This window comes from Mesoplodon bidens (genome assembly GCF_964165515.1).
Source record: "Mesoplodon bidens genome assembly, chromosome: 11".
In the NCBI taxonomy this organism is placed as follows: Eukaryota; Metazoa; Chordata; class Mammalia; order Artiodactyla; family Ziphiidae; genus Mesoplodon; species Mesoplodon bidens.
Genome location: NC_138167.1, coordinates 64,218,655 through 64,342,551, shown reverse-complemented (window position 1 = coordinate 64,342,551; position 123,897 = coordinate 64,218,655). Strand labels below are relative to the sequence as shown.

General features: G+C 47.0%; 1 protein-coding gene and 1 long non-coding RNA gene across 3 annotated transcripts; one reads left to right on the top strand and one right to left on the bottom strand.

The window, feature by feature from the left end:
* Positions 1 to 5,189: 5,189 nt before the first annotated feature.
* TCF20 (transcription factor 20) lies at positions 5,190 to 102,670 on the bottom strand. Of its 2 annotated transcripts, none has more exons than XM_081250335.1 (5): positions 102,385 to 102,503; positions 53,158 to 58,878; positions 20,303 to 20,396; positions 12,227 to 12,276; positions 5,190 to 5,299 (listed from the first exon to the last, which is right to left on the bottom strand). In XM_081250335.1, the coding sequence occupies exons 2-5, from the start codon at positions 58,840 to 58,842 to the stop codon at positions 5,282 to 5,284; spliced, it is 5,847 nt and encodes a 1,948-aa protein (XP_081106461.1). In that variant the 5' UTR covers positions 58,843 to 58,878; positions 102,385 to 102,503; the 3' UTR covers positions 5,190 to 5,281. The 2 variants fall into 2 exon arrangements, with proteins under 2 accessions (XP_081106461.1, XP_081106462.1); XM_081250336.1 differs by lacking the exon at positions 5,190 to 5,299 and adding an exon at positions 10,087 to 11,155 and having other exon boundaries at positions 102,385 to 102,670.
* Positions 101,871 to 108,638, top strand: LOC308625814. The gene is made up of 2 exons (XR_014017152.1): positions 101,871 to 102,037; positions 105,509 to 108,638. It is a non-coding gene; the product is annotated as an uncharacterized lncRNA (long non-coding RNA).
* The last annotated feature ends 15,259 nt before the right edge of the window (positions 108,639 to 123,897 follow it).

The window sequence follows — 123,897 nt, the reverse complement described above, 5'->3', positions numbered from 1 at the left end:
GCCTCTCCCTTTGCCGGCCTCCTCCCTCTCCATGGGTCCAGTCCACCCTGGCTCCAGCCCCACACCTTCCAATCCTGACTCTCTGGTCCCCTTCAGTGGCTCCAGTCCTCAACGAAATGTGCAAACCTTGGTACCACCCTGCACCAGTGTGTGCCACCTCCAGGCTGGAATTGTGGCATTTCCTGGGTAGGGGTCAAGCCCCCTCACTCATCCCAGGAGTATGTGAGGCAACCTCTCTTTCTGAAAACAGCTGGAGTATTCCAGGGTCCTGGAGGTGCTCACCCCTAGCTTAAGGAGAGCCTGGAGGAGGCACTCCCCACTCCCATACCCCGACACCCCCATTCCCTCCCTCCCATCTCACTCCCCAGTGGGGAGAGGACCAGGTTCTTCTCTGGGTGCAGGACAACACAGAGTGCTTGTGGCCTTCAGGTATTGGCTTTCAACATTTGCAATCCCTGGTCTGTGAAAGCTGCTCCTCCCCTTCCAGATTCCCACATCTCCACTCTCCTGCCAGGCCCAGGGCCAGAGGGTGTAGCTGGCTGGGGCCCGACTGGGCCTTCGTCAGTTTATCTGGCCTTTCCTGCATCTTGCCTTGGCCAAGGCTCGGGTTCTGTCCCACCCTGTCTGGATGCACCCTGTGCTGGGTGCTGCGTGCTGGGCTGGGCACTGGCAGCATGGCGGGAAGCCGACGGTGGGCCCCTGCTTCAAGGTGCTCACGACCAAGAGGAGTGGGAGCCAGAGAGCTGACCACCAGGCCAGCAGTGCAGGGATTGTGTTGAGGGTTGTGGGGACATTGACCCAGGCTGGAGCACACTTTCCAGGAAAACTTCCCAGAGGACTTCAGCTGGCTTGGCTCTGCAAGCCAAGGTGACCTGGCAGCGGGACTAAAGCACCAATGCAAAACAGCAGGACCGGGGCAACTTGAGGCTGGGGCTTTGCACGTCCGGCAGAGGACTGGATTGTGGGAAACCAGGGTTGCTGGGCCTCAAAGAGGCAGGGAGACCAGTTTTGAAGCCACTCAAAAGACTGAGAGGGTAAGACCCATGGGCACCCTGGGGTCTTCTCAGATCCAGCCTGTGGTCTTTCATCGGGGCTCAGACAGCCAGAGAATCAGGTGGTGTTCGTTGGGCTGGCAGGATGGTCCATCACAGGTTTGTCACAGCGGCCCTCGATAAATTGCATCTACCTTTTGTTTTGGATGTGTCATGCCCTCCCCAGTCACTCTAATGGACATACGAAGGGCAGTGACAGACACGCCTGTAATTCAGGCAGTGCCCTCTGTTACTGGGGGCCTATTGTCCAGGACAGGCCTTGAGGAAAACCTGTGATCGTGAGGCCAACGGCCTTTTTCAGTCATTGTGCACACTCACATGCCGGGCACTGCTGTTCACTCCCCATCCTCCCCACACCCTGTAAGGTAGGTGGCTTTATGGTCCCCAAGGCACTGGAGTCTCAGGGATCACGGGGTCAAAGTCACAGAGCACCATTAGGGTCTATCTCAAAACTCACGCTCTGAGCCACTGCTCTACAGTGGACAAACTTCTATGAGGGCCAGCATTTAAGTTACTGAAATTTATTATTTTAGAAACATACTCAGCCTGCCCTTGCTGGTTTCTGCTCTGGTGAAGCTGCTGGTGCTAGAGGGATGAACCCCCCATTCCCTCCCCTCTCCCAATCTGTGTCACAGGTGTTTGCCCGCGCAGGGAAGGCCCAACTGGACACTGCGACCTGAGACTGAGTCAGCAAGATGACGGACCACAAAGCGCCAGCCCCTGGGGACCCCAAGCACGGAGACCCAGCCCTGGGACCCCAACACGATGCGGAGCGAACACCTTGGAGAGAGCTCTAGAAAGCAAGTAGAGAGCTGCAGCGCCCAGAGAGGGCGCTGGAAAGTTGGTGGCATTTTGCTCGCTCCCCTCCCCCTCCCCCCGCGGCAGAAACCCTTCAACTCCCGCTCCCCCCGGGGGACAGAAGTGGGAGCTGGTATCTGACTCGCGGAACGGCCCGCTGGGATCCAGGTGGAGGGCCGGCCCGGCAGCCGGGGTGGGGGGCGGGGGGGGCGTGGCCGTGGAGCGCCACGGGCGGGCAGCGGGAGAGCGAGCAAGCTAGCGGGCGGGCGGAGGGCGGGCATGGCCGGCCCCTCCCGTAGTTTTCCGGGAACAGGGCTTTGGCTGGACAAGATGAAAAAGTTCCGGAGCTCGGCTGCGCAACAATACGAATATGCCTCACACTACTGAACAGTACACTTACCGGTTAAGATGGTAGTTTTGCTGTGTTTTTAAACCACAGCGTAAAAATTGCTTTAAAAAAATACATCACCACTGCACACCTATTAGAGTGGTCAACATCCAGGACACTGAGAACACCGAATGCGGACCAGGATGTGGAGCAGCAGGAAGTCTCATTCACTTCAAGGGAGAATGTAAAATGGTGCAGCCACTGTGGAAGACAGCTGGGCTGTTCCTTACAAAAAAACCTGTACACTGACATTTATAGCAGTTTTATTCATAATTGCCAAAACTTGGAGAAACCAAGATGTCTTTCAGTAGGTGAATGGATAAACTGTGGTATGTCCAGGCAATAGAATATTCTTCAGCACTAAAAAAGAAATGAGCTATCAAGCCATGAAAAGAGGAACCTTTCATGGAGGAGGAACCTTAAAGGCCTATTACCAAATGGAAGAAACCAATCTGAAAAGGCTGCATACTGTGTAACTCCAACTATATGACATTCTGGAAAAGGCAAAAACTATGGAGGCAGTGAACAATCAGTGGTTGCCAGGGCTCAGGGGAGGGAGGGATGAAGAGGGGGAGCACAGAGAATTTTTAGGGCAGTGAAACTACTCTGCATGGTACTATAATGGTGGATACATGTCATTAAACATTTGTCCAAACCCACAGAATGTACACCATCAAGAGTGAACCCTAACGTAAACTATGGGCTCTGGGGGACAGTGATGTGTCAAGTAAGTTCACCAGTCATAAAGAAAAAGCACCACTTTGGTGGGTAACGCTGATACTGGGGGAGGCTGTGCACGTGTGTGGGGGCAGAGCATACGAGGGAAACCGCCGTACCTTTTGCTTAACACTGCTGCTATGAACCTCAAGCTGCTCTAGAAAATACAGTGGTTAAAAAAATACACAGAGCTCAAAAGTGGCAGGAGTTGAAATGCACATGAACAGCTGAGGCTTCCTGCAGAACCGGGAAAGCTAGAGTCAGGAGTGGAGCCTGGAACAGCGCCACTCCCCAGTTAACAGTCATTTCAGTAGCCAGTTTGAGGAACCATCAGAAGTGCCTTACTCAGAGTATCATCAGCAAGTCAAAAGAGGACAGAAGAACAAAAGGCAAAATCATGAAGAACCACTTGCTGTCAGGAAAATATTTTCCTTAAGATGCGTATCTTCCAAGTTCTGTGGTTTAGTTCTCAACACCTGAAATCTATCCATTTCATTTGAACTGTGTTAATGCCAAGTCAAGACCAGATGGGAAGCCAAGGAGCTCAAAAAACTGTCATTTCTATGCAGGTTCCGTGGCCCACACAGCACACCCACCCACACAGCTCCATCCTGGCCGAGCAAAATTATAAATGGACCGCACTGCTTGCTGTAGCTATTATAACAAAATTAACCTGCCACTTCTGCAGCCTCAAATTGATGAGCACATAAGAACTCATTTATAATTGCTTACTTCTACTTCACAACATTCCTTCCAGTATTACTGTTCTCTAAAAATAAAGTCTGTTAACATTGCATTATTTTTTAATAACCTTTAAAATTAATGTCGATTGGAAATATGTCCTCATATCAACTTAAGCAATCTGGCTATCCCCATACGTAGCTGAGTTCCACCCTCGAGGGCGAGTGGCAGGAGTCCTCGGTTTGTTTCATTCCAGGCTCTGCTGCAAGGGCTGCTGGGTCTGCGGGAGGCCAGGACGGCTGGACCAGTGAGCTGGCAGCCGCCCCTGCAGCAGAACCAGAGCCACCCTGGGGACTGGGATGGGAGGAGGAAGAGACGCGTTTGCTTTAAACAAAAAAGGAAACAAGGTTAAAATGAAGTTTATTATTTTTTTTGATTTTTTTTGTTTTGTTTTTTAAATAAAACTGTTTGTGAAACAGCTATTTTATCCCCACGGCAGAGTGACCCCTGAAAGATGCACTAACCCCTTCTTAAGGCCTTAACAAGATTTTTTTTGTACTTTTTTCTTTTTTTAAAACTCAGATATTTAAAAACTGTACAATTTACAAAACAAAACAAAACAATACAACATAAAGAATCATGTAGCATGGGGCTGCTCAACCGACAGGCCCTCTTTTCCTTTATAAAAATGAAAGCAAAAGAAAAAAGGGTGGAGTGGGTGTTCCTGGTCAGCTTACCTCACACGATCATACCTGACACTGTCCCTCCCTGTGTCCACTCCTACAGCTTAGGTTTCCATCCCGTCTGTCCTGGGGGTCAGGGCACAGCTGCCTGAAACATGCCCAGAGGCGGCCATCCCTTGACCCTGCCAGCTGAGCCACTTAGTGGGATGCTCGGGGCTCTCACCAGCCACAGTGACCCAGGACGCAGCTGTGACCTTGAGGCATGTGCCAATTTCACCCCCCCAAAAGATAAAAATCTTAAAAATAATAAATAAATAGTGTTTCTGGAAATGAAAGAATTTTTGTGTTTAAACTCGTTCTCCCACTCTTGAAAACACGGACCATCCCCACTTCCCTCCCCCTTGACCTTCCCACTTTGAGACAAATTACTGACAAAATAGTTTGGTGTGGTTTGTTTGCTCTTCCAACCCTGGGTCTAGAATCTCTGAATTGTGTTAAGTTGGGCTAAGGATCTAAGTTAGCCCTGTCCTTGTGAGATGAGAGTTTGTTCAGTTCAATTTCACATTTAAATTTCATTGTTATTGGAACAAATTTGGAATTCTTAAGCTAGATAATTTTAAAATAGAATCAAAAGGGATAGCGCACCTTTCATTTAAACAAAGTCTTTCCAGACTAAAAATAGATTTATATATATATATTTTTATCCCTCCCTTTAATTCCCCCCACCCTTTCCCATCATCCCCCCTCCCCCCTCCCCCCACACTGTCACTATGGAGATTGTGTCCATGGAAACAGCCATTCCAACTTCTTGGGTCTTTCTTTCCTGTGGTGTCACCAGTTTGAGAATGATGTAAGAACTTAGGAAGGAAGTGCTGACACGGCAGGCACGCGGGGTGGGGCGGGGTGGGGTGTGGCTGCACAGGAGGACCATTTCCATTCCATCACAAGGGTCCACCACCTTCTCATCTCCACAGTCTCACCTGCAAGACAAGCAGACACTGGGTGCTGGGAACCCCCGTGTGGTGCTGTAGCCAACAGCCCCTGCTCCGTGGCAGCGCCGGGGTAGGGGGACTCTGCAGGGTCCAGCAGCTGCAGAACCCCTGTGAACACACTGCTCACACTACAGACACCCAAGACCAATGGCGGAGCCAACCGTGTGGCTCTGGGCCTGAAACAGGGTAAAGGCAGCAATGACCCGGCCAGCTGCACCAGGAACGGACTCTGAGTGCCCCGTCCCGGGTGTGTGGAAGGAACCAAGACCAGGAGAGAGTTCTCTGACCCGCCAGGTGGGGCTGCCCTGGAGTGGGGCAGCTCTCGGGGCAACCCCTTGCTCAGGACCCCACCATCTGGGGCCTGCAGCTGGGTTGGGCTTGGCACTTGGTGGCAGGGACCGGTCCTCACAGAGGTGGCTGAGTACCCAGCCAGTCTGCGGAAAAGCCGGCTCAGGACCACGTGATGGCGGCCTCCAGTCACAGGCAGCTCTTAATTTCTAACAGTGAACACTTCTCCCAGGAGCTCTGATGGAAGGCAGGTCTCAGCTCATCCTCTGAGGCTCCCCAAGCCCTGCCACTGGAGTCTCTCCTTCCAGCCCAGGCTCCAGGCTCAGGAAGACTATCCTGGTGATCACATGGGGTACGTGAGGTTGTACCAAGGGCCTCCTCAGAATGCTTCATGGGTCATTCATTACATGTGCAAAGATCTCAGAGAGACACAGCGGTTTCCAAGGAATTCAGTCCAGAAAAATTACACCAGAAGCCAAGAGTGGTGGCACCCTCACCTTTCTGCCAATCACAGCACTCTTGGAAAGTGTGTGTGTGTTTGTCTGTCTGTCTGTCTGTCTGTCTCTCTCTCGGAGGGCTCACCTTGCTTCTTCCTCAAACCCTCTTTGGTGCCCTCCTCTAACCAATAAACCTCAAGAAAACCCAGACACCACTATCCCCTTTTCTGTTTCCATAAAACTTACTAATACGCAAAATAGTTAACACTGGTCTGTGTGTACGAGCCATGAAGAGATTCCTAACTGCTTGACAGAAAACATGAATAAACAGGAAGAGACTCAGAGAGACAGCAGGACAATGTCGCCACCCTCAGGTAAAAGCAAACCCCGGGACTCCAGCTGGAGCCCCTGGGGATGTGGGCCAGCAGCTGAGCCATTCTCAGGACGTCCCCGGCCACAGTGTGGTTTCCCCAGCACTGATGGTGGCTCTGGCCCCACCTATGTGGTCCATGCTTCCCCCTCCCCCAGCACGGACACTCTCCACTCCTCACTCTGGTTTCCTGAGGCTAAGGCTGCCAGGAAAGGGGGGGAGAAGCAGCCTTGTCAGGCGAGGACAGAGGACAGGTGCCATGCATATCCTGCAAAGCTCTGCTGGTGGAGGGAGGATAGGGCAGGGTGTGCCCTCTCCCCAGTGCTTGGCACAGTCTTGGTTGGGCCTGCACCCCTATCCTGATCATTACTCACAACAGCAGGCCCCAGCCCAGCGCCCATCCTCAGAATGAAGGCCGTCTTGGCACCAGGCTCTGCCTGGCCGGTGGGCTGTGCAGGCTGCTGACCCTGGGCTCCTCCCCTGGTGCCACAGGGGGACCTGGTGGTCCAGGCAGCCTCGGCCCTTCCGCACCTCCCGCCTGGGGCTTTGCCTTCCAGCCTTCCCAGCAGGGACCTTCCCCAGGGTCTGATACTAGACTGGCCCAAACACATGATACCCTGAATGTAATGGGACCCTCACTTCTCAGTTGCTCCTCAAAACTGTTCCTTCAGTAGGGAGAATGGGAAGAAAATTCTTTAAGCACCGAGTAGGGGCCAGGCACTATGCTAAGAGCTTTACAGACATTATTTCACAGTAACACTGAGAGGCCCGACCCCTATATCTTGGAGATGAGGCACCTGAGGGCAGTGACACACGTGGCCCAAGGCCACGTGGCTGCTTAGAAGTGGGACTGGGGCTCACATCCAGCAAAGCTCCTCTGCTTGGGCCCCAGGGACTCTGCCTTCGAGCCTCCATTGTTGTGGGCCCCATCCAAACGCACAGGACGTGGCTGAGAAGGCAGCACCCCAGGCAGACCCACGGAGCAGGAGTGGAGCCGCCGTGCCAGTGAGCGAGCGGGCGGCCCTCTGTGCTGAGGACCTGCACTCTTCTCTGTAAAAAGGCAACTGCCGGCGAATGGGACTTCATGCTGGGCCAAAGCCTTCCAACACCCCCGCCCTCGTCACCCTCCTTCCTGCTGCCCTTCAGCTTCACCTCCGTGGCCTGAACCTGGGCCGGGTCAGTCTGTCCTCCAAATCCCCCCGCGTCTGATGCCAAGCTGCCCTCTCCACCTGCGGCTAGGTGGCAGCCCCTCAGCCCCACGGGACCTGGCCAGGGTGTGGAGGGTGGCCTTGTCCTCAACCTGTACCCACCCGGGTGCCGTCAGGTCAGCACTCTCCTCCCTGCGCTGCAGGTGCTCCTCTATTTAACTCGGCCGTCCGCCCTGCGAGGACAGGGACTGCCGTGTGCCCCCTCCGGCCAGTGCACGACGGGACACAGACAGCGGCCCCTGAGGACCGGGCAGACAGTCTAGTGGAGATGCAGACAATACGTGAACACACAAATGACTCGAGATTGTGGTGATGCCAGGAAGGCTGCAGAGTGGGGACAAGGGGACTTGGAAGGCTGATGTGAGGAAGTGATACTGAAGCTGAGACCCAGAGAAGAGACGGAGGCACAGCGCTCCAGCCCAGGGAGCTAAGCGCGAGCACAGAGCTCCGCAGGAGGAAGCTCAGAGGCGTGCTGAGCAGCCTGGACTTAGTCCTACTGGGGACGGGAACCTCTGCAGCTGCAGTTGTGGGAGGCAGTGAGGGGCTGCTGGGGTGGGAGGGAAGGGGAGCCCCGGGACATGACGCTGTTGATACGCGGGCCAGCTGTGTGACGTTCTGACCACAGAAACTGCTCGGGAAGGCCCAGCTCCAGGGCAGGGAGGCTGCTGTGTGCAGCTGGCACCCCTGGCACCCAGGACAAGGCAGCAGATGGATGGAGGTTACTGCTTCCTGCCCACTGGATCGGGAGACCTGGGGGGTGGGTCTCCTTGTTTACTCAGATGAGAATGGAAGACCGGGGGCGGGGTTCCGTGGTCAGAGCCCTGCCCACTCACTGCCCTGAGCCAGGGAGGCTTCAGCACGGGGAGAGGGCAGCACAGGCCGGCCACACGGCTCCCTCATCCACAGAGCTGGGAGGAGGCGGCCCACTGACGGCTGCCCGAGGACCTGTCCTCTGCGGCACTGCTGGCCTGGTGAGGGACAAGCGCCAGGTATCTCATGTGGTGGCAGGAGATTAGAACTCTCATCTCCTCGCCCCAGCCCTGGGGTTTTCTGCCAGACGGGGCAGCTGCAGGGTCCGGTTTGCGGCTCTGAACCTCCTGCTCCTCCCGGGCATGGCTGAGAGGGCAGTGCGCCCAGCACTTGCTGACATTGCACCCCAGGCCAGGCTGCGCTGGGCACGGTGGAGGCATTTCTTAACTGAATCCTCACAAGGTTGGCCATTGCTATCCCCCTTTTTATAGAAGGTAAACTGAAGCACAGAGACATTAAGTGCCTGATCCTGCTCACACAGCACTTTCCACACCGCTCTGGGTGAGAAAGTGGGGCACCACGAACCAGAACTCACATGTACAATCACTGTCCCTTCCCCACCTTGTCGGGAGACCCAACGATGGTGGCTCTGTGTCCTCAGCACGGACACTGAGATGAATGCTCCTTGAGGTGGGGGGCTGCGTCTCTGTCCCCAATCACTGGGGCTTCCGCACAGTCTGCAGAGGGCTGACAGTGAAGGCCCACAACGTGACTGCTGAACCGCGAACCCAGGACGACGGCTCCAGCCTCGCGGGGAAGCACTCGATGACAAGCAGTTCAGGTGGACGAGACCAGAGGCGCATGTTCGTTCCTTCCCTCCAAGAGGTGAAGGTCTGACCTCAACAGACTCGAAACGACCCCAAACCGAGGGACACGCCACTTAATCGCTCAGCGCCTCATTTCTTCTGTATAAACAGGAACGAGAACAGCAACCTTCTGAGGAATGAACTATGAAGCTTACTGCCCCACGAGAGCCGAGGGCTCTGCCAGCTGGCAGAGCCCAAGAATGAACAGAGAGAAAAGCGTGATGAACAAAATTAAAATTTCCAAGAGGAGATTTGCCCACCAGGCCCAGGGCCCAGCGCTCTTCTTTTTCTCAAACATGGGCTGGGATTCCAGGACGGGAACAAAAGGCACTGAGTAACCAACGGTTCTCTCCCTAACTGGCTCTTCCCGGACACTTCCAGGAACATTCCATGTGGTCTCCTATACAACCCAGCCCTGACCACCTGGGCCAGGAAGGTGGCAGAGCCGCCTAGACACAGAAGAAGGGCCGACAGAAACAGTCCTGAAAACCCCCCCGACTGCTGCCTGCCCTGAGGGTCAGCGGCCCCCACGGGTTCTAGAAGTGCACGGGGCTCCGTGCGAGGACCACCCTCCCGCCCTGCTCTGCTCGCTCCACTCCCAGCCCGACTCCCCGGAAGAGAAAGACAGAAAAGTGTGAGTGCAAAGTCCTCACTCGACAGCCCCTCAGGAAGCACTGTAACCCCCACTGGCCCCAGACACTCATCCCTCAGCACAGGGGCCTTCTCTGGAGGTCAGTACCGGCACCCACCTAAGAAGCAGATGACTTCCCAGATGAAAACTGCCACATTCTGAGGTGAATTCTGTTTCTTCCTCAAATTACTGTTAGGTATTCCAGAGAAAGGCAGACACCCCCAACCCCGACTTGTAACAAGGGGGAGGGAACATTCCACAGAGACTCAGGCACATGGTGCTTGCTGCCCCAGAGAGCCAGGCCTAGCACACCTGTGTGGGTCTCAGCCGTCTGGAGTAAACACAGACGCCCTCACTTGCAGAGAAATAATCCCTTAACGAACAGTTCTGAGACAACCAGCCCCCCACCCCATCCTGTAGAAGCAAGTGCCCCAAGTTACATTTTGGTTTTTCTTCTCATGATCTGTTTTGCTCAGTGAGGACGGGGCGGGTGAGGAAGGCAGTGGGAGCACTGCAGGCCTGCTGCTTCTAGAGACCCAAGTCCCATAATCCTGCTCTCACAGGCACACGCTGCCAGCCCGGACCACGAGCCCCCAGACACACTCACAAAAAGCACAACTCAACCTTCTGAGATTTTAAAAAGCAAAGTTAAATGGGATGCTAAAGTCTACTAAATCGTTGAGGGGATTTTCCTTCCCTTTGTACTTCTAGGAAAAGGAATCCTTCATAGACCTGGGGGGAAAAAAAAGATTTCAAAAAACAAAACCTGAGGTATTTTTTGTTTTTCAAAGGAGAACCCATCATAAGCTTTAGAGATGTTAAGTAAATTAAGAAGAGGCCTCTGGTGAGAAGCCTTTCTGAGACAGGGAAAGAGCGAGGGCTGTTGGCAGGAGAGCCGCCCCGCCAGAGGCTCCGTCCCCGAAGCCCCCGGGGACTCCACACACAAGGCCTGAACCCCAGCGGAGGATGGGACCATTTTAAAGCCCCATGCCACCTTTCCACACGTATTCTGGGGAGCTGAGCAACAGATGGAAAGACATTGTATCCACTTGGTGATGGCAGTCCATGCGATTAAATGCCGGTGGGGCAGCCTGGCCCGGGGCGAGCAGGAGGCAGAGGCCCCGACACCCCCTCGGAGTCCGGCAGGGGTGGCGGCCCCGACTCACCTGTGCTTGCTGTACTTTCCATTCCCACGAGCACACTGCCCCCCTCACCCCCGCTCCGACTGCTCTGTGCTGAGGCTGCCTTTCGCTGTCTTGTTCTGCAAGGCGGGGATAGGGCACGGGAGGGGAGGCTGACGCCGGCAAAGCCAAGGAGACAGGACAGGAAGGACAGAGAACGAGCGTGGGGGTCAGGGCAGGCGGAGGTGAGGAGAGGAACGCACATGGAAAAGGAAAGAAAAAGCAGAGTCAGTGCTGAGTGACAAACAGGAGATACTCAGACAGGGTCTTCTGAGATAAACTGTGACCATTAAAAAAGGGAAGTTTTTAAAAATAAAAACATGTAAACTAAGTAAAAAATGGGAGAGAAAATTGTAAGATCCTATGATCCATACTGGGAAATAACTGTTAAAGAAAAGCATAAGTAAGCATCTTTCAGAAGCATTTTGAGGGCAGACCTGTCAGGATGACCATCTTTCTAGTACTTTCTGGCCCCACTTAGAGACTGAAGACTGTGAGCACCAGTGGCCACCAGGGGTCAGTGTGACCTCAGCCGGAGGAGAGCCGCCGCTGCAGGGACTGCCAGGTGGTGGGTCTCCACCATCCCAGTCCTTCCCTGGGGTCCCTCTCTCCACGCCCTCCCGTCTCCACACACGCATATGGTGTCTTGGAAACAGGCCATTCACACACACCCCCGCCCCCATCTTCGTTCCTTTCCTAAATTTAAGAGGTGACCAAGAGACCACCTCCTCAATCAGCTGCAGGAACCACTGGCTGCTTCGGCTGAAGTAAAACCTGGAGGAGAGACTGTCTGTGAGTTTCCCCAAAAGCCTGGAGTCAACTCTCTTTAGGCTGGGAAGACACTTCTGCTTATGTACCTAGACCTACAACCAATCTCACCTCACGCCGATCTGTGATCTGGGGTTCCACTCAACTGCGGGGGAAACCAGGAGTTTTGTGTGTTTCTCTTCCAATTTCTCTTAACAGACAAACACCTTTCTCCCCAGCTGTGCCACCCCATGGGTGCCGACCCCACGCCACGGGGCTCCCTCCCATGTGCATCTCGGCCCTCCTGGGGCCAGGAGTGCTCGGCAGCCCGGCAGCCCGGGCCCTGGCGGTGTGGCCGTGACCCTGCAATGTCTGGTCTCCAGGTCTTTCAGGAGGAGCCCCGCCACCACCCCCAAGTCCTGCAGGCTCTGACTCACCTTGTGCTTGGGGCACCTCACCGAGAAGTTCTCCTCATGGAGCAAACAATCTGCAAGACAGAAGGGGACAGTCAGGAGGAGCCTGGCGTGCGGCACAGCCTGAGGGGGCATGGGGCCATGCTGGCCAGGACAGACAGGGTCACACATGGAGATGAGAGGTCTCCACACTATGATTTCTAATAGGAAAACACGCAAGACACCCCCAAATAAGCTATGGCACCTCAACGTGGTGGAATGTCAGTCCAACATTAAACGTTTCAGAATAGTGAACACGATGCAAATTGCTCAAAAAACCAGGATACATAAATGTACAAGTACAATCCCAATTTTACCAAAATATTTTATATGCATAAAAAAGGACAAAGGAAATCTACCAAAATATGACAGTGGTTCTCTTTGGATAGTAAGATTATAGGTAATTTTGATTTTACTTTTTCTGTATTTCCATGATCATATCCTATTATTCTAATCATCAGAAACAATCTCCAATAAATGTTATTTTTAAAATTCCTTATCTTAGGCTAAGGCCATTCCACAGGCCCACGCCAAAGCTTCTTTGTGAAAACACTTTGAATCTGGAGGCATCTTTTCTCCTCCGTGGAGAGTCACAGGTCAGAGACAGCAAGGAGGCCAGGCCCATGAGCCCCGCTGCCACCTGTGCCCCACACACAACCCATGGACACACTGCAGAAGCTCCATAATCCCTGCTAAATGCTTCAGAGGAATGTGAAATCCCACGAGGGGGCGATTAATCCTTGGAGGAAAATCACTCATTCCAACTGTTAACACGGTGGTGACACATACTCCAGGACGGCAAGGATGCGCATCTGCCTCCAGGGGCGTTGTGCTCTGCGGCACAAGCGTCGTGCGCGGAGCAGGGCAAGGAAACCGACTTAACGAGCTCACTCTGCACACCACAGCTCCCGGAGACCGACAGCCAGGTCGCTGGTGCGGGACGCAGTGGCAGAATGTTAATAACTATTGATCACACATTCGCAGAGAGCTCCCAGGCACCAAGGTGGGAGGCGGCCGTGGTACTCAGCCTTGTTAAATTTCCAGTTTTACTCAGGTTTAAAGTGAGGTCCATCCTGTGCTATGCAGCTGCTTCCCACTATCTATCTACCTTACGTTTGGGATAGGGAGGGTGGGAGGGAGGGAGACGCAAGAGGGAAGGGATGTGGGAACAGATGTATATGTATGACTGATTCACTTTGGTATAAAGCAGAAACTAATAAAAATAAATAAATAAATAAAAATAAAGTGAGGTCCAGATTAGCGGCCTGTGTACCCACAGATTTCAAGTGAAACAGTAATAAGCAAGGGAGCACACAAATGGAAACTTTTGAGGTCCTCTATAATCTTAAATAAAGACCCTTGCATAATTCGGCTAAGCCACCTCCCCCTTCTGGAGTCCTAGAATCTCTAGGGTCAGACGGGTTTAGTCTTCACAGTTCCCGGGGCGAGCCTGGGGCAAGCCTCGGGGCAGAAGAAACAGCAAGTCCTGCTAACCTTTGCATCCCCATCCCCTCCCTCCTCCAAGCAAACAGCGAGGCAGTAAATGAAACGTGTTAATTTAAAACCCACAAGTACATGGTGTGACAGAGGCTCCTGCTGCTCCCATGTGCCAGAGAGCTCACGAACAGCAGGAGACGGACAGCTGGAGCTCCAGGGAAGAAGCACCTTCTCCTTACCTGGGCTGAGGCAGCAGCGCATGCTGGCAGAGTCTACAGTTTGGGCCGAAGAGAAACGGCACAGGCCACGCGGAGGGGGGAAGGCCACCCTTACACCACAGCGGTTTACAGAAATAAGGAGGGGGGCCGTGTTAGCTGGAAAAGATGCATCAGAAAGGCAGAGGTGGCTCAGGGCCCCTCACTGCCACGGAACAGTGACCAGCTGTGATGGACCATTAGTAAAACATGCTTAAAGTTAGGAAACATGTTCCCTCAAAGTTAAAAAGAAGAAATAAAACAATGTAAGTAAACACTGAAGGCAACTTGGAACTAATGCCAGGTACTTCTGGGGATGGAAGTCTCTGAAACGAATCTACAAGACAGGGTGCACCTTTTGGCTAGGCCTCCCGAGCAGGCAGAGGCTGTCCTCGTTCTCGTCATGCCCACCGGCCATCAGGAACCGCACTTCCTGTTCCTGGCAGGGCGAGAACCACAGCTGGAGGGCTTAGACACCTGCAAGGGGCCGGGGAGCCTCTCCTGGGCTGCCTCCAGCCAGGCTCTGCTGGGGAAGAGCCAAGAGTGGCAGGAAGTGCAGTAAAAGCTCTCCTGAGGGCTCTGGACAGGCGCCTGGCCCCACACTGCCGGCCCGCCAGCCTCTCGTCTGATTCCTTTAAGCCCCTGGCAACATCCCGCACTGTGCAGAGGGCCTGGTCAGCACTTCCCCACAGTGAGGTCAGAGTCAACGGCTGGATCATCACGCTGGCTGGAAGAGACTCACCAGGTTGTCTAGTCGGCAGGGTGGCTTCCAGACACAAACGTCAGCACCCCAGAACAGCGTTCCACTCTGAGTCCTCTCTTTAGGCTTAAAGGCAGAGGACTCTGCTGAGCTCCTCATAACAAGCTATGTGGCACTTCAGATACCCACATGCACCCATATATACCCCATGCTGAGGATGGTGAGCCCGGGAAGGGAGAAAACGAAAGGATGTCTAGCGTCCTTTGGATCTGCCAGGCCCCGACAGTCTCCAACTCAGCTACAGTCTCCTCAGAGCTACGCTTAGTACTCATAATGGCAAAATCCAGGCTGGGACTCAGGGACCCGCCAGCCTCACCCCACCTCGCTGAGAGGCAGCCTTAGCTCCTGGGGCCGAAGGAGGGGAATAAGAAGGCAGGAGCAAGGCCCTGTGATGCAGAGAGTTCCTCTCCAGGGAGAGGCCAGACCACCAGTTCTTTCGTATGACCCATCTGGGGCTCTGAACCCACTGCCGCAAGATCAAAGTCAGCAGCGGAGAGAGCAGCTTTAAAATACTGCTGGAAGGGTGGCTACAGAAGTGAAATTCCCAGCTGCGTTTCCTCATGAGGGTAAAAGAAAAAGCCCCTCTAGGCAAGATTCTATATGCACAGTGGGATTATAAATGAGCTACCACAGCTCTTTTTTCCTTTGGTATTAATTGTTGTGGCTTATTGCATTAAATACATTAAATCTTTTTTTTTTTTTAAACAGCGCTCATGTTCTTATTACTGCATTCTCCCACCTGGAGACAAATCCTATGCCTGTGACATAACAAGCAGCACAACAGAGCAAACTGTGATGTCACAAATGTGCAATCACTATTAGGAAGGGGAAACGCTGCAGGAGCCACAGATCCTCATGTTTCCATGGAGATGTCCCCGGTGATAAAAGTTTTCCCTTCGTTATGAACAGCTCTTTAAGGTTTGGGCAGCTGGCAGCAGGGCAGAGATGAAAATGCCAAACTGTTCCTTGCTCCATACAGAGATGAGGGACTCAAACTCAGGGACTTATTTTTATTATAACTAGAAAGAAAGTCAATCAATGAATGCCTTTCCTGGATACAAAGATCCATTACATATAGAACAGAATTCCTGAGAAGACTGTGTGGGATAAATACAAGCATCAAGCTACACAGAGCAGTGCAGGCTCCGGGTCACTGTGACTCAGGTCATCCAAGAGACCAACAAAGACACGGTCACCTTGTTAAGCTGCTTCTTTGGTCCCAGCTCCGCATGGAGGAGCAGTTTGCAGCAGCTGGGACAGCAAAGCCAGAGGGCCAAGGCCCCGACCCAGACAGCCGTCCTCTCCCTGGACACTCGGCCACCAACTTCTGCCAAACACAGATGTTACCAACGTATCTGGGCAGCCTTTGCTCCCTAACACTCAGCTGGTAGAGCAGGCCCTGCTTCACTGCTGGTGGTGCGCGCTGGAGGGCCTCCACTTGAGGGAGGAGAGCCCAGTGCCTGTCCCGAAGAACCCCCAGCGCCTGGGCTAGAGCAGGGCGTTCCAGCGGCCAGCTGAACATGGCCATGGGAGTCTAAACGAAAGAAAAAGCTCAGTCCCTCATTCCCACTAGCCACCTTCCAAGCGCTCAATGGTCACACATGGCTTGTGGCTACTGTACTGGAGAGTACAGATCTAGAACATTCCCTCACTGCAGCCAAGTTCTACCGAGCGACTCCACTCAACCCCTGGAGAAACTGTACCTGGAGGCAGGTGCCCTGTGTGCACACAGGGAGCACGCTCGCTCGGGGGACAAGGCACCTGCCTGCTGCTCACCTCAGGCTGCCGGGTAGAGCCTCCATGCAGGAGACCACCTCTCACCGCCCACTGACAGGGAAAGCCAATGCTTGCAGCATTCCCCACAAAAGAGTTACACACAACTGCCGAAAACCCAGAACTTGAACATCTTCATTAAAAACCACGAAGCTTAAACTAGAAAAAGAAACAAAACGTTCTGATGTAACCCTGGGCGGTATCATGGAAATGAGAAAAGGCAGTGGTTGGGCTTCTGAAAGAGGATTTAACGGCTGTTCTATAGAACATGCCAGACCGCGACCCCGGGTGAGTTACAGCTCAGACTCAACAAGTAAACATGCAGAGGAGGACAGAGGATGGAAGGGACAGAATGAAACCCAAACTCCCTGAACTGACATTTCAAGGCTCTCTTCTTTCTTTTTTTTTTAAATTTAATAAATTTATTTATTTATTTATTTTTGGCTGTGTTGGGTCTTCGTTGTTGCATGCGGGCTTTCTCTAGTTGCGGTGAGCGGGGGCTACTCTTCGTTGTGGTGCGCGGGCTTCTCATTGTGGTGGCTTCTCTTGCTGCGGAGCATGGGCTCTAGGCGCTCGGGCTTCAGTACTTGTAGCACGCGGACTCAGTAGTTGTGGCTCGCAGGCTCTAGAGCGCAGGCTCAGTAGTTGTGGCGCACAGGCTTAGTTGCTCCGTGGCATGTGGGATCTTCCCGGACCATGGCTCGAACCTGTGTCCCGTGCATTGGCAGGCGGATTCTTAACCACTGCACCACCAGGGAAGCCCTCAAGGCTCTCTTCTTACTGCCCACTTATCCCTCTGGTCACACGGCACCCTGGCCACCAGCTGCCCTTCAGCACATGCAAACAAACTTTCGTGAGCATCTAACTTTGGCATAAGCATCATCTTTCTGTACCTTTCTTTTTTTTTTTCGCCACACTGTGTGGCTTGGCAGGATCTTAGTTCCTGACCAGGGATCAAATCCAGGCCCCCAGCAGGGAAAGCCCGAAATCCTAACCACTGGACCACCAGGGAATTCCCTTTCTTGGTCTTTTTAGCTGCACCCCCTACAGAAACCTGGAAAGAAAAGAGGGAAGAGGAAAGGAGGGGCAACGAGAAGGATGTGAAAGGCAGGGGGATGCGCTTAAGCAAACGTCAGGAGCGCTGGGAGGAAGGGTGGTCGAGAGGAACTCAGATTCCTCCCACGCCTGTCGGATCCGACTCCATGTGCTTTACGCCTCTGTACCTGCTCCCATCACCTGGTCAGCCACCAGGCCACTTGAGCACTCTTGTTTGTCTTCCCATTTTCTCTTCCTCCATCCTGACTGAAAGCATGAGAACCTGCTAGGTGAAGGTCTCAGACCCATCTGATGCTCAAAAAGTAACTGGTGAAAACAATCAACAAAAAGCCAAAAGTCAGGAGGAAGAAAGAAGATTTCCCAGGCTGCTTGAAGCTCTGAGTCAGAACTCCAGTCTTCTGCATTGCTCATTGGATGGCGCTTCTCAGACAAATGGTGTCCTTCTTTCAACAGTTATCACACTGCAAAACACTGCTCTGATCATCTCCAGAGACCTGGAAAAAAGGTTTGACAAAACCCAACACCAGTTCACGATAAAAACACACAACAAACTAGGAATAGAAAGGAACCTCTTCAGTTGTGTCAAGAAAGCTATGAAAAGCCCACAGCTATCATCACAATAGGCCAGAAACAAGACAAGGATGTCAGCTCTTGCCACTTCTTTTTTTTTGGCTGTGGACCATTTTTAAAGTCTTTATTGAATTTGTTACAATATTGCTTCTGTTTTATGTTTTGTTTTTTTGGCCTCGAGGCATGTGGGATCCTAGTTCCCCGATCAGGGATCGAACCGCACCCCCTGCACTAGAAGGTGAAGTCTTAACCACTGGACTGCCAGGGAAGTCCCAGCTCTTGCCACTTCTATCCAACATTATCTAGAAGGTCTAGCCAGGCAACTAGGCAAAGAAAAGAAAAGGCATCTGATTGGAAAGGAAGAAGTAAAACAATCTACTCACAGATGACATATCTTGCATATAGAAATCCACTAAACAACTATTAGAACTGATCAGTGAGTGGAGCAAAGTTCCAGGATACAAGATCAATACACCAAAATCAATTATATTTCTATACACTGACAGTGAACAATCTGAAAATGGAATTAAGAAAACGATTCCATTTATAACCACACCAAAAATAATAAAATACTTAGGAATAAATTTAACAAAAAAGGTGCAAAATGTGTACTCTGAAAATTACAAAACACTGTTGAAAGAAATTAAAAACTGAAGTAAATGGAAAGACAGACACCCCATGATCACGGGTTGGAGGACACACTATTTTTTTTATAAGATGGTGACAACCCCAACCTGGTCTGCAGATTCAATGCAATCCCGCCCCCCTCAGAAATGGATAAGCTGATCCTAAAATTCATACAGAACAGCAAAGGACCCCAAACAGCCAAATAGCCAAAACAATCTTGAAAAAAAGGAACGAAGTCGGAGGATTCACACTTCCCAATTTCAAAATCTACTACAGAGCTACAGTAAACAAGACGGTGTGGTACTGGAGAGAGTCCAGAAATAGGTCCATACATCTGTGGTCAACTGGTTTTCGACAAAGGTCATAGAATGAGAAAAGAGTAGTCTTTTCTACAAATGGTGCTGGGACAACTGGAATCCATATGGAAAGAAATGAACTGGACCCCTACTTCACACCACATACAAAAATTAACTCAAAATGGATCAAAGACCTGTGTAAGGGCTAAAACTATAAAACTCTTAGGAGAAAACATAGGCATAAATCTTTGTGATTTTGGATTATGCAATGGCTTCTTAAATATAAGAAAAGCAACAAGCAACAAAGAGCATAAGTGGCAAAAGAAAAACAGATAAACTGAACTTCACCAAAGATGCTCAATATCATTAGCTGTCAGGGAAGTGCAAACTCAAATCACAATGAGATACCACTACTTGCCCATTGGGATGGCCATAATAAAAAAGACATAAAAACAAGTGTTGGTGATGATGTGGAGAAACCGGAACCCTCACACAGTGCTGGAGGGATGTAAAATGGTGCCGCCACTTTGGAAGACAGTCTGATAGTTCCTCAAACGGTTAAACACAGAGTTACCATATGACCCAGTAATTCCACTCCTAGGTTTATACCCAAGAGAAATGAAAACATTTAGTCCACACAAGGACTTGTCTGTGAATGTTCATAGCAGCATTATTTTGTATTATTATTGTATAATAATACAAAAGTGGAAAACCTAAACATGCATCAACTGAAGAATGATAAAATATGGTATATCCTTACAATAAAATATTGTTAGAAAATAAAACCAATGAAGTACTGACACATGCTGCGATGTGGATAAACCAGAGAAACAGGAAGCTAAGTCACACGAAACCCATCACAAAGACCACATATTCTGTGATTCCATTTACATGAAATGGCCAGAAAAGGCAAATCCACAGAGATAGAAAGTAGATTAGTAGTTGCCAGGGGCTGGGGGTGAGGGAGAGAGACCACCAACAGGTAGTAGTTTAAGACGTGAAGAAAATGCTCTAAAATTAATTGTGATTGTGCTTGCACAACTCTGTGAATATAATGATAAAAATCATTTAATTGTACACTTAAATAGGTAAATCTTTTGTGAATTATAAAATTTATAAAAAATATCACCCCATTTAATTCCTTTTTATTATCTTCTCTGCATTCCTTCAGAATTTACAAACAGAACAAGGTCAGAAGAGACAAAAAGAACTATAAAGAAGAGAGAATCAAAATGTTATTTCCTACCCTTCAGATGCTCTGAACAAGGGGTCTGTGGTCCCATCTTACCTGCGTCAATGGCACACGGGTAATGGTATCGGAAGGAGCAGCCTTTGTTGTAGCAGCCCAAGGTGGCGCCTGCCTCCTGGCAGTGGGAACATTTCTGAAAGCAAGGAAGAAGTCAGGCGTGTCAGCATCCCAACCTCACCCCTCTCCCCCAGGCCTTCCCCAGACCCCATGGGTCAGACCTCAGCGCATGTCTCTGCGGTTACAGGAGTCTGGCAGCAGGACAGGCTGTCAATTTCTAACCACCACTCACTGACCACACCATGCAAGGGATCCAGCAGTAATGTTTAAGGCCAGGCCTTACAAATGTTCACAAATAAATGAAACAACAAGACACAGGCGCCCAGCCCTGCCTTTGGTGTGCCCATTGTCCACCCGCCTGCGAGCCTGCCTGTCCTCTCTTCAGTCCTCACCACTATGGTGAACTGCCTACAGATCTTGCCCATCTATTTCTGTTGTGGAAGTCTGGGGTAGGAGAAGAGGGTACGATAGTAGAGTTATATATAAACCTTTTAGAATTAAAAGTGGAATTTGGTTTCTAGTTTTTATTTTCGTAAGATTTTATTTTTATTCTGCTTATCCCAAATGCCCAATACAAGTATATTTCTCTTTTCAGAAAATATGGGCTCCTGTGTGCAAACGGTATTTTTACACACAAATCCTATTTTAAAGGCACTAGGAAACCTGCCATGAATTTCTGGCTGAGACATTATTCTGTAATTGAGATGCTCCTCCTTCTTCGGTCAGGTTTTCGTAAAGTGGGGCACATCTCTATCATGTGATGCAGCTGCTATGAGCGCTCAGTCCTGTGTCCTGTCAACAATAATCGTACTTGGAAAAACCACACTGGCCCTACTGAGGAAAGATGCAGACCCTTCTGGTGGCCGAGGACACACAGCTAAGGCTACCTGAATGATACAGACACTTGTTCCTGATTCTAGGGAAAATAAAGGTGCACCATAAGCAGTTACACTTGTGGAAAATGGCTCCCCAACATATACTGCACCCTTCCTGGGGCAAAGCGACCAAAGGGCACTCTTCCCTCTTTTCTCTGTTGCCTGGGATGTCAGACTATCAGGGTCTGTGTGGCTTGCAGGCCTGCAGCAGTCAGGAATGCCTCACCTAATGAAGTGAAGCCCACCTGGACGGTGCCATGGAATGAACACCTCCAACTCACAGCAGCAGGAGCAGGATGACAGGGAGCTGGATCAAGCTTCCCTAATGCTGATGCTGATGGAAAACCACACAGATGCCACCAACAGCACAGCCCAACGCTCACCCTGAATAATGCGTCAGGCATCACCCGAATGATGCGGCTCATTTGGTCCTCCTAACTACCCTGCAACATCCCCACTCTACAAATGAGGTTCCTAAAGCACCGTAAGGGGAAGTAACCTGCTCCAGGTCAGAGCTGATCCCAGCTGACCACGCCTGGCATCCTCCAGAGGCAAATGCAGCAGGAACGGGGCTGTAAGACAGCCCTAGAAGACCAACATTCTTCTGGGTGCTGACAACCGGTAAATGTTTATCATGTGCCCTCACACCCTTGCCAAGAAACAAAAGACTACTTGGCCCAGAGTAAACCAAGGACAGTTGGCAGCTTCTCGGGCAGCCCTAGACTTTATCTGCTTTTATCAGTGCCACAGGGCACCTTCAGTACAAAGGTCTCACCATCAACCAGAGGGAATGAACATGGTTAATTTCTCAGTGGTCACCCATATCCATTCCCATTACACCCCTTCCTCCTAAAGGAGCCTCGAACGGTCAGCCATCCAGAGGACTCATGCTCCAGGCCCTCCCCACACCCCTGGGGGGTGAATCTCAGTGGTGGCCATTTAGGAATGGGTGTGTCAAGCATTTCTGGTAATGAAGTCTGCAGGGAAAGGGACTTCTGGGAAAGTTTTGCACCCTTAACAAGGACACAAGACAGAAAGGCAGGAACAGGCCATCTTCTCGCTCGACCTCTGTGAGAAGGGGATGATGAGATCTGTAGCAACCATCTTGTCACCACAAGGGGACAGCTCTGAAGACAGAGCCCAACCTGCTGAGGGCTGCAGAGTGACAGGATGGAGAGAACCTGGATTTCTGTGACATGATTAGCACTAAAGTAACCAACCCCGGGACCATCCCATCTCCAGACTTGTTAAGGGGGAGGACACTTTTCTTAAAAAAAAAAAAAAATCACTTTTTAGTTTAATTCTGTAACTTGCAGTCAAAATATCCTGATTGATACAGAAAGGGAACTAGTACTTGAGGCCCTGCTGTATAAGGTTAAGGATGTGGGCTCTGGAACCTAAATAACTCCCTGGTAAGTGATTCTACCACTGACCATCTTTGTGTTGTTCTTGGCCAAAGTCTTAAACTTTGTTTCTTCAAGCTGCAAACGTAGACCTGGTAATACAATCTACCTCACAGAGATATTGTGAGGGTTCAATGTGTTAATCCAGGCTTACAACAGTGGCTGGATCAAAAATGCTCTGTAAATGTGACCCAAGATGACCATGCGCCAGACACACGACACAGACTGACAAACAGCCACCTGTGGAGCAGCCCTGTCATCACCCTCGGATCCGAACACTGTCCATTTCCTTCCTACCTCAACACACACCCCTCTGCCCCCGGCAGGGCTTCTCAAAGCTTCTTGCCCTGAACCAGCCCACAGGCCCCATTTTTCTCATAAAGAAAGCAAACCCATCCCTCACCAGGAAATCACATCAATAAAATGATGCATGCTTCTTTCAATTAAAAAAGCACAATTAACTTACTATATTACTTCCAGAGGAGGAAGACCCTGCATGACCTATTAGGTAGGGCCTTAGAGAAAGGACCTTAAAGAGTTTAGGTCAGTGGTTCTCAAAGTGTGGTCCCTGGACCAGCAGCATCAGCATCAGCATCAGCTGGGAACTTGTTCGAAATGCAAATTTTGGGATTCTGGGAAGATTGTAGAGTAGTAGCACTGGGAATCTGTCCCCACACCTGGAAAATAACTGCACTGGCAGAATCTGTCTGATGTAATTGCTCTGGAGCTCTGGAGTCTGTTGAAGACCTGCAACTTCCAGGGGAGATGTGGATGGTAAACAGCAGTTAATTCTGCCCACCTCCCACTCCCAGCCAAGTGGCAGGCAACCTAACTATACATGTTAAGGAACTACGAAAAGAAGAACAAACTAAACCCAAAGCTAGCAGAAGGAAGGAAATAATAAGGATTAGAACAAAAATAAATGAAACAGAGAACAGACAGAGAATAGTAGAGAAAAACCCAAGCGGGGACATTACTATTGATTCTACAGAAATAAAAAGGATTATAAGAGAGTACTATGAGCAACTGTACACTAGCAAATTGGATAATCTAGATGAAATGCACAAATTTCCAGTAACACAAAACCTACCAAGATTAACTCACAAAGAAATAAAGATTTGAATAGATCTATAATTAGTACGGAGATTGAATCAGTAGTCAAAAACCTCCTGAAAAAGAAAAGCCTTGGACCCGATGATGGCTTCACTGGTAAATTCTACCAAACATTTAGGAATGAACTAGTACCAGTCCTTGGGAAACTTTTCCCAAAAATTGAAGAGAAGGGGACATTTTCAAAATCATTCTACTGAGGCCAGCATCACCCGATACCAAAGCCGGAAAATGGTGTGTGCGCACACACACAGACACAAAAACCCTACAGACCAATGTCCTTTATGAACAGTGATGCAAAAATCTCCAACAAAACACTAGCAAACAGAATCCAACAGCACATTAAAAGGGTTATACACCATGACCAGGTGGGATTCACTCCTGGAATGCAAGGATGGTACAACACACAGAAATCAATGTAATACGTTACGTCAACAGCATGAGGGAAATAACTACATGCATGACCACCTCATTATATGCAGAAAAAACATTTGACAAAATTTAACACCTTTTATGATAAAAACACTCAACAAACTAGGAATAGAAGGAAACAAAAGACGTATATGAAAAACTGAGAAGGATTATCATACTCAATGGTAAAAGACAAGTGGTGTTTCTTTTAAGATGAGGAACAAACAAGGACACTTGCTTTCACCACTTCTATTCACCATAGCACTGGAAATTCTAGCCATAACAATTAAGAAAGAAAAAGAAATAAAAGGGGTCCAAACTGGAAAGAAAAAGGTAAAATTATCTGTTTGAAGATATGATCTTACATGTAGAAAACCCTAGAGATCACAAAACAACAAAAAACAAAAACCCTGCTAGAACTAATAAATGAATTCAGCAAAGTAGCAGGATACAAAGTCAACACAGAAAAATCAGTTGCATTTCTGTACATGAACAATGAACAATCTGAAAAGGAAATTACAACAACAATTTGATTCTCAATAGCATCAAAAAGAATAAAATACTTAGGAATTAACTAAGGAAGTGAAAGACGTACAATGAAAACTACAAAACATTGCTGAAAGAAATTAAAGAAGACATGAATAAATGGCAACACATCCCATGCTCATGGATTAGAAAACTTAGTGTTATTAAAATGTTTACAAAGTGATCTACAGGGTGACCTACAGAGTCAATGCAATCTATCAAATCCCAACGACGTTTTTTGCAAAAATAGAAAAACCTATCCTAAAATTTATATGGAGTCTTTTTTGTTGTTGTTGTGCCACACAGCTTGCAGGATCTTAGTTCCCCAACTAGGGATTGAACCCGGGCCCTTGGCAGTGAAAGCACAGAGTCCTAACCTCTGGACCGGCAGGTAATTCCCATGTGGAATATTAAGGTAACCTGAATAGCCAAAACAATCTTGAAAAAGAACAATGCCAGAGGACCCATACTTCTGATTTCAAAGCTTACTACAAAGCTACAGTAGTCAACAGTGTAGCACTGACATAAAAACAGAGATATAGACCAATGGAATAGAATAGAGAGCCCAGAAATAAACCCTTCCATATATGGTTAAATGATTTTTGAAAAGGGTGCCAAGATCATCCAATGGGGAAAGGACAGTCTTTTCAACAAATGATGCAGGGAAAACTGGATATCCACATGCAAAAGAATGAAGCTGGACCCTTACCTAACAGCATATATAAAAATCAACTAACAAAGGATCAAGGACCTAAATGTAAGACCTAAAACAATAAAACTCTTAGAAGAAAACATGAAACAAAAGTTTCATGACATTGGATTTGGCAATGATTTTTTGGTTATGACACCAAAGGCCCACATAACAAAAAGTAGACAAATTGGACTTCGTGAAAGTTTTAAAATGTTGTGCATCAAAATACACTAGCAACAGAGTAAAAAGATAACATACAGGATGGGAGAAACTATTTGAAAATCAGATATCTGATAAGGGATTAATATCCAGAATATATAGAGAACTCCTAAAACTTCACCAAATAACAACAACAACAACAAAAAACCCCAACCAAAACAAAAAACCCAACCCATTTCAACAATGGGCAAAGGACTTGAATAGACACTTTTTCAAAGGAGATATACAAATGGCCAATAAACAAAGGAAAAAAAGCTCAACATCACTCATCATTAGGGAAATGCAAATCAAAACCAAAATGAGATACCACTTCACACCCATTAAAATAACTACTATCAAACAGAAAAGCACAGTGTTGAAACGGGAACACTTGGGCACTATTGGTGGGAATGTAAAATGGTACAAACACTATGGAAAACAGTATGGTCGCTCTTCAAAAAATTAAAAATAGAATTATCATATAATCCAGCAAGTCCACTTTTGCATATATATCCCACCAACATGAAAGCAGAGTATGAAAAGTATTTGTACACCCATGTTCACAGCAGCATTATTCACAATAGCTAATATGTGGAAGCAACTCAAGTGTCCATCGATGGATGAATGGCTAAGCGAAATATGGTATATGCATACAATGGAATATTTTTCACTCTTAAAAAGGAAGGAAATTCTGACACATGCTACAACCTTGAGGACATTGTGCTAAGTGAAATAAGCTAGTCAGCAAAAAACAAATACTATATGACTCAACTTATATGAGGTATCTAGAATAATTTAATGATAGTATAATGGTGGTTGCCATGGTATGGAGGGAGGAGAAAGTGTGGAGTCTTATTTAATGGGTATAGAGTTTCAGTTTTTTTTTTTAAACCTGCAAACAGATTTTTTTAAAATTAACTTATTTAATTTATTTATTTTTGGCTGCGTTGGGTCTTCATCGCTGTGCGCGGGCTTTCTCTAGTTGCGGCGCGAGGGCTTCTCATTGTGGTGGCTTCTCTTGTTGCAGAGCACAGGCTCTAGGCATGTGGGCTTCAGTAGTTGTAGCACACGGACTCAGCAGTTGTGGCTCCCGGGCTCTAGAGTGCAGGCTCAGTAGTTGTGGCGCACGGGCTTAGTTGCTCTGTGGCATGTGGGATCTTCCCGGACCAGGGCTGGAACCTGTGTCCCCTGCATTGGCAGGCAGATTCTTAACCACTGTGCCACTAGGGAAGCCCTAGAGTTTCAGTTTTACAAGGTGAAAACAGTTATAGGGACGTATGGTGGTGATGGTTACACAACAATGTGAAGGTATTTAATACCACTATGTACTTAAAAACGATGTATTGGGTTGGCAAAAAAGTGCTTCGGTTTTTAAGTAAAAATAAAAGACACATTTTTCATTTTCACCAAGAACTTTATCGAACAACATATGCATCCTTTTGTTCCACTATCTTCTGCCATTTTTCAGGCATCTTTGTAATTCCATCTTCCCAAAACTTTTTATCTTTTTGAGCAAAGAACTGTTCCAGGTGCCTTTTACAGTCTTCCAGGGAACTGAAATTTTTTCCATTTAGAGTATTTTGTAAAGACGGAAATAAATGGAAATCCGAAGGTGCAATATCTGGTAAAAACAGTGGATGAATCAGAACTTCCCAGCCAAGCTGTAACAGTTTTTGCCTGGTCAGCAAAGAAATATGCGGTCTTGCGCTATCCTGATGGAAGATTATGCATTTTCTGTTGACTAATTCCGGATGCTTTTCGTAGAGTGCACTTTCAGTTGGTCTAATTAGGAGCAGTACTTGTTGGAATTAATTGTTTGGTTTTCCGGCAGGAGCTCATAATAGAGGACTCCCTTCCAATCCCACCATATACAACTTCTTTGGTGTGGTTGGTGGTGGTTCATTTCGCTGGCCCCACGATCTCTTCCATTCCACATTATTGTACAGTATCTACTTTTCATCGCCTGTCACAATTTGTTTTAAAAATAGAATGTTTTCATTACGTTTAAATAGAAAATCGCATGCGGAAATATGGTCAAGAAGGTTTTTTTCGCTTAACTTATGTGGAACCCAAACATCAAAGCAATTAACATAATCAAGCTGGTGCAAATGATTTTCAATGCTTGATTTGGATATTTTGAGTATGTTGGCTATCTCCCGCATGGTATAACATTGATTGTTCTCAGTTAAAGTCTCAATTTGATTGCTATCAACTTCAACTGGTCTACCTGACCATGGAGCATCATCCAGTGAGAAATCTCCAGCACAAAGCTTTGCAAACCATTTTTGACACGTTTGATCAGTCACCGCACCCTCTCCATATACTGAACAGATCTTTTGTTGCGTTTCAGTTGGGTTTTTACCTTTCTTGAAATAACAAAGCATAATACGCCAAAAATGTTGCTTTTTCCTTCCATCTTCAATATTAAAATGGCTACACAAAAATTCACCAATTTTGATGTCATTTTTTAAATGCATGCTGATGCAACAGCTGTCACGATACAATCTAACAAAATTGTTTCGAATGAAGTTAAAGACAACCAAGCGCTACTAGAGCCATCTTACAGAAACAAACAAACCTTCTGGCTAACCTAATACTTAAAAATGGTTAAACCTACAGCTACTAACATCATACTCAATGGTGAAAAGCTGAAAGCATTTCCTCTAAGATCAGGAACAAGACAAGGATGTCCACTCTTGCCACTTTTATTCAACATAGTTTTGGAAGTCCTAGCCACAGCAATCAAAGAAGAAAAAGAAACAGAAGGAATCCAAACTGGAAAAGTAAAACTGTCATTGTTTGTAGATGATATACTATACATAGAAAATCTAAAGACGCTAACAGAAAACTACGAGAGCTCATCAATGAATTCAGTAAAGCTGCAGGACACAAAATTAATACACAGAAATCTACTGCATTTCTATACATTGACAACAAAAGATCAGAAAGAGAAATTAAGGAAACAATCTCATTTATCATCTCATCAAAAAGAATAAAATAGGGAATTCCCTGGCGGTCCAGTGGTTAGGACGCCACACTTCCACCTCAGGGGCACGGGTTTGATCCCTGGTCAAGGAACTATAAGATCTCACATGCTGCATGGCACAGCCAAACAAAAAGAACAAGAACAAAATACCTAGGAAAAAGCCTACCTAAGGAGGCAAAAGACCTGTACTCTGAGAACTGTAAGATGCTTATGAAAGAAATTGAAGATGACACAAACAGATGGTAAGATATACTGCTTTCTCAGATTGGAAGAATCAATATTGCTAAAATGACTATACTACCCAAGTCAGCCTACAGAGTCAATGCAATCCCTATCCAATTACCAATGGCATTTTACACAAAACTAGAACAAAAAAAGTTTTAATTTGTATGTAAACACAAATAGCCTGAACAGCCAAAGCAATCTTGAGAAAGAAAAATGGAGCTGGAGGAATCAGGCTCCCTGATTTCAGGCTATACTACAAAGCTACAGTAATCAGAACAGTACTGTACTGGACCAAAAACAGACATATAGATCAATGCAATAGGATAGAAAGCCCAGAAATAAACCCATGCACCTATGGCCAATTAATCTACGACAAAGAAGGCAAGAATATAGAAAGGAAAAAAGACAGTCTCTTCAGTAAGTGGTGCTGGGAAAACTGGACAGCTACATGTAAAAGAATGAAATTAGAACATTCTCTAACACCATATACAAGAATAAACTCAAACTGGATTAAAGACCTATATGTAAGACTGGATACTATAAAACTACACTAGAGGAAAACATAGGCAGAACACTCTTTGACATAAATCGCAACAGTATCTTTTTGGATCTGTCTCCTAGAGTAATGGAAATAAAAACAAAAATAAACAAATGGGACCAAATTAAACTTAAAAGCTTTTACACAGCAAAGGAGACCATAAACAAAATGAAAAGACAACCTACAGAATGGGAGAAAATATTTGCGAACAATGTGACTGACAAGGGATTTCCAAAATATACAAACAGCTCATACAGCTCAATATCAAAAAAACAAACAACCCAATCAAAAAATGGGCAGAAGATCTAAATAGACATTTCTCCAAAGAAGACATATAGATGGTCAACAGGCACATGAAAAGATGCTCAACATCATTATTAGAGAAATGCAAATCAAAACTGCACTGAGGTACCACCCCACTCTGGCCAGAATGGCCATCATAAAAAAGTCTACAAATAATAAATGCTGGAGAGGGTGTGGAGAAAAAAGAACCCTCTTGCACTGCTGGTGGGAATATATATTGATACAGTCACTATGGAGAACGGTATGGAGGTTCCTTAAAAAACTAAAAACAGAGTTACCATATGATCCTGCAATCCCACTCCTGGGCGTATATATGGAGAAAACTATAGTTCAAAAAGATACATGCACCCCAATATTCACTGCAGCACTATTTACAATAGCCAAGACATGGGAACAACCTAAAGGCTCATCAACAGATGACTTGATAAAGATGTGGTATGTATACACAATGGAATATTCTCAGGCACAGAAAAGAATGAAATAATGCCATTTGCAGCAACATGGACGGACCTAGAGATTACCACACAAAGTGAAGTGAACCAGACAGAGACAGACAAATATCATATGATATCGCTTATATGTGGCATCTTAAAAAAAAAAAGAAAAGGAAGATAAAAGTGAACTTATTTCCAAAACTTACAGTTACCAAAGGGGGAAGGGGGGGTGGGGAGGGATAAAAAAGGACGTTGGGATTAACATATACACATACTATATACAAAATAGATAAACAACGAGGATCTACTGTATAGCACAGGGAACTATACTCAATATTTTGTAATAATCTATAAGGGAAAAAATCTGGAAAAGAATATATATATATATGTACAACTGAATCACTGTGCTGTACACCTGAAACTAACGTGATATTGTAAATCAACTATACTTCAATAAAAAACAAAAAAAAAGTTAAGATGGTAAATTTTATGTTAAGTGTATTTCAGCACAATAAAAGAATTTAAAAGATAAAGAAATCCAAATTCTCAAGCCCCATGTCAATGTGCAACAAATCTCCAGGCAATTCTGATGCTCCAATACAGTTTGAGAACCACTGGTCCAATTTCAACTCCCCAACTTTTAAAAATTAATTTTATTTTGGCTGCACTGGTTCTTCATTGTGGCGTGCGGGCTTCTCTAGTGCAGTGTGCGGGCTTAGTTGCGGTACATGGGATCTTAGTTCCCCAACCAGTCATCGAACCCTGGCCCCCTGCATTGGGAGCGCGGAGACTTAACCACTGGACCACCAGGGAAGTCCCGTCAACTCCCCAACTTTTTAGATGAGGAAAACAAAGGCCCAGAGAGATGCTATGACTGGCTGAGGTAGGGTTTCAGAATTCCTGGGAGCCATTTAGTGCTTTCGCCACTATACTTCTGTCCCCGGCAGACTAATGTAGACAGTGGGGCATGATAGGCAGAACTGACTCCCAAAGATGTCAAAGATGTCCAACCTCATCCTCAAAATCTTTGCCTCACAGCAATGGGACTGTGCAGATGGGGAGGGTAAGCTGGATTATCCAGGTGGCCCCAATCTAATCACATGGTTCCATAAAGTAAAGAACCTCTCCCAGAAGTATCAGAGCTGCAGGCTTTAGGGAGATGTAATAATGAAAGCAGGGTCAGAGAGATGCAACACTGCTGGATTTGAAGATGGAGGAAGAGGCCATGAGCCAAGAATGTGGGCAGCCTTTAGAAGCTGGAAAAGACAAGAAAAATTCTTCCCTAGAGCCTCCAGAAAGGAACACAGCCCTGCTGATGCCTTAATCTGAACTGTAAGATAACAAGTGTGTGTTTTCAGCCACTGAGTTTGTGGTAATATGTTACAGCAGTGATAGAAATCTAGTAAGTGGGGATTTCCTGAGAATCTCACAGTAAGAGAAGCGACCGTTCATTTTCCTGTTACATCCCTCAGTGTAACAAGTTTCTCCCTCATGGAAACCCCCACAATTTCACTCACTCTTTTTATTAGGCATCAGACTTGTCTGGCATCAGATCAGTGACACTGGAACTGGAAGAGACACTGGGTCTGTCTTCAACACCTTTTTTTTTTCTGGTTCAAAAAGAGGCTAGAAGCAAGGTGACCTGCTGAAGATCCCGTAACTAGAAGTACCAGAACTTAGAACTAAAGCCTTTTTTCTTCTGAACACCAAGGTTCAACCATTCTTTATACCACACTGTGCTGCCTTCTAGTCCCCTTCATTTACTCAACTATCCAACATTTGAAAAGTACTTCCTACATGCCAGGTGCCAAAGACAATATAAAAACTTATCTGTATAATAGCTTCTGTTTCTATTCACCCCTTCTATCCTAAAATCAATACCCAGGGCAGTACCATTTCCAACTGGATTTTTTGTTCTTTAGTTTTTACCTGAAGAAACTATGTATACTACCACTCTCCCATAGTGCAAATAATTTAATAAAGTCAGTGTACAGCTAAATGTCCTTTGTTTTTTCTTTTTTTTTCCCCTCTTGCGGCACGCGGGCCCCTCACTGCTGCGGCCTCTCCCGCCGCGGAGCACAGGCTCCGGACGCGCAGGCTCAGCGGCCATGGCCCACCGCTCTGCGGCATGTGGGATCCTCCAGGACCAGGGCACGAACCTGTGCCCCCCCACCATCGGCAGGCGGACTCCCAACCACTGCGCCGCCAGGGAAGCCCAATGTCCTTTGTTTTTGACACCACTGTTGTTACAAGTTTAATGATATTCATCTCCAGGAGAGATAAGTCCACACAATACTGTTCCCCACACAAGTGAGACACACAGTGGGTCTTTTCAATCATGGTTTCTAAATCAAAGTACTTTTTACAACAAGCAACGGTCCAATCACCTCAACTGTGAATCTTTCGTTTATTTAGGGGGGAATAAAAGTTATTTTTAAGCAACTGTGCATTTCTTGATACTGTAGATCTTGGGAAATACTGGAGGTGGCAAATTGCTGGTGCCGAATCACCTAAAAGTAGTTTAGTTCATATCCAAAGGAAGCTCTGAGGGAGAATTTTGCATGCCTCTTCATTTACAGAAATGTCTTTCCTATGAGATGTAACGGCGACCTGAATAGTCGCTCTGCTTAACGAGCATCTCTGAGCAGCCTCAGTGCACTGAAGCACTTGGGTCAGGGTATTGTTAGTGTTGATGATGATCAGTTCCGTTAGAGCTTTAAAGATCACAGACGTTGCCACTACTGTGCCCAAGCTGGCTTTTAGCCAGCATTGCACACACTTCTGCTCGTGCTTACGGTATTAACTTTTTCATGTCTGTCCACCCTCCACGCCCCCCCTCCCAAAACTGCGAGACTCATTCTTGTATCCTCAGGGCCCGGCACACTGTAGGAACTGTAAATGTGGGCTGATGGAATGAACGCGATGCCTGACACACTTGAGAACGTGGAGATAACTAACGAGAATACTCTTCAACATAAGTTAAAAAGCTGGTGCTAGTAGATCGTGGAACATGTGGAACAAGGTATGTGTTAATTTTTGGCCACCAGCAAGATCTTCCTTTTCCTTTTAATTACGCCTTCCATATCTAGGACAGAAGCCTCTGCCACCCGAGCAGTCTACTCCAGCCACGTGGCAGCGACACAGCCTATCTGTAAAGAGCTGCCCTCTTTACAGGTAGAGCTGCCCTGGGAGCAGCTTTCTTTGAGGCAACTCTGCACCCTGTCAATTTTCTTTCAAGAGCACTTCAAGGTGTTGGCCAAAGCAATACATATAAAACCCTCTATGTTTTGGGTTCTTGCTTCCTTAGAGTTTGATAATCTCTTTATGTCCCCTGAAAGCTCATGAGACCAGCTGGAAAGTTCTGCTGCTGTTTGCCATTCTCAAGACCTGGAAGAAGGGACTGGCACCGGCCTCTGGAGGCCACACCACAGCCCAGAGCACCACTAAGGCTTCAGAGCCCCCCTCAGGGGGGAGAGACACCCAGTCCTTCCCCATCCATTTACTCAGTGCTACGAGAGGTATATATTTTAAAGTAGCATCTATGTCCCATAGTTGTTCCAGCAAAACCATTAAATCTTAAAAAATTATGATGATACTAGTTTAAATACCATCAGTCATGTCAGCAGCATTCACTGGCTAACGGCTAACTGTGCCTTAAGACAAAAGCTCCCCGTCTGACCGGCTTTTCAGAATAAACATGGATGGTCTAATGTAAATACTACACTCGTGTGAAGCAGCACAGGGGCCAACGGAAAGAGAACCTGAGGGTGTCAGCTCTTGCATGAAAGCCAAAAAAGTCACATCAATTTTATCATCTGCAAAATGGGGCTAACAATACAGCTGACCCTTGAACAACTCAGGTTTGAACTGCCGGGTATTATACGTGGATGTTTTTCAATAGTAAACACTACAGTAGTACACAGTCCGTGGTTGGTTGAATCGGCAAAAGTGGAGGAACCGAGGGTATGGAGAGCTATCAGTTATACTCGGATTAATCCCCGTGCTGTTCAAGGGTCAACTTTGTTTTCCTTCCTCATAAAGTTGTTCGAAATAAGTGTGAGAGTGTTTTATAAACTAGAAAGTTACATAATTGTTAGGACTTAACATGTCTTTTTTTTTTTTTTTTTTTTTGCCACACAGTGCGGGATGCAGAATCTTAGGTCCATGACCAGGGATCAAACCCGTGCCCCCCTGCAGTGTAAGCACAGAGAGTCTTAACCATTGGACTGTCAGGGAAGTCCCTATTATGTGTCATATTTTTGGCAGTTACTGATGTCAAAATTAGAAAACACATACCAAGTAGATTCTATTAAATTAAGACAAAGTAAGTTTAAAAATTGTTTTTTGGAACTAATTTTTTCCTTTAGAATACTGCCTGCAACAAGCAAACCCTGGGTGGTCCTGAGCATCTGCTGTCAGTCTTTTTGTAATTTGAGTTGCTGTGTGTGTTTCAACAGTATTTCACCTCTGAGGGTGTGTATGGACAGCTCTTGGCCAAATCTCTGAACACTGCATCTCTTAGCTACTATTCACTATTACTTTCATTTTATTTCCCCTCCTAATTCTGTCCTTGAACAATACAGATTAATGGGAAGTATTTTTAATGTTTTGTGAAGCACTTTTGCATTGGAAGGAAAGGTTTTAAATAAACAAGGAGGGGCTTCTCCGGTGGCACAGTGGTTAAGAATCTGCCTGCCAATGCAGGGGACACGGGGTTTGAGCCCTGGTCTGGGAAGATCCCACATGCCGCGGAGCAACTAAGCCCGTGTGACACAACTACTGAGCCTGTGCTCCAGAGCCCGTGAACCACAACTACTGAAGCCCACACGCCTAGAGCCCGTGCTCCGCAACAAGAGAAGCCATGGCAATGAGAAGCCCGCACACCGCAATGAAGAGTAGCCCCCGCTCTCTGCAACTAGAGAAAGCCTGCACACAGCAACAAAGACCCAACACAGCCAAAAATAAATAAGTAAAATAAATAATAATAAAATTTAACAAACAAGGAATAAAGCAATCAAGTACAAATTAAACACTAGCAGGAGGTCATAAGTGTCCAAAGCTGAGCAAAACCAGAATGAGGAAAAGGGCCCTGTGGGCTGGCCTGCTGTGCTCTGTAGGTACTGCCCCCTGCCTGTTGTATGACGCTGACTCAGGCTGTCTGCACCAGTGTCACCTGCCACGTGCTCCTAGCCACAGTTCTCCCAGCCTGTCCCCACCCTTGTTATGCAACCCCTCACTCACGTCAGGATAATCTACAATAATTTCCACCTCTGCTTCTGGATCCCTCACGATGAGGGGCCGAGACCCAGCTGGTGGTTCTGATCCTCACAACACACCCAGAGCCTAGTGGCTCATCTTCTCTGCCTCCAGGATAGAGTCATCTGCTTCCCCTCAAAACCAGGAGAGAAAACACACATGCACAACTTTCTTTAATCCAACTGTCATCTTTTAGATATAAAAATCTGGGATAAAATTACTCATTTAGATTCCCATTTTCCTCCCATAAAAACCCCAGTCAAAAAGCGGTTCTGGGGGGCTTCCCTGGTGGCGCAGTGGTTGAGAATCTGCCTGCTAATGCAGGGGACACGGGTTCGAGCCCTGGGCTGGGAGGATCCCACATGCCGCGGAGCAACTAGGCCCGTGAGCCACAACTACTGAGCCTGCGCGTCTGGAGCTTGTGCTCCACAACGAGAGGCCGCGATAGTGAGAGGCCCACGCACCGCGATGAAGAGTGGACCCCGCTTGCCACAACTAGAGAAAGCCCTCGCACAGAAACAAAGACCCAACACAGCAAAAATAAATATAAATAAATTAATAAACTCCTACCCCCAACATCTTTAAAAAAAAAAAAAAAAAAAGCGGTTCTGGGGGGCTTCCCTGGTGGCGCAGTGGTTGAGAGTCCGCCTGCCGATGCAGGGGACACGGGTTCGTGCCCCGGTCCGGGAGGATCCCACATGCCGCGGAGCGGCTGGGCCCGTGAGCCATGGCCGCTGCGCCTGTGCGTCCGGAGCCTGTGCTCCACAACGGGAGAGGCCACAGCAGTGAGAGGCCTGCATACCGCAAAAAAAAAAAAAAAAAAAAAAAAGCGGTTCTGCTGCTGACCCTGAAAAATATTAGCTTCTTTGAGAAAGCTTTTCAAACCACATTATAAACATATAAAAAATGTCTTTGTGGCTCAGTGGGAGTTGAGGGGTGACTGGCCCTGGAAGTGGAACAAAACGCATGACAGCATGACCAAGGTCAAAATCTAAGTGCGGCTGTTCTGGCAGCGTCTCCCAGTTACATCCCTGGCCTCTGTTTTGATCCACGAGGAAAGCCTGTTCCCTGAATTCCCTTCCTACTGTCTTTGTACTCGCAGATGGGTTTACACTGAAGTTTTGATGCTTTGAATTAGGCTACAAGGTTTGGGATTAAAGGACATTTTTCCTTCATTAACAATATCCTTTCTTGTTTTTCTGTACTTCGTCTGCCAAACAGAGGAGGCCAGAATTTACCCACAACCTTGAGCACACGAAGAATACATTTAGAGTGCACATGCCTTTTTACAATGGATTTGTTCACTTTACCATTCAGCAAACAAATAATGAAAACTTATTAGGTCTAAGATGCAGCTGGGGAAGGGTGTCTTTTCTCTAGAAGATTCTATCACATCTCTTTTTTTGTTGTTGCTATTTTACACATCTGGACTTTCACACGTTAGGTGCACTAGAAGTAAGGCATCTGTTGTGCCTCCATCAGAGGTGAAGGTGAGTAACCACTGGCTAACAGTAAAAAGCCAGGCTGGTGCTTCTTTACAGAATCACGAAATACAAGTTATTCTACTGAAAAGAAAGGATTTTGACTTCCTAATGAGCTGTTCTTGGGACTTTTAATTTGCCTTATTAACACGTCAATTCTGAGTCTACAGCATAGAACCGCAAAGTCGAGAAAATGGAAACATGGGCTAGAAGAAAATTAATAAGAACCCAATTAGTTTGGTCTGTGTCGGCTCAAGTTTTCTCTATTCCTTATCTTTCCCTCTAATATCCTGGTTTCTCTCAAGGTTGTAAGAGACCATATGATCAAAGTGCCTTTGATTCTCGGTGGTCTTTGCCTTGATATTTAAGTTTTCTTAAATGGTATCAACTTCAGAAACGTAATCATCTTTCCTTCTTATTCATTCAACAAATTTTACCTGCCTATGTGCCAGGCAAGGGGGCTGAACTGAAGATCAAAAGTCTGCCATTGGGGAACTTATGGAATGGTTTGTAGGTAAGACACCAAAATTGTGATGTGTTAAGAGGTAAATAGTACTTTAGAGCTTAGAGGTAGTATCCCTGACCTAGTGAGGCAGGTCAGGAAAGCATTCAGATGTCAGGGCAGAAGGAACAAACTGCCTTGTAGGAACAAGCACTCAGGGTGTGGAGAGCTGACACAGTGGCGCAGGATTCTGAAGGCGCAGAGAGCTGGTGAGCAGGAATGTGGGGTCAAAGGTGGCCTGTTGTTGGGTGAGGCATGTCACAGAAGAGTTTGGGTACGGGGGTTTGGGGGTGGAAGTGCATACAAGAGGCTGCACTTAGAGATCTGGAGATAAAACCAACAGGACTTGGTGATAAGCTACAGCCACAGCCACGGGGGTCTGAGACGGGGGTCTGAGATGTGTCTCGTGAGCCCTAGGTGTGTGTGGCGTAAGTGGCGGGACCCTCACTTGGCAGGCACAGTGGAAGGGGAGCCCTTCCAGCACCTGTGCAGCAGGACTCTAATGAGGAGAGGACACAAGTGGCCCCTGCTCTAAAAGCTACTTACTCTTAGAAAAATTCCAGTTAAGGATACAATGTTGTGGACTTTGAGCAATATCTCAACTGGAATGATGAGGAAAGGGTTTAATTTCAAATGACATTTTCTGGGTAACTGAAGGTAAAACTAGAAACCCTTTCTTGAACACATGAGTCTACACTATTTTGAATTAAACTGATTATTCTCTATTGCCTCAGAGTGATGATTCTATTATTAGGAATACTCTTGTAAGATACTAGGCTTTTTTTTTTTTTAAATCAAAGTGACTCGGAGGTATAACTTAAAACTTGCTTTTCAAAATAAATCTCTATCAAGCTTTTTTCCTTATCATTTTCTTGTTTATCCTAAAGTGGAAGGGAGAAAACGATCCAGTTAAAGACATGTTCCAGTCGTTGCTGACATCTCCTGGATCTGCCTGCCTTATATTCAGTAGGCTCTTTTTCTTGGTTCCTGCCTCAAATATAGGCAGCCTAAAAAGAGACAAAGACACAAAAAGAGAAAAATGGAGAGACAGCTGGGTTGGAGAGGAGGCTCTGGGTTCCTTCCTGGGGTGGAGCTGTCCAGGGAAGTGGCAGTGGAGGTGGACCGGCAGCAGGGGCTCCACAGGAGACAGGAGACCGGCGTCCGGTCCTGCCTCCTCCGCTAGACCAGCTTGGGCCAGTTAATTAGTTTCAGCCTCAATTTCGTCTCAACAGTAAACTGGGAACAGTACCCAGATGGGAAAAAAGGAGGAGGGTGGAGAATCTTTTAAGAAAATCAATGAGGAAAACAAACCCAAAATCCCCCCAATCAACCCAGAATGTGCTCGACAGTGAAGGAGGAGTATGTTTTAAATGACGTGTAGGGTATTCCTAAGACACTCTGTATAAAAACAGAAGGGATGGGACTTCCTTGGCAGTCCTGTGGTTAAGATTCCGCACTTCCACTGCAGGGGGCACGGGTTCAATCCCTGGTCGGGGAACTAAGATCCCGCATGACATGTGGCCAGGAAAAAAAAATTGATTAAAAAAAAAAAAAAGTAGGGAAAATGAGGGCCTAGCAGCAGTCCCAGGATGGCCTCCTGAACAGCAGAGACCTTTGGGCTTATCTGCAAGGACACAGGAAGCTGGGGATGGCAGTGCAGGCATCCAGGAGGAGCTAGCTTGTAAAACAATCCACTACTAATGCTTACACCCAGCAATGTTGCCACTTTCATGCACTTGTTTTGAACATTTATCTTTTTATTACAACAGCATTTTTTTAATAGGACAGGCACGGTATTTAATGACTTTTTAAAAATGATGATAATGTTCTCTAAACATGTATTAGTACAGGTACTAGTCATTATTTCTACCAAGGTGCTCACAAAGCTTAAAGTTTTAATGATCACATATGGAATGAACTTCAAACGTGGATATGGTGGGCACAGATGCTGGCCATTCACTGTGGGTTTTAAATATCCTATAATTCCTGGTCTAATTCTCATTCTCCTGGGTTAATAGTCTTCAGATTCAGCAATAACAAATTTACAGAGGCAAAACCAAAGCAATACAAAGCAATATCCCAGATAAAATGTATCTACCTGCCACAATTAAGTTAAAACCAGTCTTCATCCCTGCCCTTCTAGAATATTAAAGCATTATAAAAGAAGGCTTAATCATTTTTCTCTTGATCATAAAATGTACATTGCTATGTAAATACATATTCTTCATAATTCCACTTACAAGAAAGTCAACACAGGCCTCTCTAATGATGTTTCTTTGGCTTAACCAGACTTTGGTTTTTTCCTGAAACAGTTTGCATTTTATCTAACTCACAGGTACATATACTCCATTAAAACAACTGTAATCAGAGGTTTTCTTTTATAGCTGGAGCAGAAAGCTGTAACTCTGTTGAGAACATTATATATTTTGTCTGAGGGGAGTTTCCACATGGTAGGAAGAAAAGGGATGTGTGCCCTTTAAGAAGTTAGAAAGGAGGTTTAAGGCAGTAATTAGCATGCTTGCTCTGAATAGCAGCTGAGAACCTGAGAAAGGCTAGCTCAGCAGGAGGAGGAGCCCTGCGGCAGCCCTGTGAGAAGAAAGAGAACAGCTTTCTCTAAGTGTACAGATAAATGCTTATAGACAGAGTTTAAAACACTGAAATTTAAGTTGCACAAGACCACATACTAGCTTAATTTTTTTACCCTTTGCTCAAACAGTGGATTGGCCTACAAGGAGAAATGATTGCCTTTTGTGCTTTCTGAATCTAAAAAGGCATCTTTTTTTTTTAAACATCTTTATTGGAGTATAATTGCTTTACAACGGTGTGTTAGTTTCTGCTTTATAACAAAGTGAATCAGCTATATGTACACATATATCCCCATATCTCCTCCCTCTTGCGTCTCCCTCCCTCCCTCCCTCCCTATCCCACCCCTCTCGGTGGTCACAAAGCACCAAGCTGATCTCCCTGTGCTACGCGGCGGCTTCCCACTAGCTATATCTATTTTACATTTGGTAGCCTACGTATGTCCATGCCACTCTCTCAACTCGTCCCAGCTTACCCTTCCCCCTCCCCATGTCCTCAAGTCCATTCTCTACGTCTGCATTAAAAAGGCATTTTTTTTTTAAAGAAATCACCTGCCAGGAAAGTGACTCTCAGGATAATCCTGCTCCTCTCCACTGATCATCCAGCGCCGAGTTGGGTCTATGCATCCAGAAAGGCACTTATATTTAACTGTTTACAATTTTGGTGGCAGAAATGATGAACTCGCTGCCACAACAGGCCTCCTTGAGCAAGATCTCAAACCTGTGCAGCTCATACTGGAACTTAAAGCTCCAAAGAAGTTCCAAACTCTTGGAGATCTTTTTCCTTATTTTCACTGCCTCTCTTCCTACTTGCATTTGTTTTATACTTTCTTGACCAGATCTGCTTCCACCTCACCCATCCCCATCTTCACAACAGAACAACTTGAGTATTGCAAGTCAAGATCTTGTCAGGCAAAGCCACCCTATTCCTGGAAGTGGCAGGTTCTTTAAGGGCAGGGGCAGCCTAAAAAGGGACAGACAGCAGAGGCACTTTTATATGGGGGCATAGTCCCAGCAGAAAGGAACTTTAAAAAATGAGGACATCTTGGCATATTTAAGCTACTGCCATGCCAATTCAACTATCCACAGGGTCACTGGTCCCCACACCCTAGAGCCAGATCCCACCAACCCTCTCAGCAGGCTTTATGGGGCCACTTAATGAGGTGATAATGTGTGAGACACCTCACAGGACATTTCAGGTCCTTCCATACCGTGACTTCCCAGAAACCCTGCGCTGGAAAAAAAAACTTGGTCCAAACCTAGAATGGAAACTTTGGTACCAAAGTTAGCTGACTAGCTAAACACTGAGTTTTCAGAGTTGATTTCAGTCTGTCACCTGTCCCGGCATCACCAGAAGCGTCATGGCCGCCACCCAAGAAGACTGAACATGCAGCATTCCAGGTGTTTCTTACCCCCCAGAAAGTCTAACAGCTATTGGCTCAATCCACCTTCGTGGATGGGGACACTTTCTTCTTCATTTCAAGAGCAGGAAGATACTCAGCAAGAGGCCAATCCTCACTTCAACAGATGGAGAAAATGGGAACTCGGAGATAATATGACCAAGATCAGAATTAATTAAATTCAACGACTACCTCCTCCACCTTCAATTTTTTAATGTCAAGTGACTGTTTGACATATCTCATTTTACCCCTTACAACCTGACAGGGTAGATCAGTTATTATCTCCACTTCACAGGTTAAGAAATTAGGCTGGGAGAGGCTGAAGTGACTTGTCTACCATTACAATTTTCCAAGAAGTCAACCCCTACCAATATTTGGATGAAGGAAAAACTGAGATCTACAACGTTCTGTCACCAGCACTCCTTCCCAACAATCTCTTCTGGTGTCTTCGGAGACCATCTGTGGGGTAAATCCAAGAACCTCCTTTGCTCTCCTTCTGGTACCTGTTCTCTGGGCAGCCTGGTCAGGACACAGTATTTATGTGATGAAAGGTGGTTCCACCATATATGTGGGTTTTCTTTCATGAGTGAGATTACAAAGAAGCAACAGAAGATGGGGTTTCATAATTCCCAAGTCAAATTAAGGAGCTAAAGGCAACAACTGGTGTTTGCTGGTGGTCTCAGTGTGTGTGTGTATGTGTGGCTGGATCATTTCCTGGGCTTCTGAAAGTTAATTTGGAAGGTTTTGAATGGAGAGCCTTCCAGAGCTGAGCAACGAGATCTTGTTGGCATATTCAACTTAAATGGAATTCGCTTTTTTGCTAAGTGTGGGTGGGGTAGATGGCATGGGAGAACGGAATTCCCTTGCTGGAGAGGCAGCATCCTTGGAGGTGACTGGCTTTAATGAGGAAAAGGTCTGCAGCACTGCAAAGCCTCGCCTGCCAGGAGGCAGCAGCAGCCATTTGTAAGTATGCCACCCACAAGCGCATGGTAGCTTTGCATGCTGTTCCTCAGTTTCTACTGCGGGTGCTTTGCTTATACCCCTGGGCTGACATGTCACTCTTGGAGAGTACCTGGACCAGAGTGAAGGTGCAAATATTAATGACTGTTTGTGTCCACCTGTGAGGGATAAGGGGACAGAGGTAGTGACACTGAGAAAGCCAGGGAGGAGTCGTTCAGAGAAGAGAATTAAGAGTGTGCTCCTGGCGGACTGTGAGTTTCAGAGGGCTTGATGGAGGGGTTTGGGAAAGCGGGAAGGTGTGGATCGTGACGTGGGCCTATTTTTCCCACCGCTCACTCTGAGCTTTGGGCTGGTCCGAGCGCACAGTAACTCTGGGCAGGTCGGGCCTCCGGAGCCTTCCTGACTCACCTTTCCCCTCGCCCAAGTTAGGTGCAGCTTTTCGGTGTTTACGCAGACCCCACACCCTCACAGTCCTTACACACGTGCTGATCTAAGCTAATCTAGAGCTGCTCTTAGCTGCAAGGAACTATCCATCAGAAATTCATTAATTCGTAGATGGTCACTTGGATGTCTAAAAGGGAGGCATCTTAGACTTAACATGGACGTGGTACACCTCCTGATCTCCCCACCAAAACTTGTTCCTCCGCCAGGCTTTCCTGTTTAAAGAAATGGCACCGCATTCGCCCAGTTGCTGTTTCCACTCCTGCCCACACAGGCCATGGGGATAGCTCCTGCCGACCTCTCCAACCTCATTACCCTCTCCTCTTTTCTGCTACGGCCTCACCACACTGGCTTTCTTCCTGACCCTCAAATCCACCAAGCTCCACTCCTCCCTGCAGCCCCTGTACCCTGTACCTCTCTGATCTCAAAGGCTGGCTCGTTATACCACTGCCACCTCAGCACCTCCAGGAACTTCCCCTGGGCTCCCAACCTAAAGCAGCTACCTGGTTACTTTCTACCACATTGTCTTCTTTTAATTATGTGCACCAATCTGTTCCTGGCACCTATCAGATGCCAACTAGTAAAGGGTGTAAGTAAACCAAGGTTGTAAGCAACGGCATGGCCACACTTGGGTTTTAGAAGGATCTCTTTAGAGTGGAAAATGGAAGGGGGTCAAACTAAAGAGTAGAGAGACTGATTAAGATGGTACCTAACTGAAAAGATGATGGTTGGGGGGGGCTGGGGTGTTTCAATGAAGATATGAGAGACTTGAGTTCTCTAGGAAACAAGAACAATGACTGTCTCAATAGGAAACAAGGGAAGGAGTCTATGATGGCTCCAAGGGTTTTGGCTGGGGCAGAGGAGAGCACAGAACTAGGCAGGAGACACACATATGCTGGTTTTGAGGGAGGCCAGTGGGCAGCTTCATAGACAGATCTGGAACATGAGTTCTGAGTGTCATTAGGTCATATTCTCATACAGGGACTGTTCCTCTCCCTTCTGAGTCAAATCTCTCCTCTAGGTGGTCAGTCTAGGACAATAAACCAGTGTTAGGGCTCTGGGTGACTGACCTCCATCTCACATTTTTGTCTCGAAGGGCACACAGTAATAAAACACACAAACAACAAAACCTTTGGTGAGTGCCTTGTATGCTGTGCCTCACAAAGAACTACCGGGATGAGCAATTAACACTACCATGGTTGACTATCTCTCAACCATTAATTTTTTTTGCTGAAACTATGAAGTGTCATATAGAAAAAACTGTCACTCAGTCTCATTACCAAAACACATTTTAACATTTCTCTTCAATTATTACATGCTTCGAAAAATACTTTAAATGACATCCAAAGGCCCACCTTCCTCCACCAGATATTTCGTTGCTCATTACATGTCTTTCTTAAGTCACAGGTTCACGCTGTGCTGATCAGCCCTGTGTCATTCTCTACAGTGCGCCCCAGGGCTGACCTAGCCCCTGGGGAACCAATCTGGTGAGGAAGACAGTCACAGTACATGGTGCTAAGTAGTGCAACAGGTATAATGGGAGTGCTGGGGACCTGCTGCTTGGGGAACCAGGTGACAGGTGAGCTGGTTTTTTAAAATCCATGTGCTTTTCATGAACAACAGTGGATTAAAATGCCCAGGCCTGTTGGGAGGTGCAAGGGCTTGTGTCAGCAAACAAATATATTGTGAGGTGTTGCCTTTTCAAAGCATTAATATATTTTGATTCTTTCCAGAGAGAACTCTACCTAGAAACAAGCAAAGAGAACCATCTGGCAATTACCCTATTGCTTATCTTAACCAGTTTTAAGTAGTTTTTGAATGGAAAAAAAAAAGTAACTCTCAAGCAAACAAAGGACCTACATCCGGTATCTGTCTGAACCAAGATTTAAATTTCATAGACACTATTTTCAAAGTCTGGAACCACCTGGCATCTCCACGGAGCCAGTCACAATGAGTATGCCTGAGGGTTGTTAAATGAGCATACGTTTTACTAGAAACTCTTCTACTAGCTGCTTAGTAAAACAGGTGAGAAATAAAATGCCTTCAAAGGTAATGTCACAGGAGAAAAGGGAACCTTCCTACACTGTTGGTGGGAATGTAAACTGGTACAGCCACTATGGAGAAAAGCATGGAGGTTCCTTAAAAAACTAAAAATAGAACTACCATATGATCCAGCAATCTCACCCCTGGGCATATATTCGGAGAAAACCATTATTCGAAAAGGTACATGCACCCCAATGTTCACTGCAGCACTATTTACAATAGCCAGGACATGGAAGCAACCCAAATGTGCATTGACAGATGGATAAAGAAGATGTGGTACATATATACAATGGAATATTACTCAGCCATATAAAAAAGAACGAAATAATGCCATTCGCAGCAACACAGATGCACCTAGAGATTGTCACACTGAATGAAGTCAGACAAAGGCAAATATTATATGATACGCTTATATGTGGAGTCTAAAAAAACGGTATGAGTTAACTTATCTACAGAGCAGAAATAGAGTTACACATGTAGAAAACAAACTTACAGTTACCAGGGGGTAAGGGGTGGGAGATAAATTGGAGATTGGGATTGACATATACACACTACTATATATAAAATAGATAACTAATAAGGACCTACTGTATAGCACAGGGAACTCTACTCAATACTCTGTAATGGCCTATATGGGAAAAGAATCTAAAAAAGAGTAGATATATGTATATGTTTAACAGATTCACTTTGGTGTACACCTGAAAACAACACAACATTGTAAATCAACTATACTCCAATAAAATTAAAAAACAAAAGTTGATGTCACTGCAGCTGGGTCTCACTTCCATCAGAAGGGACCTGCACCACTTCAGACTTGAAGTTTGTTATTTTGTTGGCCTTGGTCTCACGCGTCTGCTTATGTAGCAGCTCTTTAGTTCTGTTCTCACAATGCACGTTACTTGACAGCAGTATGCTACCAATATATTCAAATCAAGCGTCAGTCATAAGCACACATAGCCAAAATCACTCCACTGTACCTGGATTAGTGGGACAGGGTCATATAGGGCTGAATTTTCTCTTTGGTTTGACTTCTACTCAATAAGCTTAATGACAGGAACACATTTTTACTAAAATGACATGTGAGGACACCTTCTAGGACTAACATCAGCCCACAGTACTTATTTCATCTAAAAACCACAACTCAAAAGCCTCCAGGAATGGTTTGGAACCCACCAACTGCTGGCGGTTTCGCAGTGCCCATAAATTATAAAGGCTCAACCCCAAGACTACAATAGAGCCCTCTGTGGTCCATCTATACTACACATATTAACTAGTTTTGGTGGGAGGTGGAGTGTGGTTGTCCCGAATCATTCCATGAATTCTTAATAATTTTGGATCTCCTTTATAGTGCTGACCTGTCAAAAATGTTTATTTAAAAAACTTTATTACTAGGTAGACTCTTTACTGTGGCCTTAGATAAACATTATCAAAAATTTACCAACTCACAAGAATATTAATGTCTTTACTTAATGTGTACACAGATTTTATTCTCTTCCTTTTGCCTCCTCTCCTTGAGGACTCGAATTCCTGAGAGTGTTCGTGTGGGCTAATGCTATTTCATGAGACAGTAATTAACATTACACCTTAAACACCACGCTCCCCGCTCCCCGCAAACTTGAGTTTCCCACCAGAGTAATAAAAATGAGGAGAAACTGTTTGTTTCCCATGCAGGGCAACTTTGCTATCCAGGAGGATACGTTCTGGACACTCCTGGGACGAATCACTAACTGTTCTAGGATGGAATGACATAAACCACAGCTTACTGAGCGAGCTTATAACAGGAACACATCTTCGCCAAAACAACAAGTGAGGATGCCGTTCTAGGGCAGACACCAGCCCACAGTACATGCCAAGCATTTCTCTATGTACTTTCCAAAGAGTAACTCATTTAATGCTCAGGACAACCCTCTTTACAGCAGGTGCCATCAGCTTCCATATTTTACAGATGAGGAAGGTGAAGTACAGAGGTTAGTGACTTGAGCAAGTGACCAGCTAGGAAATTCACAGGAAGCAACGTGATTCCAGGTCTTTGACCTAGCCCCCTCCCCTGCCAACACACACACAGCTGCTGAGCAGAACGGCAAAGGCAGAAAGGTGAGGACGATCTTTGAGGGCAACCATTAAGCTGACTGGACTTTCCCTTATTAGACTTCTTTCCAATACATGGGAAGATGGGAAGAAACTGGTCTCGGCTGTGGCCTTCAGGTGCCTGCAAAACTGGCCTTGGCTTGGGATGAGGGGGAGGAAGCTCCATTTTTCTAACAAAGCTGGGTAAAGGAAGCTGTGCCTCCCTCGTGCAGGAGCTGTGTGGGGCAAGGCACTGCTTTCTGCAGGAAGCGCACGAACCTTCCTGACAAGGTCTAGGAGCCCTCACGCAGGGCTTCTCTTCACGCACCCTGGGGCCCGGGGCTGAGGCTCACTCACCTGTGAAGTGACAAAGGTCCCTCACAGCATTCTAACTTCAGACTTCTATTGGTTTTCTAACAAGGACTCAGATATTTGTTGAATTGAAATGAATACTTACTTTTACATACTATTTGATCATGTGAGCTCTTTTAACATATCAGCAATAACTAGCTTAACATCTCAGGGATGAATTATCTGGCCTAATATACAGTGACTTGTCAATATTCTTATTTATGGTCCTTCAGCATTTTCAAAGAAGAGTGTGCCCCTTATAAATTTTATTTAAAAATCAGGTGTAATGCTTCTCTCATCCCTAAAAGAAATAAAGAAATAGATTGTAGGAACACTAAGTCTTTCCATTTGTAAGGTAACATAAACAAAAATTCTAAGCTTCAAATTTCACAGGAGATTCCCTAGAATTCAGAAAAACCAAATTCTGAAAGAAAATTAACCCTTTCTCTGTAGGTTCAGTCTCAAGGCCATCATGTAGTGTTATAAAAAGAGATATCTATCACACAGGTAAATGTTAAGAAAAATAGGAAATAAGATAATTACACAACTTTCTGCTGTATGATAAAAGTCATGGGAATAGAGAGATGAATAGGCCTCGGTGCCTTAATGTGTAATGTGGACAGGCTGTGACAGAAATGAGAGCTGTGATGACAAAGACCAAGTGAGGGGGGCTGGGGAGGGAGGGAGTATGAGGAAGACAGAAGAGGAGAATGAGAGAGAGTGTGGGAATGTGAGAGAGGGAGGGGCAGAGTAGAGGAGCGTGCAGGGGCGATGAGCTGGGGGCACGGGATGAGGGAAAGGAAAGAGTCAATGGGGGAAGAAGGATACTGGAGTTAAGAGCAGAGACCAGGAGTCTGTGGAAGGCTTCCGCAGGACATGGGCTGGTGGCAGCATCCGTGCCAGGCTGCTAACTTAAGGAGCACATAGATGGGAATTCAGTGAGAATATGGGACAATGCCTTTATTTTACAAATAACCGGAGAAACTAACTAACCTGTTTTTGACATTTTAACACGTAGTCACACTTTCACAACATAATCAACGTATTATTACTTTTATACTTGTCAAATTATGTTTTTTGTCACAATTTAAAGTAAATTAAGGAGGATGTTAGCCTGTTAGATGTGTGAAGGCAAATTATTATTGCCCATTATTTAAACTTGTAATAAAAATAAACTTTAAATACTATAAATAACCTTTAAATACTTTAAATAACCTTTAAATATAATCTTTAATATACTTTTCAAGATTGAAAACAATCTATTTGGAAGCGGTGCCACCAGCCTAGGTAGTGGAGGAGGAGAAGGGAAATAAGCACAGGCCGGCAAAGCTGAGATGTGCAGTCTCAAGGGACACACCAGAGATCCATGGCCACCAGATCCCTGAAAGCCTTCCCATTCCTAAACGTATTGAACAGGTTTTTATGTAACAAATTATTTGTATGTCTATTTAGAGGCAATTACTTCTGTCATACCATCCATGTCAGAGGATTCACATATATAATTACATCAAGGTAAATAATCAGAGGTCATAGTTAGACAAAACCAAAGAGGACACTCAGAAAAGTAAAGACAGTGAAGGCCGTCTGTACAGGAATGTTCTAGTTTTCAGCTATTTTTAGATTAGTGTGAAGTTTACAGGGAGAGGAGCTATTGTTTGTCAAAGACTTTGTATTATTCTGTTATAATATCATGCTTGTCAAAACACCTGATAAATACATAGGCCAAAATGGATCTTTAATCAAATATATGTGGCCTTATCGCAACACGACAGGATTGAGAGCACGCTTATTAAGCAGACCAAAATCGAAGGCATCTGCTAAAACCCAAGATAAAACTAGACTCAAAGTGACCTTGACAAATTGAAACAGCATCCATCAAATTAAATAAAAGAAGGCAAGTTAGTGTAATTTGTTCTCGAGTACATTAAGAAAAGGAGAGTAAAAGCTAGGCAAATAAAACTGAAAAGGATCTTGTAGTCACAGCAGAGCATCAGCTCCAAGAGCCAAGAAGCGTAACTTTTTAAACCATTTTAAAAATCAGCACATCACTGGGCTATACTACCTGAGCATGTGTCACTAAAGCCAAGCCGTCCTTTATTCTGAGGGTAATGGAATGGTGTCTTCTCTCTTCCTATCTCACTGAGTGGCTTGTGAGAACGAAACAGATGTGCAGTGTACTAAAAAATTCAATATACAAAGCGAGCATTCTATTCTAAAAGAGGGATGTAAAAAAAATAGAATGGATCAAGGGAAGAGAAAGGCAATATTCTTTTTTTTTTTTTTTTTTTTGCAGTACGCGGGCCTCTCACTGTTGTGGTCTCTCCCGTTGCGGAGCACAGACTCCGGACGCGCAGGCTCAGTGGCCATGGCTCATGGGCCCAGCCGCTCCGTGGCACGTGGGATCTTCCCGGACCAGGGCACGAACCAATGTCCCCTGCATCAGCAGGCGGACTCTCAACCACTGCGCCACCAGGGAAGCCTGGTAATATTCTTAAAGGGCACTGGTATAGTGAATGAGTACAATATAAGAAAATAAGCTTAAAGCTGCAGTATGAGATTTAATTTAAGATTGGTCATGAAACTAATATAATGTTATATGTCAATTACATCTCAATTTTTTAAAAAAAGGTTGGTCAACTGTTCTAAAACCAGTTACTAAAGGAGAGTGGAATCTGCAGCCCTGATGGTGCCATCATAGAACCCCAAGATCTAAGCTTAGAGCCTCTACTATATAGAAAAAGTGTAGGGACAAAAATACCTGTTTTTATGCCTTTTACCTTTAAATGAAACTTTCCAACTTAAACAGTTGAGGCTGCAATTAATATTTTAAAAATCAAAAACTACTTTCAATGTTCTCTACCTAATGTCCTTCATGTTATTTTAACCATTTAGTCAATGAAAGCTATGAGGGATGGGTTAAAGAGACTGATTTATCATATTCAGTGTATTTGTTCCAATTATAACATTCCAGATTTTATTTTGGGATCAAAGCTGACAAGTAGAAGACTAAATTGTCACTTTCTGAAGACATGATTCCTGACTAGGAGTTTTAAAAGGCAGGCCTGCTGTTTGGCCCTTTTGAGGATGGAGGGAGCTGTGATTTAGGGTGGTCGCATCATTATAGGGTGCTTTCTACTTTCTATAAACTAGACTTGAATTGAGACACGGGATCTAGTGGTTTGCTGAGAAGGATTTAGCCTGCTGATTACTGGTTACCAGTTATTACTAGAGAATGTTCAAAAGTTTACACATAAAAATTACTCTGAGAGATGTCAATAATGTTCTATGTTGAAATAAAGAAAACATGGGCAGATAGCGACACACACCAAAAAGTAACAAATAAAACAAACCAACCCACCAAATATTGTAACCATCAGAGTGAAGTTGGCAAGCAGGCCATCAACTGGAGCAAGAGGATGATTAATGGATTACTGAGCTCTCAGAACTGACTAAAGAATTTTGTGTTTACTTTACAGTCTTAAATGTTATATCCCTTTAGGACTTCTGCATTTTAAAATGCCACTGTGGGGGACTTCCCTGGTGGCCTAGTGGTTAGGATTCTGGGCTTTCAATGCTGTGGCCTGGATTCAATCCCTGGTCGGGGAACTGAGATCCCGCAAGCCAAGAAGTGTGGTTAAAAAAAAAAAAAAAAAAAAGCCACTGTGTCTAAAAAGCAAATCTATTTCAAACTTGGGGCTTTAGGAGTGACAATGGTGGTGCAGAGGGTGAAGGAGGGAGAAAAAAAGATTCTGTGGGGAAGTGGGGGGGTGGGGACAATGTCTTGGAGGGAAAAGCAAACTCCTTGTGTGGCTGAATTAGAATGTTCTAATTTAAAATATATGTAAATTTCACATTAATTACCTTTTTTGGACTATAGTTTACAAGCACTTCCTTTTCATCAGACACTGTTATAAATTCTGGGGATAATGCAATGATAAAATACAGTGCATTGTGGGGAAGATGTAGTGGGGAGGAGAGGACAGTATGAAGTGTCCAAGAATACTATGATCCTGGCTGATAAAACCCTTATTAAGTATGACTGAAAGTCACCTGTACATCTGTCAAGCATGGAAAGTTTTAAATACAAATCAATACAAAAAACTCTCATCTGATTAAACATCACAGACTGAACATACATTTACACATCTGTTTCCTTTCCACAAAAACGAAGGGATAAACTTATAAATTCATGAGGACCTGAAGAATGGGAGGGGAAACAAACAACACACAGGAGATGTCCAAATTCTGGAAACTGGAAATAAAACAGAGCAAGTGCTTCAGCAGACTGAAGGGAAGAAGAGGGGAGAGTGCTGGGGAGGAGCCACTAGAAAGCCAGCCACCTTGTGGCACAGAGCCTGGGAAGCACTGGTGTCTCAGAAAGTGGGGGGTACAAGGTGGGGCTGGAAACCAGAACATTAGCTCAAAGCCTGTATGAGGAGTTAGGTCCCCTACTCAACCCAGTTTAACCAGGTAACTGTCCCCACAAAGGGATATTCAGAGAAGAGAAAGTTGTTGAAAATATCAGATATGAAAATAAATATATAAAAGGTTGATTAGATGATAAAGTTGTAGAAAGCATGGAGAAATCAGAACAAAAAGACAGAAAGAACACAGAATAGGAAAGAAAAGACAAAGCCAGAAGATCAATCCTAATTAATGGGAATTCCAGAAGGAGAGAATAGAGAAAACAGAGGGAAGGAAATTATCAAAGAAGTAACACATAAACTTCCTGATCTAACAGCCATGAGTTACAGATGGCAAGAAAAGGCCAACCTCAAGGCCTATCATTTGAGATTTCAGAACTCTAGGGAAATGAGAAGATCCTTAAACTTCCAGAGGAGAAAGACTCAACACACATGTAAGGGCCTGAAAATCAGAGTGGTTCCAGTCCTGTCGACTGCAACACTAGGAGGTAGAGGACAGGTCAGGAAGCATGACTCCAAGATTGTGAGAGGCAACTAGATTCTATACCCAACCAACCCTCCATCAAATGTGAGGATGGGATAAAGACGTCCAGATACATAAGACCTCAATGTATTTACCTCCCAAGCATCCTTTTTCTCAGGAAAATCCTAAAGGATGATGCACTCCATTAAATAAGGACCCAGACTAAGTAAGGTAAAGACATGGGTAAGGTAAGAGCATTCCACAGAGGGAAGAAGTAAATGATGATGATTGTGATGATGAACGCCCCAGGAAAGTTATGAAAGAGACCTGACATATATACACTACTATGGATAAAGTAGATAACTAATGAGAACCTGCTGTATAGCACAGGGAACTCTACTTCACTTCGCTGTACAGTAGAAACTAACACAACATTGTAAAACAACCATACCCCAATAAAAAAAAAAAAAAAAAAGACCTGAAGAACAAAAACCCCTGTGGAAGGAGCCGTTTGGATTGGAAAGATGTGGTCCAAGAAAATAAAAAGCAAATAAAAACATGAATTAATAATTCTAGAGAAGTGAAAAGTTTTAAAAGAAGTTATATCCATAGCATATATTTCATAAGTATTAGAGTCAGATGTTGAAAAATGGGAAAAAAGATCCGTAGATAACACAAGTGGCAGTAAAAACTTATCGTTTAGAAACACAGGAAACTGGCAGAGGAATCAGGTTTGAGAAGGGATGAAACAGAGACGTTTGGTTTAATGAGCTGGAGGACAGTAGCATGACCCTGTAACCTGTGAACACATATTGCTGATAAAAGTAAAAAGTGAAACAAATGTCCAAATTACTTAACTTTCTGTTATTTGGGTCTAGGAGCTTTATTATTATTTTTTAATTGAAGTATAGTTGATGCACCATATTATGTAAGTTACAGGTGTACAACATAGTGATTCACGATTTTTAAATGTTCTACTCCATTTACGGTTATTATAAAGCACTGGCTATATTCCCTGTGTTGTACATGAGTTTAGGGGCTTTAATTTGGAGGAATCACCATGTGATGTGAAAGAATAAAAAATACGGCTGAAACAAGTGAAGGTGGAAGAAAAGGAATCAAAAAGAAGTAACAAAAAGAGCAACGGTAAGGGATTTCTCGTACTCACCATCTCTCTGGCTATTTCCAGCGCTTCCTGCAGGCCATAGAGCCTGCCACAGACCAGGTAGATTCCATTGGCCCAGAGAATACAACCCTCATGGACCCAAAATTCATTGCTGTCAAGAGGTAGTTCAGGGATTTGTAACTCCAACTCGGGGCCACCTTCTGAAGTGGTGGGCACGGAGGGCTTTGAGTCCAAAACAGTCTTTTCGCTGCTGCCCTCAGCGGTTGCCTTTTTACAAGGGAGCCCCCTGGACAGGGACCGGGGGCCTCCGCCACAGTCTTCCGAGCGGTGGCGCCGCTTGAACCTGGGGTGCGCGGCCAGGCTCCTCTGCTCCTTCTGCTGCCGCTGCTGCTCTTCCTCCTCCTCAGTGTCCGTCTTGGAGCCATTTGAAGCGCTTTTGTGCCGCACCTTAACTCTGCTCTGCACTTCCGTGGCCCTCTTAGGAGGCGGATTCTTGGGGAGAGTGGCTGCATAATCTTGGGGATAAAAGGGTCCAAAGAGGTCGCCCATGTTCCGGTAACTGGCCCACTTGCCACACAGACAGCACACCAGGTGCCCCATAACAGAAGACTCTGTCACGACAGGTCCCTGCAACATAAAGGATGAAGCTGGGAGAACCTTGCTCTCAGTGCTGCTGGGTGGAGGGGTCAGGGACCTCTGACCCTTCCGACCCCTCACCAATTTGGTCTGTTCTTCTTCCTCAGCATTGATGATTGTACAAACGGCTCCAAGTTCACATTTATTTACTACATGGATATAAGGGAAAAAAGACTTGTTCTTGGCATCAGTTTTATCCAGTGGCTGAGTGGCATACTTCAGCTTGATCTCAGGTTCTTGGGGCTCTACGATGGGAACTGCTTGTTTGGTTTTCCGCTTCCTTGGCTGCGCCCCAGGCTTCCTTCTCTCCCTCCTTTGCCTCTGCTTTTTTGGCTTTGGCTCTCCCTCTGCAGAACCTTCTGGTATCTGAGGGGGCTGAGGGGGTGGAGGTGGTGGCTGCTGTTGTTTCTTTTGCTTATTCACACTACCGATGGGTCTCCCCTTCTTCTTTCCTGATGGGAAATAACCCTTTGGGGGAAAACCCTCCTGTTTGGGGGAAATCATCACTGTATCGTTCTCTTTCTCTTCAGCCTTGGGGTTTGCCTCAGGAGCCAATGAGCCCGCTGGAGGTACATTCTTTGAGTCAGGAAAGATTAAAGGTGCTGTCCCACCCACGGAACCATCTGGTCTCCCTTGGTTACTCCCAGGCTTCTGTGAGGTGGCGGACGTCATGGCACCAGGGGGTTCCTTTCCAGCAGTGGCCGTGTCTGGGTGTGTCTCGGTCTTCACTTTGTCATCCCCACTGCCACGCCACTCCTCCGAAGACCGTGCAAGAGGCTTTTCTATGCTCAACTCCTGGTTTGCTGGACAGACTAGGTCAGATACCACCTCACCTTTTCTCTTCTCCATCTCGGCATCCTGAACAGCACCACTCCCGCCTTCGGGAGGGCCGCTCTTCAAAGACAGGATGTCATCGAGAGTAACTGCGTCTCCCCCAGCCTCCGCACTGTTCGAGGATGCACTCCTCCTAATGTTTGGGGATGTGATCTTCTGAACGATAGCTTCCAATTTCAACCCCCGTCCTTTCCGTGGGGGCAGTATTTTGGTCTTAGCAGGACTTGTGAGGGTAACAGCAGGGCAGTTTCTACCATCCGGACTTGGAAGGTCCTTGGAGGATTCTCTCTTAGGGATGGGCTTGATCTCCTGGCTGTGAGAAAGATGGGCATAGGAATTGAAGGCTTTATCAGCACCTTCTTTTGATGGGTGAAGAAGGCGCCCTTTATCTTCAGCGTTACTGTTCTTCACATCTTGTGACTGTCTCTTACTGGGAATGGGAGAGATAAAAGAACGGACACGCCTCCTCATGATTAAGGGGTTTTGAGAAGAATGATCCTCTTGACCTGGAAGCCTTAGCATAACATTACTAGGTTTGGATGACTGTGTAGACTCAGCTAGCCCATGTCCGTCGGTCTCGTGGGGTGGTCCATACCTTTTCTGACTGGACATTCCTGGAGGACCGCTGCTTTTGGCTGGAGAAGTTTGCCGAGAAAGATCCCAACAAGATTCTTGTTGTAACTTCTGGGAGCCGTGCTTCAATTCGATGCCTTTGTTAGAAAGACCATCACTAGACATGAGGCAGCGCCCACCATCCTGACCGCTGGGGTCATGGTAAGTCCCCATCGGTGGGCCATACATCATGCCATCTTTGTCATTCTTCAGGGGGCTCCGTACTCGGTCAAGAAACTGCTGCTGCCTTGGACTCTTGCGGGGTCCTTCCTGCCTGTGCTGAGCCGCAGCAATCACTCCCTGAGCAGAACTGCTGCTCCAGTCCTTATATTCCTCTTGTTGCTGTTGGTACATCTGTCTCTTGTAATGGAGCTGAGAATTCAAACCTGCACTGGGGTCCCCATAAGCATGAGCGCGAGTGTTTGTGTGATAAGCAGAGGCCAGGCTTTCTGAGTTGGGAGAAAAGGGAGTGTGCAAAGAACTCCTGTTGGCCCTCTCTGAAAAGGTCATATGTGGGTTTATGTGATGAGGGTCTCCCCCTGGGCCTCTGCTCCTCCCAGGAGACATCTTCAATTTTTCTGAAAAGTCATGATACTGAGAAGGGGAACGACCCCTCATGCCCTCCCGACCACCAACTCGGCCAGGGACTCGCCGCATTGGCGTGGGTCTGCCGTCCTGTGGGCCATAGTCTGAGATGGAATCATGGGTAGCTGCTCCAGGGCTGGCGTTGCCTCGGTAAGACTCATGCTTGATGCTAGCAGGGTGGCAGTGGTCTCCAGATTTCTTGTTGTTGAAACTAGCTTGGGACTTGGATTGTTCAAAGTCTTCCTCTTTTATCTGCCCACTCTGCGATTTCAGCTTTGTTTCCATGGACACCAACCCACCTGGAAGAATGACCGACTGACTTAAACTTGGATTGAGACGTTCATTCCTCCCAAGTCTGGTGTCGGCACCCATGTGTCCCAGTGAGTGAGCCCCCGGGTCTCTGACAATCTGTCTTAGTGGAGAAATATCACAGATCACTGATCTTCTTTCAGAGAGGGAACCCCCGGGCTCATGGGCTGATGACTGAGGCTCTATTTCAAACTTTCTGGGAATTGGATAGTCAGCCAAATTGATCTGTTTCATTTCAGGAGCCGAGCCACTTGATTTCCTTTCCCAGGGGCCCCAATGGGGATTTTCTAATAGGGAACCAATGCTTTTGTTCAAAAGGCCCCTGCTAGCTAATTCATTGGTTTGACTGACTAACACATTGGGCCTTGTGGCTCCTTCTAGGCCACCAGCCATGCCCTGGTGCTCCTGAGTACTCCTAGAATATCTCCTGTCAGGGTGGTGGTGGTAACCCTGAAGCACTTCCTGCAGGAGGCTAGGGAACTTCTCATTCCTACCCTTTCGCTCCCCATGGCCAGTGAAGTCCCCCTTATCTTGTCCTGTAGGAAACTGAGGAAAGCCACTGACATTTCTTGGCACGGCTGGCCCAAAGCTATCTTTGTAACTATAGCGCAAGCTTCCAGGAGATTTGCTAGGCTCAGTTCTGCCTATAAAACCAGAGCCCCCTGTGGAGTGCCCACTCTGGCCGTTTCCTTCTCCATTGTGGTTGGAGTTATTATCTCCATTTTTGTTTCCTTTATTTCCTCCTCCCGGAGGCTCTGGCTGTGGAAGTGACGCATGACTGGTTTCCTTTGCCCCGCCAGTGCTGGGTGGCCTTTGAGTGGCTGCAGGATCATCCTCTTGGGAGCCTTTTTCTTGCCCACCAGGTTTTTCTACCCGACTTGTCATAGCTTCCCGGGAGACAATCACCCCAACTGTCTTCTCACTGACTTTTGGGTTGCCCTCGGATGACAATGGCATGTCCTTAGCACCTGGTGAGGCGGTCTCTTCTCTGGCTACAGGACTGGCACTGAGTCTGGGGGCTTCGTTCTGAGTGACTTGTGCTGGTGAGGAGCCTGCTTTCTCTGAGGCTCCACCCTTGTAGGTGGTGTCAGAACTGGTGCTCTGGCCACTTAGCTGCCTCACCCTCTCACCTTGATCCTCGGAACTGCTGGAGCAGCCTCCATCCAGCGACTCTGCCATAGGGGACTTCAGTTGTTCTTCAGCCTGTGAGGAGCCTTCGGAGTTTGTGCAGCTGTCTGCTTTCTTAGAAGATGAAGAAGGCCTCTTGGAGGTCTTCTTCTGAGGTGTCAGGGCATCGGAAAGTAGCATGTGTTGAACAGTATTAGGAAGATTGGCCACTTGTGTACTCAGGGCACTCAAACTACTCAACCCAGGATCTGTCAGCCGCTTTTCTGGCACCCCTTCTAGTCCAAACCCTTTGAAGCCTGCAGCATGAGAATTAGGACTGGGCATCATTGATGGGGTTGGGCTGAGTTGAGGCATTAACTGTAGAATTCTGTTTCTGGAACCCATCGGCACATTGCCTTGCCCACACTGGAGATTCTCCCCACTCTGCATAAGAGGAGATGGGGTAGAGCTACAGCTTGGAGACTGAACCACAGAGGCAGCCGGGGAAGGGTTAGAAATGGGGCTGAAGTTCTGGTGAAACTGCATGGGGGACCTCACAGGAACCTCGGGCTGGCTGTACTGCCCCACCTGGCTTTGCAGCGGCAGCTTGGTGGCAGTGTTGGTATACTGCATCACATGCTGAGGATGCTGCTGCTGCTGCTGCTGCTGCTGCTGTTGCTGCTGCTGCTGTTGCTGCTGCTGCTGTTGCTGCCCCTGCTGGGTCCCTTGTGGAATCTTCGTCTGTTCAAAATTCTTCATAGATTGAGGCTGATAGCTGTAATTCGATTGTGTTCCGTAAGCCTGTGCATTAGAACCCACATTATGTCCTTCGTACTGGGATCCAGCATTCACACTGTAACTGCCGTCATAGCTCTGTCCAGACTGGCTGAAACGTTGTGGTGAAGGGAAGGAGGAGGAGGTCGCGGCAGAAGACTGGTAGTGTTGGCCAAACTGACCCACTCTTAACTGGTAACCAGTGGCAGAGGCCGGCAGAGTTGAGGGCCGCTGCATCGGCTGCATGTGGGATGAGCCGGACGCCGGCTGGCCAGTGGCCTGCGGCAGAGGCTGATGGGACTGGTAAAGCTGCTGTCTCAACTGCTGCACTTGCTGCTGCTGTTGGCTGGAAGGCTGCTGCTGGTACTGAGCGCTCCCTGGAGAGAAAGGTCCCGTGTAATCCTGCTGATAATGAGACACGCCACCAAGGGCAGAGTGCTGTGCTTGAAACTGGCCCACATGACCCTCACTCCCATACTGATTGCCAAAGCTGCTCCCCTGGGGGGGTCCATAGCTCTGCACAGGCCCAGAAGGCCTTCGCTGAGCAGGCTGCGGGGTTCCGGCTGCCACGGGGTCTTTGCTGCCTGCCATGTAGTAAAAGTCTCCAGCCTCTTTCCGGAAACCCTGGTAGCCCTGATGGCCGGAGGTTTCGCTGGCCATTGCCGCTGCTGCAGCAGCAGCTGCTGTTCCTCGTCGTCCACCACCACTGCTGCCGCCACTGCCACCACTACCGCCACCTGCACCCCCAAAATTCTGGAACATCTGGGCCTGGCGAGGGCTGAACTCTTCTATCCGGGATGAGCCGTGTACCTCCTGTGGGTAGCTCTGCTGGTTTCCGTGGTAACTGCTTTGCTCCCGGAAGGACTGCATACTGTTCAGCAGCACTGCAGCAGGCCAACAGCCCTCCTGGTAATGGAAGGAAAAAAAACGAGCATTAGACGTGTATCTCCTCAGTACAAATAAAATCAAGTTTAGAGATGGAGGGGACGTGAAAATTCAGATGCCCAGATGAAGTTAACTGGTTTGAATTTCATCTCCTTTATTTCTTATCCTATCCATTTCTGAAGCTGCAAATAAGCAGAGAAACATCCAAAAGACTGAGGCAGAAGTCTATGATAGTATGAAAAGAAACATTCTGGGTAAATACAAATTCAATACAGTAAAAACCTCACTATTAGATAAATGAGCCCCCAAAATTCAACCGGGTTAAATATGGGGCTATATTGTCAATAAAAAATCCAACAATTTTTTTAAAGTCTTCCAGTTATGGTGGGGGAGGGGTGAGGAAAAAACACTTTTAGTTTGTTTCATGTATCATTAGACTGATTATTGAACCGAGAGTCTCACATAATGATGAGGCAGTTACTCTCCCCCCCGACTTTGAGAAATGGAACTGGCCTGAGAACAGAAGTCAGCTCCTTATATCCTAATGCATGTGACTGCAGGTTTACTATAATTACCAACAACCTGTGATGATGGGTGACCCCGGGACACTCAACTCTTAACACTGTATGGATTCCTTATTGCTTTAGTCAGCTATACAATCTTAGGGGTTAACCTCTTCTTGACACATAAGTATGTCCAAGCCCCACCACCCGCCCCCATCCTCAACTCCCAGGTACAAAGGGCTAGGCATCATAAGCCAAAGTAGCAGTGATTATTCGTCCAGATTCTTTCCGGAGGTTTGCAAGAAGTTTTAGCATCTCTAACCCCCATGTAGTTTTTTTTTTTTGCCGTACGCGGGCCTCTCACTGTTGTGGCCTCTCCCGTTGCGGAGCGCAGGCTCCAGACGCACAGGCTCAGCGGCCATGGCTCATGGGCCCAGCCGCTCCGCGGCATGTGGGATCTTCCTGGACCGGGGCACGAACCCATGTCTCCTGCATTGGCAGGCGGACTCTCAACCACTGCGCCACCAGGGAAGCCCCCCAATGTAGTTTTTGACTTACCAATCTAGTATTCACAAAGTTATTATTGGCCATTCCTATGAAAGAGGGAACTCAGTCACACAGGAGAACAGCAGAAGATATAGAGGAAAATAAGAATTCACCAAGCCTAGGACCTAGACTCTTCCCAAAGTCATCTGATTGGGTCAACACTTTCCATTACCTTTGCTAATGTAATTCTCATGTAATATAATACTCCTCTTAAACAATTAATCAAGAGCTGTTTTTTTTAAATTGGAGTATAATTGCTTTACAATGTTGTGGTATTTTCTGCTGTACGATGAAGTGAATCAGCTATATGTATACATATATCCCCTACCTCTAGGTCTTCCCTCCCACCCCAACCCCCCCCATCCCGCCCATCTAGGTCGTCACAGAGCGCCGAGCTGAGCCCCGTGCTGTACCGCAGGTTCCCACTAGCTCTCTATTTTACACCTTTTGCCTGGGTCTGTCTTTGCAGAGTCAGAGATGAATAAGACAAGGTCAAACTGCTCCAAATGACTTTAAAATCAATTATTCAAAAAAGAAATTACAAAACACACATGGGCTAGGGTAAGTTAAGACAAAGTTTTCCTACAATGGCTTATGAATCTACTTTCTTAATTCCCTCTCAGGGGAGCTGAAAAAGAAGTTGCCAGCAGGAACGTCAGTGATTCTTTTAAAAGGTGAGTTGGTAAGCTGGATTCCGTACCTCCAAGCCCTGCAGTGGCTCCCCATTTCATCCCAAGTGAAGCTGGTCTGGGAGTCCCGCCCCCCACCTCCTAACTTCTCTGACGTCCTCCTCTGCCACTCTCTGCCCTAGTTCTGCTGTCTCCTTGCCTCTGGGCCGGGCCGCCAGCATTTCTACACAGGAACTTTGCTCTTGCCAGTGATGCTCCTGCTCCAGAGGCACACGACCTTCCCCTTTACTTCCTTCCAGGAACCAGCTTGGCCTTCCCCTGGCCATCCTATTAAAAAACAGCTAACTCCACACCCTCACCTGGGCCTTCCTGATTCCCCTGCCTTGTTTCCTCCCCAGTATTTGTTCCCAACCGGTACATATGTGCTACTTCTATACTATCTGTCCCTGGCCCCCACTAGAATGTAAACTTCCAAGGGCAGAGACTTGGTGCCTTGCTGTAATCCTCCTGTCATTAAAACAGTAAGGAGCACAGAGCAGGCATTCTATAAACCAGTAAAACGCACAAGAAGTAAGCCTCAGAGAATCAGGTGAGAACTTCCATACTCAGAAGTGGTGGTGTGGCAGTGAGATGAGAGAAGAGCAGGAAGAGAAAATAGAATATGACTGATATGAAAGCAGAGCTAGATGATGCTTGAGATGCTGCCTGTAAAACTATCCAGTTCCAGAGGGAGAAAACCCCACTTAAGTCCACATGAGAGCTGTGAGGAGACTGCAGAAATTAAACATGGACCACAGCTGAAGATGGTCAGTAACTCTAAGCTCTGAAAGCTTGACCCACTTCTTCCTGAACTATCTTAAGTCTAAATAGCTAGACAAGAGTCTACTACTTGGATATTAAGTTTGATTATATAATCACATGACCCAAAGTCACCTTTAAACATTCAAGAATAATCTCAGAATCTAAAGGAAACCTCTTCTCATCCTCTTCAAAATGCCTTTGCAACAGACAGCTATTTTCTGTGTTCCAGTGAATCTGCTGGGCAACAGCTAACTCCTACTGGAGTGCTTACTGGAGTGCTTGATACTCTACCAGCACTTTACGAGCACTGACTCACTGAATCCTCACAGAATCAGTATGCTCATCTTCCAGAGTTCACAAGGCTGGCCTGGCAGTCTGCACCTTCAGGCCACGTTCTTAACACTCCAGTACCCAGAGGATCTAATATGCAGTCAGTGACAACTGCCACTTGTCCTGTCAGAGGTCAGCCTTGAAAGTGGATGACCCCACCAACAATGCTTTGAAGTTACGTGCTTCTCTATTCCCCTCTCACAAGGACCTCCCCACTAAGCCACTTAGGGTAAGTTAGTAACCACCTTAGGAGCTAAGACTGTCAGGACCAATTCTGTCCACACAGGCATTTTTCCTGTTTGTGGTGTCCTCCTACCCTGGCTCTCAATGCCAATGACTTTCTCTACATGATAAAAGGCAGCTGATGGGCTAAAGAGAACAAAAAGACTAAATCTGGCAGTTTAATGAAAAGCTTCCTTGAGAGATCATCTCTCCATAAATAAACATCTTACATGTTGTTTAATTAATCCTTCTGTAAATAAAATCAGTCTTCTGAAAAAGGAGTGTATAAACAATGTTGCCACTTGCTCCAAATTTTTCCTCAGCAAGAGCTGCTAAGAAGTAAAGAACACTGTAACATCAGCACTTCCCGCCTCCGCCTCCGGCTGCCTGGCTCCTCAGAGAATCCCATCTCCAGAGTGCGAGACAGATTTGGGTACAGTTCCTTCGGAGGTGTGCTCTCAGCCCTTCTCAGAGGTTTCCTGTCCTGTATGATGTCATCCTCTTCCCTATTCTTATTGTTCTGGTTTATGGACTAGATGAAAAAAGAAAAAAAAAAAAACCACAGCCAGGTATCTCCTGCAGGGTACTAGTCAAGTTAAATACTCTCAGTACACATGAAGTATCTCATCACCAGAAAGTGGGTGCAAGTTCATTTTTTAGTATTTCCAAGTAAAGCAATTAGGAAAACCAAGTATACCAGCAATTGAAAATGTAAACCCAAAGTACTAATTTTAGCATTAGTGTATAAAATAAGCTACTAATAGATAATTCCAATACTGTCCCATCATTTAAGAAAAGCAGAGCATCAGTGTAATCAGTTTCACAGCTTCATGATTAATAGTGACAAATGCCTGAATTTCCTCGTTTGAATGAGTACAGATGAAGTAAAGAAAATTTGACACTCTAAAAGGAAGCCAAGTCACCCATAAGGAATTTCTATACCTAATATGAAAAAGGTTTACCAACTCGCCTCCCTCCCCAACTCTCCCTTTCCTGGTTCTCTCCCATTTTCCTAACCTTCTGAATGGTTTCGGGAGGGCTATGGAGGTGCACTGGTGAAGTCCAGAACGTAGTGCCTTACGTGTTCCATGGTCCATGATCCAGAGTCCACACTGACCTCACTACAAGCACGGCTTCCCCCTGCAGCTGCACTCCCCACCATCCCCAGGGCCAACGGCCTCGCCGTCTTGTAGAAAAGCAACATTAGTCTTCCTTGTCCTTCTTCCTCCTGTGTCCAATATCATCCCACTCCCCAAACCGTTCTCTTCTCCACAAAGTTTTCCAAACTGTATTCAAGACAGTTTCCTTGAGAGATCTTTTCAAGTACCTGCTTCCTCTTTTATTTCAGGTTTAACCTTTGATTTTCTGCTTACTGTCCTCCCTTACCTTGAAAAAATGCTTTAATCTTCAAGATGTTAACAACACAAATACTTCTAGCTATGGCCCTTGTCTGGTGGATTATTCTGCTTTCCCTCCAACCTTACTCCTCACCCACCTCCATCCTACTGTCTCTGGGAGGGAGCACCATAGGGACGGTCAAGAGGCTCCACTGCCCCTCTGGCTTCTGGTCCAGTTGACTGGAAGAGGCAGGAAGAGGGTGAGGAGGAGGAATTTACCCTCCTGGCTCCCACCCTGCAGTGGCTGAGGCTGGCTGAGATGACCCACCAATGGCCAAGCCCCGGGTGGGCAACCTCAGCAGCCGCCTTCTCCAGGCTCGAGGAACAGCTTCCTCCTCTTGCCTTCCAGGCCCAGGGATACTAACACCTCCTGCTACTGCTAGCCCAGGACACTGGTGTCCCCAGTCCCTGCTCGCCCTTTGTAAATAGTCCCAGTTCTGCACTGTGGACAACTCAGCAGCATTGTGACCACCCTCTTTCTAAGTTCTCCTCTGCAGATCAGAACCTGGGAGCTACCTTTTCAGAACCCTTTTTCCAGCATAAAGAGGAGCACAAGAAAGATTTGAAAGGCAGAAGAAAAGGAGAGGGTAATACTCCTGGAGGTGGCTGCAGCAGACATGGATTCATAAGCGGCTTCCCCGTGAGCTCACGAGAACCACTCACTGTGGTGTTTCAGTGTGAGATGCTCGGTAGCAGCTTCCCTGACCTTCCCAATCCCAGTTCTTCCAACAGTTGGGTAAATCCTTAATTCCTCTATCAAAACTCTTCACACCTGGAATAGAAAGCTTCCCTTTGCCTGAATGAAACAATTAAATGCTCCTTAAATTACCCAGTTTGAGTGTGCCATCTGTTTCCCGCCAGGACCCTGACTAATATCGTTCTTCTCTCACTCCTAGGATTTCAGAGTAGAATATTATCACTTGGGGAGGGAGAGACTTCTATTTCATGCAACATACCAGAGGGTCTAAAAATCCTCCCATAACAAAACACCTATAAATGTCAGATAAAATGCACAGCCAAGCTGCAAGGAAGAAAGAAATGCCCAGGATTCAAAATTGGTTGGGACTCTGACCGCCAGGGATGGGGTGGGTCAGGTGTGCAGGACTTACTAACCATATGGTAATGGTTTTAATGACAAGGCCTCCAGCCCTCTTTTGGTGGTGGTGGGGAGACAGAACAGTCACTTTTGCGTGTAAAGACTCTAGGCAGTGTCACTTGTGGCTGGATTAATTTCCATAAAGATGACAAAATACATTGTTAGGCAGTCACCGACTCATTCTCAAGGACAAAAATGTTCTTTCCTCAATTGACCCAACTTCCTATCCCCAAGGAGAACCACAATCACCTCTTAGATATCCCTAGGCAAGATGCTTTAGAACAACCTCAAACTCATCTCTTCCTTGAACTCTTTGTATTTATGGTGTTACCTAATCCTGTGACTTTTCCACCTCTTGGATTTGCCCTTTACCTCTCCAGCCTTGTCACTGCCATTCTCATCTTTCTTGGACTAGAATAACATCTCTAGAAGGTCTCTTTCCCAGAACCGATCACCTGGAACAGCTTTTCTTCAGCTGCTGTTTTGACAGCACTGCCTCCCCACATGCCTTGAAGCCCTCTGGCATCTTCCCAACACAATTTCTGCTCATCTCCACCCTCTCAATCAAACCTGCTCCGTCTGCTCTGGGCCATCGTCCTGCCCTCACCTTGAAGTCATCTCTGAAACATCCCTAGGTCCACAAATTCCTTCCTACTGAGTCAGGTCATATGGTTCCCAGAATCTTAAGAGCTCCTGAAATTTGACCTTTTCCACAAGTCTTCCTTAAAGCAGGTCATTTGTTGGCTTTTCTCTGTTAGTAAAAACAAACCTAGTGAAGTGCATTTGCCTTTAACCGCTATCTAAAGGTATGCACTATTGATGATAATAGCTACCATTTATTCTGTGTGTCAGGCACTGGGTAGTTTTACATATATTTCAACTTATAGGTGAGAAAAAAAACAGATAAATTATGTAATTTGCCAAAAGTCACTCTCCTAGGATAAACTGAAGCTGATATCCTATAACTCAAATTCTTTTGGTTCTAAAACCCACTTTCTCTTCTTCCACTGTATCACAAATTGAGCAAGGAGCACTTAAATCCAGGTTTTAAATATTCCTAACACTTTGGGTCTTCCCTGGTGGTCCAGTGGTTAAGACTCCACGCTTCCACTGCAGGGGGCACAGGTTTGATTCCTGGTCAGGGAACAAAGATCCCACATGCCTAGCAGCACAGCCAGAAAAAAAAAAAAATCCTAACACTTAGACAATAACTGTAGCTATCACCTATTTCCTGCATCTCTAACACAAGCCACACACTGTACCTGGCGCTTTAAGTAAATATTAATGTATTTAATCCTCACCAGGCTCTAACAACTATTAGTGCTCCTTTTTGTAAAGTGAGGCTCAGAGAAGTTAAACAAGCAAAACATTCATACTAAACAGACAGATGGGATATGGAATGCCCACCCCAGAACCCAAACTGTACTTCTGACAGAAGCCTTCCGTGAAACAGCAGCAAGACTTTGACAGATTGGGAGTTATTTTAGAAGGAAATCTTGAAATTTTCCAGAGTTGAGTTGACTTTCTATACCTGGATAGTTCTATGTTGTTTGCTCTATATACGTGCAAACATGGGATCTTCCTAAGTAGATCAGGCAAAAAGATTTGCTCAAGGTTTTGATTTGATATTTCATATTCTATATCATATTTGCAGATGAACAGAGCCTAGACCTTTCTTGGTGGCTGACAGGTGTCTCAGTACAATTAGGCCTTAAGAGTAAGATCATGTGCTGATGGTACTGGCCTGTCCCTGGCTTGGGAGCCCAGAAAGCAGCTTAAGGAACCAACTCAGAATTTGCAAGTCAGTCGTCTAGAGGAAAAGACACCCACCAGAGTGCTACAGATGTAAGAAGTTTGCCAGGGTCAAAACCTGTTTTGTATTAACCATGCAAGCTATAAAAAACTTCAACCACGATCAAATACATGCTGGCAAAAAGTGGGAGCACAAATTTATAGCTATTAAATTAAAAAAAGAAAAAAAGCAGAGATGATATGACACCTGGTGAGGTTGGGGTGAAGCTGGTACAAACAATAGCAAAAGCAGCATAAATTATTACAACCCTTTGGAAAAGCAATTTGGTAATATAAAAATTAACATCTTTTGACCCAGTGATTCTATCAATGTTTACTAGATTTCTATCCTAAGGAAATCTCAAAACAATCAAGCAAAAACCAAGGTACCAACATATTCACTCCAGTGATATCTATAAGCAGAAAAGATGGTTAAGAATCTAACTTTTTAGCATTTGAAAATGATTAAACACATTATGGTATTTTTACTCAATGAAATAGTACATAGTCATTGAAAACAACTGTGAAGATTCTAGCACCATAGGAAATGCTTATTTTACATACTAAGATGAAGAAAAGTAACCATATCTGTGCTATGGTTACAACTATCTGGAAGTCATTTAGTCCAGGGCCAAACAGTACGGAAAAATGAAAACCCTTCTATTATTCAGGGTGGCAGGATTGTGGATGCATTTTCATTTCTATAGACATTAATACTTGCATAGAAAATAATCACTTAAAATTTCAGTTATCTTATTTAAAAAATATACCTCTCACACTACCTCAAAAATATCTTTGTTCTGCTGACAGCAAAGCACTTCCCTGACTGAGAAGGGAAAAAGGAAGGCAGAGGAGACCCTACAAGCCCAGGGGCAGGTGGGGGAGAAAGGCAATGTCAAGCAGGAATCCTCACTCTAGAAAACCTGGCACCAACACCACACATACACTGTGGTGCCCAAGTGAGTGTGTACACAGAAAATACCGGCTCTCTGAGCTATTTTTCAGAATTAGACCTAAAAACAGCTGAATTCCACCCCAGAGTGGGCAGCCCTATTTTTAGACATAATCTCAAATAGCTAAGAGACCACAGCATCCTATCACCACATGTTTCTGTAACTGCATGGAAATGCCATAAACTTCTCCTGGACAGGCCAAAGAGGCTCAACCCCATTCCCATTAGCTAGAGCTGCCTGTCTCATATTCACAAGATCAATCTAGATGACCTCAACTGTGGGCAGGATGGCCAATAGTTTTGGAAAAGGGGTAGAGCTGGTGGTATCTCTGGAGCTAGCTGGGGCTCCCTGTGGGTTTTTCCTAACTGTTGAGCCTGAGGGCTTCTGAGATGTTATTTTTTTTCTCACTTAAAGGTTGTATGAGTACGTAATTTCTAAACCTTCACAGGCAAAAAGGATCACAGAAAGCAATCAGTGTTGTCACTTATAGGCAAAAATGGCTTCATTTTATAACAGCAACAAAATTAAAAAGATACCAGAGGACCAATCCAAAGCAGAAGTAGGCAAAAGCTACATGTCCAAATAAACTTTACCAAAGGACTCCAAAGAAGAGCTCAAAAACAAAACAAAATAAACCAACCCACCAGGGAAACACATAACGTATCTAGATGAAAAGACACAGTATCATAAAGAGGTCAAGTCTCCACAGATCAGTTTATAAAACTAATAACATTCTGGTCAAAATCTCAGTAGGGTCTTAAAAAATAATATATATATATTTTTTTTGTGGTACGCGGGCCTCTCACTGTTGTGGCCTCTCCCGTTGCAGAGCACAGGCTCCGGACACGCAGGCTCAGGGGCCATGGCTCACGGGCCCAGCCGCTCCGCGGCATATGGGATCTTCCCAGAGCGGGGCACGAATCCGCGTCCCCTGCATTGGCAGGCGGACTCTCAACCACTGCGCCACCAGGGAAGCCCCTTAAAAAATAATTTATTTTGAAATAATTTCACATGTACAGGAAAGCAACAAGATTCCCCAACTGATAATATCATTTTATTTTTTAGTTAATATTTCATATCCTTTGCTCCACTACCTATACATATTCATTACCTATACAGTCAACCCTCTGTTATCTATGGGCTCTGCATCTGTAGATTCAACCAACCACAGATCAAATATATATTAGGGGAGAAAATTCCAGAAAGTTACAAAAAGCACAACTTGAATCTGCTGCTTGCCCAGCAACTATTTATAATATACAGTACTCACACTGAGTTTATAACTACGTGTATGTAATGTAGCATTTATTGTATTAGGCATTGTAAGTAATCTAGAGATGATGTATGGAAGGATGTACATAGTTTATATGCAAATACTATGCCGTTTTATATAAGGGACTTGAGCATCCACAGATTTTGGTGTCTGAGGGGGTCCTGGAACCACTCCCCTGCAGATACTGAGGGATGACTATATACACCCTGTATAAATACCTATTAGCTTCTTCCTGACCTCTTTGAGAGTAGGCTGAAGACATGAAGCCCCATCACCCTTAAATAGTCCAGTGTACATTTCCAAAAAAAGGAACATTCATCTGCATAACCAGCATAAAACCCTCGACACCAGGAAATCAACATTCATACTACACCACCAATCCAATCCACGGAGTCCATTCAAATTTTGTTAACTGTCCCAACAACGTTTCTTTTTCCTTTCTGGCCCAGGATCCCATCCAGGAATACAAGTTGTCATGTCTCACCAGTGCCTTGCCAATCTGAAATAGTTCCCCAGTGTTCTCCTGACTTCCAAGTCCTTAACAGAGCATAGCCCTTTCATTCTGTACGATGGTCCTCAACCTGCATGTCCAGGCTCGGGTCCCGCTATCTTGGCAGCAGTATCAGAGACGTGATGCTGTGCTGTTTTCAGTGTATCACATCAGGGATGGATGGCAAGCCATCCCTCCACTGGTGGTGATGTCAATCCCATTCACCTGGTCAAGCCCACCTCTGCCAGGTTTCTCCACTGTAAAGTTACCACTTTACCTCTATAACCGGTTGAGTATCTCATGCGAGAATCCTGAGATTATGCCAACATCTTGTTCTTTGTCAAAACATCCACTCATTGATGACTTCCATGTGAATCAACCACCTCTAGGATGGTTGCCAAATGGTGATCCTCTATCCATCATTAGCAGGCAGAACTTTCCCTCCTCACCCATGTATTCATTCATCTATTTGATTCTCAAACTATCCACATTTGGCGAGTGGAGACCTCTTCAAACTGGCTCCTGTATCCTTTTGACATGTTCCATTCCTTGAGCATTCCCTTACTTCCTGGCACAAGATGTTTCAGGCTCATCATTTACTTTCCCCACCCCCACCCCTGGAACTAGCCATTTCTCCAAGGACACTTGATTCATTTTAGAGGAGGATAATATTTAGAAACAAGGATCTGGGTGCTAGGATTGTTCATTGCTATTGGGATGTCACTGTTTCTAGCTAGAAAATATTATGCACGTACACGAACACCCACACCTGTAAGTACTTCTATATCTACAGTTGTATATACGTTTAAGAACCACGCATTCATCCTGACACCTCCAATTCCAACCCAACACCCTCAAGGATCTTTCCAACCTTCCATCTTTCCATGTTTGTAATTCCCTCCTCAGACAGTTAAGACACCTGGCTCCCATTTTCCTCAATATATACTTACATACTTGCTTAATCAATTTACTTATTTTGCTCAACATAACTAATCTCCCAAGCTCTGAAGCCTCATTCTTCAAGTCTCCTCACCATCACCCCCTCAACCAGAGGACTCTCCACTGTCTCTGTGAGGCTTTGATAAATGAATTCTAAAGCTCAATTAAAGAAAACATGTGAAGCTAGTCAAGAAAATTTGGGAAACTGAAAAGTCAGAAGATATTTGTCCTACCGTGTATCATAACTTTTTCTAAATTATAATTAAAATAAATTAAAGGGTATTGGGATAACATGCTACATTTCTGGAATTTTTCAGCAAGAAAAATAATTGTGTTAGATCCCATCTCATGATAACCATAAAAATAAACTCCAGGTGAATTAGAAAGCTAAACATTACACACACACACAGGCATTGTAATTTTAGAAGAAAACGCTAATAATCCTAGGGAACCAAGCTGACATTCAGTTTTGAGTTTATAAATGCCATTCCTCACTAAATGGAACCCAGGCTTCTTAGAAAAATGGCTGATCGTCCAAGGGGCAAAGTACAAGGTATAAGCCTATAATAACTTCAACCGTGCCAGAAAGCCAGGATATACTTTCAGCCGAATGGAGACACGTCAAACCAGCCTGAGGGGGTACTTGTGATTTTGTAGGATCAAGCTTTTATTCTTTTTACTATATTAGATGAATTAACAATGGAAAAATTCCAAACTAGTTCTCTAGCTCTGTAGGTATGAACATGGATAAATTTTAGAAATGATACATATGAAAAAGGCCTGGTGTTTGGGAATATGGTTCTAAGTGGAGGGAGGGAGGTACTCAGGAGGATCCAACTGTGACATCTGTTCAAACTGGGTGATGGGTACACAGGTGTCATTAGACTCTGTGCTTTTCTGTATGTTTGACACATTTTGCAAATAAGCAAAATTCTGGTTTCCCACTTAACCAGTCTGAGGAAACACCACAGAGTTTACAGCATGGAATTTAAGATTCTTCAGCTTCTGACACCAACAGTATTTCCAGCTCCACATTTCATGACCTCATTTCACACCTCCTACTCCAGTGACACCGAACTTCTCTCCATACCCCAAAGGTGCTTCAGACCTCAGGTCTTTGCCCAAGCTGTTACCATGTCTAGAATGCTAGTTCTCTGTCCACTTCTACCATCTGCTTAACTCAGACGCTTCCGTGAAGACCTGCTCAAACATCCCTTCCTCGGGAGCCTCCTTCCAGTGAACCAACCACTCCTGTCTCTGTCCCCACAGCTCCTGGCAGCATGATGTAGCAGAAAGGGCATGCATGGACTCTGAACCCGGACACAGTCAGATTCTGAACTGGGTTTTGCATCATACCGTTAGTGAGATCTTGAGCACATCACTCACTTCTTAAGCTTCAGTTTCTTCAACTGCAGAACAGAACTGCCCTGGAGTTTGCCCTTGATAAGGTGAAAAATACAGTGCACTATTCCGCTAAGGAGATTTCTCCTGATACTGGAAGCAAGTCCCATCTTTTCCTTTATTACTGATAAATTTCAAAATAATAAGTCTAGAAAATGGCTGAAAAGGATACATACCAAAACATTAACTAGGGGAGGAATAACTTTTTACTTGTTTGATTTTTTTTTTTTTAGTAAGACTAAAGTCATGTGTTACTTATATAAAAAAAGTTTGGTTATGAGACAAAAAAGGTTATTGAAAGCCCCCAGAACAGTCTGGCAAACAGTAGCTAACAAACACTGAAAACTGATGCTATGAGGGTGAGGAGGGGTATGAGAGGACCAGAATGAGGATTCAGGCTAAACACCTAACGTGCAAAAAGGAGTAAGGAAGGTGCCTTCCCTCAAGGGGCCCATGTCTAACAGGAGAAACATTTACACATATGTATATTCATCTTTCAATACACATTTGAGCAAATTATCACGTTCCAGGCACTGATTCTAGGTTCTGGAGATACAGCTATGAACAAGTCTCAAGTCCCAACTTTCCATGAAAACAGAAAATAAAGACAAAACAATTACAAATAAATACATGCCAGGAACTAAGAAATGCTTAGGGAGAAGTAAGGGAGGCTAAGGGGACAGAGAGAAGGGTGTAGGGAAAAGGGTGGGATTTAAACAGGATGGTTTACACAGGAAGACAAGCCTCCTTGAGGAGGTGACGTGTGACTGGAAGGAGGTGAGGGGATAGGCTGTGCAGAGACCTGTGGAAAGGAGCAGAGGTGAGGCAGGAAAGGGCTTGGTGAAAGGATCAACAAAGTGGCCAACATGGTCAAGTGCAGGGAGAACAGAGGGAGGCGCAGCCAGAGGAAAGGACCCTGAGCACACAGGCCTTGTTATCATGGGGTCTGCAGACCAGCAGCACTGCCGTCTGGGTTCTTGCTGGAGATGTAGAGTCTCAGGCCTTGTGAACCCACAGAATCAGAATCCGCATGTTAACACACTCAACAGTGAGTCACGTACATGTGAAAGTCTGAGAAGTACAGATGAAAGGCCTTTTAAGCCACATAAGGATGTTGGATTTTATTAGAAGGCTTTGGAGGGTTTGAGCTAGAGAGCAACATACTCTGGTTTCAATTCTCAAATGGCAACTCTGGCTGTTTTGTGAAAAACAGACTTTGGGAGGCGCAAGGGCAGAAGCGGGGAGTTAGTTAAGAAGCTATTTTGGTCGCCTGGGTAAGAGATATTGGCCGCAGAGATGGATGTGGTGTTGCTGGAGGTGGTGATATGTGGTCAAAGAGAGGATATATTTTGAAGTCAGAGCTAATGGAAATTGCTAATGGATCAGAACTGGATGTGAGGGACCCAACAATGATGACAAATAGCAGCAGCCATGTGCCAGTCACTGCTCTATGTCCTTTACAGGTTAAAGTCCAGGAGGACTTTAACATGTGTGTTGTCTGCACAACAGTCCCAGGAGGAAGGTATAGTTGAAAACCTCACTTTATTAAAATGAAGACAGTGAGGCAGAGAGAGGTTTAGCAACTGTCCAAGGCCTCAAAGCTCATCAGGCGGCAGCGCCAGGTCCAGGGAGCTTATACTCCAGCACCGTCCCTTACTGAGCAACTGTGACCACTGCACCATTTATGGAGAGGGACAAGGCAGGGAGGGGGAGAGACTGAAGGAAACCAAGAGTGCTTTGCTGGACATGTTAACTTTGAGATTTCTAGTGACGTCCAAGTGGAGATGTCAGGTAGACAGCTGGCATGTCTGGATCTCAGGGGAATGGTGGGGATGGAGATATAAATGGGAAGGTCATCAGCACAGAGATAGTATTTAAAGCCAAAGGAGTGGATGAGATCACCCACAGCAGTTTTTCAAACTGAAGGTTGTGAAATCAATTTAGTGGCTCATGAACGGTACTTAAAAAAAATGAAATAGAACAGAATGGAAAATAACAGTCCATGGCTCAGAGTAAGATGAAGTATGAGAACTTTCTTATGAAACTTCTGCTTCAGGCGTGAGTGTCTAGGTGCATAAGTGCATAAGTGAATGTAGTGTGTGTATACCAGGTTGGTGTGTAGTTTGGTCAAAAGAAGGTTTAAAGCCACTGGTCTAGGGATTATGTGTAGGATTGATCCCTTAATCACTCCAACATTTAGAGGCTGGGAAAGAGGAAAAGAAGCCAGAAAAGGAGAGTGAAGAGAAGAAACAGCTACTGAGGAAGAAAGGCAATGTGGGATCCCCGGAGCTGAGGGAGTGTGACACGCTGGACTCCAGATGTGCTGGTGAGGGTTGTGCAGTGTGATTCCAAACAGGTGTACACAAATGATTATGGGATGGAGAGGTAAGCACACAGTGCTGTGGAAGCACAGGGGAGGGTGACCTGTTTAAGGCCTCACAGCTGAGGGCAGGATGAAAGGGGGAGGGGAGAGAAACGAGATTAGGATCTTTAGACCCTGACTTTGAGGGGACAACAGGATATCCAGTCTATAATTTCCATCAACAGCAAATATTCAGTCGTTCAATTTTATTTTTTTTTAATAGCACCTACCACGTGCTGGGCTCTTTACCAGGCCTGGGAATACAGGGATGACTAAAACTATTCCACCCTTTTGAAAAAGCTTACACTCTGGAACGGAGAAAACTGCAAACAGTGAGGTCAGTGCCACAAGGCAGAGCATGTAGCAGATCTGACGAGGGCCCGGGCAGTTCTCCTTTCCAACCACACTGCTCACTGCTGGCACACTCAAGTCCACCATTCCATCTAGACCAAGTGTCAATACCTGTACTCCTACCTCTTGACCTGTGCTTTGCCCCTCCCAAAAATGTCTCCCAAATCTGCGTCATTCTTCAAGGCCTGGCTCACATCTGACCTCCTCACTGAAGCCTTCAGGAAACGCTCAGTGATCCTGCCTTCCCTGAAGAGCTACAGCATTTCTTGTCCACACACCACTATCCAGTGCCTGGTCCCTGCCTGGTCCTCACTTCCCTACCTCAACTGAGTGCCTCATTTCCCCAACTAGGGCTACATGGTTGAAAGCATGTAACAAACCTCTCTGACATCTGCCTGGCATTCTAACAGCCGAGCAAAGACTTGCTTCCCCACTACAACCCAATTTAAATACATTTCAGCATTATTACTAAAACAGATCTGATCATGTCACTCCCTGACCTCTAGAACCTTCCCTGGCTCCTAATCATTAGTACAACACACAGACAACTCAGTCTTGTCTTCTAGGAACGCCATACAGCGCTCCTCTTCCCTGCCTCCCGAACACTCTAAAGCTGGAACAATGGCAGTCAAAACAAGTATAAAGAAAAAAGATGTATAGACATGAAATTAAAAAGGAGACATTCATCAAATTGTTGACAACAGCTGTCTCTGGAGTGAGACTGCAGGGGACAGTCACCTTCCAGGAACTGGTTTAATGAACATGTTAACTTTAAAACAAATAAAATTTAAAAAGCAAAGAAATTTAATGACTGCAGCTACTTTTACTGAGTCCTTACACTATGTGCTAGGCAATATATTATAGTCTCATTTAATGTTAACAAGTCTATGATGTAGTTATTAGCCATTCTGCAGATGGAGAGACTGAGGCTCAGAAAGTTGAAGTTAACTCTCACAAGGTTAGTTAGCTAGTCAGTGAAGAAGAGATGCTGGGATTTAAACCCAGGTCTAAAAAGAATGTGCCCTTAACCTCTCCTGTCCTTATTCCTGTTCTGTGCTTTCCCCAGTGCCCCCACATACACCTCAGCATCCTTCCTTTGTCTGGCTGGTTCCTCTGCCTGAATAATGTTAGCTTTGCTGACATGCCACTCACCTTTAAGGCCTAGTGCAAATTCTGCTTTCCCCCTAACTCCTCCCTAGAGGAGTTTACCAACATTACCTGAGAGTAATTAAACCCTCTATTTCCCCAACAGCTAGTGCTTTGGCTCTCCTACTGCCATACATGTAGCAAGCATTCAAAGGCTGGGTGAATTAAGTTGACAATGTAAATTCTCCTTCTGACAAAAGCAAAGATAACAGATGGAGACCAAAAGCTTTCATCTGGGAGGGAAGTTAATCTTGAGAACGAGTTTCTAGGATCCCTCCCTCACTCCCCGCTTTCAGTCTCACCTCTCTGCACCTCTTCCACAAAAGCTGAACATTATAGATCGCCGCTTCTGATGAACAAAAACCATGTAACTTATTTAAAAATGTAAATAGTGTAAATCAAAACTTTTTTTTAGACATCTTAAATAGTTTTGAAAATTGGTTACCTTTTTCCAAAGGCTCTGACCTTTACAAAAAAGTATTTTTTAAGTTTAGCACAAAGAAATGTAAAAATATTAAGATACTATACATACACATAAACACGGAGAGAGGAGAGCTAGTCAATCAGACACGCTTAAAATGCAAAAAGCTCTTTTAGCACCATCTGACCACATCTGAATTTATGAGAAGTTGAGACCAAACGAACAACACACTGTAAAACAAGAGCACTGCCCCAGCAATCTTAGAAAGGAAATACAGGATGGGATGAACAGATTTTAACATGTCCTTAGCTTCCTGGGTAAAGCGATGAGAAATGCAGTCAACTGAAGCATTAAGACTTGATCTTACTGGAGGTACACCAAGACCACTGGTCAACCTGCCAAATGAAGCAAAGGCAGAACTGAGCTCTATGGGTGTAGTCCACTCCAGATAAAAGCGAATGGACCTTTTTACAGTTTATGGGGTCCTCTCCGCATGGCTGGGGATGCAGGCATGGGAGGAATACTGTCTGGATGACTGAGTCCTGTGAAAGCGCACAGGAGTTAGGAGGAGCTGAGGTGAGCCAAGTGGACACACTCTACAACTTGCACCATTGCCTCAAACTCACCACAACCTGGAAATACTGAGGGACAACGTTTTGGTTCCTGTTAAATGCATGTATAAGCTAAGTGTCCTTCTAAAGATTACTGAGCTTCCCACTTAAAAAGAGAGAAACAAAAAACAAAACAAAAAAACCCACAAAAATTCCACACTTATAAATAGCTGGAAGAATTGTTTCAAACATGTAACAAACTTCTAAACTCCAACTCCAAACTAAAGAGAAAGAGTCAACTTTAAGTCTCCAAGAAGAGCCTCAAGAATCAGCAAATTGATCTGGGGTTGGAGGATTTTAAAGAAATACAAAGACAGATCATTTCAGTAGCGTAGGATCTTCGTGAATGGCTTTAGCTCTCGACTGTATTTTATGTTCTCATTTCATTTCAAAAAGGAAAAAAAAAAGAGGGCAAGCCATAACCATAACAAGGAGAGTGCCAAGTGTACAAGTAACAGGCACTGAGAGGCAAAAGAAACTACTCCTGACAACTGTTTGCTGTCTTTCTCTAGAGATTTGCAAAACGGGACTTCCCTGGTGGCGCAGTGGTTAAGAATCCGCCTGCCAATACAGGGGACACGGGTTCGAGCCTTGGTCCAAGAAGATCCCACATGCCGTGGAGCAACTAAGCCCGTGCACCACAACTACTGAAACTGCGCTCTAGAACCCGTGAGCCACAACTACTGAATGAGCATGCTACAACTACTAAAGCCCGTGCACCTAGAGCCCGGCTCCACAACAAGAGAAACCGAAGCAATGAGAAACCCACGCACCGCAATGAAGAGTAGCCCCCGCTGGTGGCAACTAGAGAGAAAGCCTGCATGCAGTAACGAAGACCCAACGCAGCCAAAAATAAATAAATAAATAAATTTATTATTTTTTTTAAAAGAGAGATTTGCAAAGCAATAACCATAAAGCCCTCCTTGACTGCCCCCGCCCAATCAGCACACAACCATTTCTCCCCTTACGGGACAGTGAGAGCACCAAGCCTCGCTTTCTCACCTAGGAGTCAAACCAAATGTCTTGAAGAAAGAGACCAAGAAAAACATGTTTAAAAAACCTTCTGGAAATAGAATTTTATTTTAGTAACCCAAATGAGCAAAAATACAACTTTATTTTTGCAAGGTACAATTGCTTTCCCTATTAAACCTGTTTTCAATAGATTCTCCTGAGTGATGCATTGGAAAAAATACTACATTTAGAATCAGGAAACTTATATTTAAATACTAGTTTTGCCACACTTGTTCTGTGACTTGGGCAAATTACTTAACCTGAAAGTCCCACTTTCTTCATTTGCAAAAATGGAGTTACCTACCTTGTTGCCTCACAGAAATGCTCAACAATAAATCTGTAAACTGCTAAGTACCACATAAATTAAAGTGATCATTATCAGTATTACTACCATCATCTCTCACTTTGCCAGGTAAAAGTCTGAACCAATGACAAAACAGGCAAAAGACAAGCAACACGGAAAAAAACTGGGAGAAGTTATCTATCAATCAATCAAACAAACAAAATACAACAAAACCCTAAAAAACAAAATAACAAATGACTGATAGAAAACCACTCTGTGACAGTTAATTTCTATGTCATTCTCTAATTAAGAAAGCTCCCATACCCTGGGGTCTGTAGTCCATTCATAAAAATCACAGCAGGGTTAAATTTAAATCTTCATCAGTGCTCATAATTCACAATCAAAATGCCAACGGAGCGCATTCTTATTCTATAGGCAGGAGCCGCAAGCCACAAGACAAATCTCCCCCTTCCCCACTGCGGGACAGCAGGCTTGACTGTCAAGACCCACTTGGAGGCAGTTCATCTCTGACAAGCAGGGGAGTGTCTCTTCCTTCCCTGAACACTGGCATGGAATTAGCAAACACCAACTTTAGTTATTTTGAAATAAGCCCATAGAGAACAGGTGGCTGATGAAAAGGCATCACCACTTGGAATCCCTAATTTTGAAAATAAAAGTCAAAACAACATAAACATCTTCTGAAAAATCAGCAATTTCCAAACTTTCTAGATGGTTATAACAGTAACTAAACTTTATCTGGTGATTACTATGAGTCAGGCAATATTCTAAAAGCTTTAGTTATTAACAAATTTAATCAGCACGACCACAGGTAAGTACAATTCATATTTTCATTTTTTAGACAAGAAAACAGAGGCACAGAATAGTTATTTGCTTAAGGTCACACTGTTAGTAAGTGCCAGAGCTGGGATTCAAAAATCGGGTAACTGGCTTTGGAGACCATCTCTAGATACTGATTCTTGGAGAATCCTCTGACCAACACTGCTTGGTTTTCCTGACCAGTGTGCCATCTTGTACTCAGTGTCACACTGAGATGTAACCAAGACTACAGTGTGGTGTCTCTCACCTTATGGTCACTTGTTTCAAGGTGAATGTTAAAATAACATGAGGGGCTTCCCTGGTGGCTCAGTGGTTGAGAGTCCACCTGCCGATGCAGGGGACACAGGTTCGTGCCCCAGTCCGGGAAGATCCCACATGCCGTGGAGCGGCTGGGCCCGTGAGCCATGGCCCCTGAGCCTGCGCGTCCGGAGCCTGTGCTCCGCAACGGGAGAGGCCACAGCAGTGAGAGGCCCGTGTACCGCCAAAAAAAAACCAAAAAAAAAACATGAGCCCATGAAAATAAGGTCTCATTTTCTGCATTCAATAAAATAATTTGGGAAAAAAACTGAATGAAATATATATACATCTTTTAAAAAGTAACAAGAAGCTAACAGGATAGTGAGGAATTACCAAGTTAATATCCTAGAAGGAATGGAAACCCAAAGATGTAATAAGACTGCTGATCTGCCAGAGGTGGTCAAGAGGCCCAGTGGCATGCCTGCCCTTCTAGGCCCTGCATAGGGAGACACTCGGTAACCTCGGCCCAGCCCCAAACCAGGGGACTGAGGCCCTAAAGGGCTGCATCCTAGGAGTAAGAGTGAACTAGAAGTAAACCAGTCTTCTCATGGACTCAGCTTCAAATCACCAAGGTAAGATCTCAAACTCTCAACCCAGATTAAAGTAATCCTAGTTCGCTAGTGCCCTCAGGCACCTGGAAAAAGCAAATGAAAATCTTCCTTGGAAAAAGACATGAAGGCCTCTAATTATTTCTATAAATAATGTTTCAAATACTACATCCAGCACACAAACACATGAATAGACAAAACACCATGAGTAAGAACCATCATAAACAGTCAAAGACCCAAAGGGACTCCAGATAAATGAACTGAGAGAAAAGGAGGTTATGAAACAACTATTCACCCTGTTTTAGGAAATAAAAGCCAAGCTTGAAAAATTTAGCAGGGAGCAGGAATCCATAAAAAACAACATAGCAAATTTGAAAGGACCCAAACTTTTCAGTTTTTATTGTATTTTTCAATACAATAAACCTATCCACTGAGTTCTTAATTCCAATTAAATGCAGATTAGTCAAAGAGAGAACTGGCTGAATGCAATACAGGTAAAAAGAAACCACCCAGAATGAAAAATAAAGAGAATAAAAAATATAGGAGAAGGGATAAGTGATCAAAAGGAAACAGTGAGAAGGTCTAACATACCCATATAACTGGAGTCGCAGAATGAGAAAAGAATGGGGACAAAGCAGTATGTGGAGAGAATTGCTGGGAATCCTACAGAACAGATGAGAGAAATCAAGCCACAGATTCAAGAAGCCTGGTGAATACAAAATCAGTGATCTTTATTATCCTAGAACGTCTTCTAAAAATAACATGGGGGCTTCCCTGGTGGCACAGTGGTTGAGAGTCCGCCTGCCGATGCAGGGGACACGGGTTCGTGCCCTGGTCCGGGAAGATCCCACATGCCGCGGAGCGGCTAGGCCCGTGAGCCATGGCCCCTGAGCCTGCGCGTCCGGAGCCTGTGCTCCGCAAAGGGAGAGGCCACAACAGTGAGAGGCCCGTGTACCGCAAAAAAAAAAAAAAAAAAAAAAAAAAAACATGGCCTGTTCTGTAAGTTTAGTGCCACAACTAATTAACTAGGGGCCAGACATAGAGAATGTAAAGACTTAACGCTCCCAGCATGTGAAGAGCTCAAAGTCAATCACTTAGAAGAGATATGTAAAATCACAATAATCTAATACTCTCTCTACCTTTGCACTACTGAAAAGAAGGGGGGTTAGAAAAGAAAAGGAAAAGGCAGAAAAAAATGCTAGAGAGAAGTATTTAAAAGGAAAATGGGTTAAGCTTAAAGGCAATAAACTAAAAGGCGCTTGCAGGAGTAAAAGTAAGGACACTCCAATGTTAGCCGAGTTCCAGGCCTAGATGCTATTTCCATTCTGTTCACTGTGCTAATTAAGCATACCTCACAATCTAAACTCAAAGTCCTTGGCATGAGAAATTCAAAGAAGAATCTTTTCTTCATACCTTCTCCCCAATCTACCTAATTAAAAATTTTTTAAAATGTTAAATCTAAACAGACAATTCTGACTTAGCTCTTGGCTCTATTCATGGTGACATAAATAATTCTAATGAGCATCTTTTCCTCTGTTACTTGAGACAATGTGGAGAAGCTGGCTCTTGGAAGATCAGGCAAAGGAAGGAGAGTTCCACCAGGAGCTGAGTGAAGAGCAGTCATGTGGGAACAGACACTACCTGTAGCAGATAATCAGGAAACAAGTGAAAATATAATTCATGGAATCCTCAAGTTATATGAAAATCAATCTTGTAAAAAGCCCAAGGATCTCTGCCTTCTAGAAAACTCAAACTGCTAAGGGAACCCTCTAATCCAAGGAGATAAAACACAGGGAGGGAAATAGCTTCTGTTGTTGCCCTTCCCTCAAGCTTCTGTAGCATGTACATCCCCGTACTGGGAATCAAGTGGGAGAGGAGCTGGCATTAATGCATAAACCCTGCTCCCAAGTCAGAAAGCTGACATGCAAAGAAGCAGGTGATACACTGAGCAATGTGTTGAGGAAATAAGACAAACCCTTTCTGAAGCCTAGTGCTACTGAAGTTTCAGGATAGGCTGTCCATCACTTGGGAGCGCTCCTGTGATTCTGTGTTTGGAGTATGACCTTCAGACTAAAACACAAAGACATGATTCAATACATAACTGTAAATGTCTCTGTCTAGGAATAAAGTGGCTTACAATATTTTATGCATACTAGGTCTGCCTCTCAAAGCTTGGTTTCTCCAGATCTCATGAGTCTTCTGAGCTGTACAGGCTTCAAAGAGATCAGGAAAAAATACAAGACTAAATAAATATACAGACATCAAACAAACTTCAAAATCATTCAAAATTTCTTCTGTTTCTAGGATTCAAGTACTGTTCAAATGTGCATACAGGCTTATTCATATCTAAACCAATGTGTCAAAAAAATAAAAATAAATAAACCAATGTGTCTTGGGAATTCCAGTGGTCCAGTGGTTAGGACTCAGAGCTTTCATTGCCAGGTCCCAGGTTCAATCTCTGGTCAGGGAACTAAGACAATGTGTCTAAACTAACTTGTTCAAATGTTACTAGCAAAAAAGAATCCCAAATTCTCAGACAATGTAAATCACATATCTGATATCTGATCAGAGTCTAGTATCTAGAATATATAAAGAACTCTTACAACTCAACAATATAAAGACAACAACCCAATTAAAAAATAAGCAAAGGACTTTCACAGACATTTCTCCAAAGATATACAAATGGCAAACAAGCACATGAAAAGATGCTCAACATTATTAGGGAAATGCAAATCAAAACCACAATGAGATACCACCTACCCGCTTGGATGGCTATAATCAAACAAGGGAAAATTACAAGTGTTGGGCAGGATGTAGAGAAACTGGAATCCTCATATATTGCTGGTGGGAATGTGAGATGGTACAGCCACTTTGGAAAATGGTTCCTCAGTTCCTCAAAAGATTATGTACAGAGTTACTATATGACCCAGCAATTCCACTCTTGTATATACCCAAAAGAACTGAAAACAGAGACACAAACACATGCCTGTATGCCAATGTTCACTGCAGCACTATTCAAAACAGCTAAAAGGTGGAAACAACCCAAGTGTCCATCAACAGATGAATGGATAAACAAAATGTGGCATATACATACAATGAAATATTATTCAGCCATAAGAAGGAATGAAGTTCTGATATGTACCACAACATGGACGAACCTTAAGAACATTAAGCTATGCGAAATATGCCAGACACAGAGGACAAATATTGTATGGTTCCATCTATGAAATATCTAGAACAGGCAAATTCAAAGAGACAGAAAGTAAATTAAGATGGTTAAAATGGCAACTTTGTCATATACTTTTTTTTTTTACCAAAATAAAAAAAAGAGAAGTTAACGTGCAGCCATTTTTGGGGGGGGGCATTCCGTGCGGCATGAAGGATCTTAGCTCCCCAACGAGGGGTAGAACCTGTGTCCCCTGCAATGTAAGTATGGAGTCTTAACCACTGGACCACCAGGGAAGTCCCACGTGCAGCCATTTTGGAAAATAGTTTGGCAGTTCCTTACAAAGTTAAAATAGTCTTATATAATCCAGCAGCCAGGTTCCTAGCTATTTACCCAAATGAACTGAAATTTATGTAAACACAAAAACTTGCACATTAATGTTTACAGCAACTTAGTAAACTGCCAAAAATTGTAAGCAACAGAAATGTCCTTCAATAGGTAAATGGATAAACGAATTGTGATATATACACACACTGGAGTATTATTCAGCCAAAAAAGGAAAGAAGTAATGATACATACTACAATATGGATGAACCTAAAAACATGCTAAGTGAAAGAAGCCAGGCACAAAAGGTCACATACTGTATAATTCCATTTATATGAAATAATCAAAATAGGTAAATCCATAGACAGAAAGCAGACTGGTAGTTGCCAGGGGCTGGGGGAAGTGGAAAACTGAACCATCTGCTTAAGGAGTATGGGGGTTTTCTTTCAGAAGTGATGAAAATATTTTGGAACTAGATAGAGGTTGTGGGTGCATAATGTTGTGAATGTACTGAATACCAATGAATCGTTGAACTGTTCACTTAAAAATAGTTAATTTTGGTCAAAGGGTACAAACTTTCAGGTGTAAAATGAATAAATTCTAGAGATTTAATTTACAGCATGATTAGTATAGTTAATAATAATGTATTATATTAAAAATGGTTCATTTTATATTGTGTGAGTTTCACATCAATGAAAAAAAAGGAAACAAAACCAAACCCAAAGGAGGTATCTTGAACCTAGGACACCCAAGAGTGAGTAATCTTATTACTTGGTGCCCCCCACCCTTACTCATATCCCTCAATCCTGGCTCACTCCTGTGACTTTCAATCGCCAGTCCTGCAAACATGTGAAGTACTGAAGAACGAGCTGCTATATGGGTTTCAAACACTAAATTCACCACTGTTTCTTTTAATACTAGCCTACTTCTCCCTTAAGATCTGAGCATAAACACTAAAAGCTAACCTTTCACCAACATTGTTCTAAAATATCTTTGTGATACCTTCTGCGATGCTCATTTAAGGGGGACAGGACAATGGATGTCTTGACCCTAAGACTGCCTCCTGCTGCATGATGCCAACATTTCTGCCCACCTGTTCAGGACCACAATCTTGCTAAGATTGCTGGCTCTTACTGCTCTCACTTCTCTAGAATCAACAAATGTTTTCTAGCACCTTCTCTTCTCTACGGCCACATTTTTTACAATGTATAATCACTGATCTACCTGTTTGCTTCCCTCACTATACTGCTGAACACCCTGAGGACAAGTGCTGGCTGGGACTCATCCCAGACCTCTGAAAAACAACTGCTGCTGCTCACCCAGTCATTTCTGGCTTCCTGTCGTCTGTTCCAACATACGAGACCTGTTACACTTCGTTCTTTACCTACCTCCATCCTGACTTTTTTTCCAAAAGTTTCCTAACCACCAAAACAATCCGTGGATATGGACAAGCCTTCCCTGGCCCTCTGTATCCACGGATCCAACCAACCGTAGACTGAAAATATTTGGGAGAAAAAAAAAGATTCCAGAAAGTTCCAAAAAGTAAAACTTGTATTTGCTGCACTCTGGCAACTATTAACTAGCATTTACACTGTATTAGGTATTATAAGTAACCTAGAGATGATTTAAAATATATGGGAGGATGTGCATAACTTATATGCAAAACCTATGCCATTTCATATAAAGGTCTTGAGCATCCGCAGATTTTGCTATCCCTGGTGGGGGTGGGTGGGGTGGTGTCTCCTGGGATCAATCCCCAGCAGATACTGGGGGACAACTGTACCATCAGTTCTGTGCTTTGCCTACTTCTGTTCTTCTCTACTTCAAAAACTATTCACAGTCTGCTCTCATATTCAATGCACTGCAGAAAATATAAGGAGTGTTGACAACCACAATCCTTGGCCTCAAAGAGGACTGGGAAGGGAGGGCAAGAACATGTTTAGAGGGTATAATAAAAAGTGAAGATTAAATGTACACAAGAAGATTACAAAATGCCATGAGAGAAACACCCAGGTAAGGGAAGGTTAGGCTTCATGGAAGAAGAGCATTTAAGAAAGGCCTTGAAAGATGGTGATCCCAATAGATGACAGAGAATGGGAAAAGAGGGTACAGATGTATGCATGGAAATGGGAACACAGAAGCTGCACTAGAGAATACGTGTAGGGAAACTGGGAGATGGGGCTGGAAAGGCAGGAAAGGGTCCTACTGCGGATAACAAAGCAAGGCATCTACATTTACTTCGGCACACAAGAGGTGTATTTTATTTTTATTTTTTATTTCCTTAATTAATTAATTTTTATTTATTTTATTTTTGGCTGCGTTGGGTCTTCACTGCTGTGTGCGGGCTTTCTCTGGTTGCGGTGAGCGGGGGCTACTTTTCATTGCGGTGTGCGGGCTTCTCATTGAGGTAGCTTCTCTTATTGTAGAGCACGGGCTCTAGGCGCGTGGGCTTCAGTAGTTGTGGCTCGCGGGCTCTAGAGCACAGGCTCAGTATTGGTGGCACACAGGCTTAGTTGCTCCACGGCATGTGGGATCTTCCCGGACCAGGGCTTGAACCCATGTCCCCTGCATTGGCAGGTGGATTCTTAACCACTGTGCCACCAGGGAAGCCCAAAAGGTGTATTTTAGAAGATCTTCTGGCAGTTATTAGGAAGAGACCGAACCATGGCCCAGGGAAGAAGAGTTACTATTCAAGAGGCTCTGACAGGGCTTCCCTGGTGGCGCAGTGGTTAAGAATCTGTTTGCCAATGCAGGGGACAAGGGTTTGAGCCCTGGTCCTGGAAGATCCCACATGCCGCGGAGCAACTAAGCCCGTGCGCCACAACTACTGAGCCCACGTGCCACAACTACTGAAGCTCGTGTGCCTAGAGCACATGCTGTGCAACAAGAGAAGCCATTGCAATAAGAAGACCATGCACCGCAACGAAGACTAGTCCCCGCACGCCACAACTAGAGAAAGACCGCACAGCTACGAATACCCAGCACAGCCAAAAATAAATAAATAAAATAAATTAAAAAAAAAAAAGAGGCTCTGACAGAGCTCAGGCAGGTCTCCCACTACACTCGTCCAAACCACTTCTAGTCCCCACTTCCACAACAGCCTTGTCAACCGGTTCCTCAGCATCTTTTCAAGAGACCCCTCCTTCAACTCCCTCACTTAAATCACTATACAAAAAGAAAAATAATAGTTTGTCCACAAAAGTAATTAAAAGCAAATCTTACAGACTGATATAGCCTATGGTACATATTCTTCATAACAAATATGTGGGCTCCTATTGGGTGCCATGTACTGCTCTAGGCAACAGAGATGCAAAGGTGAAGGAAGCACAGTTTTTAACCATGGAATTTACATTTTAGTGGGGGGAAAAAAAGATAAAAGCCAAAAATGTCATTTAAATGCTGTGAGGAGAAAGAGTGGGGCGCAGAGGGAGAAAACCTGTGTGTGTGGGGGGGGCTTCTAAGCTCAGATGGGGGGGAAGGAAGCAGTGATGCAGTATGTATTTTTACAAGGTACACACTTTATATTAAAAGGGAGAAAAAGGTTTTAAGCCACACAGAGTTGGGTTCCAGCTATTTTTCATCAGAATTAAATAAAATAATGAAAATAAATATTGTGCACTGTGTCTGGCACTTGGTAAAGGATGTATAAATGTTAGTCATTAAATCAGTGGTTTAATATACAAAGTAAAAATTTTTGCACTGCAATATTTAAAAACTAGGTAATAATTTAGCATCAACTGTCTGAAACAAATACTTAAGAAGTCTTCAGGAGGGACTTCCCTGGTGGTGCAGTGGTTAGGAGTCCACCTGCCAGTGAAGGGGACATGGGTTCAAGCCCTGGTCCAGGAGGATCCCACATGCCACGGAGCAACTGAGCCCATGAGCCACAGCTGCTGAACCTGCGCTCTGGAGCCCGCGAGCCACAACTACTAAAGCCCGCGCAGCAATGAAGACCCAATGCAGCCATAAATAAATAAACCAACTAATTAATTAATTAATTAAAAATCTTTAAAAAAGAAGTCTTCAGGAGATGAACCACCTGCAAACAGAAACCTCGGAATATTTTGTAAAACAGTATTAAGAACCACCTTCATCTACAAATAAAAAGGCAGTTCTGTTATTCAGTGCTAAAAAGAAGTGAGCTATCAAAAGACATGGAAGAAACTTATGCATATTACTAAGTGAAAGAAGCCAATCTGAAAAGGCTACATACTGTATGATTCCAACTATATCATATTCTGAAAGTCAAAACTATGGAGACAGTTAAAAAAAACTGTGGTTGCCACGGATTAGGGGGAAGGAGAGACGAATAGATAGAGCACAGAGGATTTTTAGGGCAGTGAAACTACTCTGTATGATACTATAATGATGGATACAGGTCATAAATTTCTCCCAACCACAGAATATACAATATAACACCAAGAGTGAACTGTAGCGTAAACTATGGACTTTGGGTGAAAATGTGTCAAGGTAGGTTCATCAGTTGTAACAAAGGTACCACTTAGGTGGGAGACGTTGATAATGGGGGAGGCTGTGCATGTGCAGGGGTAGAGGGTATGTGGCAAATCTCTGTACCTTCCTCTTAATTTTGCTGTGAATCTAAAACTGCTCTAAAAAATAAAGCCTTTTTTTTTTTTTTAAAGTACAGGATATGCACTAAACTGTAAACAATAGTTATCTCTGGAGAGTAAGGTTATACACCTATGTATTGTTTGAATTTTACAACCAGAGCATGTACTAATTTTATAATAAAAGGATACATTTCAAGAAAAAAAAGTTCTAAAAGTTGTTTCAACTAAAACACAATGCTAACATTCTTGACATTTTTTCTTTAACATATGTAATTATTTCCACGTATAACTATTTCAACAAAATAACTATTTTCATATGACCATTTTAACTCAGAACAAAAATACTGTTAGAGTAGTAGGACTTTTTTCAAATTTTTAATTTAGTAGAGTTAAATCTTATTCTTAAAAGGAAATAAAATATTATGAAGTGTATCTCTTAATACAGTATTAATAATCTGAATCAAATCAACAAGAAAAACAATATATTGGCTTATGGAACCAAGTCTTTATGTATCTCTAGATGGAAAGACAAAATTTCCCATTTTCCTGTCCCAAATGATTTAATTTAGAATGAACTAAAGCAGAGAGAAAACATATCTCTCCTCCTCAGAACCTATATCACCTATGAATTTGCTAATGAAATCAGGTATGTGACTTATACATAGTCAGTGTTGTGACTTTACATTAGCAGACACCTCTTGAGTAGTATTATCACTGGGTTCCTGGAAGAGATTTCCTAACGAATTATTCACTGAGGAAGGTTCTTCAGCAGATACAGAAGGACCAGTATCGAATACTAAGAATATCTGAATTGGCAAAAAAGGGGAAGTAGAGATAACACTTGGTCTGCTGAGAAAAGATTCAATAAACATATAATCAACTACTATAATTAGAAGTCAATTTCAATTCTTTTTTTTTTTTTTTTTTTTTTTTGGTGGTACGCGGGCCTCTCACTGTTGTGGCCTCTCCCGTTGCGGAGCACAGGCTCCGGACGCGCAGGCTCAGCGGCCATGGCTCACGGGCCCAGCCGCTCCGCGGCATGTGGGATCTTCCCGGACCGGGGCACGAACCCGTGTCCCCTGCATCGGCAGGCGGACTCTCAACCACTGCGCCACCAGGGAAGCCCAATTTCAATTCTTAATAACATTTCCGAGGTTTACATCTTAAATATAAGCAAAAAGCATCAACAAAAGAAATCTTGTTTATATAAAAAGATTTCTGCCGAAATCTTAAAACCTAATATTTTGATTTTGAAAATAAGTTGCTGATTTTTTCTAATCTAGAGAACAGTAGACTGGGCTGGCATCCTTTGAAAGCTGAGTGAGATAAGTTCAATAAAAACAGGTAATAAACGCATGGAACTCATTAATTCAGAAAGGGGAAAAAGAAACTGAAGCTTCCATGGCACAGTCCTTTGAAAGCTGGCAGGAAAATTCTACTTCATTTATTAATTCACACAAAAACTATTTGCTGAGCACTAACTACACGCCAAGCACTATTCTAGGTGCCGAGGATATGATGGGGAACCGCCCTCACACAGATGTTGTTCTAACAAGTAGGCCCAAAATGGCAACTCTGGACTCCACTCCATTTTTTTTTTCCCCCTAAATCCAAACCCAAACTCTTCCCTTCAAAGGTGTCACAAACTTATTCTGCAGGAGTTATTTTCCAGTTCATCAAATGAAGCACAGAATCGCACAGTGCACAAGTTAAGGGCACAGAATGTGGAGTTAGGATGCCTGATTCCAAATCCTGGCTCTGCTACTTTTTAGACGGGAACTTGGGCAAAGCACTCAGTTTCCTCACCTGAAAAAATGGAGATAATAGTATACCCTCATAGGATTTTTATAAGAATTAAGTGGGTTGGGCCTCCCTGGTGGCGCAGTGGTTGAGAGTCCGCCTGCCGATGCAGGGGATACGGGTTCGTGCCCCGGTCTGGGAGGATCCCATATGCCGCGGAGCGGCTGGGCCCGTGAGCCATGGCCGCTGGGCCTGCGCATCCGGAGCCTGTGCTCCGCAACGGGAGAGGCCACAACAGTGAGAGGCCCGCATACCGCAAAAAAAAGAAAAAAAAAAAAAAAGAATTAAGTGGGTTAATATTTTCAAGTGTTTAATTACATAATTATTTATTTTATTATTTATTCAAAGTTCTTCATAAATAAAATATCCTTGCCTATGTGTTTTGGAATTAAAGTGGGTTGATGCCAACATTTCCTATAAGCCCATGTTGTTTAAACCAGCTTTAGTTCCTTCTCATGCAGACTAGGGATTTGGCCATGGGAAAACCTCCGGAACAGGAACAGGAAAAGATGACCAATTCATCATTTGCTTCCAGCCCTCCCAACTCCTTCCCACCTCCACCTCTCCTCACAATCGACAAGTCTCTCAACCACATATCACAACTCTCTTCACAAAACCTTGTTTCATTAGTGAGAATAAACTGCTCTAGCCCAGATTCAAGGCCCATCATCAAGCTATTCACTTCACCCTTGGCCCGTACTTCCTTCTGACAGTCCCTTCCCTGTAATCTCCAGGCCCCCTTAAGAGCCTGCACTTTGCTATATATATATATATATATATATATATAACATGCCACATACTTCCAAGCTTTGCTTCTTGAAGGACCTTCCCTGGAATGCTCTCTCCTATCTCCTATCGATCCTCGCAGATCCTGCTCACAGGTCCCCTCCCCTCAGTCTTCTCTGATATTCTTCCCATTCTTAATCAGGGGTAAACCTCTTCCCTAGTTCTCCCCTAGAACTCTGGCTGCACCACTATTATAGTCTTGCAGATCCTATATAGATTTTATGAATGTTAATTTTCCATGTCTGACTCTCCCACAGACACTGAACTCCGGGGAAAGGGAAGACGTTTTATTTACTTTTGCATTTTTTGTGCCTAGCATGGTATAGATTTAGCAATCTGGGCTGAATTGAAATAGAAATTTTCTTTTTCTTGTATTTTCTCTGATGTTTCATTCCCACAGGCTTCACTTGGCCTCTGTCTCTCATCTCTTTAGTAATAGCCAACTTTTAGCACTTTGCTAACCAATGTAGCAAAATTTCAGTTAAAAAAAAAAAGACATTTAATAAGTGACACAGGCTGCAATGTCCTTCACTCCAACTCAAACCTCTCTTATTCAATATGTTAGAACTTAACTCCACTTCCACAAAGACTTCTTAACTAAAAGATGAAAATTTTACTCCCGGTATGTTTAAACTCACATATCCACTAGGTAAAAGCAAAACAGAACAGCAGCACTAAATTCAATGCAACGTGTGTGTACTTTTTTGCTATGTCTGTTCACTAATGTACAGGTGCCTGTAAGTCTTTAGGTTCATTTACACTGTGTATGTTGAGGGTGTAGGAGTCATTTGGCTGAAATCTTGGAGGCATGTTCGCCATGCCTCTGCCATCAAGTAGGAATTATTGCACATAAATGAGTCTATTCTACTGCCTAAAACTCTCTAGGAGAAATTCCCAGAGTTCCTCACAGGGCAGGGAGTTCTTTGGTTTGTCTACCCAAGCCACTAGCACTCCCTCCGACCTCATCTGCTGCTGTTTTCCTTCTCAGATTGAGGAACAGCAGGCCATCACTCTTTAACATACCCTAAGACCCTCATTAACTCATTGCTTAGGATACTTTATCAGGCTAAATAAACTCGTTTCTTTGGCTGATATTTTCTCTGAATTTTCCCCCTATTCTTCAACTATTTTAGTTACTCTTAAAGATGCTTTACAAGTTTTTTTACAACAAATCCAAATTTAACATTACTTTAATACATACTATGTGAAGGGGACATAAAGAAATAAAGATTAACAAGGCATGGTGACCATCTAGGAATACAATCTTGTGGTGAAACAGACACATTCCATAGTAACTGTTAACGTATGACACACATCACTGTAATATATGGATAAAGATAGAGGAGAAAGATAGGGCATTCCAGGCAGGGGCTCAGAAGCAAAATGGTGCATTCACTGTCAATGCATTGATAAGCAATGTGCCAGCTGCTGGGACTGTAAAATAAAACACAGCCTTGACTGCAAGGACCTTAGAGCCTAGTGCAGTGGTATTCGAAAATACTTTGCAGTTTTTCCAGCAAAAGTCTTCCACAGATACCCAAGATAAGGAGAGAGAGATGGTGAGAGTTGCTCTAGCTGTGGTGTTGGGAAGAGGATGACTTACTTCCTCCACTACAGCCAGGCCACCTGGGGCACCTCAGGTCCAAGGGGATAAGAGTATCTATCCCCTACCTTTCCTGTTTTGATACAACACTGAGAACACTGCCACCTACCTAACACAGTGAGCGCTTCATAAGCACTGGTTAAATAAAGCACGAGAGCTCTGGCATAATGTATAAGTCACTGGTCTAATGAATGGGAATGGCAGAAGCTTATGGGGACACCAGGCAGGAAAAGCTCAGTCTAAATCACTGGAATCCAAAACTAGACAAACAACTGTAAAGGTCTGACCAATTTCTCTAAAATCCTGGAGGCAGAAAGCTCATCTTAACTACTTTTTACTTCCCCCTGAAGTTCTTGTTCCCCTAGCCGGCTCTATCTGCTTGCCGCAGCAGTTTCTTCAGACCTTTCCTGTATCCTTCAAGCTTCCAACTCTCCACCTCACTCTTGCCCCTCCAAAGACGACCTTCACAGAACTCACAGAAAAGCACTCCTTACCTTCCTGCCCCCATGCGTATCTGTTTCCTGCCCACACACCTTGCTTTCCCCTGGAAGCCTGTATTCTTACTACCCAAGGCCAATCGCCTGGATCACACTGGGCCCTGAGTTCTACTGGAAGGTCCTCAACCCAACACTCTCCTGCATCTTCAACACGGCCCTGGGCTGGCTCCTTCCCACCTCAATTTACACATGCTTAAGGTTCTCTTACATTTAAAAAAGTCTTTGCTTGACCCAAGATTTTCCCTATAGCTACTTTTTACTTTCCTCAACAGCCAAATTTTAGGAAGGTTTGACTCCAAACTTGTCTCCACTTCTTCACCTCACTTTCTCATCAATACACAACCACCTGGCTTTAGTTAACCCCTCTCCTCCCAGCTGACCCTTTTCAATAACCTCAGCTACCGCCTCTGACTTGAGACACTTTCTTTCCCCATGCCATGCTCTCTGGGTTTTCCTCCTAAACTGTCTGGTTGCATCCTGTCTGCTCTTTCAACACTGTCCCGCTCCCTTAAATGTTCACATTCCTCAGAATTTTGTCCTGACCCTCTGAGCACTTGTCATTATTAGCAACAATAACATAACTGGGGCATGGGCTTGGAGGGTGGGGAGTGTCTAAAATTACAAAACCTTCTAGGGGCTGAGGTCTGTAAAGTCCCTGTTACTGGTGGGAGACGCCCATCACTCGGGCAGGAAAAAAGGAAGGAACCACTTCTCCACATACTGACATTCCCTGTTTAGCCCTGAGAGCGGTCTCAACTACTCCCAGGCTGGAACATACACGCTAACCTTTAAGTCTTACTTTTTTTTTTTTTTTTTTTTTTTTTTTTTTGCGGTAAGCGGGCCTCTCACTGTTGTGGCCTCTCCCGTTGCGGAGCACAGGCTCCGGATGCGCAGGCTCAGCAGCCATGGCTCATGGGCCCAGCCGCTCCGCGGCATATGGGATCCTCCCGGACCGGGGCACGAACCCGTGTCCCCTGCATCGGCAGGCGGACTCCCAACCACTGCGCCACCAGGGAGGCCCTAAGTCTTACTTTATAGCCCAGTTCCTTCTCCTAAATGTCAGTTCTGTGTCTCAAACACTTGATGCCTTCCTTACAGGCATCTCAAAGTTAAGTCCAAAATTAAATCCATCACTTTTACCCACGCCAATCTTCTTCTTCTCCATTGTTTTCTACTTCAATGAATGGTATCACCACCACCGAATTTCCAAGCCAGAAATCCTGACGCTCCTTGGTTGCTCCTTCTCCCTCACAAATCCACCTCCTAGTAGGCTTGCTCTCATCCCGTCATCATCAGCCTCAAGATCTTCACTTAGTCGATACATACAGCCTACTATGTGTCAAATACTGCTGTTGACATTGAGTGTACAGCAGTGAACAAGCCAAGCTTAATCCTAGAGGGAGGAGACAGGCAAACAAATAAATAAAAGGATGAGACAACTTCAGATGGTGATAAAAGTTATGAATAAAATAAAGCAGGCTGATGTGATGGAGCACTACTTTAGGCTGTGAGGGCTAGAGAAAACCTCACAGAGAAAGAAATATTTAAATTGAACCTGGGGACTTCCCTGGTTCACAGTGGTTAAGACCCCGTGCTTCTAATGCATGGGGCATGGATTCAATCCCTGGTCCAGGAACTAAGATCCTCCATGCTGCATGCCACAGTGTGGCCAAAAAGAAAAAAAAAAAAAGATAAACTGAACCAGAATGACAAACAGAAACAAGTCTCACACAGATTTGGGAAGCAGAGTGTTCCAGGAGGCAGAGGGAAGGGCCGAGGGCAAAGTTCCTAAGGTAGAAATGAGCTTATGAGCTTGAGGTGCTCAAGAAACAGAAGGAAGGTCAAAGAGGCTGGAACTTAAGGGAGCAAGGAGGCCAGGTCAGATGGGCTCAGAGGGAGGTAGGGGTCAGAGAGACCCTTGTCGGCCACCATGAAAACAATGGAAAGCTACTGGAGGGTTGTAGGAAGACAACTGACATAACCCAATTTGAATTTTTAAAGATCACTTTAGCTGAAAAGCAGAAAAAATGGTTTGGGAGGGCAAAAAAAACTGGGAGTTGCAAAACCAGTCAGGAAGCTAATAGTACAGTTGTCCGGATAAGAGGGGATGGTGCTTGACATGGGAAGGAACAAGTTTACGATGTATTTTGGACATAAAATGAAAAAAACTTGCTGGGAGATTAAATGTTGAGAGTGAGAGGGGGAAAAAGAAATCTAGGACAATTCGTAGGTTGTTTTTAGGTATAATTTACATACAGCAAAATTACATACAGTATATGATTCAATAAGATTTGATGAATGCCTATCAAGACACAGAACATTTCCATCACTCTAGAAAGTTCCTTCATGTCCCCTTCCCAGTGAACCCCCTTCCACCCAAGAGGCAACCACTGATCTGATTTTTGGTATCACAGACTACTTTTGCCTATTCTAAAATGTCTTATAAATGGGATCATCCACTATGTACTTTTTTGTGTCTGGCTTTTCACTCAGCATAATTTGTGTGAAATTCTTCCTTCTTCCTTGTTACATGTGTCAGTAGTTTGTTTCTTTTCACTGCTGAGTGGTCTTCCACTGTATGAACATACCGTTTTGTTTATCCATTCTCCCACTGGATGGACGTCTGGACTGTTTCCAGTTTTCGACTATCATGAAAAAAGCTCCTAAGAAGATTCTTGTACAAGGCTTATTTGTGGACATATATTTTCATTTCTCTTGGATTAATACCTAGAAATGGAACTGCTGGGTCACAGGGTAGACATAACGTTCAACTTTTTAAGAAACTTCCAAAATAGTTTTCCAAAGTGGTGGCATCATTTTATAGCCTCATCAGCAGTGTACTTGGGTTCTTGCTGCCTGGCTCCCAGGTGTTTCGCTTGAATAACTACCTACACCACAGCCAAAATGACACTCTTTTAGCTCTTCAAACATTTCTATATTTCTTTCTTTTTTTTTAAAGACCTTTGTAGATGCGCTCCAAGGACACTTTTCCTCCTTACCCCATCCCATTTATTGCCTGTCTCATGCTATTTATTTTCATTCAACCAATACACCGAAAGATAAGAAAAGGCTGGGTTGGCCATAGTGATCTGAGCAGAAGCAGCAGCATATAACGAAGTCCCTGAGATGGGAAAGAGCTTGGAGCCTTCAGAGGACACAGAGAAAGTCCATGTGTCTGAAGGACGGCAAGCAAAAGCAGCAGAGAGGTGGCCAGAGAGGTGGGTATGGGCCAGGGGACTCAGAGCCTTGGGAGAAATGGGAAGGAGTTTGGATTTTCTATTAAGTGCTATGAGAAACCATTAAACGATTTTAAGGGAGGAAAGAGAGGTGACTCTTTGGCTGCTCTGGGCACACTGGAATAGAGACAGACAGACGGGTAGAAATGGGGAGGCTGTGTTAAGAGGCAATCACAATGTTCCAGGTAGGAGAGGATGGTGGCTCAGTGGTTGTGGTAGTAGAGTGGACAGATTCAAGTCATACTATGGAAACAGCACTGACAGTAACATGGTGGTGGATGAGATAGGGAGGGTGGTGAGAGAAAAGGAGGAATGTGATTTGAGAGAGTGGGTAAATCGTAAAGCCACTTACGGAGAAGGGGACAAATGGAGGAGAGTTTGAGGAATATGTGCTAGTTCTGGACTTACGAAGCTCAAGTTACTAGTGAGATATCCAAATGGCCGCATCAAGCAGGAGCTGGAGGAGCTGGGGAGGTCTGGCTGAAGGTATCAACATGCGGGTCACCAGCTTACGGGCAATCATCAAAGCCTAGGGATATCTGAGAGCACCCAGGGAGCAAGGGCAATGAAATAAGAGGGTCCAGAGAATGCCAACGGTTAAGCAGAAGAAGGGAGGAACGAGCCACAGAGGTGGGAAGAGATTGCTGAGACAAGTGCCTGGATGAGGAAGCGAATGGTCCTCCCTTGAGAAGCCTCCTGTGACCTTTCAAGTCAGGAGGACTTATCTTGGTACAGCACCATGTACTCCCCCATCAGAGCACTTTCAATAGCCCTGTTTAGTTGCCCTTCTCTACTGAGCAGATATTGGAGGATGTAAAATCAACAGGATTGTCAGCAACCAGCCCTGCTCTAGACAGTGTCTTGGTACACAGTACAATGTGGAATGTTTGTTTAATGGACAACTACACTACCATTCACTGAGTGTCACCTATAGGTGGTGCACTCCACTATATACTTTTCCTATTTTAGTTCCTTTTCTCACCGGCCCTGAGGAAGATATATCTCCATTTTACAGACAAGGAAACTGTGGCTCAAGCAAAATGCCCAAGGTCACTCACTGCTAATAAGTGATGGAGCCAGACTGAGGCCACACATCCTCCTTCACATGCTCTGCTGCCTCCATAAACTTCCCATCACATGGACTTTCTATTGCAAGAATGTCCTCTCACATTACTGTCAAAGGGATACAAACCTGTCCCCAGGTAACTGACCCACCAGAGTACTAAGTCAGGGAAATGTCCAGGGAAGTAGTCCTGCTCAAGAATCTCTACTCTTTTTTTTTTTTTTTTTTGCGGTACACGGGCCTCACTGTTGTGGCGCCTCCGTTGCGGAGCACAGGCTCCGAACGCACAGGCTCAGGGGCCATGGCTCACGGGCCCAGCCACTCCGCGGCATGTGGGATCTTCCCGGACCGGGGCACGAATCCGTGTCCCCTGCATCGGCAGATGGACTCTCAACCACTGCGCCATCAGGGAAGCCCCAAGAATCCCTACTCTTGTCAGGCACATTGAATAATCTCCGGGCTCCCAAAGTAATGCTTTATCTTAGGACGCGTCTAAATGTAGAAGTGAAACCTTCCCTGAAACTTTTTCACTAGAGGTGAAAAACTTAGGACTGCTAGGGCCTTACCTCTTTTCAATTCTAGAACTCAATTTTAGCCACATACCAGAAATTTATCCCTACATCTAAAGGGCCTAATTTGAACTTCACAACTAATGCTGAATGTGGCAAAGAGCTTCTCCATGTCGTCCATTGTGGACCAAGACATAATCAGGGTGAGACTGTATCTCAGTGGGTCCAAAGAAACCAATATTACGTTAACTTTGTGAAAAGTTAACAGTAGTACTCTGCTTTCAAGACTGATGTACTGTCTTTTCCCTGACTTCTTAAGATTGCAACTACACAGGTTTTTTCCTAAATGCATACATTAGCACCCAGAGGCTTCCTTTCTTTTTCTACTCAGGAGCAACTGTTAACTATCAACCCTCTGGTCAGAGCATGGGCTACGGTGGAAAGAACACTAGCCTCGCTGGCAAAGAACAGGGTCCTAGCCTTGACTGTCAGTGTAAAGCCGCATAACTTTGGGCAGGTCACCACCTTCTTGGCATCTTTCCTGAGTTGTAAAAGAAGTTGTAAAGTGCCAGACTAGACGATTTCTTAGGTTTCTTTCAGTTCTCTATATAACTCTACCAGAGAGCACAGAAAGGGTGGGTGAAGGTATGTAGGATGCCACTGGCTGGCTGGGAAAAGTGCGGAGGACGAACCCTCCTGGCTGTGGATGAAGAATCCTGTCTGACCTGCGCTGTTTCCTCTCCTGCCAAAGCCCCCACTCTCAGCCACCCTCGCTCCCTCCAACAACTCCCTCCCCAACCCAAGGTCACCTGGGATCCTCCATCTGAAGCAATGCCTAGCAGAGTGTCCTGCATACAGCTATCACTAACTTTTGCTGGCTTCATTTGAAGCTTTAACAAAGTACAATGATTGTAACACCCCAATCCAACTCAACAAAGAAACATAAACATAATGAAACGATGTTTCTAATAATGCCTAGCACTCATCAACACAATAACAGATCTCTGGCTTTTTTTTTTTTTTGGCTCCACGCTTGGCTTGTGGGATCATAGTTCTCCAACCAGGGATCGAACCGGTGCCCCCTGCAGTAGAAGCATGGAGTCCTAACCACTGGACCGCCAGGGAATTCCCTACACATCTCTTTTTTATGAGAACAATTTTAATAAAGCAGACATGTTCTTTTTTCTTAACCTTTATAAGGTACCACTAATGACCCCTCTTAAGTTCTTTTGAGCCAGGTCCCCATTCACAAAGCATAGATATAAACAGAGGGAAGACCTCAACCAACCCACTTCTACTCTTTGGATTAACTTCTCAAGATGCTCAGGACTAAAGCAAATTATTTACTTTGTTTAATTCCATTTTCATCCGTCCCACAGATCAAGTCTGACTGCCCTGCTGGCAGCAAACACTTCATAAGAGGGCACACCTTCATGACCACTCTGAAGCAGCACCCCTCGAGTCACTACCATATTGTCATTTTATTCTCTTCATAGCTATTATCACCGCCAGACACTCTCACTTACTGTCTACAATCCCTCTCCAGAGCAGGCGCCTTCTCTATCTTGCTCACCACTGCATCTCCCATGTTTAGAACGGTGCCTACAAAAAACTTGTTAATGAAAATTAGAACACAGAGGACCTTAACCCATGTTTATGGACATGACGTTCAAACATGGTATCCACCTTCCAATCAGGATGATACTCAAGTGTTCCAATGAACTTCCACCCTTTCCCACAGAACAGCTTACATATGCAGACTGCAACAAGGATATTTTCTCCTGTAGCTAATGTTTTCTCTTTCTTCCCCACAACGAAGCATCAGATAACAAGCCACAGCTACACCAATAAGTCACTTTATAGTTCTTCTTCCTGCTGGGTCATGCACATTACGTACAAAGCAAACACAGCTCTAATGCAGAAAGTACTGATTGTGTTTGTTGCCAAGAGAATCTTTCCATCCATACTGCATGTACCATAGGTATTAAGAGAACTTTCAAGGCTACCTAATAATATAAAAAAACTATTCAGTCTAAGTGCAATGTGACCAAATCATGCTCTATAAAAGCCTTGATTCCACTATATTTCAAATGTATGATTTTTATGTACAGTATTGCTCCAATATAAATAGGGTTTTATTGTTTTGTTTTATTTTGTTACTCTTACCTCCACAAAAAGAAAATGAAGGCAGCCGAGTCAGAAGCCCCAGACAGATCTAACGAACACTAAGATGCCTTGAACATAAGCCGCCATGAGGAAGAGAGCTTAAGGCATACTGGGGAAAGGGTTGTCTTTTGTAAATATATCTTTTGAGTCCCATCTGGTCAAACTAAGACCAGGCACCAGATAATGATTCCTGTGCATTGTAAACCAGTAGTAACACAGACAAGAAGAGAGACAGCCCCTTACATATCGTATCACTCTTTGATCTGATATAGGAAGAAGTTTTCAGCTCAAGATAGAACGACAGAATTGGGTATGAAAGAGAAGTTTTTAGATTAAATCTGAGGTGCACTGGCAAAATTGGCCAGGTATGGGGAAAGTGAAATTTTAGAAAACTCGCAGGGGTCACTAAACTATATGGCACAGTAACAAAAACCATCCTTTCCAGTATTTTGCCCGAGTCCAGATTTCAGATTCATTATAACTTAAAAAAAAAAGAAGGGGGACACAGCAGGAAATTTGTATTCCAAAGCCAACCTACCACTGGCTGATTTGTGTCTTGAGCTGGCAGTGAGCTATAACAGACCTAGTAAAGACTCTGGAGCCAAGGGGAGGACAGTCACAATCAAACCCTGACTCTCATTAGCTCTATGACCTGTCAGGAAAAGGAGAGGTGATATATCTCTCAGGTCTGCTGGGTGGATTTTGCAAGATAAGTTAAAATACCTCGGACAGAACCTAGCATTCTGAGGTGTTTCTGGTTTTGTTTTTTAAAACGAATGTTAGCATCCTTTCCTCTCTTTCTGAAGAGAAGGGTGAACTCACCAGAAGTCCAAATCTAATTTCTTGGTCTACATTCATTACATTTTATGAAGGTTAAAGAAAACAAAACAAAAGGTTGCAGAACCTAAAACCCACATCTCCTGACATCTTACCACCTTGGCAACCTTATCTCACATACATAAACACCAACAAACTTTTACCTCGGTAAGAGTTTTATAACTTTTTCCTCATAAGTTACAACAAAAATGTAAATTAACGTGTGGTAACTGTTTACAATTTAAGTAACTATAAGGTTTTAAAAAGGCCACACAAAACACAAGGTCATAATTCAAATACCAACATAGAATAAATTGTTTAGTTTTTGAAATTCCAAATAATCAATCTTTATAGCCATATAAAAGTGTCTACCTATGTGACAGGTCTGATGTTAACATAAAAGAAAAAGTCTACCAAGGCGTCTCCAAAGTCAGCATTATGAGCATACCTCCCAATGCTGTGACCCTTTTTGAAACTGTCCGCACTGAATGAATAAAAAAGAGGTCCAAGAAAGACATATTACACCACATTAGGCACATGTTCTTCAAGCATCCCAGTACTAGAAATTTAAGACAAACAAGACCAACATCTGAGATTGGTCCAGAAGGACTAACCAGTCAAAGGCATGGCCTAAGGCCCTCACACACCGTAAAATCAGTGAAACTGACTGGGGTTCTTCAGCATCTGAGAGGAAACGTCCAGCTCCCATTAAGGAATAAATTGGGGATGGGGATGCAAATAATTAGTGCACCCTGAGGCGACAGTTAACTCTAGCACACCACTTCACAGGCGATATTATGGAATTCCACTTTATCCCTACTCTGAGAATACTAAAGCTGGAAATTTCAAAAGTTAGCCAAACACCAAATATCCCTTGAAAGAACTTTAAATAAGATCCCTCCACAGTACCCTGCAGAGAAAGATCTTGGAACTCCTAGGAGCCAACCAACACACACAGACCCAAACACACATTAGCCACAACCCCAAGTGGTCAGATGTTCTCTGAAAAACCTTTTTCCTGATAACTCCTTCTTGCAAAGAGAAAAAATACAAGGCACTTTCAGCATAGGCTAGAATATTTCTGAGAAGCACAGACCAGCATCTGGGATTTGAGGAAAAACTGCACCCCGACCAAGTCTTACACTCTGTTGGAGAAGGAACAGGCTGAAAACAAAAAAGTGAGACAGGTTTTTAAAAGCCAGGTAAGGGACAGCCTGCATTTCTCAGGAAGTTGCCTATGACTAAAACAAAAGCACAAGATGGGGGCGGGGGGGGGCACTACCTAAAACCCCTGTAATGTTGGACCTGAAGGAGAGTCTTCACTGAATGGATGAAAAAACTGGAGCCTTGGGGAGGTAGGTAACTTGGCCAGGGTCACAGTTTATTTGGTGGTAAAGCTGGAAGTAGATTCCTGGACCTCCAAGTCGAACTTCAGTGCAGTTTCCCACTTCACCAAGCTGCCACCCCATTTAAGACGTTTTATAAAACTCTTCACTGAGGCAGTTAACATAAGGGTCCAATTATCATTCAAAGATCTGTCTGTTAGATAATAGCTCGAAAATTCCATCCATTTTACAGGATTTATCAGTCATCTAATCTTCGAGGGGGAAAAAAAGCAAAGAGGAAAGGGGGTAAAAAAATCCCAATTTCGATCTGTCCCCTAAGGGCAAACTAAAGGGTTGCAGACAGTGCTAGTATCCACAACCACAAAAACAGGCAATAATCCCCACCCACGGGCCCAGGAAGGTGGCCCCTCCTCTGCACCGCCCGCCCCCCGCAACTCAGTAAATTCCACTCCCATCCAGGCGCACGGGAGATGTTCCACCTCCCGCCGCTGACAGAGCGGGCTGGGCCGCATCGGCCACTCTATTTCCACCACCACTTTCCCCCACCCGAAAAAGGACGAGAAGCCTAGAGCACCACCGGGTCCCCCAAAGAGCGTTCGCTCGCACACGGGGACCACCGGATCAAACACCCCGCCCTGCTCACCGCGGCGGGGGAGGGGGAGAAAACCCCACGCAGGAAGTGTGTCCCGCGCTCCACTCCCCGCCCCCAGGGCTGGGACCTTGCGCCCTGCCAGCCGGTACCTGCCCTCCGCCCCCAACAGGCGAGAAGCAGCCGCGTCCACATGGCTTCAGGTGTTCACATGGCAATAAACGGGCCCCCGGCCCTCCCGTGGCAGGGGCGCGCTCCGGCGCCCCAGCTCCGCTCCCGCCCGCTAGCCCGCCCGGCCCCTCCCCAAGCCCGGCCCTCAGCCCGCCCGCCTCGCCCCCAGCGAAACGGCGAGAGCCGCGGGATACCCGGGGCTGCCAGGGACCCCGGGGCGGGCAGCGCTGACCCCGCCGATCCCCGGGCGCCGCCCGCTCACATCCGCCGCCTTTGCACCCGAGGCCGCGACGAGCAGGTACCTTCCCCCGGCACCCTCAGGCCAGGACCGGTGCCCAAGCCCGGCCAGACTCCCAGGCCGGCCCGAGACCCCTCAGAGCCCTGAGGCCAGGCCGGACCCTCTCCCCTCAACGCTCCGAGGCCAGGGCAGGCCGCTCCTCTCTGCACTCCCGGGTCGGGCCGGGCAGAGACAGTCGCCTCAGCAACCCGAGTCCCGGCCTCGGAGTCCTGGGGCTCAGCACTCCCAGGTCGGGCCGGGCAAAGACCTCTGCCCCCAGCCCCAGAGGCCAGACACCCGGCCTGGCCCTAGCTCCTCAACCCTGACCTCTACCCCACCCCTCCCCCTCAAGCCCGGGCAGTGGTTACCTGTGGGAGCCCCCCGCCCGGTCCCTCGGCCTCGGCCGGGGGCGGGAGGGGAGGGAGCGGCGGCGGACGGCGCTGCGCGGGGTGGGGGTGGGGGAGCCTCCGCCGCCTCCAGCTCGGGCGCCGGGGCCGGCGGCGGGGCGGGCCGGGGCCGCGGCCCCTGGAGGCTCGCTCCGGCCCGCGCGCTCGCTCCCTGGTCAGGCGCGCCTCAGGGCGGGCTCTCCTGGCGGAGGCCGCGGCCGCCTCGCAGGGGCCGAAAGCGGCTCGGCTCGGGGTTTTTTCTCTCCATTCTCCCAACACACAGGAAATAACAGAGCGTCAGGTGACGGTTCGCGGCCAATCGAGAAGCTCCGGGCCGCGGCGCGCGGGCGGGCGGGAGGGCGCGCGGCGGGGGCGGGGCGGCAGGGGGCGGGGCCGGCGGGCGCGCGCGTGCCCACCCGCGTGCGGCGGCGGCGCTGAGGCCTGCGCGCGCCGGGCCGCAGGATACAACCGCCCCGCGGCCGGGGTCGCGCGGGTGTCCCCTCGGCGGCCGTGGGGTGCGTCGCGCGTGTCTCGCCGCTCGATCAATGCCATCTTGGCCCGCAGCTCCCGGCCGTCCTGGGAGTGGCCGCGAGCCAACTTTCTGGGGAGTTGGTGGCCCGGAATCTCTCCTTGGGATTTCTAGAGTTCCCTGGAGCCGCCAAAGCCAGAATCGCGTCTCTGTCACCCTTGGGGAGCCCGCGGGCGAGGGCCCACTCTCCTCCCCGTAACCCACTTAGTGGTGCCGGCCCCTGCCCGCCTAGCGCCCACCCGGCCCTCAGGCCTAGTGACCTCAACGCCTCCGCCCCTTGGCGCCCCGTGTCCTTGGATGAATGACTTGGGCCCTCTTGGGACTCAGTTTCCTCCGCAATACAAGCAAGGAGTGGGGAGGCCCACCAACCTCACATGTAAAATAGATGCTCACCAAACGCCAGCCGCCTTCGCCTGAGGCGGCATTAAAAAGCTGCCATGCCTGGCTGACTGGACCCAGGGTCCAGAATTAATTTGGAGATAAGGTGGATTTGCGGTGCCAAGGCCTCGGGCCGTTCCCAGCCTTCTTTTGCAAATCTCATGTATGTTTTATGGAGCAAAGGAATGGTTGACATTTTTTTTCTTTTCTTTTTTTTAAAGAATATCTCGGTTGTAAAACAAGATGTTTGTGCCGCCTGACCCACTGCTATCAAAAGTGAGAAGACCAGTGAGGCTAGGTTGTGCTTGGAGTGTTTGTGATCCTGCCTCTGGCTCACCCAGAGACCTGGCCAAATTCTCTCCCCACTCCGGGCCTCAGTTTCCCGTTGGTACAATGGGAAGGAGAAGAGTGTGGACTGGATGTCCCTAACGTTGAGTAAAATTGCTGATTCTAAATTAGACCCCATCTGCCCTAGATGTTAAGGGAGTATGTGGCTTCCTTTCCTGAAGCAACCCAACTTGAAAGTAAATTGGAATTGAAAGAAGAGGGTAGCAGGTGGAGGCTGATAGGAACCAGGTGTGGCCTGGGGGCCCAGTTTCAGTATATCTGAGGTCCATAACTCCCCAGGGCCTGGCTCTACCCTTTCACCTCTCACCCCACCTAGACAGAGACATTAACACTTTGTCTTGCCTTGGGCCACGCAAAGAGGGTCCTGGCTGTGGCAGCACCTGCCCCCAGCAAAGGGATCTAAGGTAGGGCCTGAGTTGGTTCTGGCACCCCAGGAGGATGTGGCGGGGGAAGGCAGTGATTTCTCCTGGCTTCTGTCCAATCACACAAAGTGGGGGCCGGCTCCAATGTGGGTCAGGGCTATTCTTGGAGACTTGATTCCCCAGCACCTCCTGCATGCCAGGCAGGGTGCCGGTCTCTTCCGGTCTCTTCCGGGGCAGAGCTGAACAGGCCGCCAAGCCCTGCCCTCTGGCTGTTCCCATTGTTCTATGAGTTTCATTTTCAAATTCTTTGGCACCAAGACTCAAAAGGCCAGTGCTGGCTTCTGCTTGAGTCAGAGCTACAGAGGGAAAGAGGGAACTCTCAGCACAGACCCATGTTTTCTGGACAAACACAGAAAGATACATGAGAGCCTCCACTTGGTGGTGGGAGCACCCTCAATTTCTTGAGAGACTTCATGAAGAAAAGGGAAGCCCATTTCCTTAGAGTCTCCTGCCCCATCGTTCTTCCCTTCCTTTCCCTTCTTCCTCAGCTCATTCAGGTCTCAGACTCGGGGACCAGAACGTGAAATGGATGGTGACAAGCCATGCAAAGCCTCATGCAGAAGGGAAGGAATGCAGACAGATAACTGAAGTCCAGGCTCTTGTTTGTTCCTGCCTCCTGTCCTGAGACTGACCCTACAGCCCCCTCCCCACCCCTTTGGACCCTGCCGGAACAATGGCTAGTTAACCTCCACCTGGAAACTTCCCCAGTCCTAGGGCCAGGCCAGCCTGGACTTCTTCACCCCTAACAGCCACTTTCCCTTTCAGTACCATTTGGAAAAAGAACATGTGTGGGCATTATGACCAACAGGTAGATTTGAGTTACGCTTGGGCTGTGTGGCCCTGGACTAGTCACTTCACCTCTCTGAACCTTGGTTTCCTCAGGTGTAAAATGGGGATAATATGACCTCACTCATAAGGTATTATGGGAATCTAAAGAGAAATGCATAAAAAATTCAGTACAGTACCAGGCACACATTAGCAATAGCTACAGTTCTATGATGTGGACATACAAGCAGACTGAGATTCAGAGAGGTTAAGTCACTGCTCAGGACCCCGTAGTGGCCAGAGCACAATACCCGGGAGCTCCCTCCTCTTTGATCACATTAGTGTCTTCTGTTGTTCTCTCACTGTCTCACCTGTGAGAATCCTTTCTTTTTTTTTTTTTAATTTTACAATTTTATTTTTTAATACAGCAGGTTCTTATTAGTTATCCATTTTATACATATTAGTGTATATATGTCAATCCCAAGAGAATCCTGTTTTTCCTACCACAGTTTAAGGAAAGGACAGTAGATTAGTTGGGGGTTTTTTGGTTTTTGTTTTTTTTTTCTCTCTCTCTTCTAGCCCAGTCCACTCAACAACTACATATTGAATTGAATCAGTGTTTTCAATTCCAGAAGCAAAATTAATCCTTTCCCTCCTCCTCCAGCTCCGAGATGGCTTTTGGAAACCCTGTGTCACTCCCTTTATTACAAACTCCTCTGCCCTCCTCCAGGCGCCTGGGCCACTCCGGGATTACAAATGGAGCCTTCTGCCTCTAGGTCACTGATTCCGCTACCATCTGTCAGCATGGATTGATTGAGGAGACTGGCCCTGCTCGGCAGATCAGTGACTTGTGTGAAGTGAGCTGGGCTGTCGGTGCCTTCAGCGGCAGGCGGATGTCCTTCCTCTCACTCGCTGGCTCTCTTGAGCACAAGTACCGCCCTCACCTTTATCCTTCAGTGGCCCCAGCTCTCCTTCCTCTTGGGAGGGGCCTCCTGCTAACTCTAGCATGCCAGGAGGGAGGCCTCCTGAACACGTGCTCACAGCCCTCCAGGAGACAACTTACCAGAAAAAGCCTCTGCTTAACAGAGTGGGGAGCCCCCCAAAGCGTCCAGCAGAGCCTGTCCCAAGCCAGGCACTTTTCCCACGCAAAGCACAAACCTAAGGGTGGCCTTCATTCCACACAGAGCACCTGCTGTGTGCTGGGCTGTAAACCCTGATGGAGGGAACACAGGGCCTCAGAATAAGTCTTTCTGGGGCAAGGGCAGGGCAGGCTTTAAGGCTAGGGGGGTGGGGAAGGCTCCAAATAGAGAGTCCGGGAATACCAAGCCTTAGCCATGTGGGGACAGCCACCGCAGGCCCCAGGAGGGCTGTGTGCAGTGCAGGGCTAGGGGAACGAGAGATGAGGCTGCAGAGGTGGGCAGGGGTGGGGTCCTACAGGGCCTTGTATCTGATCCGCTTGGCATGAACTGGTTGCACAGGGTCTCACAGTGACCTCTGCTCAGGAGATTTGCCCCTCAACCCTGCCTTCCACCTCATTCCTCCAGGGCCCAAGTCGTGGCTCCGTCCTCCTCAGCTCTCACTGATCACACTGGGCTGTCTGTGCCTGTGTCTGCCTCTCCCACAGGACCGTGAGCATTCACAGGGCTGACACCTCTGCTTCCCTCGGGTCTCTGGCATCCTCTGCAGGGTAAGGCACCATAACCATAAAAATGGTAACATTAATAATGACGATACAGCCCAGAGGAATCCAAGCTTACTGGGAACAGGTACTGTGTGTCTGTAGCGACATGATGAGGTTGGTACTGTTCTCTTCCCCACCTTACAAACGGGACGACGAAGGGGCAGAGAGTTGAACAACTTGTCCCAAGTCACACAGCATGGAAGAGGCCAAGCTGGGATTTGAACCCAGGTCTTTAGAGGTTGCACTTTTAACCACCAAGTTTCCCAGCACTGGGTAAACACTGGAAAGATGGATGGACACAGACCATTGGTGGGCCCCAAAGTTTGCAGGCGGATAGGGAAGCAGACTTGAGGGGACAGCAGGGTCGGCACCAGTCTCTCCCCATAGGTAACATGGTAAAGCCTTGGAGACTGGGCAGTTTGCAGGCGTTGGACCCTCAGACCCCATGCCTGGAAGACCCAGGCCTAACCGACAAGCCGCAGGAGCCGTGCATCAGCACGCTCGGGACACTGGAGGAGACGCAGCTGCGCGACGGGAGGCCCCTGCTGCCTGGCCTCACAGACGATCACCCTTCAGCACACTCAACACTTCTGCCACTAGTGCCTCAAGTCTCCTTGGGAAGTCCCTGGCATGGTGGCCCAGCACAGGTCATGGAGCTGGGGGTGCAGCCTGGTCTCACTGATCTGTGTCCTTTAGCAAATCATCCAATGGCTCTGAGTCTCAATTTCTTCATCTGGAAATTGGAATGCGTGGGGGGAGGGGCCGAGTGGTCTGCCTGCCTCCAGGAAGTCGGGTCCCTTACCTGGCTGACCCCATTCACTGCTCCCAACAACAGTAGGAGGCAGGGGTTGGCATCTTCATTGTGCAGAGCAGGAAATGGACACACAGAGAGGTTAAGAGACTTGCCGGAGGTCACACAGCTAGCAAGCAGCAGAGCTGGTTTGAACTCAGCCTTCTGGCCCCCGAGCCCCCACTGAGTCACTTACAGCACTGCAGAGTGTTAAAGTGAAGATGGAATGATCTAACAATAGCAGTGACAAAGCCACGTCTAAGCACTTCACCTGCTCTAACTTGCTTACTCCTTAGCTCCGAGGTGGGTACTATTATCACCTCATTCTGCAGATGAGGAAACTGAGTCACGGAACAGCTAGGCAGAGTTGGAATCTGAAACCAGGCAGGTCAGGCTGCAGAGCCCCTGCATCGCTTTATCACAAGAGAACAATAGGGAGGCTCCTTTCCATTGGGATTATTTCTGCTTGAAAGCTCAAGACTTTTAGCCCCATCACTGTTGGGCTCCACGGGAAGGCAGTGCTGCATGCTGAGGCATGCTGGGAAAAGACTTTGTTCCGTCCTGCTTTGTTGACACGCTCTTCATTTTAAGCCTGAAACCCCAGCTTCCTGTGAAGAATTCAAACCGTGGAGAAAAATGTGGCCACAATACAGCCACTACTTCCTGTGCCTCCAGTGCTCCCTGAGCTTGGGGCTCCATGTGTGTCCTCACACTCAACCTTCACAACACCCAAGTAGCCCCCACTTCACAGCTAAAGAAACTGAAGCCCAGAATTGCTAACAAGATGCCCAAAGGCACGCAGCTGCTAAGTAGTAGATCTGAGACTCATCCCCAGGTCCTTCTTGAGAATCCTGGCTCTTCTGACCACAACAGCTGCACCCCCATGGGATGCACGGAGGTGGGTCTTGTTTGCTGGGCTTTGAGGGAAATGCTGCTGCTCATCTTCTGCCACAGGCTGGTCCCTCAGTGTCACAATTCCTGGGCCACAGGGAAAGCACCAGGACACAGGTGTAAGAAGTGTGGACATCGATGTCCCCTCCACTCCATCTCTCCCTCCAGTGATTCAAGAATGGCTCCCCTGCCACCAAGGTGATGGTCTTCTGGAAGCAGTCATGCCCTGTGAGGTTCCTCATCACTGCCCTGCATCTCCCCGGGAGCTCACAGGATAACTCCAAGGCACATGTGTGATTCCGGGGAAACAGAAAGCAGCAGAGTCAATGGATTCTCCAACTCCTAACTGGTCTTGTTGATTGCAGCCTCTTTTCCCGGCCCACCCATCCCTGCAGCAAACTCATTACAGTTTCCAGAAGCCAGCTTTGACCCTACTACCCCTGGCTCAAAGGTTGTTGGTGGGCCCCAAGGAGCTTCAGAATTCAAGTAAATTCTCATCCACCTGGAACACAAAGCCCTCGCCTGGCCCCAGCCACCTCTCCAAGCTTCTCTCACACGTCCCTTTCTGCTTCTTTGCCAAACCAAATGGGTTGTGTCCGTACCATGTGCCTGTCTGCTACCCGAAGCAGGAAGCCCTTCTCTTTTCCCTACAGAGTGAAATTATACTCTTTCAAGTCTTACTCAAATGCCACCACCTCCACGAAGCCTTAATACTCATCATAAATTCACTCCACAAACATTGATTGAGCCCCTACCATAGGCCAGGCATTGAGCCCAAGGGGCCCCGTTATCATGGAGCTTACAGTGCCATAGGACCATTAGAGCAAACAAATGATCACATAAATAATCATTTGGTAACAGCCATGAAACACATTAGTAAGCAAGTGGGCAGGTGCACAGAGGGTGTATAATGGGACCCTGGGTCTTGGGGATCCAGGACATTTGAGCTGAGACATGAAGGACAGATAGGAAGTTGCCATGTGATGCGGTTGGAAGAGAGCTCCAGGCAGTGGGCACAGCACAGGCAAAAGCCCTAAGGCAGGAGGGAGCGAGTAGATTTCCAGGAATGGAAAGGAGGCCAGTGCGATTTCAATGAAATGAGTAAGCTGGAGATGCAGTTGGAACGAGACAGTGCAGACCACGAAAGGCTTGGGGACTTTATCCCAAAGGCAAAAGGGGGAACCGCTGAAGGATTCTGAGCAGAGAAAATAGTCAATATTCATTTATAAATGATCCTGCCCCGTGGCTGAGTGTCTCCTGAAAAGCCTAGGCTTTGCGTCCAGCCACCCCTGAAACTTGGCTGTCTGGTTGTTTGGGAGTGAAGTTTTCAAACCCCTCCTCCTGGACTGAGCTCTCGAGGGCAGGCCTGACTTCCGGTTCTCCCGCGTCATCCTCAGCACGTGGAGCTGCTCCAAAAACATTTGTGGAACGAACTAACAGATAAGACAAGACACTTACCAGCATTTCCCCCGGAAGAGGCCAGGCTGCCTGGGGGGCCTTCCACGTTCTCTGGAAATCACAAAATTCAAGGATTTTAGTAAGGTCACTACTCGGGGAGCCCTTGATAGTAGAGCCGGCATCCCATGGATGCCCGTGCCCAGGGCCAGCATGACACCGCACAGGCATCTGCCCGTGACCGTGTCCTGAATGACCAGAAACAGAACCAAAAGACCCCAACAGCTATTAAGGTGCTTTCGAGTTTACAAAGCACATTTCACAAGCAGCCTCACACGGGGTCAACCCTCTCGGGTGGATACAGTTGCTGCCCTGTTTTACAGATGAGGAAACTGAGGCCCAGACAAGGGAGCGTCCCTGGCCAGTCATCTCAAAGCCAAGACTAGAACCTGACAACAGTTCAGGCTACTTACGGCTCCCATGGGGTTAAGAGAGCTTTCCGGAAATTTCTTTTTAAAATGTTTTAAAGTGACATATTTCATCAGGATGTCTGTCAGCCAGCAGTGGGAGCTAACACACCAATTCTCACAGGCCGTTCCCCCTGCCTGTGAAATCTGCACGCTCAGCCCCAGGCCCTGAGGCTGGTGGCTTAGCCCAGGGCACGGGAGGGGCCTGCGTGATGAATCCTCGGCTCCCTGGGCTTGGTGCTGGCACAAAGCAGGTGCTCAGGAGACTGAGTGTTCTCCAGGGGAACCTGAGCCAATGTGAGGGGATAACAATAGAGAACACTCCTACGGCTCTCACGTGTGCCAGGAACCATGCTAAGTGAGTTACCCGCATTAACTCGGGTCACTCTCACAACAAGGCTATGAGGTGAGTATGCCAATTATTCCTATTTATATGTGTGAAAACTGAGGCTCGGAGCAATAGCTAATTAGCCTGGGATCACACAGCCAGTGAGCGGCAGAGCTGGGATTTGAACCCTTTAAGCCTCCCCATGCCCTGGCTGAGTGAAGGTGGGCAGAAACCTGTGCATCCTCAAGGACTGCGACCATGTGGGGTGCCCCTCCTGCACACACTTGATGACCGCTATTCCCATTCCCCATATATCCTGTGTGGGCAAGCAGTGACAAGCTGGCATGGTAACTACCCCATCTCTCCAGCCTCCTCTGCCCTCACCCCGTGGTCTCTGGGCTCCCTTTACCTATCCTGCCACCAATGGGCTCCCGCCCCAGCTCCTTTTTGGTAGTAGGTGGGGTGTACAAAAGAAAGGGAGGGCAGGGGCTTCCCTGGTGGTGCAGTGGTTGAGAGTCCGCCTGCTGATGCAGGGGACGTGGGTTCGTGCCCCGGTCCGGGAAGATCCCACATGCCACGGAGCTGCTGGGCCCGTGAGCCAAGGCCGCTGAGCCTGCGCCTCCGGAGCCTGTGCTCCGCAATGGGAGAGGCCACAACAGTGAGAGGCCCGCGTACCGCAAAAAAAAAAAAAAAAAGAAAAAAGAAAAAAAAAAGAAAGGGAGGGCAGAGGGCGATGCTACCTTGAGAAGGCTCTGTAAGCTCTGGAGCCTCAGCTTTATCACCTGCAGAATGGGGACATTAACATCGCCCACCACGGAGGGCTGCATCCACACAAGTGCTTAATCCATGACCTCACACCTACGTGCTGGTTGCAATTATTCTGGCCTCAGATACCCCTTGAGGGGGAATCACTCGTCCCATGAGCAGGCAGGCTCAGGGAAATACGGTGCCCACGGTCACCCAGCATCGATCACCCAGCACAGCACAGTGGAACAAGGAATGAGCGGTCTGTCTACTCTGAAGCACGAGTGGAGGAGAGGAGGGAGGGTAAATGAAACGCTTGGGTCTTCCACGCAACTCAGCGTCACACTGCCAGGTGTGGGCTGGATTTGGCTTCTGAGTCCTGTATCCGCCCACTCCCAAGGCTCTCCCCCAATGGTGCCCATAGAGTGGTGTTGGGGGAGTCCTGTGCCCTCCTGGGAGCCACTATCTTGCTGGACCCTCTCGGCCCCCTTCCCCAGCCCAGGCGAGGTGTGCTGGTGGGGACAGGAGGAACAGTGGGAAGGCCAGACATCGAAGTTGTTCAACTGTGGGCTGACTGCAGAATAAAAGGGAAGAAAGCATCCTTTCCAGAAAAATCAATGGACAGATGTGACCGCCCAAGTCACAACCTACACGGAAGCCATCCAAGAAAATCAAAGAGACGAGAGAATTGCCACCCCTTACAGCAGCTGAGAGAGGTGAGCGAGCCCAATCCCCCATCAGACAGATAGGGAAACTGAGGCCCAGGGTGGGGCCGTGACTGGTCCAGGGCCCCACGGTATGTCTGAGGCTCTGCCACGTGTGAGGGGTGTCCAGTCCCAGGTGGCCCATTTGCAGTGGTGGGTGGGCCCTTGTGGTCCTCATGCCTCACAGCCCAGCCGTCGTCCAATTCCCTCTGGTCTTGCCCACATTACCAAGGGTGTCCGTTTAGCCTCGCGCAGAAAACACCATATCTCTGAGGCTCTTCCCTGCATGCTTTTGGCTTCTGGGGTGCCCTACCCCCCACCCCCACATGTTAGGTGGAGTGAGGGGAGACTGTATTCAATAAGCTACTACATAGTTGTGCAATTAGAACAGAGCCTGCCTGACTCGCAGTAAGTGCTCATAAATGTTAGCTTTTTTTTTTTTTTTGGCCGCGCCAGGCGTCTTGTGGGATCTTCGTTCCTCAACCAGGGATTGAACCCGGGGCCCTCGGCAGTGAAAGCACAGAGTCCTAGCCACTGGACTGCCAGGGAGTTCCCAATGTTAGCTATTATTACTAGGCACGATTATCCTGGCCCACAGACACTAGATGCTAGAGCCTTCACTCTCCTGCGCTGACTTTTCTTTGAGCTAACAACTGTTTTGAGTGCCCTCTGGGAGCCAGGCTCTGGGCCGACTGCTTTGTGAGAGTTATCTCGCCTAATCTTCACCACAGCCCTGTGACTTAGGTACTATTATTACCCCAGGAAACCAAGGCTCAGAGAGGGCAGGTGAGTTGCCTGAGGCAACACAGCTGGTAAATGGCACAGCCAGGGTTGAACCCAGGCAGTCTGGCTCCCGCTATGAACTGGGGGGAGTGGCGGCCCTGATCTCTTGCAGGAGCTTCCAGGCACGTCAGGGTCCCAGGCAAGAGAAGCTGCTCCAGGAACCCTCACCCAAGTTGGGGACCAGGCATCTACTCTGATTCCCTGGCAATGTTGGCCCCATCTCAGAGTGGGGCCTGGGCTGGCCCTGGATGCCAGAAGTCCTGAGACTCCAAATTAAAAGGAGACCCAGGCTGGTCCTTAAATTCCCAGGCTGTTCAGGAATTCCAACAGCACAAGGACACCCTGAGAGGAGCTAGAACGAGCCAGCTTTGTGTGCAACCTGCCCACTCTCATCAAGTCAGGCTCTCCCTTCTTCCAGGACTGGCTCCCACTGCCGAGAGAAAGTGTTCCCTCTCCCCCTTCCCCTTCCTGGGCTTCAGCCACTCAAGGTGACTGGCCTGTTACACCTGCAGCTCTCTGCTCTTACCCTTCCTTCTGGTGGTACACTCTCCCCTGCCTTAGCCTGGCAAACTCCTACTCATCCTCCAAGACGTTCAAATGCCACCTCCTCTCTGAAGCCCCTCTTGATTGACCTGTCAGAATTCACAAGGGTACCCCAGGGAAAACTTTTTTTGTTGTGCCTCTAGGGTGCTGGCATAGCCAGCTCCCTCATAATCACAGCTGCCATTAATTGAGCACCTGCTGTATACAGGTGCTGCACCTGCAGTCTCCTTAATCCCTACAACAAGGCTGCAGGTAGAGTTTACTACTACCAGGTAGTAAACCTTTTAGAACTGCATCTCTGAGAGATTAAGTAACTTGCCTAAGGTCATATAGCCAGAAAGTGGCCAGGGAAGACTGCAACTCAGGGCTGACTCCAAAGCTCCTGGGGTCCATCAAATTGGGGGCATACAGAGGGAAGGGGCTTGCTGTGCTTCTTCCATCTATGTATGCCAGGAGGGTGGGCATACGGCTCCAAGTGGGCAGGCTCTGTGAGCCTGGGCTGGGTGAAATGAGCTGACCGGCCAGTTGGAACCTCAACTGGTACTCCCAACACCTCTGAGAGAAGGGTCTCAAGCCCAGGCCTGGAACGGACCCAGCATCTTGGCCTTGAGGAGAGTCTATCCACTGTTCCTTCCTTTTCCATCCGATGAAGGAGGCTCCATGGGGCACCAGAGCCCCGCAGGCGAAGGCCAGGTACTCCTCACACACAGCTCCCTGGCTCCTCTGTGCAGGTTGGCTTGTGGGCCCAGGACCTGAAGGAAATGCTGGGGTAGATGAGCGAGCCCGCCAGCAGTTTCCAAAGGGACATTAGCCACATGAGGCTCTCCTGCTTGGGGCAGATGTCCCGGTCACAGGCATAGCTGTGGCTTGTCCCTACATGTCAGGCTCCGTGGGGAAAAATCCCCTTCCGGTGGGTTTGCCCAAAGGAAGTGAGCCCATCACCCCTTCCAGGGTGTGAGGCAGGGTGACTGTTCCATCCTGGTGGCCCACCTTCCTGGGGTATCAGCGGGTCTGGATCTGCTCCCCTAGCTTTCAGGCACACACCCGCTCTGTGCTCAGCTCTGGGCGGGTGCTGGGAACACTGAGAAGGATGCCTTAAAAATCCTGTACCCAAGAGCCTGACAGTGACCACACCTCTCACAGCACTGTGAGGGGGGCATGGGGATGGGCAGGGCGCAGGCCCCCAGACCATCCAGGTTGAGGGCAGGGAAGGCTCCCTGGAGGAGGCTAACTGAATCCAAAAGGACTTGACCAGGCAAAAGAGGCGGTGAGGTCCAGGTGAGGAACCAGCTCCTGGGGAAGGAGGGCTAGAATGAGGGCTACAGCCTGAGGCCTAGTGTGTGACAGGCTGGACCCAGAGGGCCTTCCCCTGACCCTCCATCTGAGGTGGGCTCCTGCCTCGGCTTCTCAGCTCAGATGTCTCCATCCCTGCTGGGGCCTGAGCTATGGCCTGGCCCTACTAAAGCCCCACTCTCTGAGTTCTCTGGAGACTTCCTCTAGAGACTGACCACCTCTGTACATGCCACTGCTCCTGCCTGAGCCCTGCTGCAGCCCAGAGCCTAGAGCTGTGGTTGCTTCCCAGCCCAGGTCAGGCTCAAGCTCTCTGCCCTCATGTGCCCGTCAGAGGAGACAAGGTCCTGGGACACCTTGCCAACACCAGCCCGGCCACAGAACCCGTTGCCACCCTCCTGCAGCCGGGGGCAGGCCCATCTCTGGCCTTGTATCTTCGAACCCCATCTGAGCCTCAGTCCCTGGCTCTCTGTCTCTGGTTACCCTTGGGAAGCAGCTGTGGGCAGAAGTAGCCTTCTGAGACCTCAGGCTGCCCAGGCTGAGAATGACAGGACCGTGACCCTGGCTGGGGACAGAGAGACCTCGCAGGGAGGCAGCCAAGATGGGGCAATGGCTGGGGGTCAGGAGAGCAGCCTGGGCTTCCTGCAGAGTGAGGAGGGGGCTGGTGTGCCAGAGAGGAGGGAGGACCAGCTCCTCCCCGCCATGCTGGCCTGTCTGTCTCCAGCACTTCACTGCAAAAATAAATGGAAAAAGCACACACCAGACAGAAAAAAGGGAGGAAAAAAAACAAAACCCCAAACCGCCCCACATGGGCTCCCTCAGCGGGTTTGGGCCAAGGCCTTGGCCTGGGTTACTTGCTGCTGCTTTTCCCGGGAAGCTGCTGGTGCCAAATTTGCATTTACCACAAACAGAGACAACACAATGTCATAATCCTTCTCCTGTCACTCTCCCCTCTCTTCCTCCTCCCACCTCAGACACGCACGCTAACACAAAATGACGGCTCCCTCGACAGCCTGAATGAGCAAAGCCCTCGATCTGCCTCTTAATTGCTGGCGTTTCTCTCCGGCCCGCGCTCCGTGCCCCTCGCCCAACTTGCAGCAGACCACCCACTGCCCCCTCCTTTGTCCCGAATCACCGCTGACAAATGGCCTGCTGGAGGTGGAAGAATAAGCCTAGAAATAATGGTGGGGGGGAGAAGCCAGCCCCTGGCCACCCCCGGCCGCCTCTGCGCCCTCACTGCCAGGGTCCCAGCCACGGAAGCTGGCTGGACCTCAGGGGACGGGGGGCAGCGAGAGTGACTCAGCCCCTGGGACTCTGACCCGGAGCCCTGCCCTTCACGCCCCGGCCGCCACGCTCCTAGAGCAGCCGTCTCTCCCCCCTCCTCTCCCGGCCACCCTCCCGGGCACCGCTCTGAACATCCCCCGCGCTCCCCTCCCTCCATGGCTCTTTATGGCAGTTTCAAAGCTGCAGCCGCCGCTCGAGCAGCTGCGGCCTTTGATGGGGACAAGGCAGTGAAGGCCGCCCGGGAGGCCCCTGCCCGCCCCCGCCCGCCCCTCCCCGGGAGCCTCGGGCCGGGCAGCGTGGCGCGGCGGAGCGCCCAGCCGGCACGCCTCGCACGCCAGAGCAAACTTTCGTGACCGGAGGGAGAGACACGGCGCATGCTGCGTTACCTTTGCAGCAGCATCCTTCCTGGCACTTGCTCCAGACCCCTCCAACAGCCCAGGGCGACTGGCCGGAGGAAAACAACTCCCGAGTGAGGCTAGGGAGGAGGGGAAAGGGAAAAAGGAGAAGGAAAAGGAAAGGGGGCAGTTTCTCGTCTCTCAGCCTCCTCGCGGCTCCTCCTGCCCGAGCCGGCAAGTGAAGTCACAGGGCCGGGGCGGTGACATCAGCCGAGCCTCTGACATCACGGCCCCTGCCAGATCTCACCTCTGCAGGGCGGAGATGGAGGAGCAGCGGGGAGGAGGGGATGGATGGAGGAAGGAGGGGAGCACAGATTCCTCCATCGCCCTCAAATGCGGAGAACGTGTGCCAGCGTGGGGGGGGGGGCAGGGGAGGGGCGGGTGGCTCATCTCTGAAGAATATGTTTTATCTCTATAGATAGGGGCGATTATGTGTCTATAATTGGCCCCCGAGTGAATGGCTTAAAAGGGCTGAACGCCCACCACAGGCAAGAATCACAGCTCACTGCTGTTCTTGGAGCCCAGTGGGTCAAGGCCAGTGTGACGGGTCGTGGAACACCTACTGTGTGCGGGAACTCGCATCCAGCATCTTGGGTGGTGATCGCAAACACCTGGTGTGGCTCAGAGAGGGAAGGGCCTCCCCAAGGCGGTGCAGAAGGAAAATGAGCTGGGATTTGAGGCAGGTAGCAAAGAGGGTGGGATAGGGCCAGTCACGGCCAGCAAGGGGGCCCAGAGCCTGAAGGGCCAGCCAGGCAGCTTCGGGGCTTTTTGAAGCCTTTCACCAGCTGCAGGATCAAGGCCTTGGATTTGATTACTCAGCCTAGGCCACCCCCCAGCAAAGTTGGGCTTCAGTAGGGGCAGGCAGAATGCAGCAGTCCCCATCACCCCAAATCCCGTGTCCAGGGGTGGCAGCAGCAGGCAGCCTGCCCTCAGCACGTGGCTAGCAGCACCAGTTCAGTGGGCTGAGCAGCTACTACTACGTGCAGGCCCAGCACCAGGCATTCATGCTCCCCCTCTTACTCCGTGGCAATGCCTAAGAGGTAGGCACCAAAGCCCCATGTCAAGGTGGCGAAACTGAGGCCCAATACATGGTGGGACAAAACAGAGACCCAGGTGTCCAGTGCCTGGACTCCAGACCACGGCCAGATCCTTGCCCTCAGCCTGAGCCTCCTACTCTACAGCTGCACAGACCATCCCCGATGCCCACTTGTTTTAAGTAAACCATGGGTAGTCTAGCCTCTGCCCTCAGATGAGACACCACACAACCCGCTCTACTGTGTTCCCTTTAGCTCAAGACCCCAGCCCAGCCCAGGCCCCGACAGGCCCCGGTGTGGCAATCCCACTGCAGCACCCTCTCCCCTGGCACCACGGAGCGCCTGGGCTGCTGTACATGGGCTGCCCCTAATTCGGCTCACAACTGCATCTGAGCTCCTGGGCCTGGCATTGGGTGAGGGCCTACTAAGCGCCAGACTCCAGCTATCTCATTTCACCCTTCCCACATCCAGGATGTCAGGGTTAGAGGCCAGGAGACCAGGCTGCTCCCAGGGTCTGGAAAGTACTTCCCTTTCTCCCAGGCTTTCCCCAAAGCCAGGAGCTAACGTTCCCACCTCAGTTCTCAGGACTCTGGCCATGCTTTGCACCGGTCCTTCCACCACCAGGACCTGACATGGTGCAAAATCCACACTAGGCACTCAGTAAAGCCTTGTAGTAAACTGACCCTAGTCACAAAAGATGTGCGCACAGGCGCAAACACCAGCGAGGAAACCCAGAAGAAACACCTCCATTCAGTTCCCTAAACAAAGCACGCTCCCTCTGGTCTCCAGGCCTTCGCACCTGCTGTTCCGCTGCTTGGAACACCTCACCCCACCGTCACCCGTTCCCTGGCTACATGAGGGTCTCAACTGAAACATCACTTCCTCCGAGAAGCATCTCCTGACCCCCAGCTCCAAGTGAGATGCAACTTTCCATGTTTATCCCCCATCATAGCTCCTACTGAGTGTCCCGGGAGGCAGCAGGAAGTGGTGGAAAGGGACGGGGGCTCCAAGGCAGACTGCTCGGGTTCAAATCCCGGCTTCCGGCTTGTGTGACCCTGGACAAGCCACCTGACCCCTCTAAGTCTGTTTCCTCCTTTGTGAAATGTGGGCAAGAACAGCAGTGCTGTTGAGAGGGTCTCAGCACAGTGCAGACCCTCACCAGATCCAGCAGAACTGTGCCTGCCTGTTCACCTGCCTGCCTCCCCGGCCAGGCTGCTAAACCAGCCAAGGAGATGGGTCTGCTTTGTCTTCTGACCCTTGGCACATTGCCTGCACACAGTGGGCATTCAAGAAATATGCACCGGGCTTCCCTGGTGGCGCAGTGGTTGAGGGTCAGCCTGCCGATGCAGGGGACACGGGTTTGTACCCCGGTCCGGGAAGATCCCACATGCCGCGGAGTGGCTGGGCCCGTGAGCCATGGCCGCTGAGCCTGCGCGTCTGGAGCCTGTGCTCCGCAATGGGAGAGGCCACAACAGTGAGAGGCCCGCGCACCACAAAAAAAAAAAAAAAAGAAGAAATATGCACCGAGGAAACCAGGCAAGGTTGGTTGACACAGTGGATTGAAGAACTTTAATTCAGTTCGGCAGACACCTGGTTTTAAATCTTGGCTCCACCACTTCCTTCCTGTGTGACTGTGGGCAAGTTACTTAACTTCTCTGAGGCTCATATGCTCCACCTGTAAAATGGGTATAAAAACAGAACCTGCCTTATAAGGTTGTTGTGAAATTACATGAGAGAAGGGATGCAAAATGCTTAGACCAGTGCAGACTCGTAGCAGGAGCCAGATCCGTGTTAGATGCCATCATTATTACCTTATGTGATCTGGGCCTGCGAGGTGCCACAGACAACAGAGGGGAGTCTGAGAGAGACGTGGTGGAAGTGGGAAGGAAGTGGACTTTGGAAGAACACAGACTGGGTTCCGACACAACCTCAGTGAGCCTCAACTTCCCACTCTTGAAGGAATGTAACTATGCTCCTTACTTCGCTGAGTTTTTAAGTGGGAAACTGCAGACAAGGAATATGAGTGAGCCTACCACAGAGCAGGGCACTTAGTAGATACAGAATAAATACGGGTTCCCTTCAGTCCCCTCAAACTATGGACACACATGGACAGTTATTCAGTAACTTTTCACAAATATCTCAACATGGGTGAGGTGGGATCACCAAGTGGGGAGTAACAGATGCAGAGAAGAGGCTTAGAAGGGATGGCAGCTGGGGGAGGCACCAGGAAAGGCTTCCTGGATGAGGAGGTGTGTGAGCTGGGTCAGGAAGGTTCAGGGGAAGGGAGAAGGGAGTAAATGCGTGGACAGAATAGTTGGGGCACCCAACCCCCCCAAAGGTAAAGCACATTTCAACACAGCAACTCAGAGGGTAGAGGGGGCACTGTTGCCTCTGTTTGGGAACATGGGGTTTTGGTAGCACAGTGGCTGAGCTGGAGGGCTCCATGAGCACCAAGCCTCTGTGCTGGGCATGTTGTCATGGATACAGGCCAACACCACAGAGACCAGAATAACTGAGCTGGGTGGGATGCTGGAATCATCTGCCCCAATCACTCTACAGATGGGGAAACTGAGGCCCAGAGAGAAGGGACTTGACCAAGGTCACATGGTAGGTCAGTGGCAGGGACCTACCTGCCTACACTTAGTCTCATAACCCTGAGGTCAGAATTCTCTTAATGGTAACGGCAAAGACAAGTTAATGATACTTACATAGTGCTTATTGTGTGCACCTGTGTCTTAGCTTCTTAGGAAGATGAACTCATTTGAGCCCCACAAACAACCCTCTGGTGAGGGTCTACCATTACCCTCCATTTTACAGATGAGCAAACTGAGGCCTAGGGAACTCAACTAAGTTGCCCAAAATCACACTGCCAATAAAGAGCAGAGCCAGGATTCAACCCCAGGGTATCCAGCCCCAGAATCTGGGTACTTAACCAATACACCCGACTGCTCTCATCATAGCATGCATCCATCCCATCATGCATACGTGCACCCATCCGCCCAATCAGGCATGCATGCATTCGTTCAAGCAGTATTTATTTGAGCTCCTACTGTTCCAGGCACTCAAAAATCAGAAGTGAATGCACAGCCAACCCCACGGAGCCCTGCCGCCTCTCTGTGACCCATGCTGCCTTGTACTGTGCCCAGCCATCTCAGAGCTCACTAAAAACCATTCTCCTGAAAAGCCTGGTCTCAAATTTAGCTGCTCAAGACCACAGACCGCTCTACTGCTGGGAAACCACAAACCAACCCCCCCTTTTAAAAGCCATTATGTCGCTTGCTTAGGAAAGTGGGAGTGAAGACGATTGATCCAGTATCAGTTTCTGGGTAGAATGGTGAATTGCATGGATGTCCGAGGCCTCACTGACCCAGGGGAAAAAAAAAAAAATCCTGCAAATCAGATTTGGAAATAGTACACAGGGCTTGAAGCAGTCGAGTGAAAAAGTTTAATGGCTGAATTTTGCCACCACAGAGCTTTCAACAAGTCCAGCCCCCTGGGCAAGGAGGACGCAGCCCATTCGCATGCACTGGGTACCCTTTCAGATAGCCTTCAGGGCTCCCAGAAGACCCAGGCCTTCTCCTGCTCTGCTCCAGGCCCACTGCACTGTTCTACCCCAAAGGCTGGCATGACTGTCCCACTCCCCAGAGGAGGAAACAGACTCAGAAGAAGGAAGACTTTCCCAAAGTCAACACAAACCAGGCCTGGCTGGTTCCAAAGACTGTGGTCCGCCCTCAACATTGCCACTTCAGTGCAGCCTTGGGCAGGCCTTGTGCCTTCTCTGATCCTCCAGTTTCCTCTACCTTAAAGTGAAGACACTGAGAAACAAGAGCAGGAGCTCCCTTCCAGCCCTGGCATCCGGTACTTCCATCTGACAAGGCTGCAAGATTGGTGCCAAGGACAGGAAGAAGGGCCGGCAGACGTTCCCCCAACCCACACCACCACCACCACTTTCATCTCACCTCCACTAAACAGCTCCAGAACAACATATCTTAAAACAGAAATCCACTTCAGGGAGGTGAGGTATTTTAATACCCATTCTACAGATGGGGCTATAGAGTCAAATCTATAAGAGAAGTACTCTCTCCCTGCCACTGCCTCCCCCAACACATTGAGACGTTCTGAACATCATCTGCCATTGCCCAAAAGCAGAGACAAAGCGAGAGGAACTGGGTGGCTACTGAAATCAGGTTATTAGTAGAATTATTAATAATAATCCCCAACATCTGCATAATAGCTACCTCCTGGCTGTGCAAAGGCTCACAGCCTCAGTTTCCTCTTCCACAAAACGGGAATAATAGTGATTATTCTTCCCTGAGATGGCAGGACAAGAATCATGCATCCCATTTTGCAGACGAAGAAACCGAGGCCCAGAAAGGGGGTGTTAAGTGCACTGAAGCCACAACTCGAACATGGGTCTGTGACACAACGCAGGAGGCTAAAAGGAAAGAAAGGTCTGGGGTGGCCTGAGATTCTGAACCAAGCACACTTTTATCTGCTGGCAGTCTGCTGATGGCCACAAACGAAGGGTGATTTGCCTGCCCGGGGGCCATCAGGGGCCTGCAGCCTGCCCTGGGCACAGCTGCCACCCTGGCAGACCCCCAAAGAGCCCCCCAAAGAATCTCTGCACTCCCGAGCTGTTTTCCCATTCCAAACATGCCAGAGCCCCGCGGACCCCGGAGGCTGCTACTTAGCGCCAGATTAATCACACCAAATTCTCCATCCAGATACTGCGTGCAGGCCGAACTCCCACCGCTAATCGCCATAATATTCTCCTCGGCGTGTGCAGGCGGCCGGGGCGATGTTCCAGGAATATTAATTCTCCACCGCCGGCTCACTCTCACCGCACGCATGCGCCCCCTGCATGGCCGGCTGCTGTTCGGGGATCAGGGGGCCGGGCAGGGGGACAGGGGGCCAGCAGGAGGCAGTGCCCAGGTCAGAAACCCTCCCTGGGGGCTGGGGGCTGCCCGGTGGTAAGCGGTGGCCCCAAGGCCTGGCTTACATTTTAACCTGCGCCACCGCAGGGCTGGAGGTGGCTCGTGCCTGCAGTGAGGGTCGCCCCGCTCACCCTGTCTCTTCTCCCAGTTTTGCCCCCAAGCCCCCTGCCCCAGGACCTGCAGGAGGCTCAGGTCCCCTGAGAAGCCACAAAGCATGAGTCCTCTGATGTCCTCTCAACACAACAGAGCTTTGAGGAAACGGGCAGCTAGGGACCAGCTAATCCTAGCCAAAAAAAAAAAAAGAACACACAAAAAAAGGAATGAAAGTCTTTCATCTGCTCAAAATATAAAACCGTGGGTGGTGGAAAGGACTCAGGTGAAGGAAGTTGGGCTCTGCTGTGGGCCTATCCCGGCCTGGAGGGGGCAGGCCTCCACTGCTGGCAATACCTGACCCTTGCCTAGCACAAGGAGGGGACCCTCTCCCCATAGTGTGGCCACTAATAAGAGGGGCCCAGGAAAGGCTGGCAGGGACAGCTTCTAGCTTCTGGAGGGTCCCTGAGGAGACGGATCACACCTCTGTCTCGAGCCCACTGGCTCTGGTTGAGGTGTATGCTGCTGGGTCTGGGGACAGAGACACTGGCCTGTCTTCAGGGAGCGCCCAGCAATTCAAGAAAAACAAGAGCTCCCCTGCACACAGGCCCTGGGAGCACGCCTCCTGCCCACCCTGACCCCTAGAACACCGCTGGGAAGAGTTGCATCCTCAGGGGCTTTGCAAAACACCCCTCTTACCTTATCCTGGTTCAAACTCAGTACAACCATGGGAAGCAACTTTAACACTCCGGTTCACAACTAAGGAACCTGAGGCACGGAGAGGTGAAGTCAATGGCCCAGCCAGATGGGTGCCCAGGCTGTCAGAATTCAAAGCCAGTGACCTCTCCTCTCCAGGGCACAGCCTCACTCCACACCCCCCGTCCCTCCCCTCTCCAGGGCTCCATCTCCTCTTTTCTGAAATGATCTTTAAGGTCCTTCCTGCTCCCACATCCTGGCCAACAAGCAAAAGCATTTATTGAGCACCTACTCTGTACCACGTCCAAGGATCCAGAAATGCACAAGGTCATGTTGCTTAAGGAGTTACACAGTCTGGTGGGAGGAAAGAAAAGTAAACCAGTGACCACACTCCAGTCTGAACTGCAGGGGAAGGGGCCTTCCCCCATGGCCTTGGGGTTAGAGAGGCCTTCCCAGAGGAGGCAATCATTGAGGAGAAAGTGGGAGGGGAAGGGATCCCTGCACTGGAGTCTGGACCAGAGTGGACAGATCGGGCTGAGAGTGGTTTCTGTGAGTGGTACAGTGAAGGCGGCCTCTGTGTGAGGAATCAGATAAGAGCAGGAGGGGTATAGCTGTTGGTGGGATGGTGTGCTGGGCTGGGCAGGGCCCCAGGCCCAGTGTGGATCCAAGTGGGCTGAGCCAGTACCTGACTAGGTTGTCTAGGCTGGCCCAGGCCAGGGCAGGGCCCTGGGCCACAGAGGGCTGAGGAGGGGGCCTCTTGAAGCCGGGTCTCCTGACTCCTGGTCCAGTGATCTGACTGGGAGGCAGGGCCTGTAAGAATAACCAAAAAGGTGGGTCCAGCCTAACAAAGTGAGCAAAAAGGGCCTATGTGAGGGTTTGGGGCTCAACCCAATTCCTTTCTGGAACAGACAGGTTAAGAGAATCAAGGTTTAAACCACAGAGGTGGGAATTCCCTGGTGGTCCAGTGGTTGGGACTCCGCACCCAGGTTCAATCCCTGGTCAGG

Coding starts and splice junctions, on each gene's coding strand:
- TCF20 (XM_081250336.1), bottom strand. CDS start 58,842: ATGCAGTCCTTCCGGGAGCAAAGCAGTTACCACGGAAACCAGCAGAGC. Junction 12,277..20,302: donor CCCGTGTGCCATTGACGCAG/GTAAGATGGGAC, acceptor TCTGTCTTGCAG/ATTGTTTGCTCCATGAGGAG. Junction 11,156..12,226: donor TGAGGTGCCCCAAGCACAAG/GTGAGTCAGAGC, acceptor TGCCGGCGTCAG/CCTCCCCTCCCGTGCCCTAT.